General features: G+C 33.3%; 14 protein-coding genes and 3 pseudogenes across 15 annotated transcripts; 5 read left to right on the top strand and 12 right to left on the bottom strand.

The window, feature by feature from the left end:
* The first annotated feature begins 3093 nt into the window (after positions 1-3093).
* Positions 3094-5649, top strand: LOC123888079 (annotated as a pseudogene).
* A 2106-nt stretch (positions 5650-7755) lies between these two features.
* LOC123888074 (disease resistance protein At4g27190-like) lies at positions 7756-19687 on the bottom strand. The gene is made up of 7 exons (XM_045937036.1): positions 19383-19687; positions 19221-19297; positions 11413-14226; positions 10792-11046; positions 9980-10678; positions 8193-9005; positions 7756-8085 (listed from the first exon to the last, which is right to left on the bottom strand). Exons 3-7 carry the CDS (start codon positions 14176-14178, stop codon positions 8074-8076), a joined length of 4545 nt encoding a protein of 1514 aa, XP_045792992.1. The 5' UTR covers positions 14179-14226; positions 19221-19297; positions 19383-19687; the 3' UTR covers positions 7756-8073.
* A 2889-nt stretch (positions 19688-22576) lies between these two features.
* Positions 22577-25265, bottom strand: LOC123892339 (putative receptor protein kinase ZmPK1). The gene is made up of 5 exons (XM_045942129.1): positions 24990-25265; positions 24839-24900; positions 24580-24659; positions 23250-24336; positions 22577-22619 (listed from the first exon to the last, which is right to left on the bottom strand). The coding sequence occupies exons 1-5, from the start codon at positions 25263-25265 to the stop codon at positions 22577-22579; spliced, it is 1548 nt and encodes a 515-aa protein (XP_045798085.1).
* A 381-nt stretch (positions 25266-25646) lies between these two features.
* LOC123892340 lies at positions 25647-29224 on the bottom strand. Its single transcript, XM_045942130.1, has 2 exons — positions 29086-29224; positions 25647-28903 (listed from the first exon to the last, which is right to left on the bottom strand). The coding sequence occupies exon 2, from the start codon at positions 28899-28901 to the stop codon at positions 25647-25649; it is 3255 nt and encodes a 1084-aa protein (XP_045798086.1). The 5' UTR covers positions 28902-28903; positions 29086-29224.
* A 2720-nt stretch (positions 29225-31944) lies between these two features.
* LOC123892341 lies at positions 31945-33663 on the bottom strand. The gene has a single exon (XM_045942131.1). It carries the CDS (start codon positions 33661-33663, stop codon positions 31945-31947), a length of 1719 nt encoding a protein of 572 aa, XP_045798087.1.
* A 3140-nt stretch (positions 33664-36803) lies between these two features.
* On the bottom strand, positions 36804-37722 carry LOC123892342 (putative receptor protein kinase ZmPK1). The gene has a single exon (XM_045942132.1). It carries the CDS (start codon positions 37698-37700, stop codon positions 36804-36806), a length of 897 nt encoding a protein of 298 aa, XP_045798088.1. The 5' UTR covers positions 37701-37722.
* Positions 37723-39988: 2266 nt separating this feature from the next.
* On the top strand, positions 39989-40321 carry LOC123892343. Its single transcript, XM_045942133.1, has one exon. The coding sequence runs from the start codon at positions 39989-39991 to the stop codon at positions 40319-40321; it is 333 nt and encodes a 110-aa protein (XP_045798089.1).
* Positions 40322-46504: 6183 nt separating this feature from the next.
* LOC123888078 (putative receptor protein kinase ZmPK1) lies at positions 46505-49141 on the top strand. The gene has a single exon (XM_045937042.1). It carries the CDS (start codon positions 46570-46572, stop codon positions 48964-48966), a length of 2397 nt encoding a protein of 798 aa, XP_045792998.1. The 5' UTR covers positions 46505-46569; the 3' UTR covers positions 48967-49141.
* Positions 49142-49678: 537 nt separating this feature from the next.
* LOC123888073 lies at positions 49679-66703 on the bottom strand. Its single transcript, XM_045937035.1, has 10 exons — positions 66387-66703; positions 66225-66301; positions 58515-61322; positions 57895-58149; positions 57056-57781; positions 55731-56543; positions 52331-52573; positions 51493-52221; positions 50214-51026; positions 49679-50103 (listed from the first exon to the last, which is right to left on the bottom strand). Exons 3-10 carry the CDS (start codon positions 61272-61274, stop codon positions 50092-50094), a joined length of 6351 nt encoding a protein of 2116 aa, XP_045792991.1. The 5' UTR covers positions 61275-61322; positions 66225-66301; positions 66387-66703; the 3' UTR covers positions 49679-50091.
* A 1829-nt stretch (positions 66704-68532) lies between these two features.
* Positions 68533-70026, bottom strand: LOC123892344 (putative receptor protein kinase ZmPK1; the record flags this gene model as incomplete). The annotated part of the gene is made up of 1 exon (XM_045942134.1): positions 68533-70026. A coding segment is annotated over one exon (1401 nt), but the record flags the coding sequence as incomplete, so codon positions are not given.
* A 5913-nt stretch (positions 70027-75939) lies between these two features.
* On the top strand, positions 75940-78636 carry LOC123888076 (putative receptor protein kinase ZmPK1). Its single transcript, XM_045937040.1, has one exon. The coding sequence runs from the start codon at positions 76065-76067 to the stop codon at positions 78459-78461; it is 2397 nt and encodes a 798-aa protein (XP_045792996.1). The 5' UTR covers positions 75940-76064; the 3' UTR covers positions 78462-78636.
* A 696-nt stretch (positions 78637-79332) lies between these two features.
* On the bottom strand, positions 79333-104708 carry LOC123888075 (disease resistance protein At4g27190-like). Of its 2 annotated transcripts, none has more exons than XM_045937039.1 (7): positions 104172-104708; positions 104008-104092; positions 100067-102880; positions 99443-99697; positions 98604-99329; positions 79846-80656; positions 79333-79735 (listed from the first exon to the last, which is right to left on the bottom strand). In XM_045937039.1, exons 3-6 carry the CDS (start codon positions 102815-102817, stop codon positions 79853-79855), a joined length of 4536 nt encoding a protein of 1511 aa, XP_045792995.1. In that variant the 5' UTR covers positions 102818-102880; positions 104008-104092; positions 104172-104708; the 3' UTR covers positions 79333-79735; positions 79846-79852. The 2 variants fall into 2 exon arrangements, with proteins under 2 accessions (XP_045792995.1, XP_045792994.1); XM_045937038.1 differs by having other exon boundaries at positions 104424-104618.
* A 2682-nt stretch (positions 104709-107390) lies between these two features.
* Positions 107391-109935, bottom strand: LOC123892345 (annotated as a pseudogene).
* A 4181-nt stretch (positions 109936-114116) lies between these two features.
* On the top strand, positions 114117-118297 carry LOC123888080 (putative receptor protein kinase ZmPK1). Its single transcript, XM_045937043.1, has 2 exons — positions 114117-114440; positions 115781-118297. The coding sequence occupies exons 1-2, from the start codon at positions 114161-114163 to the stop codon at positions 117898-117900; spliced, it is 2400 nt and encodes a 799-aa protein (XP_045792999.1). The 5' UTR covers positions 114117-114160; the 3' UTR covers positions 117901-118297.
* Positions 118298-121751: 3454 nt separating this feature from the next.
* LOC123888081 lies at positions 121752-125189 on the bottom strand (annotated as a pseudogene).
* Positions 125190-127827: 2638 nt separating this feature from the next.
* On the bottom strand, positions 127828-131688 carry LOC123888082 (putative receptor protein kinase ZmPK1). The gene is made up of 2 exons (XM_045937044.1): positions 131010-131688; positions 127828-130199 (listed from the first exon to the last, which is right to left on the bottom strand). The coding sequence occupies exons 1-2, from the start codon at positions 131287-131289 to the stop codon at positions 128092-128094; spliced, it is 2388 nt and encodes a 795-aa protein (XP_045793000.1). The 5' UTR covers positions 131290-131688; the 3' UTR covers positions 127828-128091.
* Positions 131689-135331: 3643 nt separating this feature from the next.
* LOC123892346 (probable serine/threonine-protein kinase PBL26) lies at positions 135332-138429 on the bottom strand. Its single transcript, XM_045942135.1, has 5 exons — positions 138266-138429; positions 137606-137820; positions 137180-137369; positions 136418-136809; positions 135332-135715 (listed from the first exon to the last, which is right to left on the bottom strand). Exons 1-5 carry the CDS (start codon positions 138390-138392, stop codon positions 135332-135334), a joined length of 1308 nt encoding a protein of 435 aa, XP_045798091.1. The 5' UTR covers positions 138393-138429.
* Positions 138430-144179: the final 5750 nt, after the last annotated feature.

The following is a 144179-nucleotide window of genomic DNA, read 5'->3' on the forward strand; positions in this document are numbered from 1 at the left end:
AATTGTAACTAGTCCAAAATGTCAATCAGCTTTTAACAAATATTAAAAACATTGATCAAATTGTCTCCGTAAGCTTAGCTCAGTTGGTAGGGACATCGCACTATATGTGCTGGTGCCCGGATTCGAACCTGAAATACTCCACTTATTCACCTTTAAGGTGAATTTTCTAGCCACTTGAAAAAAAAAGGAGCATTGATCAAATTCTAAATTCACCATTAACAAATAGCAAGGACAAAAGACAAAACAAAACTTGCAAATTAATATTTTTCTTCAGTTGTAAATTTTTCTCGTTAACAGTTGTTTAGCAATAGCCACTGTTTTAAATTGCGGTCTGGTTTATGGCCACTACAATTGTGGACATTGCGGCCGTTGCAACACATATTATATATCATCGTTGCAGCATGAATTTATTTTTCTCATTAGCATCATATATTATAATGTAGTATTAAATATATCTTTTGTCCTATAAATTAAATTACTAAAATTTGTTTTTTATCCCTATAAAAAATGGGTATCTTTCGGTCCCTACAAAATTATATTTTGCACATAATTTTAAAGTTTTGTAAATATATTTTTTATTGTAAATAAAGTTTTGTGAAAATTCTAAAGTGTGGTAAACAAACTTTTTATAGTATTTTAAATATGCATGAAAAAAATATTCAAAAATTTAAAAGTTTAAGGATAATTAAACAATTTTTAAAATTTTGTAAAATGGCAAAACTAAGCATGCATGCATCAATTTTTTTGTAGGACTAAAATATGCCAACTTTAACCAATCGTTAGTTGGTTCAGTGATGATTGACGCTGAACTTGGTAGGGAGGAACACGGTTCGACACCCTGCAATCGGGTGGGGGTTGGAACCACTTGATCCTAGAACTGACCCCCGAACCAGATTAAACTGGTGGTGAAAAACCAAAAAAAAAATGCCAGTTTTTTTTAGAGACCATAACAAAATTTATAATTTTATAAGATTAAAAACATATTTAGCCATATATGTTATTAAAGATGTGAGCAACATGTTTTCCATGCCCAAGACAATGCTACGGCCTACCCAAACGAAGGACAACATAAAGATCACCAATTTCCTCACAAATCCATTCAATTTTTCATTTTTGGATTGAATTCCATCAAGAATCTTGATGAATTTAACTGAAAAAAATGAAAATAGAGATGAATTTGTCAGGGCGAGCACGTCAAAACGATGTATCCCTTCCTTAGACGCCCATAGGCGCACCCCGAGCCTACCGCGTGCCTGCTCGGCTCCCTCAACATACCTCCCCCTATATATGTTTGATATGCCATTTTCAAATTTGTAGAAAAAATGTCATTTTTTATATGTATTCATAAGTATGGGATTATGTTATCTTTGAAAGTGATTATCAAATACGAGTACTAATTAATTTGAACATCTCTAATTAATAAGTGTATCTAGAGGAGTTTTATTGGCTAATGTTCATAATTTATTTTTGCTTATCATTGGCACAACATAGTGACTATTTTTTGAACTAGTAGTCATCGGTTCTAATTTGAGCTTGGTCCTCCATATTAAAATGAGTTGAGTTTTTGTTAAAAAAATAATATAGTATTTGTATAAGGACCATTTATTTCACTCAACCCCTAGCCTGTCACGATCGAGGTGGTTCAAGAATTAAATCGGCTAATAAAGGTTTTGTCAACAATATAAGCATGACAGCTAACCAGTTCTTGTATTATTTAGTTAATTAATAGTTATTCTTACATTGATTATGTATGATGACAATACATTATGAATACTTCACCCGTCCCTATTTATAAAATTTTAATAAGTTTAACTTTTTTTACTAAAAATAAAGGATATTCATTCATTCAAACTGATAGAGTACATCGATATAATACAAATACAAATTTGCTAAAAACAAAAAGGATGAATCTGCAAACAAACTCACAACATCCATGTTAATAGCATAAAACGGCAAATTACATAAGCCTACATATATGACTATATTGAAGTGTCTGGAATGTCCATGCCCCCAGATCTGCAGCGTTGATGACACAAAAGTCGACATTGGATAGATTTGTACTTGATCGGATCTAATCCTTCAACCTGAAACAAATGAACACCGCACAAAGACGGGAAAACAAAATACACCGCACAGAGACGACACAAAAGAATACACCGCACAAGGACGGGATAACAAATAACACAAAACCAAACAAATATGTGAAAAATCACACTTATTTAATAACGAGAAAGAAAAAACAATTTGGAGGGGTGATTTTAGGTCAAGATTTGACCTGAAATCACCCCTCTTTGATAAACTAAGAAGAAGAAAAAAGGTGACGGCTAGGGTTAGAACTTAGGAGATGAGAGAAAAAGAGGGGATTGTTGGTTTCTTAATAAGTTTAACTTAATTGATAGACATTTTATAAAAAAAAACATATTATATTTTCTTCAAATGGTACATCAACAAATGTCCCGTCGATACATAATAGCTTTTGACTTTATAAAACAATATTTCTTTCGGGCTTTTGCTCTCTTTATGTACCCAAAAAAAAATTCCAGCCTTATTGTAGGACCTCAACAAAAATCATGATTATTAAGAAAAATAATTGAAATAATGAATTTGTTAAAAAGTTTTATAACTGTCTATCCCTACAAATTATTGATATAGCAAGAGAGAAAAACATAATATATGTTCTCCTATTACACTTCTAATTGGAGAAAAAAATATATATGTTCTCCTATTGATAATGCATGTTAAATGTTGAAAACTGTCTTATATATTAAGAGATAATTTTTTTATTTATTTTAAAAAAGGGTCTTATAATTAGAGAGACAAAAGAACTACTTCTTCCGATTCTTTTTATAAGAAACATTTCACCTTTCTAAATTCATTGAATAATTAATGTATTTGGTGTTACCCTCTTTAATTTCTATAGATTACGGTATATTATAAAAAAATTAATTAGCAACTTACAAAAAAAAGTCAACTTAATGACAAATTTATATTTTTCTCTTTCCAATTTTGATTTGATAGCTTAATTTAATGTATTATAGTAGTACATAAATAGAAAATGCCATTTCAAGAGATTGCATTGCTTTCATGAATAATATGGATTTCTCATTCACACTGTTTTTTCATCTTCTTCATTCCAATTTTCATCTTCTTCATCATCATCATCATCATCACTTAGAAAAGGTTCATCCCTCTCTGTAGAAAATCCAGAAGATAAACTAATCTCACATAATGGTATGTTCTCTGCTGGCTTTATTTCCATTGGTCAAAATGCATATTCCTTTGCAATATGGTTCACAGAACCAAATTCACTCAACCACAAAAACACAATCGTTTGGATGGCGAATCGGGACCAACCCGTTAACGGAAAACGATCAAAACTCACCCTTTTAAACACAGGAAACATTGTCTTGCTTGATGTTTCTTTAAACAATGTTTGGTCTTCAAAAACAGCATCATTGGAACCATTAGAGTTGCATCTCAAAAATGATGGAAATCTTGTGTTGCTTGAACTTCAAGGAACCAAAATTTTGTGGCAGAGTTTTGATTCTCCAACAGATACTCTTGTTCCTGGTCAACCCCTTACAAGATATACAAAGCTTGTAGCTTCAAGAAGTGACACTAATCATTCTTCTGGCTTCTACCAGTTCTTCTTTGACGATGAAAATATTCTCGGTCTTCATTACAACGGTCGCGATGTTTCTAGCTCTTACTGGCCAAAACCTTGGCTTCTAAGTTGGGATGTTGGCAGATCTAATTTCAATAGTAGCAGAATTGCAGTGTTGGGTTCTTTTGGTGAGTTCTATTCATCAGATAATTTCACTTTTACTACTTCTGATTATGGATCTGTTATGCAAAGAATAATGAAATTAGATTCTGATGGTGTTGTGAGAGTTTATAGCAGAATTAATGTCTCACAGAATTGGTATGTTTCATGGCAAGCCTTTTCTGGTACTTGCACAGTTCATGGAGTTTGTGGAGCTAATAGTACATGTAGCTATAGTCCTAAACTTGGAAGAAAGTGCTCTTGTATTCCAGGGTATAGAATGAAGAATCCTAATGATTGGTCTTATGGTTGTGAGCCTATGTTTGATTTCACTTGCAACAAAAGTGAGTCAACCTTCTTAGAGATGAAAAATGTTGAGTTTTATGGATATGACTTTCATTATATTGAAATTTGTAACTTTAGTACTTGTGTGGATTTATGCTTACAAGATTGTAATTGTAAAGCATTTCAATTCTCATATTGGGAGAAACATGGCTTCTATAGATGTTTTACAAAAACACAGTTGCAAAATGGAAGGTATTATCCCATTTTCAAAGGATCTACCTATTTGAGATTACCTAAAGGTAATACTTTTTCTTTGAAACAAACTTCCAATCCAAGCAACAACGATGTTTGCTCTGAAAAACTTCAACGAGTTTATGTCAACGGAGGCGAGAATCATTTTGTGAAGTTTTTTCTATGGTTTGCCACCGCGATTGGAGCTTTTCAAACGGTCTGCATTTTTGTCATTTGGTGTTCTCTATTTAGGTCGAACCAAAAGACTTATGCAGACCAACAGGGCTACCATCTAGCGGATATCGGGTTTAGAAAATTTAGTTACTTGGAGCTAAAGAAAGCAACAAAAGGGTTCAGTCAAGAGATCGGAAGAGGTGGAGGAGGTGTTGTATACAAAGGCCTATTATCTGATGAAAGACATGCTGCAATAAAGAGACTTTACAATGCTCAACAAGGAGGAGAAGGGGAGTTTCTCGCTGAAGTAGGCATCATTGGAAGGCTTAATCACATGAATCTGATTGAAATGTGGGGATATTGCGCTGAGGGAAAATATAGACTATTGGTTTATGAGTACATGGAAAATGGTTCTTTAGCAGAAAACCTCTCATCTAATAAACTTGATTGGAGTAAAAGATTCAAAATCGCTTTAGCAATAGCAAGAGTTTTAGCATATCTACATGAAGAATGTTTAGAGTGGATTTTACATTGTGATATAAAGCCGCAGAATATACTTCTTGATTCTAACTTTCAACCCAAGTTAGCGGATTTTGGATTGTCAAAGCTCAAAAACAGAAACAACCTCAACAATTCGAGCGTGTCTATGATTAGAGGAACAAGAGGATATATGGCACCTGAGTGGATTTTCAACTTGCCAATAACATCTAAGGTTGATGTTTATAGCTATGGAATTGTTGTGTTGGAAATGATAACAGGAAAAAGTCCAACTACATGTTTCAAAATTGTTAATGGAGAAGAGGAAAGTGATGGAAGATTGGTTACATGGGTGAGAGAAAAAAGAGGGAGTAGCATATCTTGGTTGGAGGAAATTGTTGATCCTAATATTGGATTAAATTATGATAAGAGTAAGATGGAGATTTTAGCTAAAGTTGCTTTGGATTGTGTTGTGGATGAAAGAGATTCAAGGCCTACTATGAGTAGAGTTGTTGAGATGCTTCAATACCATGGAAATGATTGATGCTTAGTAATATTGTACCTTTTCATTATTTTTTATTGTCATTTTAAATTTTTTATAGCTAGTGGTATGTGAATATGTATATTGTTTGTGTGTATTTGGATAATATGTGAAGAATGTATTTAATTTTCAAAGAAGATATATATGATAGAGGACCTATTTTGGCTTTCAATGTTTATGATTGGAAAGGTGTAAAATTTGAGCCTGTTTTAGTATAGAAACCTGCAAATAGAAAACAATATATCTGAACTATGGATTCATAGTTGTAAATTTATATAACCTTCAAAATATGGTCTTTCTCCGAAGACAGAATGATTAAAACCACATGAAACACACATAAATGGAAGATCCAGGATTTAAACCCACTTGGGGTTGGTCAATGATGACAAATCGTCACACTCTCTAATCCATGCCTATTTTAGCAACATTAGATACATTTTAGTAGGTTTTTAGCAATAAATATGAGAGAAATCTAACCGTTAGCTTGATTACTTGTTTTGCAAGAAAACAGGAAAAACTGCAGGAAATGAATGATTTTCACTACGCTGGGGGCGTAGCCCATCACGCGCCGCGTGATGGAGCTCACAGGGAGCCAGGATTTTTACTCTGATCACGCGCGGCGTGATACTTGACCACGCGCGGCGTGAGGCTTGGTTCAGGAACTGGGTTGCTCTCTGACTTGACTACGCGCGGCGTGATGCCTTACTACGCGCGGCGTGAAGCTTTGCTGAAGATGAAGATTGCTCTCTGACTTGATCACGCGCCGCGTGATTCTGTTACCACGCGCGGCGTAGTTGATGGATTTGCAACCACGCGCGGCGTGATAGATCTGGCGCGCGGCGTGGTTGCATTCTGTATATATATTTTCTGCATAATTCTGTTTTCGGGTTGGAAAATTCTGCATCTTTTCACTACATTCTGGTTTTGGAACTGGAAGATCGTGATTCAACACTCCAGCGGAGAGCTCCAAGCGCATCAGATCATGGATTCACAAGCCGTGGCAATGAAGCGAGGAAGCGTACGAAGAACGATGAGGAGCTAAACTCCCTCGGAGGTAGAATCTAGGATAGTTTAGGATGTAGTTCAGCTGAATGTAACCTGCAATTGTGTAAGATCATACTCTCTTTATAGTGTTCATTCAATTCAAGTCTGTTTCTAATGCTTTATAATCCTTCATTAGTGTTATAATGATTTTGAGTTAAGTCACGTGCGAGAGTATTGATTTAATGTCTGAACTGAATTGTATTGAGCACTCGAGTGTCTCCGGTCGAGAGATTGAGGCATAGAGTGTAGCGAACGATTGACGCGCGTTAATATCATTCGTTGTAGGTAGCTTCCGCCCGAGAGATCGGGGGAGTATCGACAACGAATAGAGTGGATTTTGACAAGAGATTGCGATTCACTAATTTGTCGATCTAGTTGTGAACACTTGAGTAGATCTTATGACATTGTAGGTTGCATGCGGTTAGCTATAGACTAGGCGATTCCGATGATTCTACCTCGCTTTTCCAATATATCAAAGCACATTTTCTAGCAATTCATTACTCAACATACCCCCAATTCATGTGTATTTTTTGTATAATGTCTATGAACACCGTTCGACTAGTTTGATCACACAATCCCTGTGGATCGATATTTTTATTACTACGTGATTTTCGTGCACTTGCGAAATTTATCATCAGTCAAGTAGTGTTGGCTTGGGCCCTTGAAGTATGCTCCTCTCAAGGTCTCAGGTTCGATTCCCACTGGTGCCAATTTCGGTGGGCTAAGTCCATACAGAGCAAAAAAAAACTCTGGCTTTAAATGGGGCCCCCGCAAGTGGGCGGTGGGATTGGTCCCCTTGGATTAGTCGGTCCTAAGGCCGGATACCAAGTTTTCAAAAAAAAAAACCCGGAACATCTCTACCTTGTGTATGGCAAGCGAGCGTAGGTCTATATCGAAGAACCCTCCCTCCCCCCTCAATCGAGTTTGCTTCACTGATCAAATCTCTACCGAAGCTTTTGTACAGGAACAATGGAAAAGTTTCTTATAGTGTTCCCGTGAGCATTACTCAGTTGGTAGGAACAATATATTATGCAAAGAGAGACATCAGGTTTCCCTACATACTCACCTTCAGGATGAAATGTTAGAAGTTTTGGTTCACACATGTAATGTTTAATATGCTAGGGCCATTATTTTAATTAACCAAATTAAAGTGATCTGGTCCACATAAGGTTTATGGCATAACAAGTTGATAACTTGAATGTTTATGATGATAATTCATTAAGCAGAATAACTTCAACAATACAGGAGAATAATTTATGATGATACCTTTTTTTTTTTTTTGAAACAATTACAAGATACTTTACTTCAACCCAATTACAGGAGAAGCAAGAGCCTACAGAACAGAATAATTTAAATAAAAGAACAAAATAATCCACACTGCAAAAGGCTAAAAGAAGCACACTCCAGGTGACAGAGGATCAACAACCATTTTCAAGAAAATAATTTAACTCATCCACCAATTGTTCAATACTCTAAACCTTGTCGGAGTAGATAGCATCATTTCGGGACTTTCAAATACCTCACGCCACAGCATGCCAAACCAGGACCAGACCGGTTTTTATGACAAGGACTAGTTCCAAAGGAGGTGAAACAAATAGAACAAGTCAGATAACATAGCTGGTAAAGTAAATGAATGGAAGGTATGTAAATATTGTTAACTAAGAAATCAATACATACCTTATCTTCAAACATCTTTTTTATGGTATCATTTAGGTTCCCCTTCCAATAACATTCTTCAACATTTTCTTCAATTTTGACATTTCGAAGACTTGGTGTGCTTGTGTTTCCCTCAGAGAATATCTCCATGACAGGACAGTTGCTCACAACTACATACTCCAACAATGGAAACTTCAAGAAACACTTACTTAAGCAAAAGTTGTTGAGGCTTGGCAAACCTTTGAGCATCAATCTTTTAAGACTAACAAATGCAATATCAACATTTTCCTTTCCCGTTATTATTTCTTGTAGTGAGTCACAGTTCTGTACCTTCAATACTGTGAGTTTTACCAAACTTTGCGCAGTCGAGGATGATATTAAATTTACCAGTTTATTGCATTTTGTTATCTCCAAATATGTCAGGTGACTAAAGTTGACGGAGGAAGGCAACAACAAATTTGTCAAACTAGGACAATCATGAATAAATAAGACTTCAAGATGCTCAAGAAGTGGGTGAATTCGAGATCCATCTTCACATATATGCTGAAGTTTAGGTAATCGAAAAAGCCACAACTTTTTGAGGCATGTGTGAATTTTCATACTCACTAGTCTTTCATCTTCAAATATCTTCTTGAAGGAACTGTCTAAAACAACTAGGTGTTCAAGAGAACGTGCATTTTGGAGAAACCAGTAAGGAAATGTAGCCTCATCATTCTTATAATCGGACAAAGCAAGAAATGTCAATTTGTTAAAGAGGGAATCTAAATTTTGTGATTTCAATATCACCATAGCATCCCTATCGTTTATTGTCATCCACTCCAAGTTTGGAATCACCTAAAATATATATAAAGAACAATTCAAAAGAAATCAAAATTTAATGTTCACTTAAAAATTAACATCATTGAAAGTTTTAAATTTTGATTTTTCAAACTGTTGGCGCAGCTTAGGCTTAGCACAAATCACTTTGGCCTGCACAGGCTTGGCAAGCAGGCAAGAAACACACGCGCGCGCTGCACTGTCACTAGGCCTGGCCTATGAGCACGATGCAGGATCTACTGTTCTTGCTGCTGCAACAATGGTGAATGAATGGAAAGAAAGAAAACTGTTGTAACTGAAGGATTGAAGAAGATGATTATTAGGGGAAAATAGTTGATTACACACACTAATATGAGCCAAGCTCTTTATACTAGATCACCACAAAGGTTGGTGATTCTCTTAGGCCCTAACCAACTAATAACCACCTAACAAACTCTAACAACCTAGGTAGAACAAACTCTAACTGACTCTAACAAACTCACTAACTAACTAACTTGCTTCATAAGCAATTAGTTACACTTTCACTTAGTTGCTTGCACACCAAGCCAACTTATCAACAATATGAATTAGCTTACTAGAATAATTTAGATTTAACACAAACTACCTAAAGTTTTGACTAGATAATGAAGTATTATACGATACACTCGTGTTGTGAAAAGTGGCTTAAGGGTAGTAACAAATGTAATTTTCATGTATATGGTTACCGCCATCCATCCATCCGTGGTCTTTGGTCCTTTAAGCATTTTTGTTTCAAAACTTTGATTTTTTTTTTTTGTTTTTGAAATCAAGATACAATTAATGATATTTTTCCTTTTGTACCCTTACGTACAAAAACCAAATCTATGCATTTAAATGAATTTTACTTTATTAAATAAATAAATTAAGGGTACAATTGCATAAACCTATCTAAATTAATTATTTCTTAACATGTGTGCCCATATCTAAAAGTGAGAAAGATTAGGGACAAAGGGGTAAATTTATATGATACATACCTCTTCCACAATGAAAAGTGGTTGGAATAAATCTGAGAGATTATCTTTCTTAACATCTTTGAGGAATAAATTCAACTGGGCACATTCTAAAACATTTAGTCTTCTCAAAGAGGGGCATCGTAGAATATGATTTCCTGCATAGAAGCCCTTGAGTGAATGTAAGCCATCAAGCAATATAGTATTTAGCTTATTAAACTCAAATGTGGGACTTGCACAAGTAGATCCTGTCTTCTCTGAAACAATTTCCTTTATTTCCAAACACCATTTTATATGAAGTTTTTCGAGATGTCGGCAGCCAGTGGCTACAGAAAATGGAAATACATACTCCATACTATCACATTTATTTAGATCAACATTTTGTAGATTATGAAAACTAAGAATTCCTTCAGGATCTCTGCTCCATATCTTTTTCAGCTTCGGCAATTGAGCTAAATTAATTACCTTCAACTGTGTTTCACTTTCTATGCTGCTATTTTCACTAGAACTCAATTCAAATATAAGTTCCACTAAAGCACAATCCTTAACCACTAACATCTCCAGATTATGACAAGTCTTCTGCATTGAGGAAGGAAAAACAACCACAATTTTCTCACAATTTTCGACTTCCAACGTCTTCACTGTGTCAAATTGGTAATGCCACACTGTCTTTAAATTTTCCATGTCCTTCACCACGATTGTCTCCAATTTGGGAAATGGAACCTATAATTCACAATTCCGTATGAAATCATTAATAACTTGTATCATGGTAAATATTGAGTAAAACACAAATTTAAAATTAATGTTTTAATGTCAAAATAGTAAGATTACCATACCTCATTCAATGCAATAGTAACATCGTTTCTCCTTTCTGTAGCTATTATCTCATTCATCGAATTACATTTACTAATTTCAACCCGTTTGAGGTTAACAAAAGTTTCAACCATGGTAGAAGAAAATAAGTACTTTAGCTCACCACAGTTCTCCACAATCAAGACTGACAAGTTGTACATAGAATGTTGATTGTCATTCCAAATTTTATCTAAATTGAGTGAGCTCAATTTAAGGGTTGTCAAATCAGGGAATGCAACCTATATAAAAACAAATTAACAAAAATCATAATTGAAAGATTAGAGTGACAATAATAGCGTTTTATTGAAAATTGACTAGTTTTCTCCAACGTAACTTAGCTTCTACCTTGTTCAAGCATGTTATCTTTCAAATTATATATTCTCTAACAATGTCCACTGTGGTTGCACGACTGAATTAAAAGCTTCTTATTATTTTTGTTTGGTTTTGCTGATCTCTAAATCAGTTTCCCATCAGTTAATTGAATAAATTAATTAAAATAATAAGTGTTTATTAACAATCCTTGTTAATTTATAGATTAGACTTGTAAAAAGTTTCAAACACAACCATTTAATATAACTAAGCTTAAAAGTAAAATAGTAACATACCTGAGCACTAAAAAATGGCCGTGGAGAAGTTATCGAAGATGTCATCAGCTCATAAGAGAAAAAGTTATCAAGTGTATCCAAGTGTTGTAAAGTTAAAGAACACAAAGAACGAAACTCTACTTTTTCATCAGGCAAGTCTCCGAGCACTATATTCTTCATAGAATTGCATTCACAAACTTCGATCTCAGAAAGATTGGAAAGACTTTTAACCATTGATAAGGAGAGAAGATATGTCAATTGGGCACAATTTTTTGCTTTGATAACGCTGAGCTTGCCAAAAGAATTAATATCAGGCAGGCCATGACATATCTGCTCCAAATTTTCAAGATTATTAATTGAAAGAGTTTCCAAGATGGGAAAGGAAACATAGACTTGGTTCCTCTCCATAGAGTAAACTATGTGCTTTATTTTTGTATTGTTTTGGATGTGGAGGTGCCTCAACAATGGAAAACCTTCCCCGTTCATTTCATACAACACATTCTGAATGCCATCTACTTCATCCATGTACAAATTCTCGACCCCTTTAATTAATGCTTTAATCCCCAGCTCCGAATGTATGCTGGTATCCAGTTTGAGCATCAGTGTTTTCAAGGTTGTGTCGTTAATGTCAGACCATTCCCATACATCTCCGATGGCTATTTTATATCTTTGCAGCTTTTCAAACATTGAATTTAAGTTTGGCAAAGGCCGAGCCTTGTGAATTTGAAATTCTAGAGCTGTCAAGTTGTACAATTGTTGAAGCTCAGCAAGGATATCATTTTCTTTTTGCTCGACTGAATTCTCATCTTCCCACTTGATGGAGATATTGCCCATATACAGCTCCTCTAAGTTAGACAAGCTTGAAATGATGTTGGATGGGATGACTTCTATTCCAGAATTGCTCAAATCAAGCATTCTTAGTTGAGTCATTTCCCTTATTTGGCTTGGCAATTTCATCATCGAAGATTTAAGAAGGCTAAGAATTTTTAAGTTTTTCAAATCTCCTATTATATCCATATTTCCCAAAATGCATTGGTCCAAACACAATGTCTGAAGGCCTGTTAGGGAACAAAAACAAGTGGGTAATGAAGACAAGTTCAAAAGTGTTAAATCTAACACTTTAAGGCTTCCTATCCCATCAAAAATAGTATCTGGGATTTCTAAAGAACGATTTTCACTGTACAAAACAAAAAGTTCAAGATTAGGACAATCTAACGTTTTTGGAAGCTCTTGTAAAAGACAATTATCTAAGATGATCTGTGAGCACATTTTCGGAAAATCCACGGTAAGATATTCCTTCAAACCAGTCTTTGGTTTCAACATATAAACATCTTTATTCCTACATGCTATGGAGATACCAACATCACGAACAAGGTCATGCATTTGGATACGCCGACTTCTCTTATTACCTTCAAGTATCATGCAAGATGCTTTCAATGATTCAATTATACTCTGAAGTCTGTTTCTTGCAGCATCCACGGTACTTATATTCTTGAATATGTCCAAACCCATTGTAACTTTCAATAAGTAATCTTCAGTATTATCAAAGTCTCCTAGTACAGCAGAAAGCAAGAAGAGTGCCTGGATTTCGTCACTTGCCAACCAGTTGTAACTCAACTCTAAAACAGAGTGAACTATGACATCCATTTCTGCATCAACAACACTTTGTAATCGGCTCAATGCATCTTTCCAAGCTGAAATATTCTTACTTTTCAATCCGGTTGCCATTGTCCTTATGAGAAGAGGCAAACCTTTACATTGTTTGGCAATTTGAGTTGCTACATCTTTGAAACTAATATCTTTAACCACACCCCCTGCCATAGATTGAAACAAGCTCCATGTTTCTACTTCACTTAGAACTTCAAGTCTGAAAGTGATCAAATCCTTTTGGACGGCCATTTGCTGCAACACATCTTGAGTTCTAGAGGTCATCAACAATTTGCAACCAATGTGTTCTTTGTTGGATGGAATTCCTACTTTTTCCAGATCAAGTGGCTGCCAAATATCATCTAGAATAACAAGGACGGATTTCTCAGCTTCAATTCTCTGCCTTAGGCGGATAGCTCTAGCATCAGTACTTTCTTCTGGAAATGTCAGACCCAACATATCTGCAATCACCACTTGAATTTTCTTAATATCTGGAGTTTTGGATACATGGGCGATAACCACTGCATCGAACAATTTTTGTTGTTTAGCTATATCAGCGACTTCGTTCACCAGAAAGGTCTTACCCACCCCACCGAAACCATAGACTCCAATGTTGCATGCTTTAGGATCCTTGAGAGCCTTCAAGATGCCCTCCTTAAATAACTCCCTTGTCTCAAACTTTTCACCAACACATGTGGCAGAAGAAGAGGCAATTTCATATAGAGCAGGAAGGTAACCAACTTCATTGAAATCACTTCTTCTTCCCTTAACTTCAACAACATCATTTGCTATCTTTGTAGCCTTTTTGCCAAGCTTATGTCGTAAAATCAAATTAGGGAAAGACCAGCCCGAACACCCAACCTCTCGACGACGAGGATCTTCCAGGAGCTGATTTGCCCTTTCAATGACCTCGTTCACCTCCACCAACCAATTTTGAACAACAACTTCAATTATTTTTCCATTTCTTCTTTCAGCTTCCACCCTATGCTTTATTTCTTCTCCTAAAGCTTGAAGATCGCAAACAGAACCACTTAGCTTGGTGAAATTACGTTCGTAGCGTATCAAATAACTCACTTCTCTTCGAATAGGAGCAAAAGCATTCGGTGCTATGCTTCCAACAAAGGAAATGATGGTATCCATTGGGCAGAAATTGTTATCAGTGTCCGTTCCTTATGACTTGTGTTGAGACTGAAAGCAAGCAATTGAGAAAATATGAGGTTAACATTTTATTTTACAGTAAGACCAAGATAAGGACAATTCACACCGAAAGTGAATTTTTTCTTCCTTTCTACCTAAGACCAAGATAAAGATGAGATAATCTTCTTCATAAGTACATATGCTTATGGTGTCTTTGATTTGGTATCATGGAATGAAAGAGAGAGAAAAGAAAATTACAAAATCAATGAAATTGGACTAACTTTAGTTTAAGTTCATTAATTAGTATTTTAATTTGTAGCTTCAACGAGAAATCATGAATGAACGAGAAATCACGATTACTAAACATGACTGCTGAATAAAATTGAAAATTTTAAATGATAGGAGTACATCAGTTGACCGAAAAGTAGATCAAAAACTTGTTAAATTGTGACAAAATATTTGAAGAATTGTTAAATTTTTTTATAAAGATCAAAAATGAAATTATGAGATATTTATAGGGTCAAAAGACATGTTTAATCCATTTTTTTAATTACAAAATAACCTTCACATTTTAATGTTATTTTCTTATTATTTTTAGATTCTAATATTTTTAAAATATATATCAAATAGATGCAATATTTTTAAAAGTGATTATTTTTCAAGATAGTGAAAATTGGGCCGGCCGATTCAACCGGTTCAACCACAACCGCTCCTAAAATTCAGTTCAAGCAGGCCATAAAACCATTTTGCATAGGAACCGGAATTGAATCTGAAAAATCAGAGCTTAACCGATAAAAACTAGAAAACCCGGCGGTCCATGCAGTGTTCGTGATTTACAATTAAACGGAGAAAAAATGTACAGTCTAATAATTTAGTGAAAACACAAACTTAATAAATTGCATTAGAACCAAGAATGAATTGGTCCAAGTGGTAAGAGTCTTGGTCCCCTTAAGCACGTGGTTAGGGATTCGATTTCTAACTAATGCGTATGGAAAATATTCTGTTGGGAGGGGAGAAACCACCTTGTGTGCCCCACAGGTTCTCCGACGGAGACTAGTCATCGCTAACGGCGGTGAAAACATCGTACCAATATCTTGGTAACCCAAAAAAAAGGCTTAATGCAATTTTGATCCCCCTATTTTCAATTTTTTGAAGTTTTTATCCCCTTATTTTAAAACCAACATTTTGGTTCCCCTATTTCAATTTTTCTTGAGTTTTGGTCCCCCGCTCAATTTTAGAGTAAATTTTAATGATGTGTCAATTTTATTAATGGTGTGACACTACTCACTTGGCCAAAATATGATCCACGTCCTTAAACTTTTCTTCTATTTCAATAATATTTATTTTAATTTAATATACTATTATTTTAATAAGTAAAATATTTTTTTAAAAAATATTATTGAAATAGAAGAAAAGTTTAATGACATGGATAATGTTTTAGCCAAGTGTGTAGTGCACGTCATTAATATCTTTGACACATCATCAAAATTGACTCTAAAATTGGGTGGAGGACCAAAACTCAAGAAAAAATGAAATACAGAGACCAAAATATATGGGTTTAAAAATAAAGGAATAAAAACTTCAAAAAATTAAAAATAAGATATCAAAATTGCATTTAAGGCAAAAGAAAAATAAAGTGCATTAGAAAGTGGCAAAAATGCATAGTCTCTTATGGGACTTGAAACTTCCTCTACAGAGTAGTATACTATTATTGAGAGTCCTCATACTACTTAAATGAATAACATATGATATTTTTTAGGCTTAATTAGTTTATTGTTGCTTAAAGATATTTTAGGTTTCACAATGGTCTCTTAAAGAAAAAAAAAAGGTCCGGATTGATCCCTTAAAGACACATTTGTTTCTCACATTGGTCCTTTCCGTCAATTGTTTACAAAAAACATTAGTTTTAGTTGACTAAATTGTGGATGTCATTAAGTGTAAGTGGTCAACCAAAAACCTTATTAATTTTTAAAATTTTAACCATTGAAATTTTTTGTTATATTTGGAGTTAAAAATTAACGGAAGTGACCAATATGGCAAACATATATGTCTTTAAGGGACCAATCCGGACTTTTTTTTTTTCTTTAAGAGACCAATCCAGACATTTTTTTTCTTTAAGGGACCATTGTGAAACCTAAAATGTTTTTAAGGGACCAATAGACTAATTAAGCCTATTTTTTAATCTATATGATATAAACTTTCAATCTAGCGGTAAATTTTATAAAATTCGTATTCGGTAGATCACTTGTCCATAGGAATTGAAAACTGAATTTTTTAAAAATCAATTTTGAAAACTGAATTTTTTACTCAAAAACCGGGTGTTAAAAAAAAGTTATTAAACCAAAAACTGGTTATAAAAGTGGTTATGGACATAACCGGTTTTATAACCGGTTTTGTGAAAACCAAACCGGTTATGGTATTTGGTTTTAATATCTGGTTATGATATTTGGTTATGAATTGGTTATGGATGATTATTTTGGTTTATCCATGATACTCGTCCCTACTTGTCCATGGTGGACAGTAGCGGAGCCAGGGGTGGTCAGGCAGGGCCATGACCCACCACAAAATCACTGGAAATTACAAAATTACCCATGGTATTTTAATAAAATTACATAAATGTACTATATATTATTAAGGCTCGCAGTGTGTTAAACATGTGTGCGTTACTTAACGGTTAGTATGTGACTTTGACACAGGAAGGATACTGCCTTTAAAAACATTTGCTTTTCTTGAGTATCAATAGATTAAATGATTAAAAATTTAAATGTATCAATACTTATACACTTGATGTTTAAAGTATTTAATTAAATTCTTGATAATTAATTTTATGCTTATTATAATTTAAATTTTTATATTTAATTTATATAATATTTTAGTGGTTTCCTTTCAAAAAAATAAAAATGGCCCATCCGATTTTTTTTTTCTGGCTCCGCCACTAATAGTGGACCACTTGTGAAGGTGATCTACCGTAGTATTATCCCTACTAAACAATAAACTTTTTTTTAAGACATAAACCATGAACTTATTGTCTTCTAAAAACCATAACTCATTAAGATTAAATTTGTGTTTCTTTGAAGACATTTACCTGACACAATGCATTTCTTCGTAATTATGTATATGTAAAATACTAATTGCATATATTTTTTTTAAAAACTTTTTATGTTATATAATATTTAATCATGTATGCAAATGTTGTTAATTTGATGGCAGGCTGCTACTGAATTTTCTTGTAGAATTTTTGGTTTGCCAATTGCCATCATCATACGGAAGGGCATGAATACCAAGTTTTTGGTATAAATCAGTAATAGATTTACGATGAGAGTGTTGACAATTGTTTAATATTTTTCCATGCATAATTCTTCTAGGCTGTTCTTTACGCTAGCATTAATACTGGCTGTTTGATTTGCTAAAAAATAATGACCGGACATGACAACTTCTGTCGTACTGTGTTTATTGATTTTAAAATTGTTCTTGGTACTGGACAAACTGGGGTTCAAGGGACAGATCAAAAACTGAAATTATTGTCCCCCACAGAACCACATGACAACTTTTTGTCCTCATCACAAGTTTTCTAAAATACTAAAATAACTTTTTGTCCACCAAACATCGTATAATACAAATTTTGTTCAATACCTTAAATGTTTATTCTGTGCTGTTCTTTCTTGTACTGTCATGTACTGTTCTGTCAAGTATTTATATTTTGCAGATCAAACGGACTCAGGGGGTGTGTTACTTAGGGGGAGTGTACCGTGAATAAGTGATTCAAGTCTTCCACGGTATATAAATTATGAATATTATTACAACGAATACGAATTTTATAAAATTTATTGTTGGAATGAAAGTTTATACCATATATAGATAATCCATTACTTTAAAATTTATGAGTGATCTATATGATATAAACTGTCAATCCAACGGTGAATTTTGTAAAATTCATATTAGTTATTATTCATGATTTGTGCATCGTAAAAGACTTGGTGAAGTCTTTCAATGTTAAACAAAGTCAGTACTTAATAGTAGTTTTTATGTTAAGGAAAATAGTAGTTGTTAGAGGTGGGTATGCAGGCTGGTCCACACGAACTGCAGGTTAAACGAATCGACCCGCAAACCTTATACCCAGCTCTAGTAGTTGTATTCGAATGTTTTTTTTTGGTCTATTTGAATGCTTTTATTAATGTATATTTTGGATCTATTGTAGTGTTATGGAAATTAACTTTTTTTCAATAAACCTTTTAATATGAAAGTAAGAATTCAAAATTATTGACACAAGGATTTCTTGTATCTTAAAGTCTAATGTACTAAAATTTTAATTTTATATTGACTTTATGAAATTTTATCTTTTTAATAGTGCGAACTTTGGAATATTAGTTCATTTTTTAATTAAAAAGTTCAACCCAGTTGAACTACATTTCGATCAATTGAACCTTGAACCAATAAGCAAACAGATTTGATGATCGGTCGGTTTTGTTACCTTTTGTAAAAGAAAAATCTAAAAAAAAACTATAACAATTCTCATAACCTCTTTACAAACACGAATGGAACAACTAGCGATTTTAATGGTGTTTTCAAATGGAATGAATCGCTTTGATCTGATCTGTGACAACCAAAAGTCGTAATAATATATATAAGGGAAATGCTGTTTGACAAGGACTAAATTCAAACAAAATGTTTATTTAAGGACTGACACGACCACTAACAGAGGTCCAATAAAAGTCAGAGTATATTGTTTTTTATATGTAGGGGTGTTTGGGATGCAGTTTGGATGTTCTGAGGTTAAAACTCATCATGTGATCAGAAAATAAAATTATTTGCGGTTCGATTCAAAATTAGATGACTCCTTAAGAAAATTTGATTTGATCTGGTCCAATTTAGTGTGGTTTAATTTGAATCAAGTTTTGGATATTCAAATTATGAATTACATTTTTTTTAATTAAATATTAATATTATTAAAATACGGTAAAATAATAAGTTTGATGTAAAATATAAGATATAATTAATACATTAAAAAATTAATATTACAAATGATAAGAAGAACAAATGAGTACCTCTAGTCACTAGTTGCACAAAATCCAGAAAATTTTGAATTTGTTTTCTTCTACTTTTTCCCTTCTGTTTATATGAGCTGAAAAACAAGAAATTATAATTAGGAATTGAAGAGAATGTCAAGAATCAAACTATCAGAGAAACTCTACCAACAAATTTTATACCTTTTTCTGTTTTTTCTGGTTGGATGAGCTGAAGAGTTGATGGAATTTAAAGCTAAAGTAACAATTGACGACTCAAACTAAAAGAGAAATAATTTGCAACGTTTTTTTTTTCTAATTTTTTTTTTTTGGTTTTAGGGTTATACAAGCCTAAAAACATATATATATATAAACTCTAAACGTTCTCTTGTTTTCTTTTGTTTCAACAATGTCAGAAGGGAAAAAAAACAATCGAGAAAGTTGAAAATATTGTTTGATCACATGATGAATGAGACATATATTTATAGACAAATAATTTAGAGAATCATATTTTTGACAAAATTTTACATCAATTTGAATTTGAATAACAAAGAAGCAAAATATACGATGCCTTGCTTGGATACATTGCCTTGCTTGGATACGTGGTAAGGTAAACTTTTAAAAAAAAAAAAGAAAAAAAAGAAGCAAAAGATGCATGTATAGCCAAGCATTCAATTGGAGGTAAAGAACCCACCATACTTGTTTCTGTTTGGATGAGGGATTCTAGAAATTCAAGGGATTTTAAATACTAAGCAATTCAATTGATTCAATTGAATTCCCTTGATTTTCAAATTCCAGTGTTTGGATAAAGTGTTGAAATTTCATCAATTGTAAAATTCTTTGTTTGGGTAATGTAATTGAATTTCCTTCATTTAATTTTATTTATTTTAATAAAATCGACCCTAAACCCAAAAATTGGCCGAAAAACCGAAAAAATCGGTCAAAAACCATAAATCGGCTGAAAACCTAAAATCGACTATAAACCATAAAATCGGCCGAAAAACCTAAAATCGGCCGAAAACCATAATATTGGCCGATAATCCGAAAAAATTGCCCGAAAAACCTAAAATCGACAGTAAACACAAAATCGGCTGAAAAACCTAAAATCGACCAAAAGCCCTAAAATCGACTATAAACTCTAAAATCGGCTGAAAACCCAACAAATTAATCGAAAACCCAAAAATCGACCGTAAACCCAAAAAATCGACCGAAAAACCTAAAATCGGCGAAAAATCCAAAAATTGATTAAAACCCTAATATCGGCTGAAAAATGGATTTATAGTCGATTTTAGGTTTTTCGGCCGATTTTGGGGTTTATAGCGGATTTCAGGATTTTTGGTCGATTTTAGGTTTTCCGCCGAGTTTTTTGGGTTTAGGGACGATTTTAGATTCTTCGGCCGATTTTTTGGATGTTGGCCGATTTTGGGTTTTCGGTCGATTTTAGGTTTTTCGGCCGATTTTTTGGGTTTTCGGCCGATTTTAGGATTTATAGTCGATTTTAGGTTTTTTTGCCGATTTTTCGGGTTTCCGGCCGATTTTAGGGTTTATAGTCGATTTTTTGGATTTTGGCCGATTTTAGGTTTTCAGCCAATTTTTTGGGTTTTCGGTCGATTTTTGGTTTTTCGGCCGATTTTTTGGGTTTTCGGCCGATTTTAGGGTTTATAGTCGATTTTTTGAATTTTGGCCGATTTTAGGTTTTTTTGCCGATTTTTCGGGTTTCCGGCCGATTTTAGGGTTTATAGTCGATTTTTTTGATTTTGGCCGATTTTAGCTTTTCGGCCGATTTTTTGGGTTTACGGTCGATTTTTGGTTTTTCGTCCGATTTTAGGGTTTATAGACGATTTTTGAAATTCTGGCCGATTTTAGGTTTTTCTGCCGATTTTTTGAGTTTTCGGCCGATTTTAGTGTTTATAGTCGATTTTTGGGCTTTTGGCCGATTTTAGGTTTTTTCTGCCGATTTTTTGGATTTTCGGCCGATTTAGCGTTTATCGTAGATTTTAAGTTTTTCGGCTAATTTTAGGTTTTACGATCAATTAGGAATTTTTAAAAGTTTATGGAGAAGAAGGAATTTCAAATTCTTTGGTTTTAGGTGTCATTTTGAAATTCTCTAAATTAAACTTGAACAAAATACTTCATAAATTTCCATCATTTTAAAAATTCTTCAAATTTTCATCCAAACAATGGAATTCATCTCAAATCATTTGAATTCCCTCAAAACATTACTTTACCTCAAAAAATTCTCTCATCCAAACACACTCTAAGTGATGTCCTCGTAGTAGTACATTTGAACTTTATTGCCCAATTGGAGGACCCCATGTATTTGATTCTTATTTGGTTTAAACAATTTATTTTTGTCACCCTATCAGTTTCTTGCACGCCCTACGGTTTTTTCGTTTTATCATTCCGCTACTTAAGTAGCGGATGTTATAAAAATGAGAATTTTTTTGAAAAATATCGTCCGCCACTTAAATAGAGGACGTTACAAAGATAGAGTATTTTTGGAGGGCGTTACAAAGATAGAGTATTTTTGGAGGGTGTCCGCTACCTAAGTGACGAACGAGAGTATTTGTGTTAATTCGTAGGGCGCGAGATAATGAGTGGGTGACAAAAGTAAATCTCTCGATTTAATTATAGCCCTCTATGGCTCATCTTCAAATTATACGAATATCATCATTTTTACATGTTGATCAACATTTAATTTTCATCTGATGGTAGAATTTGAACTCACATTTCACACACACCAATATGATCATACACCCACTTACTTTCTCCGTACTAAATTATAAGTCTTTTAAAAAAATATAACAAATTATAAGTTATTTTACAATATCATTAAAGTATTTAATATTGTTTTCGTGAGATTAAGTATTTCCGATAAAAAAACGAAAATACTTAATCTCGCGAAAACAATATCCACGAAAAATTCACAAATGACATTTTCTAATGATTAGACACAACAAATTGCTCCAGCCACTCTTTGGGCATGTTTGTTTCATATTTTTCACAAAAAAAAATTATTTTTTCTTTTAACTTACTTGTGTTTGTTTCATATTTTTTCAAAAATCATTTTAGTAAAAAAATCATTTTTTTCATCAAAATGAGAATCTATTTTCAATAGCTTATATCAAAATCCATTTTTTTTAATCATTCATCATCCCACACCATCTTAAAAAAATAGATTTTAATGATTGTAAACAAACGGCAAATAACTTTAGATTTTTTTTTTTAAAATCTCTATAAAAAAATGATTTTCTTAAAAATGATTTTTTTCAAAAAAAATCATTTTTTTTAAATCTCAAACAAAAAGGCCATTTTTCTCGATGGGAAAAAGATTTGGATAACGATACATATGATTTACCATAAAAATAAACAATAAAAATGGATAATGTGGTAGGATCTTATCTATTTGCTGCAAAGTATGTTTTGGGTAGACAACTATGTCTGCTACACGATAGCACAAAATAAAGGTAGATAATGAGGTACTCCCTCCAGCCTTAATTATAAGTAAATGTCACTTTTTAGATACATTGAACTAATGTATCTAAAAAGTGACATTTGCTTATAATTAAGGCCGGAGAGAGTAGGAGCTTACTTAAACTGATGCGGTGATTGATTTTAGTGTTATTAGTATTTTAAAAATAAGAAAACTGTATACTAATTGTGATTCGTGATCTCGTGAATACCTTCGTCGTGATATATAGCATCACCCTTTTTTTTATTACTCCCTCAGTCCCATTTTATAAGACCTTATTTGACTAAATACACTATTCATATATTTTGTTTTGACCGTATTATTCTACTAGTATATAAATGTAAATATTATCATATAAGATCTTGTTTGATTTGTTTCGATGAGTATTTTCAAAATATAAAATTTCTATAATTTTTACTAAAGCACAATTAAATATATTTGTAATCAAAGTTATGCATTAGTATGCATGCAGTGGTCAAATAGTTCTTATATTTTGGGACAGAGAGAGTATATCTTTACCTATTTATTACTCTCTCTTCTTTTAATTTTTCAATTTCTCATTTTCATACCATTAATGAAGGACAATTTTGTAAACTAACACATAATTTAATCCAATATTTTGTGGCTTTATATCACAATGTAAAATCCACTCCAAGCATTCTTCATGTAGATATGCTAAAACTCTTGCTATTGCTAAAGCAATTTTGTACCTTTTACTACAATCAAGTTTATTAGATGACAAATTGTCAGCTAAAGAACCATTTTCCATGTATTCATAAACCAATAATCTATATTTTCCCTCAGCACAATATCCCCACATTTCAATCAAATTCATGTGATTAAGCCTTCCAATGCCTACTTCAGCGAGAAACTCGCCTTCTCCTCCTTGTTGAGCATTGTAAAGTCTCTTTATTGCAGCATGTCTTTCATCAGATAATATGCCTTTGTAAACAACCCCTCCTCCGCCTCTTCCGATCTCTTGACTGAACCCTTTTGTTGCTTTCTTTAGCTCCAAGTAACTGAATTTTCGGAACCCAATATCCGCTAGATGGTAGCCCTGTTGGTCTGCATTAGTATTTTGGTGCGTCCTTAATAGGGAGCACCAAATGACAAAAATGAAAACCACCTCGAAAGCTCCAATCGCGGTGACAAACCATAAAAAAAACTTCACAAAATGACTCTCGCTTGCACTAACGAAAACTCTTTGAAGTTTCACTTGACAAATATGGTCCCCCGGAGTGGAAGTTTCTTGTTTCGAAAAGTTATTACCTTTAGGCAATCTCAAGTATGTTGTTCCTACAAAGAATGGCGAATGCCTTCCATTTCTCAATTGTGTTTTTGTATAACACTTATAAAAGCCTTTTCCCGATCCAAAACCGTGCTGAAATCCTTTACAATTACAATCTTGTAAGCATAATTTCTCACAAGAACTATAGTTACTAACTTCAACATAGTGAATGTCATACCCATAAAACTCAACATTTACCATCCCTGAAAAGGTAGACTCGCTTCTATTGCAAGTAAAATCGAACATAGGTTCGCAACCATAAGACCAATCACTATGATTCTTGACTCTATAACCTGGAATACAAGAACATTTTCTTCCATGCTTAGGATTATAACTACATGTACTATTATCTCCACAAATCCCATGAGCTATACAAGCTGTAAGTTTAAGAGTGCAACCTAATAGGGTGGGTGAATTAGGTTTTAAGACTTTTTGGTTATTTTAGAGATGTTTTGGATTCCTTTTATTTTTCTTGAAAGTTAAGATGAAGGTAATAACAATATGCTGAAAAATAAAAGAGAGAAGGGAAAGAGAAAATGGACACAAGAGAATTATAGTGGTTCCCCTATTGGTACGTCCACTCCCTTCACACCCCGCGAAGGAATTCACTATGTTAGAATCTTTGTTACAAGCAATCTTACCCCAAGACCCCCTAACAATCTTTCTAACATACAACACAAGATAGCACCCCACTATCTTAAACAACACTTGTTTCCACAACCTTGGAAAACAAGCAACAATACAAAGTTACAATGAAGAAAACTATGTATGGCTGTTATCAAATCAATATCACTTTAATAATGTATATATCTTAGTGCTCAGAAACTTTTGGGGTCTGTGATATAAGTTCTAGTCAACCGTGATTTAAAATCTTTCCACCGCTCCGCCGCATAGTGAAACCATATTTTCTTAAAATGATCATTCCTTTTTGCATCATCAAACCCGGGTATAACAAAAATAGCCTAAAATATTTACATTAAAAAATTTGGTGTTAGCATAAGATGTATTTGATATGATAATAAAATATAACAAAATGTTGAATTTCAAATACCTTAATATCTGTCCACATAGCATTTTTTACTCCTTCAGGTATATGTTTCCACAACTCTTTCGCAATACTGCATCTTTCTCGAGTAAGAAGTGCTACGTAACTCTTAAAATGGGAGGCATTGTTACCATAACACTCTCCAGTTTCTAGATCAAACTGGAGAGGGATCTTTATACCCGTTTTACGAACGTTTTCAATTGCTTTCAACATAGTGGGACCTCTAACACTTTTTTTATTACGTTGACTAGTTTCAGCAGAGTTGTCGGTTGAATCAGCCATATCGTATCTGTTTACACAAAACACAAAAAAGTTATATTGTCGGTTGAATCAGATTATGCAGAAAAAATTATGTAGAAAAAAAAATTATGCAGAAAATGGTTCTAACCATTTTAAATATCAAATTATGCAGAAAAAAAAATAAGCACAAGCTCATAATTAAACATAAGTTATATTGCCCAGAATCTCAAAACAGATTTCTTAAGGTTCAAGTATTTAAACAATACAGCAGTAGCAGAAGTTTTTTTTTCAAAACATAAAAGCTAAAAACTAACAGTACATATTCAAAACATTACAGATGCATTACATAAACAGCACATCAAAACATAATCAAAATAAAAGGAGAAAAGCAATGATATGCTAGCATCTGCAGCTTTTTCTTCTCTAATCCCATATTCCTTCGTCATGATCTAAACGAATAGCTGCATGCACATCATCCTCTTCGTTTTCTTCAATGAAGGTAGGCACATCTGATGAGAAAGGAGGAATTTCGGAAATATCAAGCTCTTGATTTTCATAACTACCATGCACATTTTTTCCTTGTAGAACCACCGACCACCGTTCATTAGAAGGATCTTTGACATAAAACACCTGTTTTGCTTGGGATGCCATGATGAAAGGTTCGTCTTTATAAGCTAACTTGCAAAGATCAACTATTGTAAATCCTAATTCATCAATTCTCACACCATTGTTGATATCAATCCATTTACATTTAAATAAAGGCACTTTAAACACAACGTAATCAACCTCCCAGATCTCTTCAATCACCCCAAAGTAGGGTGTAGATGCCATAACCGGATTTTTATCTTTGGAACTAGAGAAGTGCATGGACTCTGCCACAATCATAACCCCACTATTTTGCATGGTACTGCGGTCATCCTTTGATTTTGTATAAAAGGAAGTTTTGTTAATATCATATGCACTCCAAGTCAATATGTTACATTTAGGCTCATAGGACAACCACTTTATTGTATCGGAAACACTATCATCTTGGCAGACCTTTTCTTTAAACCACTCTGAGAATTTCTTATTATGCTCTCTTAACACCCATTTTTCATTCATCTTATCGTGCATTTTCTTTATGATGCTTTTGTGAGCAGACAAGTAAGGTTGAACTTCATCAGTGTTATTCAATATATACAAATGCGCTTGAAGAATTATATCAATATGCATGCTCTTGACATTTAAACCTTGCGTGCCCACACCGTCACATCTTCCATCATGACGAGACTTGGGAACCCCTATAGCATCCACTTCTGACAAATAGTTTGAACAAAACTCAATAGCTTCTTCTGCAATGTACCTCTCAACAATCGAAGCTTCCGGACGGTGTGGGTTTTTTGTATACCCTTTTAGGATCTTCATGTATCGCTCTATTGGATACATCCACCGTAAATAAATTGGGCCACACAATCTAATCTCCCTTACTAGATGAACAATCAAATGAACCATAATGTCAAAAAATGAAGGAGGAAAATACATCTCCAATTGACACAAGATAATTGCAGCTTCGTTTTCCAACTCGTCTAACTTCAATGGATCAATTGCTTTACAACATATTGCATTGAAGAATAAGCACAACCTGCATATAGCTTTCCTAACATTATCGGGCAATATCCCACGAATAGCCACAGGTAGTAGTTGTTGCATCAAGACATGACAATCATGAGATTTTAAGCCGATTAATTTGAGATCTTTCATTGATACAAGGCTCTTGACATTTGACGAGTAACCATGTGGCACTTTGATACTTTGTAAACACTTGCAAAAACTTGTTTTCTCGTCTTTAGACAAAGTGTGACACGCGGGAGGCAAATATGTCTTGTCATTGATTTTTTGTGGTAATAACTCTTGTCGTATACCCATCAAATCCATATCAAGACGAGCATGTGCACCATCTTTTGTCTTGCCTTTAATGTCGAGAAGTGTTCCAATTACACTATCACATACATTTTTCTCCACGTGCATCACATCAATACAATGTCTTACATCAAGACTAGACCAATATGGAAGATCAAAGAACACTGACCTCTTTTTCCATATACTTTTCACAACAGGCTGCTTTTTCCTTTTGACACTTTCACTTTCGGCTTTTGGCACTTTCGCTTTTGGTACTCTCCCTTTTGGCTTTTGGCACTTTCCGAAGACAACATTAATGTCTCGTTGTCGTTCATAAACTTCCTCTCCAGTTAAGGGCGTTGGAGCAACACCATTCTCTTGGTCTCCGTCAAAAGCTTTTCGCAATCTACGATATGGATGATAACGATTTAGAAATTTTCGGTGGCCAAGATAAACAGTCTTCTTTCCATTTTTCAGTTGCTTATAACATGTTTTTTTTTCACATATGGGACACGCATTATGCCCTTTAACGGAATACCCAGACAAATTGCCGTATGCCGGAAAGTCGTTGATGGTGCAAAACAACATGGCACGCATGTTGAACTGTTCACCAGAATACGAATCAAAAACATCCACTCCTTCCTCCCACAACACTTTCAAATCATCAATTAGTGGACTTAGATAAACATCTATGTCATTTCCTGGTTGTCTTGGGCCTGAAATCATCATCGATAACATAATATATTTACGCTTCATGCACAACCAAGGAGATAGGTTGTAAATCATCAGGAGAACAGGCCATGAACTATGGTTAGTACTTTGATTACCAAACGGATTCATTCCATCAGTAGCAAGTCCAAGTCTAAGGTTTCTCGACTCTTTGCCAAAATTTGGAAACAAAGAGTCAATTTTCTTCCATTGCAAAGAATCAGCTACATGGCGAATTTGGCCATCACATTTTCTCTCTTCTGCATGCCATCTAAGATTCTTTGCGTCATTTGCATTAGCAAACAATCTCTTGAACCTTGAAATTATTGGTAGGTACCATACGACTTTCGCGGGAGGACCCGTTTTGGTCACCTCATCATCACTAGAATCACCATCTTTCTTTTTGTAGCGAGACGCCTTACATGTCGGACAATGATTATAGTTTACAAACTCTTTTCGGTATAATATACAATCATTAGGGCATGCATGTATCTTTTCATACTCCAAACCCATTGGACACAATACTTTTTTCGCCTCGTAATAACGATTTGGCATTACATTACCTTCTGGAAGCATTTGTATCAACAATTCAAGCAATTCAGTGAAACTTTTGTCGGTCCACCCATTTTTTGCTTTCAAATTAAACAATTTTAACACCGCAGACAAACGGGTAAAATTTGTGCATCCCGGATACAATGGTTCATCCTTGTCACTGCATAAAGTTTCATACACATGCGCCCTCTTAAACGAATCTTCTCCAATATCACGCATCATGTCTTCCAGTCGATCATCGATATCCACACTACCACTTTCTCTATGGGACACACTTGGCGTTGCAACTACTTCACCGTGCCATATCCATTGTGTATAATTTTGACAAATCCCGTCACAAATTAGATGATTCATGATTTCTTTCTTAGTACGTTTTGGTTCTTTATTTGCACAATTTATACACGGACATAGAAAAAGTGGAGGAAATTCAGGAGGAGGACGTTCTAGTTCAGCATTACTTTCCGCAAACTGTAGAAATTCCATCACTCCATGTCTGTACTCAGTACTTAATCGATTAGCTCTCATCCAACTACGGTCCATACCTACGTTTCGAAATTTATGCATTCTAAGTTAAAGGAATGACTAGGTTGTTACTATTGCGAAACATTCTCTCGCCCTATTTTAATAAAAATTCATAGCCTATAACAGAATGACTAGATTATGCATTCTATTTTAATAAAAATTCATAGCCTATAGCTTCTATGTTTTGAAATAGAATCGGTACCTGTAGATGAGACCGTGATTGAACCTTCTAACTTCAAACAAAGATGACAACACCAAAAAAGAGCAACACCAGCCCCTGCACAGCACAAGCAACACGCAGGAGCAGCAATCACCGCCTAACGCAGGAGCAGCAATCACCGCCTAACGCAGCAACCCCTGCACAGCACAAGCATTGATAATTTTATAAATATGTTTATACAACTTAGTTAATATCAAAACAAGTTGTATGTTTATACAATTGGCCATAAATATTGACCCCTGCCCATGGCCAAGTTGTATGTTTTCTTGAAGCCGAAGCTGAAGGGTATTTGCAAGAAAAAAGATCCCATCTTATAAGGCTATGTGGTGAAGCTGAAGGGTATTTGGAGAGACACTACTCAGCTATCTTAGGCTCATACCAAAACCCTCTTGACCATCTCCATATTTTCCCTTACTATTCTAACTACATCAAACTTGGTCACCTTGAGTAAGTATATTATATGGCAGAGATATTAAGCACTATTCTAACTCCATATTTTCACTCCTTAGCCAACCTTGAATATATTAAGCACTATAACTTGAGTGACTTCTATATACCTTGAATATATTAAGCACAAGGTTAACATGAGTGACTTCTATATACTTGCTTATACCTAACACCCTCATGTGCAGCAACATAACGAATTTTGAATCACACTTTGACATTAAAACATGGCTTGGTTATTTGAATTTTCTTGCCTATTTGGAGTTTAGCTTCAACAATAAAATCTGATATAATAGCAGCAAAATAGCAGCAAAACATGGCTTGGTTTAAAACATTACATATCATCTATGAAGTAAAAAATAATCAAAATAGCAGCAAAATAAATATCATAAACAGAAATGACCATATATCTTTTTACTTTTCATTAAATCTCATGCTAAAGTGACCTACACAGACCTACACAGACTTCCAAATCTCATGCAAATTTGTATTTTTATATTGACATTCTCATCATCAAGCCATCAAGCAGAAGAAGAATGAAAACCCACACAAAAAAACACAGACCCACACAGAAATGAACATCACAGACCCACGAAAACGACGTGAATGAAAACGAATGAAAACCCAAGCGAATGAAAACGAATGAACAAGAATGAAAATGAATGAAAACGAAAACGAATGAAATTTGGAGGAAGTTTGATTTATTCATACCTTTACCGAATAAAAACGAAGAAATTTGGAGGCGATTCAAGCATTCTAGGGTTTGGAGAATGAAACCGAATGAAATTGGAGAGATTGGAGAATGGAGAATGGAGAATGGAGAGATTGGAGAATGATTGGGAAATTGGAGTGTTTGATTTGAAGAACTTGGGACGATTTGGAAGAACTTGGGACGATTGAGAATGGAGAGTTTGCAGTGGGAGGGAGATTGAACGCGTATGAAAATTGGGAATGAAAATGACAATATGAAAAATATAATAACACTATTAGGATTCCACTACCGGTGAATCCTAGATCGGTAGTGAAAAGTGGGAATATGAAAAAAATAATAACACTATTAGGATTCCACTACCGGTGAATCCTAGATCGGTAGTGGAAGATAATTAAAACAAATTTGTACGTAATTACGACATTGCCACCGTGTCTACTTTCCACTACGGATTTAGCAAAGCCGGTAGTGAAATCCCTTGTCTCTGAACTTTCCACTACCGTTTTAAAAATATCAGTAGTGGAATCCTTTGGTCAAATGTATTTCACTACTGGTATTCACATACCGGTAGTGGTATCTCCAAACCAAAAGTCATTTTTCTACTAGTGGTGTATGAAAGTTTATGAGAAAAAGTGATATTAATAACTTAGAAATATAGTGAATATGAAAGTTGTTATCAATTGTAATGATCACAAATATATTTATAGAGGCTTTAGAAAATGTCCATGAAGTAAGACAACTCTTCAAAAATATCTTATAATAAAAAGTTATGTTTAAAAATCACAATGGTTCACAAAAGGTGTATTCTGTCCAGGATATATTAAATCGGTTGTTACGGACAGGCGATTTAAAAAGTTCTGTTTTCAAAAAACAATCGTTGCACTGTTTGGGATATACAACCAGCAACAGATCTTTTTAACTCGGTTAACGACCTGACAGATTTAAAAGGTCCTGACACCTATTTTTCAAAATCAGCTTTTTATTATAATTTTAAAAGCTTGCTTCATATGGACTTTTATATTTAACTTAGAAACTTTATTTTTAATTAATTTATAAAATAATTTCTGAGCATTCTAAGTTATATAATTATTGAAAATGATAAATCAAAGATAAGGACCATACTTACAATTAATTTAAATTAAAAATCCTAAGACTTGATCTTCATCTTGTTTCCTCTTGTTGAGCCTCCATAACCTTTCTTCTTTTGTGATGAGAGTTTGTTATCATCAAAACCCAGCCAAGTTCAAGAAGGAAATCTTCTTCACAATCTCCCCCTTTTTGATGATGACAAACCATATCTTTTTGACATTGTTGCTCAATGAATCTCCCCATATCTTTTATGTCTCCCCCTTTGTTTTGCAAATGAATATCCTGAAAAATTTTAACCACAAAACACAAGCATACAAGTATATACTCCTTCTCCCCCTTTTGACATCATCAAAAAGAAGAAAGAGTAGAATTCAAAGAATAATAATAATATAAGGGAAATTATATACAATATATATTAAAAATACTTATCTTCTTCACAATGATTTGATGTCAATAAAAATATCAATGTTGATGCTCTTCAAATCATCTTTAATTCAATGAAAACTTTAATCCTACTATATCATATGGTCTTGTATCTTGAAGAAACCAATCTTAATATGACAATTTTAACATATGGTCTTCAAGTACCTACAAAACAATTAATAATATTTTCTAGGTACCCATTTTTCTTTGGGTCCTCTTGGGTTAATTCCTTTCTTTATCCATATATACTCCCCATTAGGAACACCAATGTTCCTTACATAGCAAGCATTAGGAGTATGACCTTTTGTATTACAATAAAAGCAAGTAGGTCTAAATATATGATTCTCTTTATTGCCATAAAAATTATTTCTATCATAAGTCCTTTTATGATAATTTACAACATGTTCTTTCTTTGATTCATTATTGTTGAATTTATTGCAAGTAGTCTTAACAAAGGTATTGTGACTTGTACTTAGTTTATCAAAATTGGAGAACCCAAGTCCACATTTATCATTTGAGAATCTTTGACTACTTAACACATTTTCTAAACCAATTTGACCTTTTTCATATTTCTTTATCACTTGGTTTAATTCAACAATTTTAGACTCATGATCGTGACATTTATTACATGTAGAATTTTTGACTTCTTCTAATTCCACTTTTGTGTCATTAGCCATACTTTCTAGTTTTAAAATAGTTTTCTTTTGATTTGAATATTTTCTAAAAAGTTTCAAAAATTCTTCATATAATTCATTAAAGGCACTTTGTAAATCATTATCATAAGAAGAAGATTTACTACTAACCTCTTCATATTCATCATCGGAATGATGTGATGCCATTAATGCAAGATTTGCATATTCTTTGCTCTCCGAGTCGGATGATGAACTTATCTCATTGTCATCCCATGCAATGTAGGCCTTCTTTGGTTTGAATTCTTTCTTTCTTTTGTGGCCACTTTTCTTTTGAAGAGTTGGACAATCTGATTTCATGTGACCTTGTTTTCCACATTCAAAGCATGTGAAATTTTGTCTTGAAGTGGATTCGCCATTAAATTTCTTTCCTTGATCAAGTTTCTTAGTTTTTTCTCTTTTTAAGAAATTTTTAAATTTCTTGAAAAGTACTTCTACATCTTCATCATCTTTTTCACTTTGAGACTCTTCATCATCACTATCATAATCTCTTGCTTTAGTTTTTAATGCAAGTGTTCTAACTTTATTTTCACGCCCTTCATGCCTTTCCAATTGATCAAGTTCCATTTCATGCTCTTGCAATTTTCCAAACAATGCCGCCAATGACATTTTTGATAGGCTTTTCTTTTCTGAAATAGCCGTCACTTTTGGTTGCCATGCTCTTGTTAATGATCTAAGAACTTTTAAATTTAATTCATCATTTGTGAAGGTTTTTCCGAGCGCCATCAAATGATTTGTCAAATGTGAAAATCTCTTTTGTAAATCAAGTATTGTTTCACCGGGTTGCATTCTAAACATTTCATATTCTTGTGATAAAGTGTTTAGTTTAGATCTTTTCACTTCTGTCGTGCCTTCGTGTGTTACTTCTAAAGTATCCCATATCTCTTTTGCCGTTTTACATTGGGATATCCGAAAGAATTCATCCATCCCTAGGGCTGATTGAAGTAAGTTCTTTGCTTTCTTGTCAAAGAGCACTTTTCTCTTATCATCATCGGTCCAAGAGGCTTTTACTTTTGTTTCTACAACATTATTAACAACTGTTGTAGGAATGAATGGACCATTCTCAACAGCATCCCATATTTCTTCTCCTTGTGCTTCCAAAAAAGCTTGCATGCGAATTTTCCAAAAATCATAGTGTTCACCAACAAAGCAAGGAGGTTTGTTGCCACTACCACCATCTCTAAAAACAGGTTGTGCGGAAGCCATTCTGGATCTTCAAGAACAAGTTACTTGAACCTGCTCTGATGCCAATTGTAAGTTTAAGAGTGCAACCTAATAGGGTGGGTGAATTAGGTTTTAAGACTTTTTGGTTATTTTAGAGATGTTTTGGATTCCTTTTATTTTTCTTGAAAGTTAAGATGAAGGTAATAACAATATGCTGAAAAATAAAAGAGAGAAGGGAAAGAGAAAATGGACACAAGAGAATTATAGTGGTTCCCCTATTGGTACGTCCACTCCCTTCACACCCCGCGAAGGAATTCACTATGTTAGAATCTTTGTTACAAGCAATCTTACCCCAAGACCCCCTAACAATCTTTCTAACATACAACACAAGATAGTTTAACACCCCGAACTAACTACCCTTAAAAACGTGATCTTAAAAACTTTTTAAAGATAAGTAGCCGGAGCGCTACGGAAAAACATTTTCAAAAACGATCGTGCACATGACACGAAACGTCGCAGCGGAAAACATAACATAAAGGATTTTCAAAGCAATGAACAAAATAGTTCAAAAGATAATTCATTAACATAAAACATAAGTTAAGATGTTCACATCGATATACGACGGAATACAAACGATCCCCGACTCGATGTTACAACATACCAGAGCACTAATATACATCTCAACCAAACTAAACTTAACAAAACTATACAAAGGTAGCCTACACTAGCTCCTCACCAAAAGTGCTCCACACCAAAACGATCTACAGCTAAAGCTCGATCGAAACCTCGACCTGGATACCTGAACCCCCAAAGGTCCAACACATAACAAATAGGTAGAGAGTTAGTAAACATAATCACATACATACGAATATAGAAACGCACCTATATTCAACCTATCACGTAATACTAACTCACACACATGCCTCGATAAGCAATACACCAGATAACACATACTCACAAATACACAACCAGATAGTTTCACGTCGTTTCGGACAACACAAAGAACTCACATAACACATAACACATAATTGCACATTTACTCAAATGCGACTAATGCCAAACATTCAATGTCATGCCAACCTAGACACGACTAATGCATGTGGTACCATCTTCTTTATCAAGGAACTTACCATTGATATTCTTCTTTATTGGACAAGTCCAATATCCTTCTTTATCAGACAAGTCTGATATCCCTAAATAATGCATGAATTTATGAATGCCATGCATTTACCAAACATATGATAATCACGTAGCACGAAGCTACAGCTCACTACATGGATAACATAATCCATTAAACTTCTTTATCAGACAAACTGATATTCTTCTTTATCGGACAACCCGATATACAAAAATACATATACTTCTTTGACATTTTATATAAATGCCATCACACAACACAATTATTAAACATATAATAATTCCAAACCAAAACGAAACCAAATACATGGATACACACACTTTACAAACATTAACAAAAATTGCTGTCACAGAGCTGTTCGCTGAGCGAAGCCGTAGCGAACCCGTAGCGAACAACATCAGAGAGTTACAGGTACATGGCGAACATGTAGCGAACCCGTAGCGAACTTATTCGCTAAGCGAACAGGTAGCGAATCACACCAGAAAATATCTGTTCTTGAGTTTCTAAGGCGGTTTAACATCCAAATCCATCCAAAATACATTATAACATGTTATAAATGCATAACAAGTGATCAATCATGTATATACCATACATATATACATGTATTAACATTCAAAAACACCAAAACACATCACACATACAAAATCATGTCAATTTCTTGCAAAATAAGCAAAGTTGCATAAACATGCAAAACCATCATCAAACATATACATATTCCCTCCTAGATGTTCATTAAGCATACTAAGATGAAAAGACATGTTTATGATAAAGAAACTTCACCCAAACCCCAAAGAAATTGGATGAGAGAGTTCAGGAATGGAGGCTAGACACCTCCCCTCTCTTGGATCACCCAAGCTTATGCTTAACCACTCTCACCTTAGATTGAATGATGATTCTTGGCCTCTAAATCTCTTCTCCTTGCTCGAGTTCTTCTAGCTCTCCTAGGGTTCTTGCTTCTAAGCTCACAACCTTCAACTTCTCATGAAAAACAAGTTATGAGACTATTCCTGGTTTTGACTTGGTACTTATACCACTTCCTATTGGTCATGAACCAAGCCCAATGGCTTAGGCCCATTAAGCTTCTATCAACGCCCCAAGCCCACTAACACGACAAAGGTTTCGCTCACAAACTTATGTTCGCGATAAATAATAATAGGTCGCGTAAATAAATATTTAACACTAACCCAAAATATATGCAAATATATAAAATATCGATTTACTAAAAATCGGGTCGTTACAGATAGCACCCCACTATCTTAAACAACACTTGTTTCCACAACCTTGGAAAACAAGCAACAATACAAAGTTACAATGAAGAAAACTATGTATGGCTGTTATCAAATCAATATCACTTTAATAATGTATATATCTTAGTGCTCAGAAACTTTTATGGTTATGAAAATATAATCAAGGTTTCACAAGATATGTGTATGAAAGTTTATGAGAAAAAGTGATATTAATAACTTAGAAATATAGTGAATATGAAAGTTGTTATCAATTGTAATGATCACAAATATATTTATAGAGGCTTTAGAAAATGTCCATGAAGTAAGACAACTCTTCAAAAATATCTTATAATAAAAAGTTATGTTTAAAAATCACAATGGTTCACAAAAGGTGTATTCTGTCCAGGATATATTAAATCGGTTGTTACGGACAGGCGATTTAAAAAGTTCTGTTTTCAAAAAACAATCGTTGCACTGTTTGGGATATACAACCAGCAACAGATCGTTTTAACTCGGTTAACGACCTGACAGATTTAAAAGGTCCTGACACCTATTTTTCAAAATCAGCTTTTTATTATAATTTTAAAAGCTTGCTTCATATGGACTTTTATATTTAACTTAGAAACTTTATTTTTAATTAATTTATAAAATAATTTCTGAGCATTCTAAGTTATATAATTATTGAAAATGATAAATCAAAGATAAGGACCATACTTACAATTAATTTAAATTAAAAATCCTAAGACTTGATCTTCATCTTGTTTCCTCTTGTTGAGCCTCCATAACCTTTCTTCTTTTGTGATGAGAGTTTGTTATCATCAAAACCCAGCCAAGTTCAAGAAGGAAATCTTCTTCACACAAGCACCATAAATTGCTTGCCAGGAAACATACCAATTTTGCGACACATTAGTTCGGCTATATACTCTAACATTACCATCAGGATCCATTTTCATTCTTCTTGGTAGAATTGTTCCATAATCAGAAGTTATAAAAGTTAAATTATCTGATGAAAGGAAATTACTGAAATAGTCCAAGATTGCAATTCTGCTACCATTGAAACTAGCCCTGCCGGTTTGCGAAATTAGCAGCCAAGGTTTTGGCCAATAAGAGCTAGAAATATCCGGGCCATCATAACGAAGAACAAGAACATTTGAATCATCAAAGGAGAACTTGTAGAAGCCAGTTGAATAGTTACTCTCACTTCTTGAAGCTACAAGCTCTGTATATCTTGTAAGAGGTTGACCAGGAAGAAGAGTATCTGTTGGAGAATCAAAACTCTGCCACAAAATTTTGGTTCCTTGAAGCTCACGCAACACAAGATTTCCATCATTTTTGAGATGTAACTCTAATGGTTTCAATGACGCAGTGTTTGAAGACCAAACATTGTTTAAAGAAACATCAAACAAGACAATGTTTCCTGTGTTTAAAAGGGTGAGTTTTGATCGTTTTCCATTAATGGGTTGATCGCGATTTGCCATCCAAATGATTGTGTTGTTAAGAGAATTTTGTTCTGTGAACCATATGGCAAAGGAATAAGCATTTTCACCAATGGCAGTAAAGCCAGCAGAGAACATGCCATTATGTGAGATGATTTTATCATTTGGATTTTCTACTGAGAGGGATGAACCTTTTCTCAGTGATGATGATGATGATGAAGATGAACATTGGAATGAAAAGGCCAATACTAGAAGAAAGAGTGTGAATGACAAATCCATATTTATGTGGAACAGTTTAAATATCAACAAACAAGAGAAACTGATCTTAACTGTTGATCAGAACAGGTAGAAGGCCAGCTGGAAGTCCGTTGAGCAGGTGGTAGGCAGTAATCCGAGCAGATGGTCCACAGAGGGGGGGGTTGTACTTGCAGGTGCTCCGATGCCAAAGTCAGACAAGGAATAGAGAGCAAAAGAGATACTAGAGAGAAGTTAGAGAGAGAGAGTAATTGTGATAATGAATAGTGTTCTACCTTGCTCTCCCATGAGGGAGAGTATTTATAGCCCCCAGCTCTGGGCCAAAGGTCCTCTTAGTGGGCTGGACTAGCCAAGGCCCATTAAGAGGGACTGCCAAGATATCACCCTTAGATGGTGGGTAGAGTAGTAATTTTACCCTATCTTGGTGGAGAGGTTGTGCCATGCTGACATGGAGGTGGTTGGGCAAGCCATGTGGACTATGTGAGGGTCTAGGTGGACTAGCATTAGTCTAGTCCAGAACAGAAACTATATTAAAAATGTGCCTTAGAAATGTACTGTCAGCAACATTACTGCAACATTACTTTATGTATCATATTCCAATTTTTACAAGGGAAGGATAGTGTTGGTATGTTGCTAAATACAAATTTAATGTATGATATTTTAGCAATTAAACTAATTTCTTAAATACGTGAAAACAAGAAACTGCAGCTAGTCATTCAAAAGTGTTTAGATGAAATGATGTGGATTTCTTTTAATTTAATCAAGATCTCATATTTCAACCTGAGCTTGCAGCAACGTGAGATTAGTCTCTATATTTACACGCTGAGGATATTCAATTTAAAAATAAATCAATAGCAGCCTTTACATCTATAGCTGACAAAATTTATCAGCCAATTTAATGCTTGCACCAAACTGGATCATGACATGGGTTGAGAGAATTAAACATGCAACTCGCATATTCATTATCATGAAAAGAGCCTCTACATGATGTGTGCTTCATCTTTCTATTTAGCACGCCATTGTTGTCGGATTAATAAAATAAATACTTCATCCGTCCTAAAATATAAGAATCAATGAGATAAAAAATAACTCATTATAGGATTGAATTAATAAAATAAATACTGTATGATAAGTATGAATTTGCATGGCTAATAACATTGACAAAAATATCATGCCTTAAATAGCATACTTTTTTTGGTAATAGGTATTACTATTAGTGGATGCATGGAGTATGTATGGTAATATAAATAAGTTAGCTTATAGCTTATTATATGAGCTAATAAGCTTGTTTCAAAAATTAGAGGTGTTTCGTAACAAACTTTTTTTACTAGCTTATAGTTTTTTTCCATATGCTATTTCAAGTAGCGTTTGAGCTTATAGCTTATAGGTTTTTACACCTTATTCCATTTTCACCCTTTAATTTAATAACTACCCACTCTAAAAAAAAAACTACCCACTATCAATTATGTCATTTTATATTTATTAACCACTTTAAAAACTAATTTTACCAAACACTTTAATTTTAATCACCTAGTTTTTCAGCTATCAGTTAGCTTATCATATATAAGTTAGGTTATAGTTTAATTTTACCAAACAAAACCTAGTGTAAAATTGTTTTACACTGACTAGTAATTGACACATTTATTTTATGAATTGGAAACTAACAGAAAAAACTAACAATTTTGTTGCCTGAAAAATTTGAAGACGTCTATAAGCAACGTTAAATCCAATTGAGGAGGTGGAAAAGTCCAAATCTTTAAAGTATTCTTTTTTTGTCTAAGTAGTCCACCTTAAAGATGGATAAGTGGAGTATCCGGGTTTCGAACTCCGGCTCCTGCACATATAATATGATGACTCTACCAACTAAGCTATGCTTACGGAAACAAGATATCTTTTCTATTTGTGCTAAATTTACCAACCAATCAACACACTCATAATAGCCTGAAAAATCATATATTTTAAACTAGTTCAATTAGTAAATTAGAAGCTCTATCATAATAGCCAGAAAAATCATATAACAAAACTCTATTATCATTTCTTAAAACCTCCAAAATATGCATTTTCTGGATTACCGAAGGAAGAATCATCCAATTCACTTTGATGCAACCATTAGGAAGAGGGCATTAGTTAACACTTAACACGACCATTAAACTCTACATATTTTATTTGAATTCACATTTAATTAGAATATTATCCTAAGTTTGAAATTGGTTTAAAACAGCAGAAAATGATGTTTTGTCCAAAATAAAAATTTGAATGTCGCTAACCACTTTTAAAGGTGAAATTTGGACCATTAAATTATTGCCGAACTCATGGCTCTTTACCATGGTCTACTCCTAGCTTGGGAGCTAAACATCAAAGACTTGCAGTGTTATTCCGACTCCGCGACTGCTATCAAATTGATTACCGAACCTGTTGACAAGTGGCATCACTATGCAGCTATTATCCTTACTATCAAGGACATCATCGCCAGAGATTGGAGAGTCAGAATTTCCCACACTTTGAGAGAGGGTAATGCTTGTGCAGACTACCTAGCTAAGCTTGGAGCTCGTAACAACGAAGTCTTGTCCATCATAGCCAGTCCACCTGTTGGATTAAATTTGCTCCTTCTTGCTGATGCAAGTGGGACTTATTTTTATAGATAGTTGTTTCTTTCCTTTTTGTCTTTTTTTTTCCCCATTGTACCAAAAAAAAAATTTTGACACCTTATCTTCTCCTTTTGATGTAAAAAAAAAAAAAAAAAATCCAAATATATTAATTAATCCACTAAAACCTACATGTCCATTATGTTCAAAAAAAAAAAAACCTACATGTCCATTTTGTTTGATAAAGACATGTCAAATTTAATTTGTTTTTTAATTTCAATTAACCCTCGTTTTGATATTAATTATGCAACTATATATAGTCATGTTTTTCAAGTTACCAAAAGAAAAATCATCTTTTTAAAATCCTAATCTCTGTTTTGCTACCTACATCTCGTCAATGAAACACGGACTCCGACACGGACACTGCGACAAGACACAAATATGGACACTGCGATAAGACACGAATACGGACACTGCAACACCGCTAATGTAAAAAATATAAGACACCGACACCACTACATATTTATAGAAGATATAAATTGAGAATCAAAATATATACATTTATTTCTTAAAAATGTTTTAAAACAAGATATTATAATATATTTTTTTGATAAAGATATTATAGTATTTTATCTTTATTTATCCATCTACTATCGAAAAAGTTAAAAATATTGTAATCAAAATGTAATGTCTTCGATCCTTCATTGATCAATATTGTTGTTTCAACTCATCTTGAACTCTTGTAGATGTGTTTGATATGTGCCTAAGGAGAGTATAAGCAAAGAAAAAACAAATTTTTTTGGAACACTTATCCTACACTTGTTGTATGAGTGTCCAGGGGCGAATCCACCGCCCGGCTAGCCTGGGCACGTGCCCGGGCTCGGCCCAAAATATTTTTGGTGTTCTTGAGAGTTTTTGTTCAGAACTTAAACTTTAAGCATCTAGAAAAATAAGGTTAGATTCGTGTTCAGTGCGAAAAATTGAGTGAAATAGTATACTCGTTTTCACGTTTTGAGATCCGGCGAGAACTCCGGTGGTGAAACCACCTTGCCGGAGATGCAAAGTAGTGGTCGGAAGAAGAAAGAAGATGAAGATTCATCTTCAACCTCCAGTTTAGAACCTGACCGTTGGATCTAACACGCAGGATCTAAAGGTACAGATCTGTTTTCAATTTTTTAAATCATGGCCATGTGATAGATCAGAAGGCTCATATTTGAGAGCTCTATTACGTGCCATAGATCAGCATCACGCTGGATCGTGTTTTTTGTTTGGTTTTTGGCAGAACTGGGCTTGGGCCTTGTTCCCTTTCTTTTCTTGCTTTTCAGTACACCTAGTTTCAATTCCGCACCCTCTGTGACTCTTTTTTTAACTTTAAGTATTGCTTAACCAATTAAGTGCTTATTTAAATAAGTTCTTATTTAAGTTATTTTAACTAATTAAGTACTTATTCAATTAAGTGCTTAAATAAGTGTTTTTTAATCAAGTACTTAGTTAATTAAGTACTCATTCAAGCTTATTTAAATAAGTGCTTATTTAATTAAGTTCTTTTTCTTATAAGTGTTTTTTTTCTTAAGTGCTTTTTCTTTTCAAAACTTCATTTCCTTAATTAATAATTAAGTACACTTTTATTTCGACTTATGACTAGTTATATATTATTATGTCACATGTGAATTTGCCACCTGAGGTTAAAATTTTGTGCCCGGGCTTTTTAACATTTCTGGCTCCGCCACTGTGAGTGTCTTACATGTGTCAGACACCGATCAAAGGAGTGTCAAAGTAAAGGAAAAATTGAGTTATTTTGGCTACCGGTTTGAGCTATCCGACACGCGTCGCATGAGTGTCATATGAATGTCGGACACTGATGCTTCATAGCATGTCGTTGTTTCATCTAAAATTCCACGCCATTTGTTTTTTTTTTCTTTTTTGGATTAAAATTCCACGCCACTTTTGTTGAAGAAGAAAAGTGTTTGCGATGAATTCACCAAGAAAAAAGTGTGTGGTGTAAAATTTGTACCATTATTTTTTTTTCTGCTAACAAAACAAAGAAAAAACGATGTTAATAAAAGAATCTCGTTATATTTTCTTTGTTCGTTACTTTGTTAAAAAAGTATGAGATGATTTAGGTCCCACGTATTGCTTAAAATAGAGGAGGTTGAACATTTACAAGTGGGAGAATCCATAAATCTAATGCCTTAAGATTTTAGGTGAGTATTGTGTGTCAAACTCAATTGTATTGTTTTTTTTTTTGAACAAGCCAAAATTAGATATATATTAACGAAACCAGTCTCCCCGGCACAAGACGTGCCGAAGTAGACTACAAAAGTTTACAAGATGAAACAAACAATCAAAACATATACAAAGGTCATACAAGGCCCAGACAAAGTAAAGGACTAGACCACCAGCTATGGTAGTTCAAAGCTAACGTAATGCTCGTCGACTTCAACCACCTAAATGAAAACAGCTTGATCTTGTCCAACAAAACATGGGGCATATCTGCTGAGCCTCGAAACAATCGGTGATTTCTCTCCGTCCATACAACCCAAACGCAAACAAGCCAAATGAGCTGTAGAAAAGATCGACGCGCTCGAGATCCACCTGCTGAAGATGTGAACTGAATAAAGTGATCACGCAAACAAACGAAATCTACCAAAGGAATGCCAATCCACGAACGCACTAAATCCCATAGAGAAACAACAAAATCGCATGATAGGAATAAGTGATGTGCCGATTCAGCCGCACCACATCCAAAAACACACATGTGAGCTGTATGAGATAACACCCGTCGAGTAACCAGATTCACCCTCGTGGGCAACCTGTCACGCAATAAACGCCACGCAAGGATGGAGACCTTCAAAGGAACATGAGGGTGCCAAATGAGACTGTCCGCAACATCCATAGTAACCAGAGCATGAGATATCAGGAGCTTGTAAGCCCCCCTAACCGTATAACCTGAGTCAGGATCAGGATACCACTGCCACCTGTCCAAAGAAAAGGCCTGCAAGGAAATGTTAGAAAGTAAAGACTGACACTCCCCCAACATCTCCTCCTCCCACGCCCTCAACTGCCTCCGCCACTCCCACGCCCCTCCATCCGCACCCCACCCTAAAGCACACATCTCTGCCACCGTACTCGATTTGTTCGCTGTCAAATCAAACAAGCGCCCAAACCGCACACACAAAGGAGTACCATCCACCCAGGGATCGGTCCAGAAAAAAGTCTCTGACCCATCCCCCACCCTCCTCACAACATGCTCCTCGAACCACCCACCCCCTGACTCGCCACCTCCCTCCCTAATACGCACTATCTCCCTCCACCACAAGGACCCCCTCCGACCACCATCCCGAAGTCTGCCTCTCTCAACCCCATACCTCGCTGCCAACACTCTAAACCACAGCCCGCCGCTGTCCACCAACATCCTCCAACACCACTTGCCCAAAAGGGCCTGGTTAAACTCCCGCAACCGCTGTCCACCAACATCCTCCAACATCCTCCAACATCCTCCAAAAGGGCCTGGTTTCCAATTAACCCAAGAAATTTTCCTAGAGTCCTCACACCCCCCCCCAAAAAAATTTAATGAAAAGAGATTCAATAGAGGAAATAATACCTGAGGGAGCTTTGAAGAAAGAAAGAGCATAGACAGGTAGAGAGGTCAAGACAGATCGCAACAGAACCAGACAACCACCAAAAGACAAGAATCGACTCTTCCACCCAGACAATCTATTCTTTATTCGATTCAACACTGGATCCCAAAAACTCAAACGCCTCGGATCACCCCCAATCTGAAGACCCAAATAAAGGAAAGGGATTTTTCCCACCTTACAGCACAGAACAGACGCAGCTTCGCTCAACCAGGAATCAGAAATATTAACTCCAACCAACATGCTTTTATTAAAATTAACTTTCAGACCTGATATTAACTCCAACTCAATTGTATTGTTGTTTTGAGTCCGATGTGAATGATTTTCCAGCTGCCCCTCCTTGCGACCTAATAGTGGAATCGGAGCCAATGATTGGTCGAAGGATTTGACTGATTCCTTGTATCGAAAGACTAAGGTGGTCAAACGGCAAGTCCCGCTGAGTAGTGGCAACGAGAGGACCCATAAACCTAATACATTAAGGTTTTAGGTAGAAGTGTGATGTACAACTGACTTGTATTATTGCTCTGAGTCCTATCTGAATAATCCTCCAGCTACCCACAGGTGACCCAACAATTTTCTCGTCTCTTTTTTTTTTTTTTTTTTTTATTGCAAAAATGTTTTTTTTAAGGTACTTAAACATTAAGCACAAGATGCGCTTAAAAAGAAATAGAAATCAATATACAAAAATCAAGAGTCGAAAAGCCTAAATAAGCAGATGAATTTATCATCCAAAACTTTTTTTTGTTTTTGTTTTCACCACCAGTATCCGGCTTAATAGACCGTCTAATCTAGTTCGGGAGTCAATTTTGTCATCTATCATCGAAAGCCTTAAATCAAAAGGAGAATTCTTTTTTCGAGCTTTCAACCACCACCGAACATGTAATAACAACCTATTATTTCTCTTTCCAAATAGTCCAAATTGTATTAAAAGCATTGATCAAATTGTCTCTGTAAGCTTAGCTCAGTTGGTAGGGACATCACACTATATGTGCTGTTGCCCGAGTTCGAACCCGGAATATTCACTTATTCACCTTTAAGGTGGATTTTCTAGCCACTTGGCTACTTAACAAAAAAAAGAGCATTGATCAAATTCTAAATTCACCATTAACAAATAGCAAGGACGAAACACAAAATAAAACTTGCAAATTCTAAAAGGAAAATATTTTTCTTCAGTTGTAAATTTTTCTCGTTAACATTTGTTTAGCAATAGCCACTGTTTTAAATTGCAGTCTGGTTTATGGCCACTACAATAGTGGACATTGCGGCCGTTGCAACACATATTATATATCATCGTTGCAGCATGAATTTATTTTTCTCGTTAGCATCATATATTATAATGTAGTGTTAAATATATTTTTTGTCCCTATAAATTAAATTACTAAAATTTGTTTTTTATCCCTATAAAAAATGGGTATCTTTCGGTCCCTACAAAATTATTTTGCACATAATTTTAAAATTTTGTAAATATATTTTTTATTGTAAATAAAGTTTTGTGAAAATTCTAAAGTGTGGTAAACAAACTTGTTATAGTATTTTAAAAGTTGAACATCTCTAATTAATAAGTGTATCTAGAGGAGTTTTATTGGCTAATGTTCATAATTTATTTTTGCTTATCATTGGCACAACATAGTGACTATTTTTTGAACTAGTAGTCATCGGTTCTAATTTGAGCTTGGTCCTCCATATTAAAATGAGTTGAGTTTTTGTTAAAAAAATAATATAGTATTTGTATAAGGACCATTTATTTCACTCAACCCCTAGCCTGTCACGATCGAGGTGGTTCAAGAATTAAATCGGCTAATAAATTTTTTGTCAACAATATAAGCATGACAGCTAACCAGTTCTTGTTCTTGTATTATTTAGTTAATTAATAGTTATTCTTACATTGATTATGTATGATGACAATACATTATGAATACTAAATACTTCACCCGTCCTTATTTATAAAATTTTAATGAGTTTAACTTAATTGATAGACATTTTATAAAAAAAAACTTAATTGATAGACATATTATATTTTCTTCAAATGGTACATTAACAAATGTCCCGTGGATACATATTAGCTTTGACTTTATAAAATAATATTTATTTCGGGCTTTTGCCTTTTTTATATACCAAAAAAAAAATTATTTCCTACCTGACCTCGACAAAAATCATGATTATTAAGAAAAATAATTGAAATAATAAATTTGTTAAAAAGTTTTATAACTGTCTATCCCTACAAATTATTGATATAGCAAGAGAGAAAAACATAATATATGTTCTCCTATTACACTTCTAATTGGAGAAAAAAATATATATGTTCTCCTATTGATAATGCATGTTAAATGTTGAAAACTGTCTTATATTAAGAGATAAATTTTTTTATTTTAAAAAATGATCTTATAATTAGAGAGACAAAAGAAGTACTTCTTCCGATTCTTTTTATAAGAAACACCTCACCTTTCTAAATTCATTGAATAATTAATGTATTTGATGTTACCCTCTTTAATTTCTATAGATTACGGTATATTATAAAAAAAATTAATTAGCAACTTACAAAAAAAAGTCAACTTAATGACAAATTTATATTTTTCTCTTTTCTTTCCAATTTTGATTTGATAGCTTAATTTAATGTATTATAGTAGTACATAAATAGAAAATGCCATTTCAAGAGATTGCATTGCTTTCATGAATAATAATATGGATTTCTCATTCACACTGTTTCTTCTAGTATCATTAGCCTTTTCATTCCAATGTTCATCTTCTTCATCATCATCATCACTTAGAAAAGGTTCATCCCTCTCTGTAGAAAATCCAGAAGATAAACTAATCTCACATAATGGTATGTTCTCTGCTGGCTTTATTTCCATTGGTCAAAATGCATATTCCTTTGCAATATGGTTCACAGAACCAAATTCACTCAACCACAAAAACACAATCGTTTGGATGGCGAATCGGGACCAACCCGTTAACGGAAAACGATCAAAACTCACCCTTTTAAACACAGGAAACATTGTCTTGCTTGATGTTTCTTTAAACAATGTTTGGTCTTCAAAAACAGCATCATTGGAACCATTAGAGTTGCATCTCAAAAATGATGGAAATCTTGTGTTGCTTGAACTTCAAGGAACCAAAATTTTGTGGCAGAGTTTTGATTCTCCAACAGATACTCTTGTTCCTGGTCAACCCCTTACAAGATATACAAAGCTTGTAGCTTCAAGAAGTGACACTAATCATTCTTCTGGCTTCTACCAGTTCTTCTTTGACGATGAAAATATTCTCGGTCTTCATTACAACGGTCGCGATGTTTCTAGCTCTTACTGGCCAAAACCTTGGCTTCTAAGTTGGGATGTTGGCAGATCTAATTTCAATAGTAGCAGAATTGCAGTGTTGGGTTCTTTTGGTGAGTTCTATTCATCAGATAATTTCACTTTTACTACATCTGATTATGGATCTGTTATGCAAAGAATAATGAAATTAGATTCTGATGGTGTTGTGAGAGTTTATAGCAGAATTAATGTCTCACAGAATTGGTATGTTTCATGGCAAGCCTTTTCTGGTACTTGCACAGTTCATGGAGTTTGTGGAGCTAATAGTACATGTAGCTATAGTCCTAAACTTGGAAGAAAGTGCTCTTGTATTCCAGGGTATAGAATGAAGAATCCTAATGATTGGTCTTATGGTTGTGAGCCTATGTTTGATTTCACTTGCAACAAAAGTGAGTCAACTTTCTTAGAGATGAAAAATGTTGAGTTTTATGGATATGACTTTCATTATATTGAAATTTGTAACTTTAGTACTTGTGTGGATTTATGCTTACAAGATTGTAATTGTAAAGCATTTCAATTCTCATATTGGGAGAAACATGGCTTCTATAGATGTTTTACAAAAACACAGTTGCAAAATGGAAGGTATTATCCCATTTTCAAAGGATCTACCTATTTGAGATTACCTAAAGGTAATACTTTTTCTTTGAAACAAACTTCCAATCCAAGCAACAACGATGTTTGCTCTGAAAAACTTCAACGAGTTTATGTCAACGAAGGTGAGAATCATTTTGTGAAGTTTTTTCTATGGTTTGCCACCGCGATCGGAGCTTTTCAAACGGTCTGCATTTTCGTCATTTGGTGTTCTCTATTTAGGTCGAACCAAAAGACTTATGCAGACCAAGAGGGCTACCATATAGCGGATATCGGGTTTAGAAAATTTAGTTACTTGGAGCTAAAGAAAGCAACAAAAGGGTTCAGTCAAGAGATCGGAAGAGGTGGAGGAGGTGTTGTATACAAAGGCCTATTATCTGATGAAAGACATGCTGCAATAAAGAGACTTTACAATGCTCAACAAGGAGGAGAAGGTGAGTTTCTCGCTGAAGTAGGCATCATTGGAAGGCTTAATCACATGAATTTGATTGAAATGTGGGGATATTGTGCTGAGGGAAAATATAGATTATTGGTTTATGAATACATGGAAAATGGTTCTTTAGCTGACAATTTATCATCTAATAAACTTGATTGGAGTAAAAGGTACAAAATTGCTTTAGCAATAGCAAGAGTTTTAGCATATCTACATGAAGAATGCTTGGAGTGGATTTTACATTGTGATATAAAGCCACAAAATATACTTCTTGATTCTAACTTTCAACCCAAGTTAGCTGATTTTGGATTGTCTAAACTCCAAAACAGAAACAACCTCAACAATTCGAGCGTGTCTATGATTAGAGGAACAAGAGGGTATATGGCGCCTGAATGGATTTTCAACTTGCCAATAACATCTAAGGTTGATGTTTATAGCTATGGAATTGTTGTGTTGGAAATGATAACAGGAAAAAGTCCAACTACTGGTTTCAAAATTGTTAATGCAGAAGAGGAAAGTGTTGGAAGGTTGGTTACATGGGTGAGAGAAAAAAGAGGGAGTAGCATATCTTGGTTGGAGGAAATTGTTGATCCTAATATTGGATTAAATTATGATAAAAGTAAGATGGAGATTTTAGCTAAAGTTGCTTTGGATTGTGTTGTGGATGAAAGAGATTCAAGGCCTACTATGAGTAGAGTTGTTGAGATGCTTCAATACCATGGAAATGATTGATGCTTAGTAATATTGTACCTTTTCATTATTTTTTATTGTCATTTTAAATTTTTTATAGCTAGTGGTATGTGAATATGTATATTGTTTGTGTGTATTTGGATAATATGTGAAGAATGTATTTAATTTTCAAAGAAGATATATATGATAGAGGACCTATTTTGGCTTTCAATGTTTATGATTGGAAAGGTGTAAAATTTGAGCCTGTTTTAGTATAGAAACCTGCAAATAGAAAACAATATATCTGAACTATGGATTCATAGTTGTAAATTTATATAACCTTCAAAATATGGTCTTTCTCCGAAGACAGAATGATTAAAACCACATGAAACACACATAAATGGAAGAACCTGGATTTAAACCCGGAACATCTCTACCTTATGTATGGCAAGCGAGCGTAGGTCTATATCGAAGAACCCCCCCCCCCCCCCCCCCCCCTCAATCGAGTTTGCTTCACTGATCAAATCTCTACCGAAGCTCTTGCACAGGAACAATGGAAAAGTTTCTTATCAGTGTCCCCGTGAGCATTACTCAGTTGGTAGGAACAATATATTATGCAAAGAGAGACATCAGGTTTCCCTACTTACTCACCTTCAGGATGAAATGTTAGAAGTTTTGGTTCACACATGTAATGTTTAATATGCTAGGGCCATTATTTTAATTAACCAAATTAAAGTGATCTGGTCCACATAAGGTTTATGGCATAACAAGTTGATAACTTGAATGTTTATGATGATAATTTATTAAGCAGAATAACTTCACCACCAGAGTTACATGTTACATATCAAATTAAATTACTTAAAACCCAACAATACAGGAGAAAAATTTATGATGATACTTTTTTTCTTTTTTGAAACAATTACAAGATACTTTACTTCACCCAATTACAGGAGAAGCAAGAGCCTACAGAACAAAATAATTTAAATAAAAGAACAAAATAATCCACACTGCAAAAGGCTAAAAGAAGCACACTCCAGGTGACAGATGATCAACAACCATTTTCAAGAAAATAATTTAACTCATCCACCAATTGTTCAATACTCTAAACCTTGTCGGAGTAGATAGCATCATTTTGGGACTTTCAAATACCTCACGCCACAGCATGCCAAACCAGGACCAGACCGGTTTTTATGACAAGGACTAGTTCCAAAGGAGGTGAAACAAATAGAACAAGTCAGATAACATAGCTGGTAAAGTAAATCAATGGAAGGTATAATGTAAATATTGTTAACTAAGAAATCAATACATACCTTATCTTCAAACATCTTTTTTATGGTATCATTTAGGTTCCCCTTCCAATAACATTCTTCACCATTTTCTTCAATTTTGACATTTCGAAGACTTTGTGTGCTTGTGTTTCCCTCAGAGAATATCTCCATGACAGGACAGTTGCTCACAACTACATACTCCAACAATGGAAACTTCAAGAAACACTTACTTGAGCAAAAGTTGTTGAGGCTTGGCAAACCTTTGAGCACCAATATTTGAAGACTAACAAATGCAATATCAACATTTTCCTTTCCCATTATTATTTCTTGCAGTGAGTCACAGTCCTCTACATTCAATTCTTTGAGTTTTACCAAACTTTGCGCAGTCGAGGATGTTATTAAATTTACAAGTTTATTGCATTTTGTTATCTCCAAATTTGTTAGGTGACTAAAGGTGACAGAGGAAGGCAACAACAAATTTGTCAAACTAGGACAATCTTTAATAAATAAGCTTTCAAGATGCTCAAGAAGTGGGTGAATTAGAGATCCATCTTCACATATATGCTGAAGTTTAGGTAATTGAAAAAGCCACAACTTTTTGAGGCGTGTGTGAATTTTCATAGTCACTAGTCTTTCATATTCAAATATCTTCTTGAAGGAACTGTCTGCAACAACTAGCTCTTCAAGAGAACGTGCATTTTGGAGAAACCAGTAAGGAAATGTAGCCTCTTCATTCTTAAAATCATACAAACCAAGAGATGTCAATTTGTTGAAGAGGGAATCTAAATTTTGTGATTTCAATATCACCATAGCATCCCTATCGTTTATTGTCATCGACTCCAAGTTTGGAATCACCTAAAATATATATAAAGAACAATTTAAAAGAAATCAAAATTTAATATTGATTTAAAAATTAACATCATTGAATGTTTTAAATTTTGATTTTTCAAACTACCTATAGTTTTGAAAATAAAAATATGGAAGACTAGATAATGAAGTATTATACGATACACTCGTGTTGTGAAAAGTGGCTTAAGGGTAGTAACAAATGTAATTTTCATGTATATGGTTAAGCATTTTTATTTCAAAAATTTGATTTTTTTTTTTTGAAATCAAGATACAATTAATGATATTTTTCCTTTTGTACCCTTACGTACAAAAACCAAATGTATGCATTTAAATGAATTTTACTTTTATTAAATAAATAAATTAAAGGTACAATTGCATAAACCTATCTAAATTAATTATTTCTTAACATGTGTGCCCATATCTAAAAGTGAGAAAGATTAGGGACAAAGGGGTAAATTTATATGATACATACCTCTTCCACAGTGAAAAGTGGTTGGAATAATAAATCTGAGAGATTATCTTCTTGACATCTTTGGGGGATGCTTGCAGACAGAGCTACAGTTTTGTATAAATTCAACTTTGCACATTCTGAAACATCTAGTCTTCTCAAAGAAGGGCATGCTAGAATATGATTTCCTTCATAGAATCCCTTGAGTGAATGTAAGCGCCAAAGCACTATAGTATTTAGCTTATTAAACTCAAATGTGGGACTTGCACACGTAGATTGTCTTTTCTCTGAAACAATTTCCTTTATTTCCAAACACCATTTTATCTGAAGTTCTTCGAGATGTGGGCAGCCAGTGGCTACAGAAAATGGAAATACATACTCCATACTTTTACACTCATTTAGATCAACATTTTGTAGATTATGAAAACTAAGAATTCCTTCAGGATCTCTGCTCCATATCTTTTTCAGCTTCGGCAATCCATCTAAAGTAATTACCTTCAACTGTGTTTCACTTTCTATGCTGCTATTTTCAATAGAACTCAATTCAAATATATTTTCCACTAAAGCACAATCCTTAACCACTAACTTCTCCAGATTATGATAAGTCTTCTGCATTGAGGAAGGAAAAACAACCACAATTTTCTCACAATTTTCGACTTCCAACGTCTTCACTGTGTCAAATTGGTAATGCCATACTGTCTTCAAATTTTCCATGTCCTTCAGCATGATTGTCTCCAATTTGGGAAATGGAACCTATAATTCACAATTCCGTATGAAATCATTAATAACTTGTATCATGATATTGAATAAAACACAAATTTAATATTAATGTTTTAATGTCAAAATAGTAAGATTACCATACCTCATTCAATGCAATAGTAACATCGTTTCTCCTTTCTGTAGCTATTATCTCATTCATGGAATTACATTTACTAATTTCAACCCGTTTGAGGTTAACAAAAGTTTCAACCATGGTAGAAGAAAATAAGTACTTTAGCTCACCACAGTTCTCCACAATCAAGACTGACAAGTTGTACATAGAATGTTGACTGTTCCAAATTTTATCTAAATTGAGTGGACTCAATTTAAGGGTTGTCAATGCAACCTATATAAAAACAAATTAACAAAAATCATAATTGAAGGATTAGAGTGACAGTTATGATTAGCATAAGGATGCTGCACACTCCCTCTATTCCCAAATTAATCAAACAGTTGATTAGTGTTTACTTTTGTTAATGCATAGCTTTGATCATTAATAATTTTAGTGGTCTAATATTAAAAATTATAAAAATTGTATATTTTGAAAGAGGAGGGTTATATTGACTTCAAGAGTAAGTTATAAAATCTACTCCAAATCATGACCTTTGTTTTTAATTTCAATTAATGGCTAAGATTGATTCATAATAATTAGTTGGGTGAAACTTATTTTTTTATCACACTAGAAAATGAACATTATCAAAATATTCTTCAAATTGAAGAGAATGAATTAATTATAATCATTAACATCCATTACTAAAACATTTTACATATTACATGGAATCTCTTCAAAAACATTGACATCCATTACTAAAAACATGTTTGTTTCTTCAACAAAATCATTACAAATTAAATTATTAAATTAACCTATTGTTCAAATTTTTAAAAAAAAGAAAACAAAAAATATTGAACTAATAACAAGAAAAGAAAAGTACGAGCAAAGAGAATATTGTAACAAAAAAAACATACACCACAAAAAAAAAATGGTACACTTGTAAAATTGAAAAGAAGCATACCGTAAAAAATTGTATGAAAAGAAGCATGATTGTCAAACGATTAGTGTTACATCATTTCAGAGTGTGTGGAATCCTTGTTTTCCCATGTGATAAAAAAATAAGTCTCAATTGATGATTATAATTGATTCATTCTCTTCTATTTAAGGTATGTTTTGATAATTTTTCAATACAATAAAAAAAATAAGTCTCACTTTGTGTTTTATGATCAATCAATTTTAGCCATTAATTGAAATTAAAATCAAAGGCCATGATTTGGAGTAGCTTTTATAACTTACTCTTGGAGTCAATATAACCCTCCTCATTTTGAAAATATTCAACAATATTTTTTTTACTTAAAATTAAACAACATCTTATATGCTGATAATTGTATTTATATATTATTCGAAAAATATGGTCAAAATAAATTATTTGAATAGTGCATATAGTTAAATTAGGTAATTTAATAGAAGATAAAAGTTTTAGAATGCATTTTAAATTAAAATATTATTTAATTTTTTATTTGGTTACATCAAATACTGGATAAGTTAAAAGTTTATCATATCTTGTCTAATTTTTTTTGTAGATAGTTGTCTAATTTTCTTATTCTATCGCTTTGTGGTATTATGGTATCAAATAGAAGAGTCTCCACAATTTATTTTTTTGAAGAAAAAAACTAAGTTAGTCCAAGTAAATTGGCACCAGAGATTGAACCTGAGATCTTAAGAAAAGACACACCAGTATACCACGAGACTGTTAGAAATAATATAAAACCATTGATATGGCTCTATCCTAACACCTTAAGGTTTTGGGATAATCGGTTATTTGACATGGTATCAGAGCCTCTATGACTAAGTGGTCTAGAGTTCGATCCCCGCTCCCCTCACTTTCTAATTAAAAAGTGGAATTTAAGCATATGGTAGGTGGGCCTATGCATTATCCACGCTTCAAGCCCAAGTGGGCTCTTGCGTGAGGGGGCGTGTTAGAAATAATATAAAACCATTGATATGGCTCTATCCTAACACCTTAAGGTTTTGGGATAATCGGTTATTTGACAGAGACCAATTTGATAACTGTCTAATTTTCTCATCTTTCAAATCGATATACATTTTAATTTTATTAATTTGAGTTTCATATAATCAAATTAACACTTTATATAAATACAATATTCCTGTCTTATAAACATTAAGTCAAATATCACAAATGGAACATATCTTCGCCATGCTCTTCAACCCCGACAGTGGCGGCGATTAATTTTCTAAACTGTGTTAGCATCGCGGTTGTAACTCATGATTTTAATTGACAATTACTCCCTAAATTGAAAACGGGAAGCTGTAGTGGACTTGAGAAGCTAATTTAACAATAAAATCAAAACAGTGATGCAGCAGCAACGATAACATACAATAGAATGTGTTTTTTGTGGCGGCAGTAGCGAAACAGAATTGATACACCGTGGCAGCGACTTCAACACAGTGTGGCGGGGGCATTGAGGTAGTTCATGATGGTGGTGGCAAGAAGCAAAGAGACAGAGATATGGTGAAGATAGAAACCATGTTGCTATTAGATCACCCAATGTTTCTATGTGATTTTTAATAATTACAATTAAAATTCTTAATTTCCATGCGTCCTTCATTCGTTGAAAAATTGGAGGAAAATGGAGATAAGAAAATGGAGTGGATCTAAACTCTCATTTAATGTCAAACTTTAGCATTTATATTTCTAAAACTACTGCCTCCGTCCTAAAAATTTAGTCTTTCTGGAATTTTGCACGGAGATTAAGAAATTATAAATATAGTCATTTTTATCCTTACTTTATTAAGAAAGATAAAATATATTTAATTAATACTTTAACTTTTGTAAGGGTACAAACGGTAAAATATCACTAAATGTGCATCGGTTTCTTAAAAGGACTAAAGTTTTTGAACAAAATTAAAAAGCTAAAAAGACTAAAGATTTGGGACGGAGGGAGTAATATATAGTAATGGAAGAAATGGAAGAAATGGAAATAGAGAGATCCCAACTCACTTAATAGTAAGATTGAAAATTACTCACTCCTGTCCTTTTAATAAGAAACAAAAATGAAAAAAAAATGGTCATTTTTATATGAAACTTTGACCAATTTTCAAATGTTTGAAATGTTTAATTTCACTTATGCCCTTATTTATTATGAGAGAATATTTAAAATAAGTAAGTTTGTTGAATTAAGAGTAATTAAATAAAGGTCTATATGAAATATACTTAAATTTACTTAGATTTATAAGAGTATTAAATGAAGTGAAAAAACTATTTACGATGTACTTTCTTAGTCTATGTAATTTTTTCAAAGTAATGATATTGTGAATAAAAATATCGATTAATTAAACGGTTTGAGTTTATTAAATTACACTGAAGTTCAAAAACCAGTATCACACTCATGACAAATATTTTCTTAATAAAATGTTTAAATTTCTTAATAATGGAAGGTATAATGTAAATATTATTAACTAAGAAATCAACTGATAAATGAATACATACCTTATCTTCAAACATTTTTTTTATGGTATCATTTAGGTTCCCCTTCCAATAACATTCTTCACCATTTTCTTCAATTTTGACATTTCGAAGACTTGGTGTGCTTGTGTTTCCCTCAGAGAATATCTCCATGACAGGACAGTTGCTCACAACTACATACTCCAACAATGGAAACTTCAAGAAACACTTACTTGAGCAAAAGTTGTTGAGGCTTGGCAAACCTTTGAGCATCAATCTTTTAAGACTAACAAATGCAATATCAACATTTTCCTTTCCCGTTATTATTTCTTGTAGTGAGTCACAGTTCTGTACCTTCAATACTGTGAGTTTTACCAAACTTTGCGCAGTCGAGGATGATATTAAATTTACCAGTTTATTGCATCTTGTTATCTTCAAATATGTCAGGTGACTAAAGTTGACGGAGGAAGGCAACAACAAATTTGTCAAACTAGGACAATAAAAAATATCTAACTGTTCAAGATGCTCAAGAAGTGGGTGAATTAGAGATCCATCTTCACATATATGCTGAAGTTTAGGTAATTGAAAAAGCCACAACTTTTTGAGGCGTGTGTGAATTTTCATACTCACTAGTCTTTCATCTTCAAATATCTTCTTGAAGGAACTGTCTACAACAACTAGGTGTTCAAGAGAACGTGCATTTTGGAGAAACCAGTAAGGAAATGTAGCCTCTTCATTCTTAAAATCATACAAACCAAGAGATGTCAATTTGTTGAAGAGGGAATCTAAATTTTGTGATTTCAATATCACCATAGCATCCCTATCGTTTATTATCATCGACTCCAAGTTTGGAATCACCTAAAATATATATAAAGAACAATTTAAAAGAAATCAAAATTTAATATTGACTTAAAAATTAACATCATTGAATGTTTTAAATTTTGATTTTTCAAACTACCTATAGTTTTGAAAATAAAAATATGGAAGACTAGATAATGAAGTATTATACGATACACTCGTGTTGTGAAAAGTGGCTTAAGTTAAGGGTAGTAACACATGTAATTTTCATGTATATGGTTACCGCCATCCAGCCCTATGTGGTCTTTGGTCCTTTAAGCATTTTTGTTTCAAAACTTTGATTTTTTTTTTTTTGTTTTTGAAATCAAGATACAATTAATGATATTTTTCCTTTTGTACCCTTACGTACAAAAACCAAATCTATGCATTTAAATGAATTTTACTTTATTAAATAAATAAATTAAGGGTACAATTGCATAAACCTATCTAAATTAAATATTTCTTAACATGTGTGCCCATATCTAAAAGTGAGAAAGATTATGGACAAAGGGGTAAATTTATATGATACATACCTCTTCCACAATGAAAAGTGGTTGGAATAAATCTGAGAGATTATCTTCTTGACATCTTTGGGGGATGCTTCCAGACACAGCTACAGTTTTGTATAAATTCAACTTTGCACATTCTAGAACTTCTAGTTTTTTCAAAGAGGGGCATGCTAGAATATGATTTCCTTCATAGAAGCCCTTGAGTGAATGTAAGCCCAAAAGCTCTATAGTATTTAGCTTATTAAACTCAAATCTGGGACTTGCACACGTAGATCCTGTCTTCTCTGAAACAATTTCCTTCATCTTCCCACAATATTCTATATGAAGTTGTTCGAGATGTCGGCAGCCAGTGGCTACAGAAAGTGGAAATACATACTCCATACTTTCACACTCATTTAGATCAAGATTTTGTAGATTATGAAAACTAAGAATTCCTTCAGGATCTCTGCTCCATATCTTTTTCAGCTTCGGCAATCGATCTAAAGTAATTACTTTCAATTGTGTTTCACTTTCTATGCTGCTATTTTCACTAGAACTCAATTCAAATATAAGTTCCACTAAAGCACAATCCTTAACCACTAACTTCTCCAGATTATGATAAGTCTTCTGCATTGAGGAAGGAAAAACAACCACAATTTTCTCACAATTTTGGACTTCCATCGTCTTCACTGTGTCAAATTGGTAATGCCAAACTGTCTTCAAATTTTCCATGTCCTTCAGCACGATTGTCTCCAATTTGGGAAATGGAACCTATAATTCACAATTCCGTATGAAATCATTAATAACTTGTATCATGGTAAATATTGAGTTCAACACAAATTTAAAATTAATGTTTTAATGTCAAAATAGTAAGATTACCATACCTCATTCAATGCAATAGTAACATCGTTTCTCCTTTCTGTAGCTATTATCTCATTCATCAAATTACATTTACTAATTTCAAGCCGTTTGAGGTTTACAAAAGTTTCAACCATGGTAGAAGAAAATAAGTACTTTAGCTCACCACAGTTCTCCACAATCAAGACTGACAAGTTGTACATAGAATATTGATTGTCATTCCAAATTTTATCTAAATTGAGTGAGCTCAATTTAAGGGTTGTCAAATCAGGGAATGCAACCTATATAAAAACAAATTAACAAAAATCATAATTGAAGGATTAGAGTGACAATTATAGCGTTTTATTGAAAATTGAATAGTTTTCTCCAACGTAACTTAGCTTCTACCTTTGTTCAAGCATGTTTTTTCAAATTATATATTCTCTAACAATGTCCGCTGTGGTTGCACGACTGAATTAGAAGCTTCTTATTATTTTCGTTTGGTTTTGCTGATCTCTAAATCAGTTTCCCATCAGTTAATTGAATAAATTAATTAAAATAATAAGTGTTTATTAACGATCCTTGTTAATTTATAGATTAAACTTGTAAAAAGTTTTAAACACAACCATTTAATATAACTAAGTTTAAAAGTAAAATAGTAACATACCTGAGCACTAAAAAATGGCCGTGCAGAAGTTATCAAAGATGTCATCAGCTCATAAGAGAAAAAGTTATCAAGTGTATCCAAGTGTTGTAAAGTTAAAGAACGCAAAGAACAAAACTCTACTTTTTCATCAGGCAAGTCTCCAAGCACTATGTTCTTCATAGAATTGCATTGACAAACTTCGATCTCAGAAAGATTGGAAAGACTTTTAACCATTGATAAGGAGAGAAGATATGTCAATTGGGCACAATTTTTTGCTTTGATAACACTGAGATTACCAAAAGAATTAATAGCAAGCGGGCCATGACATATCTGCTCCAAATTTTCAAGATTATTAATTGAAAGAGTTTCCAAATTCAGAAAGGAAACATGGACTTGGTTCCTCCCCATAGAGTAAACTATGTGCTTCATTTTTGCATTGTTTTGGATGTGGAGGTGCCTCAACAATGGAAAACCTTCCCCGTTCATTTCATACAACACATTCTGAATGCCATCTACTTCATCCATGTACAAATTCTCGACTCCTTTAATTAATGCTTTAATCCCCAGCTCCGAACTTATGCTCGTATCAAGTTTGAGCATCAATGTTTTCAAGGTTGTGTCTTTAATGTCAGACCATTCCCATACATCTCCGATGGCTATTTTATATCTTTGCAGCTTTTCAAACATTGAATTTAAGTATGGCAAAGGCCGAGCCTTGTGAATTTGTAATTCTAGAGTTGTCAACTTGTACAATTGTTGAAGCTCAGCAAGGATATCATTTTCTTTTTGCTCGACTGAATTCTCATCTTCCCACTTGATGGAGATATTGCCCATATACAGCTCCTCTAAGTTAGACAAGCTTGAAATGATGTTGGGTGGGATGACTTCTATTCCAGAATTGCTCAAATCAAGCATTCTTAGTTGAGTCATTTCCCTTATTTGGCTTGGCAATTTCATCATCGAAGATTTACGAAGACTAAGAATTTCTAAGTTTTTCAAATCTCCTATTATATCCATATTTCCCAAAATGCATTGGTCCAAACACAATGTCTGAAGGCCTGTTAGGGAACAAAAAGAAGTGGGTAATGAAGACAAGTTCAAAAGTGTTAAATCTAACACTTTAAGGCTTCCTATCCCATCAAAAATAGTATCTGGGATTTCTAAAGAACGATTTGCACTGTTCAAAACAAAAAGTTTAAGATTAGGACAATCTAACTTTTTTGGAAGCTCTTGTAAAGGACAATTATTTAAGATGATCTGTGAGCACATTTTCGGAAAATCCACGGTAAGATATTCCTTCAAACCAGTCTTTGGTTTCAAAATATAAACATCTTTATTCCTACATGCTATGGAGATGCCTACATCACGAACAAGGTCATGCATTTGGATTCGCCGACTTCTCTTATCACCTTCAAGTAAAAGGCAAGATGCTTTCAATGATCCAATTATAGTATGAAGTCTGTTTCTTGCAGCATCCACAGTACTTATATTGTTGAATATCTCCAAACCCATTGCAACTTTCAATAAGTAATCTTCACCATATTGTCCTAGTACAGCAGAAAGCAAGAAGAGTGCCTTAGTTTCGTCAGTTGCCAACCAGTTGTAACTCAACTCTAAAGCAGAATGAGTTATGACATCCATTTTCTCATGACCAACATTTTGTAATTTGCTCAATGCATCATTCCAAGCATAAATATCCTTACTTTTCAATCCGCTTGCCATTGTCACTATGAGAAGAGGCAAACCTTTACATTGTTTAGCAATTTCAGTTGCTACATATTTGAAACTGATATCGTTAACCACATCCTCTGCCATAGATTGAAACAAGCTCCATGTTTCTAGTTCACTTAGAAATTTAAGTCTGAAAGTGAAATCCTTTTTGACGTCCATTTGCAACAACACATCTTGAGTTCTAGAGGTCATCAACAATTTGCAACCAATGTGTTCCTTGTTGGATGGAATTCCTACTTCTTTAACCAGATCAAGTTTCTGCCAAATATCATCTAGAATAACAAGGACAGATTTCTCAGCTTTAATTCTCATCTTTAGGCGATCAGCTCTACGCTCAGTACTTACTTCTCCAAATGTTAGACCCAACGTATCTGCAATCACCTCTTGAATTTTCTTAATATCTGGAGTTTTGGATACATGGGCGATAACCACTGCATCGAACAATTTTTGTTGTTTAGCTATATCAGCGACTTCGTTCACCAGAAAGGTCTTACCCACCCCACCGAAACCATAGACTCCAATTTTGCATGCTTTAGGATCCTTGAGAGCCTTCAAGATGCCCTCCTTAAATAACTCCCTTGTCTCAAACTTTTCACCAACACATGTGGCAGAAGAAGGGGCAATTTCATATAGAGCAGGAAGGTAACCAACATCATTGAAATCACTTCTTCTTCCCTTAACTTCAACAACATCATTTGCTATCTTTGTAGCCTTTTTGCCAAGCTTATGTCGTAAAATCAAATTAGGGAAAGACCAGCCCGAACACCCAACCTCTCGACGACGAGGATCTTCCAGGAGCTGATTTGCCCTTTCAATGACCTCGTTCACCTCCACCAACCAATTTTGAACAACAACTTCAATTATTTTTCCATTTCTTCTTTCAGCTTCCACCCTATGCTTTATTTCTTCTCCTAAAGCTTGAAGATCGCGAACAGAACCACTTAGCTTGGTGAAATTACGTTCGTAGCGTATCAAATAACTCACTTCTCTTCGAATAGGAGCAAAAGCATTCGGTGCTATGCTTCCAACAAAGGAAATGATGGTATCCATTGGGCAGAAATTGTTATCAGTGTCCGTTCCTTATGACCTGTGTTGAGACTGAAAGCAAGCAATTGAGAAAATATGAGATTAACATTTTATTTTACAGTAAGACCAAGATAAGGACAATTCACACCGAAAGTGAATTTTTTCTTCCTTTCTACCTAAGACCAAGATAAAGATGAGATAATCTTCTTCATAAGTACGTATGCTTATGGTGTCTTTGATTTGGTATCATGGAATGAAAGAGAGAGAAAAGAAAATTACAAAATCAATGAAATTGGATTAACTTTAGTTTAAGTTCATTAATTAGTATTTTAATTTGTAGCTTCAACGAGAAATCATGAATGAACGAGAAATCACGATTACTAAACATGACTGCTGAATAAAATTGAAAATTTTAAATGATAGGAGTACATCAGTTGACCGAAAAGTAGATCAAAAACTTGTTAAATTGTGACAAAATATTTGAAGAATCGTTAAATTTTTTTATAAAGATCAAAAATGAAATTATGAGATATTTATAGGGTCAAAAGACATGTTTAATCCATTTTTTTAATTACAAAATAACCTTCACATTTTAATGTTATTTTCTTATTATTTTTAGATTCTAATATTTTTAAAATATATATCAAATAGATGTAATATTTTTAAAAGTGATTATTTTTCAAGATAGTGAAAATTGGGCCGGCCGATTCAACCGGTTCAACCACAAACCGCTCCTAAAATTCAGTTCAAGCAGGCCATAAAACCATTTTGCATAGGAACCGGAATTGAATCTGAAAAATCAGAGCTTAACCGATAAAAACTAGAAAACTCGGCGGTCCATGCAGTGTTCGTGATTCACAATTAAACGGAGAAAAAATGTACAGTCTAATAATTTAGTGAAAACACAAACTTAATAAATTGCATTAGAACCAAGAATGAATTGGTCCAAGTGGTAAGAGTCTTGGTCCCCTTAAGCATGTGGTCAGGGATTCGATTTCTAACTCATGCGTATGGAAAATATTCTGTTGGGAGGGGAGAAACCACCTTGTGTGCCCCACAGGTTCTCCGACGGAGACTAGTCATCGCTAACGGCGGTGAAAACATCGTACCAATATCTTGGTAACCCAAAAAAAAGGCTTAATGCAATTTTAATCCCCCTATTTTCAATTTTTTGAAGTTTTTATCCCCTTATTTTAAAACCAACATTTTGGTTCCCCTATTTCAATTTTTCTTGAGTTTTGGTCCCCCGCTCAATTTTAGAGTAAATTTTAATGATGTGTCAATTTTATTAATGGTGTGGCACTACACACTTGGCCAAAATATGATCCACGTCCTTAAACTTTTCTTCTATTTCAATAATATTTATTTTAATAAGTAAAATATTTTTTTAAAAAATATTATTGAAATAGAAGAAAAGTTTAATGACATGGATAATGTTTTAGCCAAGTGTGTAGTGCACGTCATTAATATCTTTGACACATCATCAAAATTGACTCTAAAATTGGGTGGAGGACCAAAACTCAAGAAAAAAATGAAATACAGAGACCAAAATATATGGGTTTAAAAATAAAGGAATAAAAACTTCAAAAAATTAATTATAGGATATCAAAATTGCATTTAAGCCAAAAGAAAAATAAAGTGCATTAGAAAGCGGCAAAAATGCACAGTCTCTGATGGGACTTGAAACTTCCTCTATAGAGTAGTATACTATTATTGAGAGTCCTCATACTACTTAAATGAATAACATATGATATTTTTTAGGCTTAATTAGTTTATTGTTCCTTAAAGATATTTTAGGTTTTACAATGGTCTCTTAAAGAAAAAAAAAGGTCCGGATTGATCCCTTAAAGACACATTTGTTTCTCACATTGGTCCTTTCCGTCAATTGTTTACAAAAAACATTAGTTTTAGTTGACTGAATTGTGGATGTCATTAAGTGTAAGTGGTCAACCAAAAACCTTATTAATTTTTAAAATTTTAACCATTGAAATTTTTTGTTATATTTGGAGTTAAAAATTAACGGAAGTGACCAATAGGGCAAACATATATGTCTTTAAGGGACCAATTCAGACTTTTTTTTCTTTAAGAGACCAATCCGGACTTTTTTTTTTCTTTAAGAGACCATTGTGAAACCTAAAATGTTTTTAAGGGACCAATAGACTAATTAAGCCTATTTTTTAATCTATATGATATAAACTTTCAATCTAGCGGTAAATTTTGTAAAATTCGTATTCGGTAGATCACTTGTCCATAGGAATTGAAAACTGAATTTTTTAAAAATCAATTTTGAAAACTGAATTTTTTACTCAAAAACCGGTTGTTAAAAAAAAAAAAGTTATTAAACCAAAAACTGGTTATAAAAGTGGTTATGGACATAACCGGTTTTATAACCGGTTTTGTGAAAACCAAACCGGTTATGGTATTTGGTTTTAATATCCGGTTATGATATTTGGTTATGAATTGGTTATGGATGGTTATTTTAGTTTATCCATGATACTCGTCCCTACTTGTCCATGGTGGACAGTAGCGGAGCCAGGGGTGGTCAGGCAGGGCCATGACCCACCCCAAAATCACTGGAAATTACAAAATTACCCATGGTATTTTAGTATGTGACTTTGACACCGGAAGGATACTGCCTTTAAAAACATTTGCTTTTCTTGAGTATCAATAGATTAAATGATTAAAAATTTAAATGTATCAATACTTATACACTTGATGTTTAAAGTATTTAATTAAATTCTTGATAATTAATTTTATGCTTATTATAATTTAAATTTTTATATTTAATTTATATAATATTTTAGTGGTTTCCTTTCAAAAAAATAAAAATGGCCCATCCGATTTTTTTTTTTCTGGCTCCGCCACTAATAGTGGACCACTTGTGAAGGTGATCTACCGTAGTATTATTCCTACTAAACAATAAACTTTTTTTTAAGACATAAACCATAAACTTATTGTCTTCTAAAAACCATAACTCATTAAGATTAAATTTGTGTTTCTTTGAAGACATTTATCTGACACAATGCATTTCTTCGTAATTATGTATATGTAAAATACTAATTGCATATATTTTTTAAAAAAACTTTTTATGTTATATAATATTTAATCATGCATGCAAATGTTGTTAATTTGATGGCAGGCTGCTACTGAATTTTCTTGTAGAATTTTTGGTTTGCCATCATCATACGGAAGGGCATGAATACCAAGTTTTTGGTATAAATCAGTAATAGATTTACGATGAGAGTGTTGACAATTGTTTAATATTTTTCCATGCATAATTCTTCTAGGCTGTTCTTTACGCTAGCATTAATACTGGCTGTTTGATTTGCTAAAAAATAATGACTGTACATGACAACTTCTGTCGTACTGTGTTTATTGATTTTAAAATTGTTCTTGGTACTGGAGAAACTGGGGTTCAAGGGACAGATCAAAAACTGAAATTATTGTCCCCCACAGAACCACAGGACAACTTTTTGTCCTCATCACAAGTTTTCTAAAATACTAAAATAACTTTTTGTCCACCAAACATCGTATAACACAAATTTTGTTCAATACCTTAAATGTTTATTCTGTGATGTTCTTTCTTGTACTGTCATGTACTGTTCTGTCAAGTATTTATATTTTGCAGATCAAACGGACTCAGGGGGTGTGTTACTTAGGGGGAGTGTACCGTGAATAAGTGATTCAAGTTTTCCACGGTATATAAATTATGAATATTATTACAACGAATACGAATTTTATAAAATTTATTGTTGGAATGAAAGTTTATACCATATATAGATAATCCATTACTTTAAAATTTATGGGTGATCTAAATGATATAAACTGTCAATCCAACGACGGTGAATTTTGTAAAATTCATATTAGTTATAATATTATTCATGACTTGTGCATCGTAAAAGACTTGGTGAAGTCTTTCAATGTTAAACAAAGTCAGTACTTAATAGTAGTTTTTATGTTAAGGAAAATAGTAGTTGTTAGAGGTGGGTATGCAGGCTGGTCCACACGGACTGCAGGTTAAACGAATCGACCCGCAAACCTTATACCCAGCTCTAGTAGTTGTATTCGAATGTTTTATTTTGGTCCATTTGAATGCTTTTATTAATGTATATTTTGGATCTATTGTAGTGTTATGGAAATTAACTTTTTTTCAATAAACCTTTTAATATGAAAGTAAGAATTCAAAATTATTGACACAAGGAATTCTTGTATCTTAAAGTCTAATGTACTAAAATTTTAATTTTATATTGACTTTATGAAATTTTATCTTTTTAATAGTGCGAACTTTGGAATATTAGGTCATTTTTTAATTAAAAAGTTCAACCCAGCTGAATTACATTTCGATCAATTGAACCTTGAACCAATAAGCAAACAGATTTGATGATCGGTCGGTTTTGTTACCTTTTGTAAAAGAAAAATCTAAAAAAAAAACTGTAACAATTCTCATAACCTCTTTACAAACACGAATGGAACAACTAGCGATTTTAATGGTGTTTTCAATTGGAATGAATCGCTTTGATCTGATCTGTGACAACCAAAAGTCGTAATAATATATATAAGGGAAATGCTGTTTGACAAGGACTAAATTCAAATAAAATGTTTATTTAAGGACTGACACGACCACTAACAGAGGTCCAATAAAAGTCAGAGTTATTGTTTTTTATATGTAGGGTGTTTGGGATGCAGTTTGGATGTTCTGAGGTTAAAACTCATCATGTGATCAGAAAATAAAATTATTTGCGGTTCGATTCAAAATTAGATGACTCCTTAAGAAAATTTGATTTGATCTGATCCAATTTAGTGTGGTTTAATTTGAATCAAGTTTTGGATATTCAAATTATGAATTACATTTTTTTTAATTAAATATTAATATTATTAAAATACGGTAAAATAATAAGTTTGATGTAAAATATAAGATATAATTAATACATTAAAAAATTAATATTACAAATGATAAGAAGAACAAATGAGTACCTCTAGTCACTAGTTGCACAAAATCCAGAAAATTTTGAATTTGTTTTCTTCTACTTTTTCCCTTCTGTTTATATGAGCTGAAAAACAAGAAATTATAATTAGGAATTGAAGAGAATGTCAAGAATCAAACTATCAGAGAAACTCTACCAACAAATTTTATACCTTTTTCTGTTTTTTCTGGTTGGATGAGCTGAGGAGTTGATGGAATTTAAAGCTAAAGTAACAATTGAAGACTCAAACTAAAAGAGAAATAATTTGCAACGTTTTGTTTTTCTAATTTTTTTTTGGTTTTAGGGTTATACAAGCCTAAAAACATATATATAAACTCTAAACGTTCTCTTGTTTTCTTTTGTTTCAACAATGTCAGAAGGGAAAAAAAACAATCGAGAAAGTTGAAAATATTGTTTGATCACATGATGAATGAGACATATATTTATAGACAAATAATTTAGAGAATCATATTTTTGACAAAATTTTACATCAATTTGAATTTGAATAACAAAGAAGCAAAATATACGATGCCTTGCTTGGATACATTGCCTTGCTTGGATACGTGGTAAGGTAAACTTTTCAAAAAAAAAGCAAAAGATGCATGTATAGCCAAGCATTCAATTGGAGGTAAAGAACCCACCATACTTGTGCTCTAAGTGATGTCCTCGTAGTAGTACATTTGAACTTTATTGCCCAATTGGAGGACCCCATGTATTTGATTCTTATTTGGTTTAAGCAATTTATTTTTGTCACCCTACCAGTTTCTTGCACGCCCTACGGTTTTTTCGTTTTATCATTCCGCTACTTAAGTAGCGGATGTTATAAAAATGAGAATTTTTTTGAAAAATATCGTCCGTCACTTAAATAGAGGACGTTACAAAGATAAAGTATTTTTGGAGGGTGTCCGCTACCTAAGTGACGAACGGGGGTATTTGTGTTAATTCGTAGGGCGCGAGATAATGAGTGAGTGACAAAAGTAAATCTCTCGATTTAATTATAGCCCTCTATGGCTCATCTTCAAATTATACGAGTATCATCATTTTTACATGTTGATCAACATTTAATTTTCATCTGATGGTAGAATTTGAACTCACATTTCACACACACCAATATGATCATACACCCACTTACTTTCTCCGTACTAAATTATAAGTCTTTTAAAAAAATATAACAAATTATAAGTTATTTTACAATATCATTAAAGTATTTAATATTGTTTTCGTGAGATTAAGTATTTCCGATAAAAAAACGAAAATACTTAATCTCGCGAAAACAATATCCACGAAAAATTCACAAATGACATTTTCTAATGATTAGACACAACAAATTGCTCCAGCCACTCTTTGGGCATGTTTGTTTCATATTTTTCACAAAAAAAAATTATTTTTTCTTTTAACTTACTTGTGTTTGTTTCAGATTTTTTCAAAAATCATTTTAGTAAAAAAATTATTTTTTTCATCAAAATGAGAATCTATTTTCAATAGCTTATATCAAAATCCATTTTTTTTAATCATTCATCATCCCACACCATCTTAAAAAAATAGATTTTAATGATTGTAAACAAACGGCAAATAACTTTAGATTTTTTTTTTAAAATCTCTATAAAAAAAATGATTTTCTTAAAAATGATTTTTTTCAAAAAAAATCATTTTTTTTTAAATCTCAAACAAAAAGGCCATTTTTCTCGATGGGAAAAAGATTTGGATAACGATACATATGATTTACCATAAAAATAAACAATAAAAATGGATAATGTGGTAGGATCTTATCTATTTGCTGCAAAGTATGTTTTGGGTAGACAACTATGTCTGCTACACGATAGCACAAAATAAAGGTAGATAATGAGGTACTCCCTCCAGCCTTAATTATAAGTAAATGTCACTTTTTAGATACATTGAACTAATGTATCTAAAAAGTGACATTTGCTTATAATTAAGGCCGGAGAGAGTAGGAGCTTACTTAAACTGATGCGGTGATTGATTTTAGTGTTATTAGTATTTTAAAAATAAGAAAACTGTATACTAATTGTGATTCGTGATCTCGTGAATACCTTCTTCGTGATATATAGCATCACCCTTTTTTTTATTACTCCCTCAGTCCCATTTTATAAGACCTTATTTGACTAAATACACTATTCATATATTTTGTTTTGACCGTATTATTCTACTAGTATATAAATGTAAATATTATCATATAAGATCTTGTTTGATTTGTTTCGATGAGTATTTTCAAAATATAAAATTTCTATAATTTTTACTAAAGCACAATTAAATATATTTGTAATCAAAGTTATGCATTAGTATGCATGCAGTGGTCAAATAGTTCTTATATTTTGGGACAGAGAGAGTATATCTTTACCTATTTATTACTCTCTCTTCTTTTAATTTTTCAATTTCTCATTTTCATACCATTAATGAAGGACAATTTTGTAAACTAACACATAATTTAATCCAATATTTTGTGGCTTTATATCACAATGTAAAATCCACTCCAAGCATTCTTCATGTAGATATGCTAAAACTCTTGCTATTGCTAAAGCAATTTTGTACCATTTACTCCAATCAAGTTTATTAGATGACAAATTGTCAGCTAAAGAACCATTTTCCATGTATTCATAAACCAATAATCTATATTTTCCCTCAGCACAGTATCCCCACATTTCAATCAAATTCATGTGATTAAGCCTTCCAATGATGCCTACTTCAGCGAGAAACTCGCCTTCTCCTCCTTGTTGAGCATTGTAAAGTCTCTTTATTGCAGCATGTCTTTCATCAGATAATATGCCTTTGTAAACAACCCCTCCTCCGCCTCTTCCGATCTCTTGACTGAACCCTTTTGTTGCTTTCTTTAGCTCCAAGTAACTGAATTTTCGGAACCCAATATCCGCTAGATGGTAGCCCTGTTGGTCTGCATTAGTATTTTGGTGCGTCCTTAATAGGGAGCACCAAATGACAAAAATGAAGACCACCTCGAAAGCTCCAATCGCAGTGACAAACCATAAAAAAAACTTCACAAAATGACTCTCGCTTGAACTAACGAAAACTCTTTGAAGTTTCACTTGACAAATATGGTCACCCGGAGTGGAAGTTTCTTGTTTCGAAAAGTTATTACCTTTAGGCAATCTCAAGTATGTTGTTCCTACAAAGAATGGCGAATGCCTTCCATTTCTCAATTGTGTTTTTGTATAACACTTATAAAAGCCTTTTCCCGATCCAAAACCGTGCTGAAATCCTTTACAATTACAATCTTGTAAGCATAATTTCTCACAAGAACTATAGTTACTAACTTCAACATAGTGAATGTCATACCCATAAAACTCAACATTTACCATCCCTAAAAAGGTAGACTCGCTTCTATTGCAAGTAAAATCGAACATAGGTTCGCAACCATAAGACCAATCACTATGATTCTTGACTCTATAACCTGGAATACAAGAACATTTTCTTCCATGCTTAGGATTATAACTACATGTACTATTATCTCCACAAATCCCATGAGCTATACAAGCACCATAAATTGCTTGCCAGGAAACATACCAATTTTGCGACACATTAGTTCGGCTATATACTCTAACATTACCATCAGGATCCATTTTCATTCTTCTTGGTAGAATTGTTCCATAATCAGAAGTTATAAAAGTTAAATTATCTGATGAAAGGAAATTACCGAAATAGTCCAAGATTGCAATTCTGCTACCATTGAAACTAGCCCTGCCGGTTTGCGAAATTAGCAGCCAAGGTTTTGGCCAATAAGAGCTAGAAATATCCGGGCCATCATAACGAAGAACAAGAACATTTATCAGCCGAGGATATTCGATTTAAAAATAAATAAATAGCAGCCTTTACATCTATAGCTGACAGAATTTATCAGCCAATTTAATGCTTGCACCAAACTGGATCATGACATGGGTTGAGAGAATTAAACATGCAACTTGCATATTCATTATCATGAAAAGAGCCTCTACATGATGTGTGCTTCATCTTTCTATTTAGCACGCCATTGTTGTCGGATTAATAAAATAAATACTTCATCCGTCCTAAAATATAAGAATTCATGAGTTAAAAAATAACTCATTATAGGATTGAATTAATAAAATAAATACTGTATGATAAGTATGAATTTGCATGGCTAATAACATTGACAAAAATATCATGCCTTAAATAGCATACTTTTTTTGGTCATAGGTATTACTATTAGTGGATGCATCAAGTGTATTTGGTAATATAAATAAGTTAGCTTATAGCTTATTATATGAGTTTATAAGCTTGTTTCAAAAAATTAGAAGTGTTTCGTAACAAGTTTTTTTACTAGCTTATAGTTTTTTTTTCAGATGCTATTTCAAGTAGCGTTTGAGCTTATAGCTTATAGCTTTTTACATCTTATTCCATTTTTACCGTTTAATTTAATAACTACCCACTCTAAAAAAAAAAACTACCCACTATCAATTATTTCATTTTATATTTGTTAACCACTTTAAAAGCTAATTTTACCAAACACTTTAATTTTAATCACCTAATTTTTCAGCTATAAGCTAGCTTTTCAGCTATCAGCTATAAGTTAGCTTATAACTTAATTTTACCGAACAGAGCCTAGTGTAAAATTGTTTTGCACCGACACATTTATTTTATGAATTGGAAACTAACAGAAAAAACTAACAATTTTGTTGCCTGAAAAATTTGAAGACGTCTATAAGCAACGTTAAATCCAATTGAGGAGGTGGAAAAGTCCAAATCTTTAAAGTATTTTTTTTTGTCTAAGTAGTCCACCTTAAAGATGGATAAGTGGAGTATCCGGGTTTCGAACTCCGGCTCCTGCACATATAATATGATGACTCTACCAACTGAGCTATCTTACGAGAACAAGATATCTTTTCTATTTGTACTAAATTTACCAACCAATCAACACACTCATAATAGCCTGAAAAATCATATATTTTAAACTAGTAAATTAGAAGCTCCAAATAGCTGAGAGTTCAATTAGTAAATTAGAAGCTCTATCATAATAGCCAGAAAAATCATATAACAAAACTCTATTATCATTTCTTAAAACCTCCAAAATATGCATTTTCTGGATTACCAAAGGAAGAATCATCCAATTCACTTTGATGCAACCATTAGGAAGAGGGCATTAGTTAACACTTAACACGACCATTAAACTCTACATATTTTATTTGAATTCACATTTAATTAGAATATTATCCTAAGTTTGAAATTGGTTTAAAACAGCAGAAAATGATGTTTTGTCCAAAATAAAAATTTGAATGTCGCTATAACCACTTTTAAAGGTGAAATTTGAACCATTAAATTATTGTGCTAAATTAAATTTTGACACCTTATCTCCTCCTTTTGATGTGATTTTTAAATCCAAATATATTAATTAATCCACTAAAACCTACATGTCCATTATGTTCAAAAAAAAAAAACCTACATGTCCATTTTGTTTGATAAAGACATGTCAAATTTAATTTGTTTTTTAATTTCAATTAACCCTCGTTTTGATATTAATTATGCAACTATATATAGTCATGTTTTTCAAGTTACCAAAAGAAAAATCATCTTTTTAAAATCCTAATCTCTGTTTTGCTACCTACATCTCGTCAATGAAACACGAACTCCGACACGGACACTGCGACAAGACACGGATATGGACACTGCGACAAGACACGGATACGGACACTGCAACACCGCTAATGTAAAAAATATAGGACACCGACACCACTACATATTTATAGAAGATATAAATTGAGAATCAAAATATATACATTTATTTCTTAAAAAAGTTTTAAAACAAAATATTATAATATATTTTTTTGATAAAGATAATATAGTATCTTATCTTTATTTATCCATCTACTATCGAAAAAGTTAAAAATATTGTAATCAAAATGTAATGTCTTCAATCTTTCATTGATCAATATTGTTGTTTCAACACATCTTGAACTCTTGTAGATGTGTTTGATATGTGCCTAAGGAGAGTATAAGCAAAGAAAAAACAAATTTTTTTGGAACACTTGTCCTACACTAGTTGTATGAGTGTTTTACATGTGTCAGACACCGATCAAAGGAGTGTCAAAGTAAAGAAAAAATTGAGTTATTTTGGCTACCGGTCTGAGCTATCCGACACGCGTCACACGAGTGTCATATGAATTTCGGACACTGATGCTTCATAGCATGTCGTTGTTTCATCTAAAATTCCACGCCATTTGTTTTTTTTTTCTTTTTTGGATTAAAATTCCACGCCACTTTTGTTGAAGAAGAAAAGTGTTTGCGATGAATTCACCAAGAAAAAAGTGTGTGGTGTAAAATTTGTACCATTATTTTTTTTTCTGCTAACAAAACAAAGAAAAAACGATGTTAATAAAAGAATCTCGTTATATTTTCTTTGTTCGTTACTTTGTTAAAAAAGTATGAGATGATTTAGGTCCCACGTATTCCTTAGAATAGTGGAGGTTGAACATTTACAAGTGGGAGAATCCATAAATCTAATACCTGATTTTAGGTGAGTATTGTGTGTCAAACTCAATTGTATTGTTGTTTTGAGTCCGATGTGAATGATTTTCCAGCTGCCCTCCTCCTTGCGACCTAATAGTGGAATTGGAGCCAATGAATTGTCGATGGATTTGACGACTCCTTGTATCGAAAGACTAAGGTGGTCAAACGACAAGTCCCGCTGAGTAGTGGCAACGAGAGGACCCATAAACCTAATACATTAAGGTTTTAGGTAGAAGTGTGATGTACAACTGACTTGTATTATTGCTCTGAGTCCTATATGAATAATCCTCCAGCTACCCACAGGTGACCCAACAATTTTCTCGGTCTTTTTTTTTTATTTTATTGCAAAAATGTTTTTTTTAAGGTACTTAAACATTAAGCAAAAGATGCGCTTAAAAAGAAATAGAAATCAATATACAAAAATCAAGAGGTAAAGAATCAAGATATCGAAAAGCCTAAATAAGCAGATGAATTTATCATCCAAAACTTTTTTTGTTTTTGTTTTCACCACCAGTATCCGGCTTACTAGACCGTCTAATCTAGTTTGGGAGTCAGTTTTGTCATCTATCATCCAAAGCCTTAAATCAAAAGGAGAATTATTTTTTCGAGCTTTCAACCACCACCGAACATGTCATAACAACCTATTATTTCTCTCTTTCCAAATAGTCCAAATTGTAACTAGTCCAAAATGTCAATCAGCTTTTAACAAAATATTAAAAACATTGATCAAATTGTCTCCGTAAGCTTAGCTCAGTTGGTAGGGACATCGCACTATATGTGCTGGTGTCCGGATTCGAACCTGAAAAACTCCACTTATTCAACTTTAACGTAGATTTTCTAGCCACTTGACTACTTAAAAAAATAAAAAGAGCATTGATCAAATTCTAAATTCACCATTAACAAATAGCAAGGACAAAACACAAAACAAAACTTGCAAATTAATATTTTTCTTCAGTTGTAAATTTTTCTCGTTAACATTTGTTTAGCAATAGCCACTGTTTTAAATTGCGGTCTGGTTTATGGCCACTACAATTGTGGACATTGCGGCCGTTGCAACACATATTATATATCATTGTTGCAGCATGAATTTATTTTTCTCGTTAGCATCATATATTATAATGTAGTGTTAAATATATTTTTTGTCCTATAAATTAAATTACTAAAATTTGTTTTTTATCCTTATAAAAAATGGGTATCTTTCGGTCCCTACAAAATTATTTTGCACATAATTTTAAAATTTTGTAAATATATTTTTTATTGTAAATAAAGTTTTGTTAAAATTGTAAAGTGTGGTAAACAAACTTTTTATAGTATTTTAAAAGTTGAACATCTCTAATTAATAAGTGTATCTAGAGGAGTTTTATTGGCTAATGTTCATAATTTATTTTTGCTTATCATTGGCACAACATAGTGACTATTTTTTGAACTAGTAGTCATCGGTTCTAATTTGAGCTTGGTCCTCCATATTAAAATGAGTTGAGTTTTTGTTAAAAAAATAATATAGTATTTGTATAAGGACCATTTATTTCACTCAACCCCTAGCCTGTCACGATCGAGGTGGTTCAAGAATTAAATCGGCTAATATATTTTTTGTCAACAATATAAGCATGACAGCTAACCAGTTCTTGTTCTTTGTATTATTTAGTTAATTAATAGTTATTCTTATTGTAGTGGGTGTGGGACCGAGGAATCGGTCTTCCATCTATTTTTTGAATGTCCGATTTTTGCAGGTATCTGGTACGATGTTTCGAAATGGATGGGTATATCAACAGCATTGCATAAAGAAGGGATGAATCATTTAGAGCAATTCGAAGGTCTTATCAGAAGTGGAAGAGCTTTCACCGAGAGAGTTAGGGTGATATGGTTCGCTTGCATCTGGTGCATATGGAGGTCCAGAAATGAGAAGTTGTTCAAAAATAAGGAAATTAATTTGATCAATATGGTTGAATATGTGAAAAGGTGGTCTTGGAATTGGCTAAAAGTTAAATCAAGCAGCATAGACTATAACTTCATTCTTTGGTATTTGAATCCTAGAGCATGTCTTGGCTGTGTGGACTATTAAATCTACTGCGGCTGCGATCTTTAAGAGAATCAAATTGGTACCGGAAGTGGATTTTGCTCATACTTTTGATCTGTGGCGTAGAATCTTGTAAAGGAAAGGTGATTGAGTTTTCGGTATCTTTTTGGTTGAATCTCAAAATCCTTGTCCGAATTTGGCTCTAGATTTGAAGTTCTTGCATCATCGCATGTTCTTCAATCGTCTGGATGCTCACTAGTGACTTGGAGCGAGATCCCAAGAGATCCAAATTTCTCGATCCTTATTTAGATTTTATGTTCTATCCTTAATTTGATTCTATGCCTGGATGAGTAAATCTCTGTTTTATAATCTCAGTATCGGTGATGCAGCTTAATTCTAGGTAGTGGTGATGTTCATATTTTCCTGTAGTGTTATGAGAGGTGTATACCATGTAATTGACAATGAATTCCTGTACTATTATTTTTTTACCTTAGCATTCCTTATGCTTGGGTTTATTAATATATTAGCTTTTGCCTTTCCAAAAAAATAGTTATTCTTACATTGATTATGTATGATGACAATACATTATGAATACTTCATCCGTCTCTATTTATAAAATTTTAATGAGTTTAACTTAATTGATAAATATTTTATAAAAAAAAAACTTAATTGATGGACATATTATATTTTCTTCAAATGGTACATTAACAAATGTCCTGTGGATATATATTAGCTTTTGACTTTATAAAATAATATTTCTTTCGGGCTTTTGCCTTTTTTATATACCAAAAAAAAATTATTTCCTACCTGACCTCAACAAAATTCATGATTATAGTGAAAAATAATTGAAATAATAAATTTGTTAAAAAGTTTTATAACTGTCTATCCCTACAAATTATTGATATAGCAAGAGAGAAAAACATAATATATGTTCTCCTATTACACTTCTAATTGGAGAAAAAAATATATATGTTCTCCTATTGATAATGCATGTTAAATGTTGAAAACTGTCTTATATATTAAGAGATAATTTTTTTATTTATTTTAAAAAAGGGTCTTATAATTAGAGAGACAAAAGAAGTACTTCTTCCGATTCTTTTTATAAGAAACACTTCACCTTTCTAAATTCATTGAATAATTAATGTATTTGGTGTTACCCTCTTTAATTTCTATAGATTACGGTATATTTATAAAAAAATTAATTAGCAACTTACAAAAAAAAAGTCAACTTAATGACAAATTTATATTTTTCTCTTTCCAATTTTGATTTGATAGCTTAATTTAATGTATTATAGTAGTACATAAATAGAAAATGCCATTTCAAGAGATTGCATTGCTTTCATGAATAATATGGATTTCTCATTCACACTGTTTTTTCTAGTATTATTAGCCTTTTCATTCCAATTTTCATCTTCTTCATCATCATCATCATCACTTAGAAAAGGTTCATCCCTCTCTGTAGAAAATCCAGAAGATAAACTAATCTCACATAATGGTATGTTCTCTGCTGGCTTTATTTCCATTGGTCAAAATGCATATTCCTTTGCAATATGGTTCACAGAACCAAATTCACTCAACCACAAAAACACAATCGTTTGGATGGCGAATCGGGACCAACCCGTTAACGGAAAACGATCAAAACTCACCCTTTTAAACACAGGAAACATTGTCTTGCTTGATGTTTCTTTAAACAATGTTTGGTCTTCAAAAACAGCATCATTGGAACCATTAGAGTTGCATCTCAAAAATGATGGAAATCTTGTGTTGCTTGAACTTCAAGGAACCAAAATTTTGTGGCAGAGTTTTGATTCTCCAACAGATACTCTTGTTCCTGGTCAACCCCTTACAAGATATACAAAGCTTGTAGCTTCAAGAAGTGACACTAATCATTCTTCTGGCTTCTACCAGTTCTTCTTTGACGATGAAAATATTCTCGGTCTTCATTACAACGGTCGCGATGTTTCTAGCTCTTACTGGCCAAAACCTTGGCTTCTAAGTTGGGATGTTGGCAGATCTAATTTCAATAGTAGCAGAATTGCAGTGTTGGGTTCTTTTGGTGAGTTCTATTCATCAGATAATTTCACTTTTACTACTTCTGATTATGGATCTGTTATGCAAAGAATAATGAAATTAGATTCTGATGGTGTTGTGAGAGTTTATAGCAGAATTAATGTCTCACAGAATTGGTATGTTTCATGGCAAGCCTTTTCTGGTACTTGCACAGTTCATGGAGTTTGTGGAGCTAATAGTACATGTAGCTATAGTCCTAAACTTGGAAGAAAGTGCTCTTGTATTCCAGGGTATAGAATGAAGAATCCTAATGATTGGTCTTATGGTTGTGAGCCTATGTTTGATTTCACTTGCAACAAAAGTGAGTCAACTTTCTTAGAGATGAAAAATGTTGAGTTTTATGGATATGACTTTCATTATATTGAAATTTGTAACTTTAGTACTTGTGTGGATTTATGCTTACAAGATTGTAATTGTAAAGCATTTCAATTCTCATATTGGGAGAAACATGGCTTCTATAGATGTTTTACAAAAACACAGTTGCAAAATGGAAGGTATTATCCCATTTTCAAAGGATCTACCTATTTGAGATTACCTAAAGGTAATACTTTTTCTTTGAAACAAACTTCCAATCCAAGCAACAACGATGTTTGCTCTGAAAAACTTCAACGAGTTTATGTCAACGAAGGTGAGAATCATTTTGTGAAGTTTTTTCTATGGTTTGCCACCGCGATCGGAGCTTTTCAAACGGTCTGCATTTTCGTCATTTGGTGTTCTCTATTTAGGTCGAACCAAAAGACTTATGCAGACCAAGAGGGCTACCATATAGCGGATATTGGGTTTAGAAAATTTAGTTACTTGGAGCTAAAGAAAGCAACAAAAGGGTTCAGTCAAGAGATCGGAAGAGGTGGAGGAGGTGTTGTATACAAAGGCCTATTATCTGATGAAAGACATGCTGCAATAAAGAGACTTTACAATGCTCAACAAGGAGGAGAAGGTGAGTTTCTCGCTGAAGTAGGCATCATTGGAAGGCTTAATCACATGAATTTGATTGAAATGTGGGGATATTGTGCTGAGGGAAAATATAGATTATTGGTTTATGAATACATGGAAAATGGTTCTTTAGCTGACAATTTGTCATCTAATAAACTTGATTGGAGTAAAAGGTACAAAATTGCTTTAGCAATAGCAAGAGTTTTAGCATATCTACATGAAGAATGCTTGGAGTGGATTTTACATTGTGATATAAAGCCACAAAATATACTTCTTGATTCTAACTTTCAACCCAAGTTAGCTGATTTTGGATTGTCTAAACTCCAAAACAGAAACAACCTCAACAATTCGAGCGTGTCTATGATTAGAGGAACAAGAGGGTATATGGCGCCTGAATGGATTTTCAACTTGCCAATAACATCTAAGGTTGATGTTTATAGCTATGGAATTGTTGTGTTGGAAATGATAACAGGAAAAAGTCCAACTACTGGTTTCAAAATTGTTAATGGAGAAGAGGAAAGTGTTGGAAGGTTGGTTACATGGGTGAGAGAAAAAAGAGGGAGTAGCATATCTTGGTTGGAGGAAATTGTTGATCCTAATATTGGATTAAATTATGATAAGAGTAAGATGGAGATTTTAGCTAAAGTTGCTTTGGATTGTGTTGTGGATGAAAGAGATTCAAGGCCTACTATGAGTAGAGTTGTTGAGATGCTTCAATACCATGGAAATGATTGATGCTTAGTAATATTGTACCTTTTCATTATTTTTTATTGTCATTTTAAATTTTTTATAGCTAGTGGTATGTGAATATGTATATTGTTTGTGTGTATTTGGATAATATGTGAAGAATGTATTTAATTTTCAAAGAAGATATATATGATAGAGGACCTATTTTGGCTTTCAATGTTTATGATTGGAAAGGTGTAAAATTTGAGCCTGTTTTAGTATAGAAACCTGCAAATAGAAAACAATATATCTGAACTATGGATTCATAGTTGTAAATTTATATAACCTTCAAAATATGGTCTTTCTCCGAAGACAGAATGATTAAAACCACATGAAACACACATAAATGGTAGATCCTGGATTTAAACCCGAAACATCTCTACCTTATGTATGGCAAGCGAACGTAGGTCTATATCAAAGAACCCTCCCTCCCCCCTCAATTGAGTTTGGGAGGAGATTGTCTCCCGTCACTTTTTTATAAAGTGAAATCTGAACCCTCAATTTTCTATGTCAATTGTACTTCCAATTTTTTAATAATAAAATAAAGGGTGGATATAGCAACTGGACTTCCTTCAGTGAAATCCCCACTGGAGAGGATCCATTCCCATCGAGTTTGCTTCACTGATCAAATCTCTACGGAAGCTCTTGCACAGGAACAATGGAAAAGTTTCTTATCAGTGTCCCCGTGAGCATTACTCAGTTGGTAGGAACAATATATTATGCAAAGAGAGACATCAGGTTTCCCTACTTACTCACCTTCAGGATGAAATGTTAGAAGTTTTGGTTCACACATGTAATGTTTAATATGCTAGGGCCATTATTTTAATTAACCAAATTAAAGTGATCTGGTCCACATAAGGTTTATGGCATAACAAGTTGATAACTTGAATGTTTATGATGATAATTTATTAAGCAGAATAACTTCACCACCAGAGTTACATGTTACATATCAAATTAAATTACTTAAAACCCAACAATACAGGAGAATAATTTATGATGATACTTTTTTTTTTTTTGAAACAATTACAAGATACTTTACTTCAACCCAATTACAGGAGAAGCAAGAGCCTACAGAACAGAATAATCCACACTGCAAAAGGCTAAAAGAAGCACACTCCAGGTGACAGAGGATCAACAACCATTTTCAAGAAAATAATTTAACTCATCCACCAATTGTTCAATACTCTAAACCTTGTCGGAGTAGATAGCATCATTTCGGGACTTTCAAATACCTCACGCCACAGCATGCCAAACCAGGACCAGACCGGTTTTTATGACAAGGACTAGTTCCAAAGGAGGTGAAACAAATAGAACAAGTCAGATAACATAGCTTGTAAAGTAAATGAATGGAAGGTATAATGTAAATATTGTTAACTAAGAAATGAATACATACCTTATCTTCAAACATCTTTTTTTATGGTATCATTTAGGTTGCCCTTCCAATAACATTCTTCACCATTTTCTTCAATTTTGACTTTTCGAAGACTTGGTGTGCTTGTGTTTCCCTCAGAGAATATCTCCATGACAGGACAGTTGCTCACAACTACATACTCCAACAATGGAAACTTCAAGAAACACTTACTTGAGCAAAAGTTGTTGAGGCTTGGTAAACCTTTGAGCATCAATCTTTGAAGACTAACAAATGCAATATCAACATTTTCCTTTCCCGTTATTATTTCTTGTAGTGAGTCACAGTCCTCTACCTTCAATAATGTGAGTTTTACCAAACTTTGCGCAGTCGAGGATGTTATTAAATTTACAAGTTTATTGCATTTTGTTATCTTCATTTTTGTTAGGTGGCTAAAGGTGACAGAGGAAGGCAACAAATTTGTCAAACTAGGACAATCAAGAATAAGTAAGCTATCAAGATGCTCAAGAAGTGGGTGAATTAGAGATCCATCTTCACATATATGCTGAAGTTTAGGTAATTGAATAAGCCACAACTTTTTGAGGCGTGTGTGAATTTTCATAGTCACTAGTCTTTCATCTTCAAATATCTTCTTGAAGGAACTGTCTGCAACAGCTAGGTGTTCAAGAGAACGTGCATTTTGGAGAAACCAGTAAGGATATGTAGCCTCTTCATTCTTAAAATCATACAAACCAAGAGATGTCAATTTGTTGAAGAGGGAATCTAAATTTTGTGATTTCAATATCACCATAGCATCCCTATCGTTTATTGTCATCCACTCCAAGTTTGGAATCACCTAAAATATATATAAAGAACAATTTAAAAGAAATGAAAAATTAATGTTGACTTAAAAATTAATATCATGGAAGTTTTAAATTTTGATTTTTCAAACTACCTAAAGTTTTGAAAATTTGTCTTGTAAGGGTGCGTTGTTTTTTACCTTTTAAAAAAAATGATTTTTACTTTGTATTTTAAAAATAATTTTTATAATAACTTAATAAAAAAATAGTGAAAGTTGTTTCAAATTCATCTTTTTATAAATTAATAGAGTGGTTTTAACATTCAATAACTTAAATATTCATATTTGAGATTTTTTTTTTTTGAAACATTCATATTTGAGATTTAAACTTAATAATAATAAAAAAATTTTAAAAAATATATCTCTCAAAAATATTTTTATGAAAAACTATTTAAAATAGCTTCTTTTTAGAGATTATTTTGAAATTTTGTGATCCAAAAAAATTATAACAAAATGATAAAAATCGTAAGACAACATTTCAAACCAATTTTTCATTTGAAATTTTTATAAAAAAATTCTTTGTTAAAAAACTTTTAACAGAAAAACAAATACACTATAAAATTACTTATAAAAAAATCTAAAACAAATGGACGCTGAATATGTTTGTTGAACTTAAGTCACTAGAATTTGAGTTGAGATTGGTGTGATACTTTTGGGAAATGACACTTAGAGTTGGTATGGTAAATTGTTGGAACAACTAGCACAATTGTGTGTGAATTGAAAATAAAATATTGAGTCTCACATCGGGTACTAGAGCATTCTAGTATGTATACCATACTAGTATGTATTTCTGAAAAATTAAATAATTTAAGTCCCACATCTGTTTATTGACTTATTATTTATTTATTTATTTAATTTTCTTTTGAGAGGATGCTAGAGGAAATTTTATATTTCTTGACAATAAGCCCTAGTAGCTAAACAACACGTGAAAAAAGATTATCAAAAGAGCTAACTTCTTTTCCCTACATATACTACCACTAGCCTTCTTTTTCGGTAGCCGAAATCCACTTATTTTGATAAAATTATATCCTAGCCACCAGCATATGATATATGATGATATATAGCACTTGTTGTGACTTGGAGAGAACAAGTTACATATCTCACATTAAAATATCTATCTCGTGGGTGGCTCTCTCAATGGTGGCTCTCTCATCAAAATATATGACAATACTCCAATTGCTGTTCAAAGAATTACAGCCTATCAATTGTACAAGCACTCATAGCACTATGTTGGTGCTTGATGGTTTTGCTCATTAAAACATACGGCAACGGTAAGTCTTATTTTCTTTTATGGAACAAATAATCAAATCCACTGACTTAAGAGATTATTTGATGTTCTTGGTTTGTAAGTGATTATGAATCAACGGTTTACATATTCATTTGAAATATTTAGTTGATTGAGATGAGCCATATTAAAGTTAGAATGAATGAATTATTCATATCAATTGGTTTCATTTTCCGTTATGCAAATTAATTAGAAAGATTTGTATTAGGTTGTGTTCCTAATAACTTAGAGAATAATTAGAGAATAATGTTGAAGTTTATTCTATTTGTTCTGAGATACTAATATTAGTATTATTATTATTATGTTTTAAGAGTGATCCTAGTATCACAGTTCCTTCAAATTTAAGAATGGTCATAGAACCATATTCCCTATGATTTGAATGGTCTTAGTTACCATATAAGAATGGTCTCAATACCATATTGGAATGGTCATAGCACCATATTAGAATGGACTTAAAACCATAGCGCAATGGTTTTAGTACCATATTTGAGGGTGTAATTCTTGCCCGATATCTACAGTGCAGTATTTATCGGTATCAGTAGAACTGGGCTGTTTTATCCTGGGGACTTCGTGGTTGATCGTCTGCCTTGCACATTTTTGGGCAGTGCCGCGAAACGTCTTAAAGAGAGCGTATCGACCCGCGACTCAATCCAGTAATCTCTTCGGTGGATGAAAATTATTTTAACGATTTTGAACCTCGGAAACAACAATTTTAAGACGTTTCGTTTCTGTCATGTCTACCGAAGAAATTACTGGCTCAGATTATGATATTGCGGACTAGAACAAACCGTTTCGGTTTGAAGTAAATCACTTCAGATATTGGCAACAAAAAATTATGGTTTTATAATAACAAAAGAGTTGCTACTTTTGAAGAAAGTGATTCCAATTTTACTTTAAAATTGAACAAGCTATAAGGATAAAATGACTAGACGATATTCCCCCGAATTTCTGATAACATGTCTTCGTTTTGAAGAAGAAGCTAGAAAGTAAAATCAGAAAAATGAAGTGCTTGTTGTCTTGAACAACAACACTAGAAAGAAATTCACATGTCTGAAGCCAATTGACAAATTATTCAAGAATCAGATACACAATGTGAATTAAAACTCTAGATGGTACTTTGATTAGAAACAGAAAAAAATCATCACTTTTGTTGATGACTGTTCAAGTTATATTTTTCATACATCTTATGAAAAATAAATGATAAGTGATATTTTTTTCATGTTCCAATCATATGAAACTGAAATTGAAAAGTAATTCAATGAGAAAATCAAATGATTTTGATAGAGGCACAAAAGTATGATTCCCACAATTTTCAATGAGTATGAAATTATCTTGAAACAACTGCACTTTACTCTTTTGAGATGAACGGTAAAGCAAAAAAAAAAATATTTAGAACATTTGCCAAGCTAGTTGTTACAATCATGTTTAATTAATTTTGGCATTGCATCTCATTAGTGGGGAAAAATTTAATTAATTGATTGTTTTGTCTAAATAGAGTGCCTAAGCGCAAGAACAAAATTTCTACTTATGAAATTTTGAAGAAAAGACAATCTAATTTGTCTTATATTAGAACTTGGGTTTATCTGGACTATGTTTAAATTCCAGAAACCAAGAGAGTTAAACTCACCAGTAGAGCCTATGAATATGTACTCATTGAGTATATAATGAACATTAAAGTTTATAGGTTTTATGACCTAAATGCTAAAGTGATCATAGAATCAAATGAAATTGATTTCTATGAAAATGAATTTCTCTTTAAATTGAGAAATAGTGGGGGCACTAGTGGGGGTAATGCAACTGATGACATTTCAGTGATCAGAAGCAGTGATGAGAACATCGAACAAGATGTTACGGAACCTTGGAGAGGTAAGATAGCAATAGTTGCTATAGAGTGTGAACCTAGTTACATGGTTTATACAATCTAAGAGAATCTAACTAGCTTTCAAGAAGCGTTGTCTTCCTTGAAGGTTGATATATGGCAAGAGGCCATAAAAGAAAAGATAGATTCTCTAGGGTCTAATAAGACCTGACATTTGAAAGAATTGCCTCCTGAGTACAAACCAATGAGTTGTAAATGAATTTTGGAAAAGAATCTAAAACATTATGGAACTTTTGATAAATACAAGGCTCACCTTGTAGCCAAGGGTTTTAGATAAAAGAAAAAATATAGATTTCTTCAATAATTTTTCTCCTGTCACAAGAATAACATCCATAGTGGTACTAAATTTGCTTGATGCTATTTATAATTTAATAGTACACCGGATGGATGTCAAAACTGTTTTTCCTTTGTTTTTACCGTGACTGGAAGAAGAAATTTATTTAGAACAACCTGAATATTTTGTAACTCATGGGTGGCATGAAAATTAAAGTCTATACGTCATATAGTACTTTGTATGGTCTTTAATAAGCCATAAGAAATGTCATGAAAAGTTGACAATTTCATGATATCAAATGAATTAAAACTGAATGAAAGTGACAAATGTATTTACTATAAACTAGTAAATAGCATTTGCATTATCATAAGTCTCTATGTAAATTATTTACATGTTTAGAGAAAACATTCATGTTGTGAATGAAATGAAATCATTGTTTTCTAACAACTTTGATAAGAAAGAGTTTGAAAAAGTAGATGTAATCTTAGTTATTGAGATTACTAATTCATAAATGAGAATTTCCTTAAATCAATCTCACAATGATGAGAAGGTTTTAAAGAAATATATTTACTGACTGCAAACTTGTTTGCATACTATATGATCCAAGTGTAAAAACTATGGAAGAACACTATTGAAAGTGTAAGACAATCAGAATATGAAAGCATTGCCGACTGCATTTGGTATGTCACTGATTGTACTAGACCCGACATTGCATACGTCGTGGTACAGTTGTGTAGGTTTAGTAGACCTAATTATGAGCATTGATATGCTATTGAGAAGTTCATGAGATTCCTTAAAAGGACCATGAATCTCAGATTACATTTGCAGAGATTCTCTGCTGTGTTTGAAGATTACAGTAATGTAGATTGGAATATATTATCATATGATTCCAAAACAACTAGTAACTATATTTATTATAGTAGAGAAACTGTATCTTGGAAATAAAAGAAATAGACCATATTGGCTCAGTCCACTATGGAAATCTGAAATGATAACATTAACGATTGCTAGCTGAAATTCCTTTAAGGAATAATTTATGCCAGATGTGTTGATCCATTGCGATAGTACCGCGGCTATTGCATAAATTGAGAATCGTTATTATAACGATAAGAGACGTCAAATAAGAAGTAAACACAGTGTAGTGAGAGAGTTACTCTCAAAAGAAGCTGTAAGAATGGGTCATGTACACACTGATGAAAGTTTAGCAGATCCTTTGACGAAAGGAATAGCTAAAATGAAGTCCATAATACATCCAAGAAGATGGGACTAATGCCTACTGAGAATTACTTATGATGGTAACCCAACCTAAAAGACTGGAGATCCTAAGAATTAGGTTTCAATGGGTAAACAACAAGTCGTGAGTAATAGGGAATGATCATGCAATTATAAGATGCATGAATCCTGAAGCGAAAAGGATGAGGTAATAGAAACTCTTAATGAGATCTATACTCTGGATCAGAGGAGTACCTAGCTTTAGGGGTACTTTTGATAGACTTACCTATATGAATGTGGAACTGAGGCCGGTTCCTATGGAGTTTTGGGGCGAACTCCTAGAGCGTTCATGAAACTGGGATACACGTGCAGGGCCATTAAAGCACGGGCTTTTAAGATACACCTTAGGAAAGGTTGTGTGCGGGTTTGAGAAAAATCTGAGATAGAGTTCAAGACAAGCGTCACTCTTGTTGAATCGGGCTCTTACTCGCTATGTGAAGTGAAATTCCTGGCACACAGTGGACAGGTGTTGCTCAAGGTGTAGCAACACTTGTCTGTTGTAGACAGATGTTGTTACTAGTGCGCCAACACTTGTCTATAAACAGAGCAAATAACATAAAACAATATAAACAGTAAAGTAAATAACACACGAGAGTTGTTAACCCAGTTCAGCCTAAAGCCTACTCTGGGGGATACCAATCCAGGAATGAAGTCCACTATCAGCAGTATTACTTCGAAGCTAAACTCACCCGTTTACAACTTCTCACTTAATCACTACCCAATGATCCTTCTACCTAGGAACTCCTAGATATGAGACCCCGTCCCAATTCCCACCTTAGCAACACAGACAGCGCTGCTATTCAACTCAGACGATTACAACGGTTGGAGACACACTCCTAAAAACTAGGATTCACTCTTGCTTAAAAGCTTGCGAGTAAACCACACAACACAATAGAACAATCTCCGTACTTCAAAGCTTAGGAGAAGTTCACACTTACAACTCAATAACACTCAGGTCCTAAGCTTGCATCAATGAGACACAAGATAGGCTCACAATTAACACTCTAAAATCCCTAAAAACACACGCTTTGTAAGACTCGATTTTAGATGCTTGAAACCGTATGCTTGCCTTCGTATTTATAGTAGTAGAACGACTTGGGCTTCAAGACAAAATTAGGGCTTCTAGAATTGCGGCAGCAGTGATATATTTTTGAAAACAATAGTTATATTTTTGAAACCGCAAAAATATATTTTCCAAAAATATAATTCTTTTGGAAAATAAAACTAGGGTTTAGCTGCCTCATGAAACACATTAAACACGTGCGCCTTCTTCTGTAAGAAACCTTGACATAATTCTTCAAACAGATCTTCAAAAGATTGAGTAGAAAATAATAACATCCAGCTGGCGCGCGCAGAACAGAGTCAGGTGTTGTTCCAAAGTGTCACAACATTTGTCACAACACTTGGGGTCAGCACACTTGTCTCAACACTTGGCTAAAATATGTTTTTGCAAAATGTAGCCAATATACAAAAACCCAACAATCTCCCCCTTTGGCAAATTTTGGCTAAAACAATATTAGACCAGTATATAGAGAGATACAGTATTGCCTTTCCTTCGAGTCAACATGATCACACAACTAGGAAAGAAAGTAACACATAATAAAAACTACTTCCAGAAGAGTTAAGTAGTATCAGAGGCAATGCAACAGCGGAATAAAACACAACTAGCCTCATGGAACAACACAAGGGAGAAATAAACTCCCATAGTAGATGCTAAGAAGTAGGAGAAATAAACTCCTAATAGTTTAAGGCGCATTTCATCAACATAAGAACAACAGGGAAAAATAAATTCCCATAAACATCTGAGAAAAATAAATTCTCAGTCATAGTGGATAGTGGACTCAATAGTCAGGTGCCATAACACTTGGCACAACATTTGTCATCAAACATATTCAGGCGATCAAGAGATAATATCACTCACACTCCCCCTGAATTCATGCATACACACTCCAGATAGAGAAAGAATATTCACTACTCCCCCTCAGTACATGCATATTGCTCACACTCCCCCTCAATACGAGCATACAAACACTAGCACAACAACAGTCACCAGATGTGATCAGTCACCAGATGTGAGAACATCTGTCTTCACACTTGTCACACACACACACTAACACTACTCCCCCTTTTTAGCCACAATTTAGACAAACATCAGGAATAGGAAATCATAGTGTACCAGAGCATAGAGAATATCAGTGTGCAGTTATTACAGACCATAGAGCACGCACAGGTGCTAGAAATTCAGGGCCTAGCCCATAAAGGAACAACAAAAGAAACACCAAAAGTACATCAGAAACAAATATAAGGAAAACATCAGAAATCAGATTGAAGAACTTTCATCAGAGTCCTCCATCACTTCCTCAGAACCATCCTCAGACTCACTAGCCTCTTTTCCTTCTTGTCCATCTGGCTCACCCTCAGCCATTTCAGCAGCTTCCTCAGCCTTGAGTGCCTCAATCACACGATCAATTTTCAATTTTCTTGCCTCAAGGGCTCTGCTAGTCTCAGTAAGATCAGCAATCATCTGCTTCCTAGAGAGTACACCAGCCTGGACAGATGTGCCAACACCTGCTGCAGCATTTGTCCCATCCAGCAGCCTCTGCTCAATCACCAACACCCCTTTCCTTTTGCAAGGAACATCAGAACTTCTTAGTATATCTGGATGTTGTTCGAGTATAATATTGCATAGCAGAGTGGGAAGAGCAACTGGTTTCTCAACAGCATATGTTAAAGCATGGCTCAGAGTCTCTTGAAAGAAATATGCACCATAGTCAAAGTTGGCTTTTGTACCCACAGCATAAATGAACTTGCCCAATCCTCTTGCAATATCACCTGAGTGAGTAGTTGGTACCCAATTATGGGCAGCAATCCTATTTAATACAGCATAGAATGGTGAGAGGGAAGTTGCAGACAACTTTGCCTTGCTTGGCCACACTTTAATTTTTCCACCAGTGAGGACCTTGCAGATTTCATTATCTGTGGCTTTCAGAGGAGCCACTTCATCAGAACTTCTTTGGAGATATTGGTTTATCACAATAGGGGAGAATTGAACACACTTTCCACGAACAAATACTTGCCTGTATTCAGGACTTGCTGGATCATTACAGTCTGCAGCTACATTAATCAAAAATTCCTTGACAAGCCTGTCATAGCACTTGTCCAAACCCACAACAGTTTTCATCAAACCAGCATACTCAAGAGCTTCAACAACACTTGGACATTCAAGAATATCATTCTTCAAATTCCTTTCTAGAGCTAACCTTCTATGATACACAAATTTCCATCTTGCAGATCCATTCTCCAGATGGAATGAGACATTATCTAAAGGAGCATAGGGAACAGTTTGAGGAACCTTCTTCCTTCCTATACTCTTTCTAGATGTGCTGCCAGATGCAGCAACATCTGTCTCAGGTTCAAAATCAGAATCACTTGTTGGAGGAGCTTTTCTTTTCTTGGTTTCTGACCTAGGGATCACTTTACTGACAGGTTTTGGAGGTCCATACACAGGCTTTTTACCAGTAGCCTTTCCAGCCTTAGAGGGTTTGGGTGTTTGGGCAGGTGTATTAGTAGCCTCTACAGTTTTACCAACCCTACTTCTAGTCCTCCTAGCCACGCTAGCTTCAGAATGAGCAGGAATAGCCTTATCACTAACTGTAGTTTCATTTTCATTAACAATGATAACCTCAGGTGTTTTAACAGCTTTATCAGAAACGGCTTCTTTATCAGTATCCTTAGGTGGAGGACTCTCATCAGACTCAGAATAGTCCACAAGGTTCTCTTGTGCCAAAGATGTGGTAACATCTGGCACCACATTTGGCGTAGCGCCATGTGTTGCAACACTTGGCGCAACATGAGTCTCAGGAGCAGTTTTCTTAATGGACTCATCAGCAACATCATTATTGGTCTCAGTTGAAGCACCAATATTATCATCAACAGCAACAGGGGAGTTAGGAACATTTTTCCCCAAATTTTCAGACACAGTAGGTTTCTCTAAACCTAGGTTTTCAACAGAATTTGGAGCATCAGAGTTTTGATTAAGTGAGTTCTTACCAGATGTGTCAACATCTTCCTCTGTAGCCTCAACGACAGGAGTAGGAACATTACTTGATGGCAGAGGATCAACATGCAGTTCAGACATTGTATAGGACTTTCTCGATTCAGTTCGCGATTTCTTGCTCTTCTTCTTCGTTTTCTTAATTGAAGATGAGGGAGATGAAGGATTTATACTCGTTCGTGAAGACCTTTCCTTCTTCGCAACTGACTTTCTTCGCATCTTTGGACTTGTGGCAGGTATGGTGTTGAGAGGAATAGCATTTATCACCACTTGTGGTGATGGAACATCGTCATTCTTCGTTGGTGAGGACTTTCCAGAATCAGACATGATTATTGGGTAAGATTTTCTGAGAAATGTAAAGGTTGGAGAAATGTTGATGAGGAAGTTGGAGAGGTTTTGAGCGTGAGAGAGAAGATGGATGAAAAGTAATGATTGTGGTTGATAGAAGTTATGGGAAGTTGAATGAAAACTTCCTTGATTAGCGTGTAACTTTAAGTGAAGAGAGGTAGTTACACGCATTACATGCTGTAACTGCTATTTGTCTTCAAAAAGGCAAATTCCAAGTTTGCCTCTTAAATTTTCAAATTGACTTGCATCCAACGCTTTAGTAAAAATGTCTGCTAGTTGTTCTTCCGATGCAATGTGCTTAAGTGTAACAATTTTTTCTTCTACAAGCTCTCTTATAAAATGATGACGTATATCAATATGCTTAGTCCTACTATGTTGAATAGGATTTTTGGAAATGTTTATAGCACTAAGATTGTCACAATAGAGTGTCATGACATCTTGCTCCACACTATACTCCTTCAACATTTGTCTCATCCATAACAATTGAGAACAACTACTTCCAGCTGCTATATATTCTGCCTCAGCTGTTGATAGAGACACGCTATTTTGCTTCTTACTAAACCAAGATACTAGGTTGTTTCCCAAGAAGAAACATGCACCAGAGGTGCTCTTTCTATCATCAGCACTTCCAGCCCAATCTGCATCACAATATCCAATTAAGGTAGAATCATTACCATGAGAGTATAGAATTCCATAGCCACATGTGCCATTGACATATTTGAAGATCCTCTTTACTTGAGTCAGATGACTCATCTTGGGTTCAGATTGGTATCTAGCACAAACTCCAACTGCAAACATGATATCAGGCCTGCTAGCTGTGAGATATAGTAAGCTCCCAATCATACTTCTATAGAGACTTTGATCCACATCAACCCCTTTCTCATCTTTGGTAAGCTTCAAGTGTGTAGGTGCAGGTGTCCTTTTGTGACTGCCACCTTCCATACCAAATTTCTTTACAATGTTTCTTGCATATTTTTCTTGAGAGATAAATATGGTGTCTTCCATTTGTTTGACCTGAAGACCTAAAAAATAAGTTAGCTCACCTACAAGACTCATTTCAAATTCAGATTGCATTTGATGCACAAAGTGTTCCACCATTTGTCGCGACATTCCACCAAATACAATATCATCCACATATATCTGAGCTATCATTAGCTTCCCTTTCTCTTCTCTTACAAACAGGGTTTTATCATTTCCACCCTTCTTGTATCCATGGCTGACAAGAAATTCAGTCAATCTTTCATACCATGCTCTAGGGGCTTGTTTCAATCCATAAAGTGCTTTCTTTAGTTTGTAAACATGGTTAGGAAAGCTTGGATCTACAAACCCTTTTGGTTGCTCAACATATACCTCTTCATTTAGATAGCCGTTTAGGAATGCACTTTTTACATCCATTTGATATAGCTTGAATTTCAAAATGCATGCCACAGCCAAGAGTAATCTTATGGACTCCAAGCGAGCAACTGGAGCAAAAGTCTCATCAAAATCTACTCCTTCTATCTGGGTGTATCCTTGTGCTACAAGTCTGGCTTTATTTCTAGTAATATCACCATTTTCATCAGTTTTGTTCTTGTACACCCACTTGGTACCAATAACATTTATACCATCTGGTCTAGGTACTAGATCCCATACCTCACTTCTTTTGAACTGAGTTAGTTCCTCCTGCATAGCATTGATCCAGTATTCATCAGTCAAAGCTTCTTTAACATTCTTTGGTTCAATCTTTGATATGAAGCATGAATTGGAAATTGCTTCTTTTGATCTTCTTGTTGCAATTCCTTGATTTGGATTTCCAATGACAAGTTCCAGAGGATGATTCTTCTGTGTTCTAGTAGATGGTCCCTTGTTTGGTCTAGGAACCTCTGTAGTAGACTCAGAATGTTGATCAGGTTCAGGTTCAGTTTGATCATCATCAGGTGTTGGGACAGGTGTTATGACATCTGTCTCTTCAGCTGGATCTGCACTTGTTGTATCACTGTCATCAACAACAACATTAATTGATTCCATCATAGTTCTTGTTCTGGAGTTAAAAACCCTGTACGCTCTGCTGTTGGTTGAGTAACCTAAAAATATCCCCTCATCACTTTTGGGATCCAATTTTCTCCTAGGTTCTCTATCTGCTAAAATGTAACATTTTGACCCAAACACATGGAAGTACTTCACGGTAGGCTTCCTATTCTTCCATAGTTCATACAATGTTGTAGCAGTACCTTTCCTCAATGTTACTCTATTGTGAATGTAACATGCTGTATTCATGGCTTCAGCCCAGAACTTGTAAGGAACATTTTTGGCATGCAACATTACTCTAGCAGATTCCTGTAAGGTTCTATTCTTTCTTTCAACCACACCATTTTGTTGAGGTGTAATTGGTGAAGAGAATTCATGAATTATTCCTTCAGCAGCACAAAAATCAGCAAATTTAGAGTTTTCAAATTCCTTACCATGGTCACTTCTGATTCTTACAATACCACAGTCTTTCTCTTTTTGAAGTTGTACACACAGATTTTTGAATTCTTCAAAAGTCTCAGATTTTTCCCTAATGAAATTCACCCAAGTATACCTAGAGAAGTCATCAACAATAACAAGAACATATTTCTTACCTCCAAGACTCTCAACTTGTATGGGCCCCATCAGATCCATATGTAGTAACTCAAGAACTCTAGAGGTGGACAAGTGTTGCAACTTTTGGTGCGACACTTTGGTTTGCTTCCCAATCTGACATTCACCACAGATATTGCCTTCCTGTATCTGTAAGATTGGTAGTCCTCTGACAGCTTCTTCTGATATGACTCTCTTCATGCTCTTCAGGTTAAGGTGTCCTAATTTTTGATGCCACAGCTTAACCTCTTCATTTTTAGTTAAGAGACATGTAGATACATTACCTTCTTCAAAAGGGATCCACAAGTAGCAGTTGTCTTTTGATCTAACACCCCTCATAAGGATGTCTCCTTCATTATTGCTGGCCAGACATTCATTTTTTGTAAAGTTGACTTTCATGCCTTGATCACATAGTTGGCTTATACTGATTAGATTGGCAGTTAGTCCTTTTACAAGGAGAACATTTTCAAGTTTTGGTAGACCATGGTCAATAAGTCTTCCAATACCTTTGATTTCCCCCTTTGCTCCATCTCCAAATGTCACAAAACTTGTGGCATAAGATTTTACTTCCTTTAAATATTTTTCAACACCAGTCATGTGTCTGGAACAGCCACTATCAAAGTACCAATCTTCTTTTGATGATGCTCTGAGAGATGTATGGGCAATCAGACTTTTCCCACTGCTTTCAGCTGTATACTCCTTGGTATTGGTTGCATCATCTTTTTGCTTCCATTCCATCTTTGTTTTAGTGATGGATTGATCAGATTCTTGTGGAATTTCACTTGGATAACCATATAGTTTGTAGCAATAAGGCCTTATGTGCCCCTTCCTTCCACAGTGATGACATCTCCATGAATGGTACCTGCTTCTTGGTCTAGGTATAAACCTAGGTCTCTGCCATCTTTGCTGATGTGGTGCCACATGTGGCAACACTTGTCTCTGCTGTCTAGGAGACAGGTGTGGCGACATCCTGTCATGCATTTTTGGAGACGGTTGTTTACTCAACTCAGGCAAAAATTTCCCTTCTTTGTTGTAATCCATAATCCTATTAATATTTTTGTATTCATACCCAATGCCTGTTTTGGATCTACTAGGGGCAGGCAAAGTTTCTAGGATTTCATCTAGATCACTTCCTTTGAATAGCCTAAGAACATGCTTCTTTAAATTCTCAAGATGAGAGTTTAATTCAGTTACCTCTTCATTCAGATGGGCTATCTCAGTCAGTTGTTTGATCTTGTCAGCTTCTAAGTTGATGATAGTTGCCTTCTGTTGCTCAATGATCTTTAAACTATCTTCCCATTTAGTACTAAATTCAGAGATTCTTGACATATTAGCAGCTCTCTCCGTTTCCAACTTAGTGATTGTTTCTTTTTGTTCTTCAGAGACTCTGCAGACTTCTGCACTCTTCAGACACAGCTTTTTATATGATTCAGCCAGTTCATCAAAGGTCAGTTCTTCTTCACAGGATTCAGTGTCAGATGTGCAAACACTTGTCAATACATGTATACCCTTTGCAGTATCAGTTTCTCCTTCAGAATCTTCATCTGACCAAGTTACAGTTAACCCCTTCTTTTGTTTCTTCAGAAAGGTACCACATTCACTTCTAATGTGACCAAACCCCTCACATTCATGGCATTGAACACCTTTATTTGGAGCTGATTTTTCATCTGTTGCAGGTTTTCTGAAGTTCCTGTAAGTGTTGCGCCCAATGTCAGCTGCACCTGTCTTAGGGCGTTTGTCCATTCTCTTCAGTACTTTATTAAATTGTTTTCCCAAAAGAACCATTGCATCAGAGATGCTTTGTTCAGACTCTGTGTCACTCAGTTGATCTTCTTCCTCAGCATTTGAAACAAAGGCAATACTTTTGTTTTTCTTATCCATCTTTTCATTTGCAGCTACCTCATAGGTTTGTAGTGAACCAACCAATTCATCTAGCTTCATATCTGTGATATCCTTTGCTTCTTCTATAGCTGTGACTTTCATGTCAAACTTCTTAGGTAGAGACCTGAGCATTTTTCTTACCAGCTTTTCTTCAGGTATCTTTTCACCCAAGGCATCAAATTGATTGTCAAAGTCAAGTATGGTCATGTGAAAATCCTGAATGGTTTCATCATCATTCATTCTAAGATTCTCAAACTTAGTTGTTAGGAGTTGTAGCTTAGACAACTTCACTTTAGAGGTACCTTCATGAACAGTCTCAAGAATTGTCCAAGCTTCCTTAGCACAAACACACTTTTTGATGAGTCTGAATATGTGTTTGTCAACACCATTATATAGTGCATATAATGCTTTTGAGTTTGCAAGAGCAAGCTCATCCTCTTCTTTGGACCATTCTTCAGCAGATTTCAACTCAAGAGTTGGTTTGCCATCTTTGTCCATCTTCACAGGTGGAGTCCACCCTCTCAGAACTGCCTTCCAAGTCTTGCTATCAATTTGTTTTAGAAAGGCCATCATGCGGGACTTCCAATAGTCATAGTTTGAAGCACCAACCAGAAGAGGTGGTCTGGTAACAAAACCTCCTTCTTTGTCCATCCTTGCCAGAAAAAGTTTCCCTGGAGCTCACCCTAAAAATTCAGAACAGGGTGCCTGCTCTGATACCAATTGAAATTCCTGGCACACAGTGGACAGGTGTTGCTCAAGGTGTAGCAACACTTGTCTGTTGTAGACAGATGTTGTTACTAGTGCGCCAACACTTGTCTATAAACAGAGCAAATAACATAAAACAATATAAACAGTAAAGTAAATAACACACGAGAGTTGTTAACCCAGTTCAGCCTAAAGCCTACTCTGGGGGATACCAATCCAGGAATGAAGTCCACTATCAGCAGTATTACTTCGAAGCTAAACTCACCCGTTTACAACTTCTCACTTAATCACTACCCAATGATCCTTCTACCTAGGAACTCCTAGATATGAGACCCCGTCCCAATTCCCACCTTAGCAACACAGACAGCGCTGCTATTCAACTCAGACGATTACAACGGTTGGAGACACACTCCTAAAAACTAGGATTCACTCTTGCTTAAAAGCTTGCGAGTAAACCACACAACACAATAGAACAATCTCCGTACTTCAAAGCTTAGGAGAAGTTCACACTTACAACTCAATAACACTCAGGTCCTAAGCTTGCATCAATGAGACACAAGATAGGCTCACAATTAACACTCTAAAATCCCTAAAAACACACGCTTTGTAAGACTCGATTTTAGATGCTTGAAACCGTATGCTTGCCTTCGTATTTATAGTAGTAGAACGACTTGGGCTTCAAGACAAAATTAGGGCTTCTAGAATTGCGGCAGCAGTGATATATTTTTGAAAACAATAGTTATATTTTTGAAACCGCAAAAATATATTTTCCAAAAATATAATTCTTTTGGAAAATAAAACTAGGGTTTAGCTGCCTCATGAAACACATTAAACACGTGCGCCTTCTTCTGTAAGAAACCTTGACATAATTCTTCAAACAGATCTTCAAAAGATTGAGTAGAAAATAATAACATCCAGCTGGCGCGCGCAGAACAGAGTCAGGTGTTGTTCCAAAGTGTCACAACATTTGTCACAACACTTGGGGTCAGCACACTTGTCTCAACACTTGGCTAAAATATGTTTTTGCAAAATGTAGCCAATATACAAAAACCCAACATGAAGGTTCAAGACAAGCGTCACCTTTGCTTATGCACAATCTTATATATAGAAGCGTCCTATGCTATTTTGGAATTTTCTTTTAAATTCAAGTGGGGGATTGTTGGAACAACTAGCACAATTGTGTGTGAATTGAAAATAAAATATTGAGTCTCACATCGGGTACTAGAGCATTCTAGTATGTATACCATACTAGTATGTATTTCTGAAAAATTAAATAATTTAAGTCCCACATCTGTTTATTGACTTATTATTTATTTATTTATTTAATTTTCTTTTGAGAGGATGCTAGAGGAAATTTTATATTTCTTGACAATAAGCCCTAGTAGCTAAACAACACGTGAAAAAGATTATCAAAAGAGCTAACTTCTTTTCCCTACATATACTACCACTAGCCTTCTTTTCCGGTAGCCGAAATCCACTTATTTTGATAAAATTATATCCTAGCCACCAGCATATGATATATGATGATATATAGCACTTGTTGTGACTTGGAGAGAACAAGTTACATATCTCACATTAAAATATCTATCTCGTGGGTGGCTCTCTCAATTAGAGCCGTCAAAATGGGCTAGCCCGAATGGGCCGGCCCGCCAAGCCCGATTTTTTTCCCGGGCTCGGGCCTTGAAAATCCTAGCCCGAATTATTTCCGGGCTTTTTAGCCCGGCCCGACAAAGCCCGATTAAAATATGGGCTAGCCCGCATGGGCCGCGGGTGGCCCGCAAGCCCGAAAAAATTAAAATTAAAAATAAAATAAAATAAAATATAAATATAAATAATTTGTTTCGGATGATTTGAAATTAGTTTGTAATATAAATTATAAAATATCGTCCGCTACTTAAGTAGCAGGAGTAAAAATAGGGCACCCAAGAAACTCGTAGGTAGCGGATGAGTAAAAATAGGACGCGCGAGAAACTCGTACGTAGGGGATGAATAAAAATAGGGCGCGCGAGAAACTCGTACGTAGCGGATGAGTAAAAATAGGGCGCGCGAGAAAGTCGTAGGTAGCGGATGAGTAAAAATATGACGCGCGAGAAACTCTAAGTAGCGGATGCGTAAAAATAGGGTGCGAGAAACTCGTAGGTAGTGGATGAGTAAAAATAGGGCGCGCGAGAAACTCGTACATAGTGGATGAATAAAAATAGGGCGCGCGAGAAACTCGTAGTAGCGGATGAGTAAAAATAGGGCGCGCGAGAAAGTCCTAGGTAGCGGATGAGTAAAAATATGACGCGCGAGAAACTCGTAAGTAGCGGATGCGTAAAAATAGGGCGCGAGAAACTCGTAGGTAGTGGATGAGTAAAAATAGGGCGCGCAAGAAACTCGTAGATAGGGGATGAGTAAAAATACGGCGCGCGCGAATTATATAATATTTATAGCGGATGAGTAAAAAATAGGACGCGCGAGAATTATTAATGCTATTTATATAGTTGAGTTTGAACACTAAAAGTAAAAAAAAAACCGGGCCGCCCGAAAACCCGACTACCCGTTCCGGGCCGGGCTCGGGCACTAATTTTAGTAGCCCATTTTTTATCCGGGCTTTTTAGCCCGGCCCGACGAAGCCCAAAGCCCGAACAGGCCGGCCCGAAATTGGCCGGGCCGCCCGTTTTGACAGCTCTACTCTCAATGGTGGCTCTCTCATCAAAATATATGACAATACTCCAATTGCTGTTCAAAGAATTACAGCTTATCAATTGTACAAGCACTCATAGCACTATGTTGGTGCTTGATGGTTTTGCTCATTAAAACCTACAGCAACGGTAAGTCTTATTTTCTTTTATGGAACAAATAATCAAATCCACTGACTTAAGAGATTATTTGATGTTCTTGGTTTGTAAGTGATTATGAATCAACGGTTTACATATTCATTTGAAATATTTAGTTGATTGAGATGAGCCATATTAAAGTTAGAATGAATGAATTATTCATATCAATTGGTTTCATTTTCCGTTATGCAAATTAATTAGAAAGATTTGTATTAGGTTGTGTTCCTAATAACTTAGAGAATAATTAGAGAATAATGTTGAAGTTTATTCTATTTGTTCTGAGATACTAATATTAGTATTATTATTATTATGTTTTAAGAGTGATCCTAGTATCACAGTTCCTTCAAATTTAAGAATGGTCATAGAATCATATTCCCTATGATTTGAATGGTCTTAGTTACCATATAAGAATGGTCTCAATACCATATTGGAATGGTCATAGCACCATATTAGAATGGACTTAAAACCATAGCGCAATGGTTTTAGTACCATATTTGAGGGTGTAATTCTTGCCCGATATCTACAGTGCAGTATTTATCGGTATCAGTAGAACTGGGCTGTTTTATCCTGGGGACTTCGTGGTTGATCGTCTGCCTTGCACATTTTTGGGCAGTGCCGCGAAACGTCTTAAAGAGAGCGTATCGACCCGCGACTCAATCCAGTAATCTCTTCGGTGGATGAAAATTATTTTAACGATTTTGAACCTCGGAAACAACATAAACTTAAGAGTAAAATTGCATAAACCTATCTAAATTAATTATTTCTGAAAATTCGTGCCCATGAAAAAGATTGGGGACAGGGAGTATATGTCAATTTATATGATACATACCTCTTCCACAATGAAAAGTGGTTGGAATATATCCGAGGGATTCTCATCTTGACATCTTTGAGGGATGCTTGCAGGCAGAGCTACAGTTTTGTATAAATTCAACTTTGCACATCTGTAAACATCAATTTTATTCAAAGAGGGGCATGCTAGAATATGACTTTCTGCATAGAAGCCCTCAAGTGAATGTAAGCCCCAAAGCACTATAGTATTTAGCTTATTAAACTCAAATGTGGGACTTGCACACGTAGATCCTGTCTTCTCTGAAACAATTTCCTTCATCTTCCCACAATATTCTATCTGAAGTTGTTTGAGATGTCGGCAGCCAGTGGCAACAGAAAATGGAAATACATACTCCATACTTTCACACTTACTTAGATCAACCTTTTGTAGATTATGAAAACTAAGAATTCCTTCAGGATCGATGCTCCATATCTTTTTCAGCTTCGGCAATTGAGCTAAATTAATTACCTTCAACTGTGTTTCACTTTCTATGCTGCTATTTTCACTAGAACTCAATTCAAATATAAGTTCCACTAAAGCACAATCCTTAACCACTAACATCTCCAGATTATGATAAGTCTTCTGCATTGAGGAAGGAAAAACAACCACTATTTTCTCACAATTTTCGACTTCCAACGTCTTCACTGTGTCAAATTGGTAATGCCATACTGTCTTCAAATTTTCCATGTCCTTCAGCACGATTGTCTTCAATTTGGGAAATGGAACCTATAATTCACAATTCCGTATGAAATCATTAATAACTTGTATCATGGTAAATATTGAGTTCAACACAAATTTAATATTAATGTTTTAATGTCAAAATAGTAAGATTACCGTACCTCATTCAATGCAATAGTAACATCGTTTCTCCATTCTGTAGCTATTATCTCATTCATCGAATTACATTTACTAATTTCAACCCGTTTGAGGTTAACAAAAGTTTCAACCATGGTAGAAGAAAATAAGTACTTTAGCTCACCACAGTTCTCCACAATCAAGACTGACAAGTTGTACATAGAATGTTGATTGTCATTCCAAATTTTATCTAAATTGAGTGAGCTCAATTTAAGGGTTGTCAAATCAGGGAATGCAACCTATATAAAAAAACAAATTAACAAAAATCATAATTGAAGGATTAGAGTGACAATTATAGCATTTTATTGAAAATTGACTAGTTTTCTCCAACGTAACTTAGCTTCTACCTTTGTTCAAGCATGTTATCTTTCAAATTATATATTCCCTAACAATGTCCGCTGTGGTTGCACGACTGAATTAGAAGCTTCTTATTATTTACGTTTGGTTTTGCTGATCTCTAAATCAGTTTCCCATCAGTTAATTGAATAAATTAATTAAAATAATAAGTGTTTATTAACGATCCTTGTTAATTTATAGATTAGACTTGTAAAAAGTTTCAAACACAACCATTTAATATAACTAAGCTTAAAAGTAAAATAGTAACATACCTGAGCACTAACAAATGGCCGTGCAGAAGTTATCGAAGATGTCATCAGCTCATAAGAGAAAAAGTTATCAAGTGTATCCAAGTGTTGTAAAGTTAAAGAACGCAAAGAAGGAAACTCTACTTTTTCATCAGGCAAGTCTCTGAGCACTATGTTCTTCATAGAATTGCATTGACAAACTTCGATCTCAGAAAGATTGGAAAGACTTTTAACCATTGATAAGGAGAGAAGATATGTCAATTGGGCGCAATTATTTACTTTGATAACACTGAGCTTACCAAAAGAATTAATTACAAGCGGGCCATGACATATCTGCTCCAAATTTTCAAGATTATTAATTGAAAGAGTTTCCAAGATGGGAAAGGAAACATGGACTTGGTTCCTCTCCGTAGAGTAAACTATGTGCTTCATTTTTGCATTGTTTTGGATGTGGAGGTGCCTCAACAATGGAAAACCTTCCCTGTTCATTTCATACAACACATTCTGAATGCCATCTACTTCATCCATGTATAAATTCTCAACGCCTTTAATTAATGCTTTAATCCCCAGCTCCAAATGTATGTTGGTATCAAGTTTGAGCATCAGTGTGTTCGAGGTTCTGTCCTTAATGTCAGACCATTGCCATACATCTCCAATGGCTATTTTATATCTTTGCAGCTTTTCAAACATTAATTTCAAGTCCCTTGGCAAAATACAAGCCTCGTGAATTTGTAATTCTAGAGCCGTCAAGTTGTACAATTGTCCAAGCTCGGCAAGGCTTGCATTTTCTTTTTGCTGTGAATTCTCGTCTTCCCACGTAATTGAGGTATTGCCCATATACAGCTCCTCTAAGTTAGACAAGCTTGAAATGATGTTGGGTGGGATGATTTCTATTCCAGCATTGCTCAAATCAAGCATTCTTAGTTGAGTCATTTCCCTTATTTTGTTTGGCAATTTGATCATCGAAGAATCCTCAAGACTAAGAATTTCTAAGTTTTTCAAATCTCCTATTATATCAATATTTTCCAAAACACATTGGTTCAAACACAATGTCTGAAGGTCTGTTAGGGAACGGAAAGAAGTGGGTAATGAAGACAAGTTCAAAAGTGTTATATCTAACACTTTAAGGCTTCCCATCCCATCAAAAATAGTATCTGGGATTTCTAAAAAACGATTTGCACTCTCGAAAACTAAAAGTTTAACATTAGGACAATCAAACTTTTTTGGAAGCTCGTTTATTTGTAATAAGATGATCTGCGAGCACATTTTCATAAAATCCATGGTAAGATATTCCTTCAAACCAGTCTCCGGTTTCAAAATATAAACATCTTTATTCCTACATGCTATGGAGATACCTACATCACGAACAAGGTCATGCATTTGGATTCGCCGACTTCTCTTATTACCTTCAAGTAAAAGGCAAGATGCTTTCAATGATCCAATTATAGTATGAAGTCTGTTTCTTGCAGCATCCACAGTACTTATATTGTTGAATATCTCCAAACCCATTGCAACTTTCAATAAGTAATCTTCACCATATTGTCCTAGTACAGCAGAAAGCAAGAAGAGTGCCTTAGTTTCGTCAGTTGCCAACCAGTTGTAACTCAACTCTAAAGCAGAATGAGTTATGACATCGATTTTCTCATGACCAACATTTTGTAATTTGCTCAATGCATCTTTCCAAGCATAAATATCCTTACTTTTCAATCCGCTTGCCATTGTCAGTATGAGAAGAGGCAAACCTTTACATTGTTTAGCAATTTGAGTTGCTACATCTTTGAAAATGATATCGTTAACCACATCCTCTGCCATAGATTGAAACAAGCTCCATGTTTCTACTTCACTTAGAACTTCAAGTCTGAAAGTGATCAAATCCTTTTGGACGGCCATTTGCTGCAACACATCTTGAGTTCTAGAGGTCATCAATAATTTGCAACCAATGTGTTCCTTGTTGGATGGAATTCCTACTTTTTCCAGTTCAAGTGGCTGCCAAATATCATCTAGAATAACGAGGACAGTTTTCTCTTCTTCAATTCTCTTCCTTAGGCGGATAGCTCTACCATCAGTACTTTCTTCTGGAAATGTCAGACCCAACATATCTGCAATCACCACTTGAATTTTCTCAATGTCTGGAGTTTTGGATACATGGGCGGTAACCACTACATCGAACAATTTTTGTTGTTTGGCTATTTCAGAGACTTCTTTAACAAGAAAGGACTTACCCACCCCACCGAAACCATAGACTCCAATGTTGCATGCTTTAGGATCCTTGAGAGCCTTCAAGATGCCCTCCTTAAATAACTCCCTTGTCTCAAACTTTTCACCAACACATGTGGCAGAAGAAGAGGCAATTTCATATAGAGCAGGAAGGTAACAAACTTCATTGAAATCACTTCTTCCCTGAACTACAGCAACCTCATTTGCTATCTTTGTAGCCTTTTTGCCAAGCTGATGTCGTAATTTCAAATTAGGGAAAGACCAGCCCGAACACCCAACCTCTCGATGGCCAGGATCTTCCAGGAGCTGCTTTGCCTTTTGAATGACCTCATTCCCGTCCTCCAACCAGGTTTCAACACCAACTAATTTTTTTTTTCCATTGTTTCCTTCAGATTCCACCCTACGGTTTATATCTTCTCTTGATGCTTCAAGATTGCGAACAGAATCATTTAGCTTGGTGAAATTACGTTCGTAGTGTGTCAAATAACCCACTTCTCTTCGAATAGGAGCAAAAACATATGGTACTACGCTTCCAACAATAGAAATGATGGCATCCATTGGGCAGGTAAAATACTTGTAGAAACTGGTATCAGTGTCCGTTCTTTATGACTTGTGTTGAGACTGAAAGCAATTGAGAAACACTATTTTAGATTAGGAAAATATGATGTTAAAAGTCAAGGACAATTCACAAGAAAAAGAATGCGCTATGTATATAATATATAAAAGTGTTTTACTTTTTTTCAATCCAAACAATGGGTCCAAGACAGTAAAACGTTCATTCACACAAACACTTAAATAAATAAAAATACAATTCATAATTTAGAAAGTCCCGGCCAAAAATCTCAAAGTCTCTTCGAGGTGAACAATTTTTTTTTTTGTTACCATGGTATATGTACGAAGTTTTCACTGCTATTAACGATTACTAATTTATGTCAAAAAATTGTGGGGAAAACATGGTGAGTTCTCTCCTCTCAATCGAATTATTTCTATAGGTAGGAGTCATAAATCAAACTTTTGACCACATTCTTAAAGAGTCCAAAACTCTTACTTTTAATCAAATCTTATGTACTTTCAAATTTTTTAATGATTTTTTGTATTCATGTTTATAATATTATAAGTTCGATCACTAAGGACCGACACCAACCATTAACAGAGGTCCAATTAAAGTCAGAGTTTTTGTTTTGTATGTAGGGGTGTTTGTGATGCAGTTTGGATATTCTAAGGTTAAAACTCATGATGTGATCCAAAAACAAAATTACTCATGGTTTGGTTCGGAATTAGATGACTTCTTAAAAAAATTGATTTGATCTGGTCCAATTTAGCGTGGTTTAATTCCAAATTATCAATTACATTTTTTTAATTAAATATTAATATTATTAAAATACAGTAAAATAATAAGTTAATTTGATGTAAAATATACATATAATCAATACATTAAAAATTAATATTAATATTATAAATGACAATGATCGATTACCTTCAAAACATATGAAACTATAAAAGAAAAAATAGATTAAATTGAACTAACAAGTATTATTTAAAAATTAAAAAGATCTAGTCACACTCTAAAATCTGAGGCCTTCACCACGGAAGAAGTCAAATTTAAGATATTAAAAAGAGCACACTCTAAAATCTCAAGCCTTTACCATAACGGAACAAAACGTTTATAATGGTTTGGAAAATGATTGTATGGTTTAAAATTGTATTTAAACTTTAAAAAAAAAAAAAAAAGGAGAACAAATTAGTACCTCTAGTCACTAGTTGCAGAAAATCCAGACAATTTTGAATCTGTTTTCTTCAACTTCTTTTCCTTCAGTTTATACTTTATATGAGCTGAAAAACAAGAAATTATAATTAGGAATTGAAGGGAGGAATCAAACTATCAGAGAAATTCTGCCGAAAATTTTTATACCTTTTTTCTGTTGAGCTGAAGAGTACTTGATGGAATTTAAAGCTAAAGAGAAACTGAAACAGCTAACAATCGAAGACTCAAACTAAAAGAGAAATAAAATTGCAACGTTTTTTTTTTTTTTTCTAATTTTTTTTTTTTTTGATTTTTGGGTTATACTGTATGAGCCGAAAAACAAGAAATTATAATTAGGAATTGAAGGGAGGAATGTCAAGAATCAAACTATCAGAGAAACTCTGCCGACAAATTTTATACCTTTTTTCTGTTTTTTGTGGTTAGATGAGCTGAAGAGTACTTGATGGAATTTAAAGCTAAAGTAAGCTATGAAGACACTGAAAATTGAAACTGAAAAAGCTAACAATCGAAGACTCAAACTAAAAGAGAAATAAAATTGCAACGTTTTTTTTTTATGGGGTTATATGAGCCTAGAAATCATATTTTAGACAAAATTTGACATCAATTTCAATAACTCCCTCCGTATAATAATACAAGTTGTTTTAACCAAATTACACAAATTAATAAATGTAGTTAATGTCGTATAGAAAAGAGAAATTATGAGTAGTTTATAAAATTGTTCTTCATTAATGGTATAAGAAAGATAAATTTGAAAAATTGAAAAAAGAGAAAATAATAAATAGTTAAGCGTATAATAGCAAAAATAGTATTAAATGTTTCATTGGTAATATAAAAAGAATTTTTATTGATTATTGATTATGGGAAAAAGAAAAAAGAGAGTAAATTTATTTTTTCTTTTTCCTTTTCTCTTCATGTAAAAAAAAATTAAATGCAATTTGCATTAAATTTCATAACAATAAATAAAAGTAAATCTTGAAAATGATAAAATTGAGTTGTTTTTGCCTATAATTTGGAACAAAAAAAGTGATTTTTTTTCTTATATTATGGGACGGAGTGAGTAAGTGTTTCGAAAAATAAAATTGTATCAAATTATAAGTCATTTTACAATATCAATTAAGTATTTAATGTTATTTTTATTACCTATTTATTAGTCTCACTTCGTTCAATTCTTCGATTTATTTTTTTTATAGTTAATGAAGGACAATTTTATAAACTAACACATAATATCTCTTTTTCATACAATATTAATTACATTTCTTAATTTGTGTATCATAGTTAATTAAAACGACTTATATTTTTGTACAGAGGAAGTATTTCATATACCAAATTCATCGGTTATTTAATAAATATGAAAGAGTCATGTTAACTTGTGCCCTAAGGGCACATGTTAAGCTACCTAAAAATAGAAATATAGCATTTAATGATACAAATAATTTAATGTTTAGATAATTGAATACACCACAAGTTCAATAAATTTTTTCCACATTTATCTTCTTAACATGTGCCCTTAAGGGCACAAGTTAACATTCTCCAATATGAAAAGTAAACATTTGCTTATAATTAAGAATGAGGGAGGATTGTTTAATCATTCTACTCTTTAATCATTGTACATCATCACTAAGCATTGGATCTGGATTTTGTGCAAAAAAATTAGTGCAGTATTGAAGTCATCAAGGTTTCAGGTCGTTTGATCTTAGCCGGATGGTTTAAATGTCATGTCGAAACTTATAGGAAACAAAAATAAAAAAAACTATCTTAAAAACTGAATCATTTGATCTTAATCCGACGGTTCAAAATTGCTGATTGCTTGCCGTCGACCTGCATATAATCCAATTCCTTAAAGCATCACTCCATGTGGTATTGAAACGCCTCAACAACTCCACTCATGGTATTGGTAGGCCACTTACTTTAATCCACGATAGAGAATCCAAAGCAACTTTAGCTAAAATCTCCATCTTACTTTAATCATAATGTAATCCACTTACTGCCTCTTTTTTATTCACTCATGGAACCAACCAACCTCCCATCATTTCATCCTCTCCACTAATGTAGTGATTGTGATATAAATTTTAGTAATTAAACTAATATCATAAAAAAATAAAAATTCTATGAAATAAGAAATTACTATAATACCCATGGTGTATTAATAAAATTCCAAGTATATATATATAAACGTAAGAACACATGTAACAATATAAAGTTGAATGAAATAATAAAAAATAAAAAAGAAAAGCCAAAAAAAGGTGCAACCTGTATTTGCAGGTCAAAATTAAAGGATCACCGATGATCTTTTTTTTGGGGACCCTATTAGTTTGCGCATGAATTTAATGATTCGAACATATAGGCTAGTTGGATATATATATATATATAAGGTGGGTTATATTGACTCCAAGAGCAAGTTATAAAAACTAATCCAAATCATGACCTTTGATTTTAATATTTATTAATGACTAAGATTGATTGATCATAAAACAAAAAGTGAAACTTATTTTTTTATTGTATTGGAAAATAATAACATACCCCTAATATGGTCCCCAAAATAAAAGGTCCACCCACTAGTACAGAAAGGGGTTTTAACTACTGGCGAAATTGACTTTCCACGTCGGTTGGTGACCCGTCGTAAACACCATCGTCGTTGTAAGTCTGGGGATTCCACGTCGGTTCGTTTAATACCCGACGTGTTATCCTGATTTTTGCATTAACTTTTATTTAAATATTGGGGATTCCACGTAGGTTTTTCCAATTCCCTGTAGTGAAATATGGAGTTATCACGTCTGTTGAAGATGAATATCAGTAGTAGTATGTTTGGTTTCCAATTTTTTAATTAAAATAATGGGGATTCCATGTCGATTTTTCCGTTTCCCCGTAGTGAAATATTGAGTTTTCACGTCTATTGAAGCTGAAAATCACTAGTGGTATGTTTGGTTTTCAATTTTTTAATTAAAAATTGTGATTCCACGTCTATTAAGTGTTTTCCCCGACGTGGAATGTCTATATTTCACAACTGTTCTTTGTTGTAACAGACGTGAAATATATTTCTTTTTTAAAAAAAAATCATTTTTTGCTGCTATTCAAAAATCAAAATCACTCCAAAATCATATATACATTTATATTAACAATAATGATACAACTCATAATTCATACATTACAATCCAAAACTAATAAGAAAATCATGTAATTACAATCCATAGAATATATTAACATGATAAATGACTTTGGAACATTGCATGTGTGATAACTTACCAACTATTGTAACAAGGTCTTGAGTGTTAAGGCCCTTTTCTGCAAATTTTCATTTCTGCACATCAACGTAATCACTAGAACCAGACAAATTATTTACATCTAAAGCTTCTGACGCATCCGTCTCTAATAATACAGAACCATCGCAAGGTAACTCAAAGCTGTCACAACATCAGCTATAACTGGACGCATATTTGCCTGCTCCTGAACACACATTGCTGCAACAGCAAGGGCTTGGTATAGCCCTCTTGAAGGATATTGACCTTGGAGCATTGGATCAACCATTTGTGTGAATTTTCTTCGATCCTTAAACAATGGTCTAGCCTGCAATTAAACGAGCAATCCATCTCAAACTTAATAAAATTTTAACACCATAATTCAATATACAAATGTCTGTCAGAGATTATAGGATATCTTCGACCACTACCTTAAAAAATATCTCTCAAAAAATTGTACATTTTTAACTATGTAACATGCTTAGTTACTTTTATAATTAAAAGGAGCACTACAAGAAAACATGATATTGTTGACCAAATTTATTGAGGGCTAAAAGCCCTCAGTAATGTATTTTTACGTTATTGAGGGCCATGGTCCGTCAGTAATGCATTTTTCCTTTCTTGAAGAACGAAAAAATTCTGACTGGTCATTAGTGGCGGCTACAGGCCGTCAGTATTGCAAGAAAGCGTGTAGGAATTAGTGACGGCTACAGGCCGTCAGTATTTCAGGTTACCGTTGTGCTTTTATGACGGCTGCAGGCCGTCAGTAATGCATGTTAATTTATGACGGCTACAGACCGTCAGTAATGGTTGACCGTTGTGCATTAGTGGCGCCTGCTGGCCGCCAGTAATGCATGTTCGAAATTTGAAAAAGAAAGCAACGGTCACTTACACTTAACACTTAATAATTAATTCACTTCTCCTATATATAACTCCTCAACAAATTCATTTCACTTTCACTTCATTTTTACATTTTCATTCTCTCTCTAAATTTTCTCTAACTTCTCTCTTAAATTTCATACTTTCAACTTTCATATTTTCATCCAAAAAGTGGTAAGTGTTGTGTTTTACTTTTTCAAAGTTAAAATTTTTGTTTTGTTATTTAAATGTATATGTTCTAATATTTGTTGTTTATCATTTTTATTAGCAAGTCTTATTATCGTGGTCGTCGGAGGTTGTGGGTTGGGAGCGGAGTTCGTGGGCTAGGAGCGCGCCAAGTTAGAATCTACTCGGCACCCAAGTAAGTAACGTAATTTTAATTTATAATACTTAGTGATAGTTTTTTTTTACCAAGTTATGTTTAATTATGCTTATGTTAAGTATTTATATTATACTTTTAATTAAATTTTAATATTTTTTTGTAAAAATAAAATTATATTTAATATTTTTTAATTATTTATTATGCAGTATATTTTTTTTAAAAAATTAAATTATTAAAACTAGAATTTTTTTAAAAAAATTAATAATTTAATTATTTAAAAATCAATATTAATATTGATTTTTAAATAATTAAATTATAATTTTTTTTTTAATTCGTTTAGCATTACTGACGGCTGCAGGCCGTCACAATGTTCCAAACGGTAATGCATTACCGACGGCTGCCGGCCGTCATAAATGAGGAAGTACTTTGAATTGATGTTTGGCATTATTGACGGCTCCAGGCCGTCAGTAACGTTATCGACGGTCCTGGGCCGTCAATAAACATTACTGGCGAGCTAATTGCAGAGGGTCCAAGACCGTCAGTAATGCATGCATTTTAGACGAAATTTGTGCATTACTGAGGGCTTTTGGCCGCCAGTAAATACTTGTTTTCTTGTAGTGGAGACCAAAAATTATAAACTATTTTAATGAAAATAATTCATTACCACATTTTCCAGCTCAAACTATCTATGCAAGTAAAAATTTCCAAGCAAATCTAACACATACAAGTAGTTAACTAGTTAACTTCGGTAATTTAATCCACACTGACTACTATTTGAATTTGCGAAGAAATAGAAGCACAAGTGTCTTACCCATGCAACAAGATTCTGCTCTGCTGCACATTTTGAATTATCAATCGCTTTCCTTCCTGTAATTATTTCCAGAAGAACTACGCCAAAGCTATAAACATCGATCTGACTTCAGAGTTAGTTGACCTGTCATGGCATACTCTGGAGCACAATATCCATAGGTTCCCATAACCATGTAAGTGGTCTTCCAAGGATCCTAATGGCATATATTCATAAACAAGAAGCCTTTGATCTCCATCAGCACAATAGCCAATCAGGTTGACAAGGTTAGGGTGGTGAAGAAGACTCAGCATCAACACTTCAACAAGGAATTCTCTATTCCCTTGTAGCCCGTTTCGGTCAAGCAGCTTAATCGCAACGGTCTACATTCAACATTAGAAAAGATTGAGTCTTTTGTCGACTCAAAATGCACCAATTTAAAGCTCATTTTCGTGTTGGAAAAACTCATAAGATGATGATGATAATAATAACAACAACAACAACAACAAAAATAATGAAACATATATCCACCTGATTAATAGTTTCCAAATGCCCTTTGTATACTCTGCCAAAGCCTTCCTCACCCAAAAGGCATTCTGCTCTAAAGTTTCTAGTAGCGGTTGCTAACTCACGGAAAGGAAATGTTTGTGCAGCAATGTGTCCAGACTCTCCAGTTTTATTCCCCATCAAAAAAAGTTACTATCAGAGATCCTACTATGCAAACTCGGCATCTGCACCTCAATCAATGGTGAAGCTAGCACAATTTTTACGAGGGTACAAATATAAAGAAAAAATAAAATATATTTAAAAAAATAATATATTAAACATAATCAATAAGGAACAAAAAAGCAAAAGTGAATCAAACATGTGATGCAAACTCAGAAAATTGACAAAAAATCACAATAAAGATGGAAGATATTGTCCAAAAATTGATTAGATCTGACCAAAAATTGAATAAAAAATCACGATCGTAAACGACAAGCTTGGCAGGTAGTACCTTGGTCATTTCGCAAAGACTCACAATCAGTTTAACAATGTTAGAATCAATTTTAAGGTTGTAAAATTGGGGGTTTTCGGTTTTGAAAACAGTAACAAAAATGACGAATTTAATCAATGTAAAAGTAATCAATCCATTGGTTTTAGGAAATCTTGTTTATCATCTATCCTAGGTTCTCATAAGATTGTTCGTTAGTTTATGCTGGGCTGATTATAGAACTAATTTAACAAGCGAAAATCAATACTATAAAGAATCGTTGATTAAGCACCAACGTGTTCAATTAACTATGGGGATGATCAAGCGTCACCGATAACATAGATAAAATCATAACAATAATTCATTCAGCCCCTTTTTACAAGCGAAAAAGCATATATCAATTTTCTATTAAAATTAATTTGTACAAGCGATGAATGAATTCGAATGGTCTCGATAGTATGAATATGAAACAGAATAATTAAGCATCAATTGTATCAAACTCATACATAAAGAAGGATACACGAAAATTGATATATGATAAGCATAAACATATGAATTGATAATAAATCTGAACCTCAAGAATCAAAGAACAAAATTCCTTACACCAATGGATCGAAAATAAGTTTAGTTCTCCATGAAGGTAGTGGCTGCTAGGGTTTGTATTTTGTGAATTCAGAATAATCCCTGAATCTGTCCCAATTTCGTTTTTATACATCGAGGAAAATGGGCCACGAAACAATTGGGCCGAAAAATAAAAGTTATCCTGAAAATAATTAAATTTTGACAAGTCTGGGACATTGACGAGTAAATATGACTCCTTTGCGCTCTGAATTGGCTTTGGACTTCAACACGAAAGTTGTAGCTCTTTGTCTTATCTTTCCAATGCAACTGACCGCGCCTTAATCCGATATTCCTAGCTCAAGTTATAGTATGTGCAATGAGAAGGTGTCAAATTACTGTTTATTATGAAAATAAATAGCAAAACTTAAATAATAGCAAAACTAGACTCTAAACACAAAACATGATAAAAACACTAAAATAGCGGGAGAAGTCGTAAAATTGCCATAGCACAGAGTGATTAAAAAGTGCACTAAAATGCACTGATCAATGAGAGACGAGACAAACCTAAACTCGAAGAATAAAATGAAGTGGCACCGATGGCTCAGAGGCTGCCCCTAGGGTTTCACGATTGTGAACCAATCTTCAGTGGTGAACGATTTTGAGAGTTTCGAACAAGGAACAATCTTTAGTTATGGATGATTACATATCTAATCACAGAGAAGAGCTACGAAATTTGGGGTGGAGCAAAGAAATTGAGGAATCGTGAGTATTCGATGTGACGAAGTTGAGAGACGAAATTGGGGATGAAAATAAATGAAAGATTGAGGAAGAGTTTCAAAAACAACAAAGAATGAAGAACAAATCATGAAGAAGAAGAAGAAGATGATGATTTGGGGTTTCAACAAGGAAGAGTTAGGCCGGTTTCAACAAGAAGAAGAATGCGATTTAGGTTTTTCTGTTTTTATGTGTTTTGCTGCGCGTATATGTTAAGGGTTATTTTTTTTGTTACAAGTTATGGGATTTAACTTCCGTGTAAACAAAAACAGTAGTGAAATCCAATTAAAACAAATTTCAACGTAATTACAACACTGCCACCGTGTCTACTTTTCACTACTGCTTTAAGAAAATCAGTAGTGAAATCCTTTGCCTATGAAATTTTCACTACCGGTATTCAAATATCCGTAGTTAAATCCTTTGGTCAATTATGTTTCACGACTGGTATTCACATATCAGTAGTGAAATCTCTTATCCAAAAGTCTTTTTTCTAGTAGTGACTTGTGGTTAATATGTGAAATTGTGAAAACCATGGTTAGTTAATAATGTTGTTGTAATAATTGCAATATAAGTCTATATAGTTTATAATTTATTTTGTTTAAGTGGTGATGTCCAATTGTGTATATATTTAATAATAATTAACATAAAACAAACATATAGATACAAATATTCCAAATATCACAATCACAATTAACATAAAACAAACATATAGATACAATAATTCCTAGATGCACACTCACATAGGTTGCTTCGTATAAGAATATAAGACGCCGCCACGCCATGTTTGAAGTTTTCAAACTTGTTGATTGACGTGAGATTTAATTTGGAATAGAAACTTGGGAGACTATAAAGGTCTTCCTTAAAGGAGTATTATACTCCCTCCGGTCCTTATTATAAGGAACATTTTGAAAAAATCACACAGACCAATGAAACACATTTAACATAGTTATTTTCATTTAATACTCTTATAAATTTTAATTTATTCCATATATACCCTTATTTAATTACTCTTTATTCAACTAACTTACTTATTTTTAAATTCTCTCTCATAGTAAATAAGGGCATAAGTGAAATTGAACATTTAAAACATTTGAAAATTGGTCAAAGTTTCTTATAAAAAGGACCAAATTTTTTGCCCTAAGTGTTCCTTATAAAAAGGACCGGAGGGAGTATTAGGTAAGAGATTGAGATATAAAATTATTCAATTTCTTCTAGTAATATAACAGAAATATAAAGTTAGTTTGTTTATTTTCCACGTCCATATTGTAAAAATATCGGAAGATATAGAAAAATGTTTGTACATATTTATAGTATGTTTTCAAAGTCTAAATAGGTAGTCCTATTTACACGTAAAGACTAATTATTGTTAGCCTAATTACAATATCGATTGTAATAAATAGAGAATAATATGTCGTAACATTCACTTTAAAACTCAAGTGGAAGGATGTGTAACCAATTTGAATTTGGACACTAAAGTGCAAAAATGTCAAGAGAGTGTGGTTTTGGGAACGACTCAGCGAGTTGGTCAAGAGTCTTTCGGACTAGCCAAATGCCCAATAAGATAAGTGATCAATTCTATACTAAATCCATAATGTTTCTCCTAATATGACCAAACATGACTCCCCCAACATGACGTCCTTTGGAGCATGAATAACAATCTCAATTGCAGATCTATTATATATTATACTACGCTATTCACAGCGGATAAAAGGACACCCACTAGGATTTGTGATTCATCTCAGGCACATGGAGGACCCCACCTAAATGATTATGCACGTATTTCCCCTTACAAATACGCATTGACATCCACTCACAAGATACACATATTTCATCAATTCATACACTCTTTTCTTGAGCTGTCACTGACTTCAGCATTAGGGTGTTAACATTTTTGCAAGTACCTTTCCTCCTTAGTACGTGAAGCTCAAATCGCCATCACAATACAATCAGACACCGTCAGATCCACCTAAAGAACATTTTATTCTGAACGGATGGTTCAACCGTAAAAAAAAAAAAAAGAAAGAGGAATATATTATATACCAAAGAAACTCTTAAGAATGACCCCCATACTCCTTAGTCTCTCCCAACTCCCAAGTTTCCAAATTTCACCACCAAGTCCTGCCACGTCAATAATGTATTCAAAATTCAAAGACTTGCGATATTTCATTCACCCGAAGTGCAATGGTCCTTAAGTCCTAACTAGCAATATTTTACATTTAAATTCTTCTATACTCATTTTTTTTTTTTTAAATCAATACACATTTTATTTTAATATGTATCAATACATCTATCAAAGTGGACAATTTTGATAAATTCATAAATAATGTTTATTAATTTCGTGAATTCTTCGTTACATATTTTATTTGGACATGTACTAGACATCCGCTGAAGTGAACAATTCCTATAGATTTACCAATTTCTATATTAAACACAATTTGTAAACCTATCAAAATTATCCACCTCAGCAGTGTACTGATATATATTTAAATAAGATGTGTATTCAGAGTATATATTTTTTTTATTATGTTTCTTTAAATATACACACATGTACTATATATAAATACTATAGCCTACATTGCAATACAACAACATTATTAACTAACTATGGCTTTCACAGTTTCTCATATTTTCCTTCTAGTCATCTTTCTATTTCCTTTCCAATATTGTTCATGTTATTTAACATCATTGAAAAAGGGTTCATCTCTATCAGTAGAGAAACATGAAAAAGATGTAATTGTCTCTTCAAATGGAATATTCTCTGCTGGGTTCTATCAAATTGGAGAAAATGCATTTTCATTCGCCATATGGTTCACGGAGCTTCAGAATCACAGTCACAACCCAGCCAATATTGTATGGATGGCAAACCGGGAACAACTTGTGAATGGTAACGTTAAAATTATTGCCTAACATAATTTTGTTGTGTGTTTTTTTTAAAAAATTCAAATAGAATCATTTCAATTGTTTACGATTCTGAATTCTCTAAAATATCTAATTACTCGGTCCAAACTCAATGGAAGATTGTTTTGAGATAATTGATTTTTTAGAGGAAATTCCAATCCTTCTATGTTAATTTTCTTGCTTGGATTATTAATTTGGAGAATTTTTAAGATGGTGGCAATTTTAAAAGGTTTATAGTGTTGTTCCTGCTAAGATTATAGGTAAATAGGGGTATGCAAATGAGGGGAATAACTGTCTCTCCACTCCAGAGCATTTTTCCCTCGTGGGCTATATCTGGTGGCCAGACGTGGTCTTGGTGTCCACCATCAGTATTTGGTTATGTTTAAATGCGCTTCTTAGTATGCGCTCAGGCGATCAGCCCAAATAGGCGTTATTGGGCTTAGTTGTATCATACTCCAGTTTCTTGTTCGGTTCAAGTGTATTTGGATGGAGTAATTAAAAATTCTAAGCAATTCTAAAGTTACCTTCATTTCTAAATGTGTTTGAATATATGAATAGAAAATTTTGTTGTATCTTGGGCCATTTTCATAAATTTGAAAAGTTATGGTCAAATTTTAAATTTGAAAAATAGAGACTTATTTGCAATTTTCAAAAATTTAAAGGATTCATTTGAAAAAATTTAGGGGGCAATATACTATTTTTTAAAATGTAAGGGTTAACTTGCAATTTTTGAAAGTTTAGAGGGTCAATTTGAAAATTTTGAAACATATGGGAGGAAAGAATTTCAAATTTCTAGCTTTTAGGTGTCATTTGAATTTCTTAAATTTAACTTAAACAAAATACTTTATAAATTCTCTAAATTAATCATCTAAACAAGATAATTTAAATAAAAGAATTCGAATTCCTTTAAAGAAAATTATTTTACCGTAAAATGTTCCCCATCCATACATTTAAGTAATTTAACATGGCACCTAAAAACTAGGAATTTGAAATTCTCTCCTCTCATATGGGAGAGAGAGGAATTTGGAGTATAGAGAAAAGGGGAGAAAGGGAAAGATAATCTTTCACTTTTTTCTTGGAAATTAAGTACTTTTGAAATGAAGAGAGATGAAAATAGTTGAGTAATATTTTTTTTTGGTTGAATATTTTTTTTGTTGGCTTTCACCACCAGTTTAATCTAGTTCGGGGGTTAGTTGTGGCATCAAGTTGTTTCAGTCCCTTCTTGATCGCAGTTGCGGTAGATCGATAATAATAAATAAATACTATCATTCTAGCTATCTTATCTCCTTTAATTATCTCATTTTTTCTTCTTCTAATTTCCAACAGGTAAGCATTCAAAGCTTTTCATCTTAAACACAGGTAACATGCTTTTGCTCGATGCGGGTCAACACAACACTTGGTCTTCAAATACAGCATCAAATGCACACTTAGAGTTGTATCTTAAAGAAGATGGTAATCTTGTGTTACGTGAGCTTCAAGGAACTACCATCTTATGGCAAAGCTTTGATTTTCCAACAAATACTCTCCTTCCTAATCAACCTCTCACCAGACACACAAATCTTGTTTCTTCAAGAAGCCTGAGTAATCATTCTTCTGGCTTTTATAAGTTGTTCTTTGATGATAACAATGTTCTTCGTCTCGATTATGATGGTCCTGATGTTTCCAGTACATATTGGCCTCCATCTTGGTTATCAGCATGGCAAGCTGGAAGGTCCAATTACAATAGTAGTAGAATTGCATTGTTGGATTCTCTTGGAAAGTTCATTTCATCTGATAATTACATTTTTTCCACATATGATTATGGAATTCATATGCAAAGAAGACTGACCATGGATTTTGATGGTAATATTCGAGTTTACAGTCGAAAAAACGTGTCAGATAATTGGCACGTTTCATGGCAAGTCATATCTGATACTTGCATCATTCATGGAATTTGTGGTGCAAATAGCACTTGCAGCTATGATCCTAAAAAGGGTATGAAATGCTCTTGTTTGCCCGGATACAAAATGAAGAACCATAGTGATTGGTCTTATGGTTGTGAACCTGTGTTTGATTTTACTTGCAATAGAAGTGAATCTACCTTTTTAAAATTAAAAGGGTTTGAGCTTTATGGATATGATAGTAATTTTGTTCAAAATAGTACCTACAAAAGTTGTGAGAATTTATGTTTACAACATTGTAACTGTACAGCATTTCAATACACATATCCAGAGGGCAGTAACATCTTCCAATGCTATACAAAGCTACAATTGTTGAATGGGAGGTATTCACCAAGTTTTCAAGGAATAACTTACATAAGAATTCCAAAAGGTAATAACTTCCATAAAGAAGAGTCTGTGAGTGTAAACAATGATGTTTGTTTAGTGCAACTTCATAGAGACTATGCCACAAAACCAACAAGTAGTATGGTGAAGTTTTTTCTGTGGCTTTCAATTACAGTTGGTGGTTTAGAAGTTGTTTGCTTTTTTGTGGTTTTTGTTTTTTTAAATAAGACCAACAAAAAGTCTAATGCAAATCCACAAAACACTTATCATGCATTGTTGGGATTTAGAAGATATAGTTACTCTGAATTGAAGGTAGCAACAAAGAATTTCAGTAATGAGATTGGAAGAGGTGGAGGAGGAGTTGTATATAGTGGTACATTGCCGGATCAAAGACATGCAGCAATAAAGAGATTGAATGAAGCTAAACAAGGAGAAGGAGAGTTTCTTGCTGAAGTTAGCATCATTGGAAGGCTTAATCATATGAACTTGATTGAAATGTGGGGTTATTGTGTTGAAGGTAAGCACAGACTCTTGGTATATGAGTACATGAAAAATGGTTCTTTAGCTGAAAACCTTTCATCTAAAACTAATATCCTTGATTGGAGTAAGAGGTATGATATTGCTTTAGGAACATCTAGAGTTCTAGCTTATCTACATGAAGAATGTTTGGAATGGATTTTGCATTGTGATATAAAGCCACAAAATATACTTCTTGATTCTAACTTTCAACCCAAGTTAGCAGATTTTGGACTGTCTAAGCTGAAAAATAGAAACAATATGAATAATAATTCAGAATTTTCAATGATTAGAGGAACAAGAGGATACATGGCGCCCGAGTGGATTTTCAATTTACCAATAACATCTAAAGTGGATGTTTATAGTTATGGGGTTGTTTTGTTGGAGATGATAACTGGAAAGAGTTCAACAATGATGAATATAGAAGGAGATAATGCAGAAGTGGCCTATAATGGAAGGTTGATAACTTGGGTAAGAGAGAAAAAGAGAAGTACATGTTGGGTGGAAGAAATTATTGATCCTTCAATGGTGAATAATTGTGATTTAAATAAGATGGAAGTTTTGGCAAGAGTTGCTTTGGATTGTGTTGAGGAAGATAGAGATATTAGACCTACAATGAGTCAAGTGGTTGAGATGCTTCAATGTCATGACAAAGATGTTGAGTAAAGATGTTGAGATGCTTCAATTTCATTGGACTAAGATTTTGCCGTTGTGGAAAAGGATACAGTTTTCACATAGTTTTAAATCACAATCACAATTCACAACCATTAATCATAAAGTTGTCACTATCTAAAATTGTATGAAAACTGTGTCTTTTTCAACAACATTAAATGTTGTTCCAATTTTATGCATTGGTTTCTTTATTTGACATAATAAACGAGGATTGATGAATCCAAGTTTATCTTTGTAAACCGTTTTATTCATGACCAATAAATCTAGATGAAAGTGTATTTAATGTTGTATTTTTTGCAATTAAGTTTTAGGTTTTTATTATATACTATCTCCGTCCCTAATTATAAGATCATGTTTGACCATTACATGTACATCAATGCACAATTTTGATCACAAATATCTTTAATTGTCTATTAGTAGAAATTATAAAAATTTAATATTTTAAAATACTCATCAAAACAAATTGAACAAGATCTTACATGCTAATATTTACATTTATATATTATTAAAAAAATACGGTCAAAACAAGGTAAATGAATAATACATTTTTGTCAAACAGGATCTTATAATTAGGGACGAAGGTAGTACTAGAATATGACATCGCATATTGTGAGAGTTTAATTTTAAAAAAAGTTTAAATAAGTTATATTTATAATTTGTAGGTTTAATTAGTATATTGATCCCTTATTAAAATTTTTGATTTCACTTAGATTTTTTAATGAATAAACGTGTCGTCCGAGTCCCTTAATGATATTTCTGTTAGTTAAAAAGGTCATTTATGTTAACTTTTAACCAAATTTATAAGGTGGACTAACATTGTATCCGGTCCACCATATACCTCGATAAATCTTTTAATTTTAACCATTTGATGTTAATTTGATCTTATTGTAAAAAATGAGACCATTGGATTTTGCATGTCCATGGGATCTAATGGTGCACTATCAACAACTAAATTATTTTTCTATATCTCCATCTTCTTCCACACATTCTTCTTTATGTTTGACTACGGACTGACAAGTGAACCAGTCTGTCGTCGAGTAATCAATTCTCAATTGAATGAGTTCGTCTCCACAGGATTGTGCCAAAGCGACTAATTTTGATTCAGGTGAGAAATGTAGGTTAAGTGCTTTTGAATCCCTCCTCTATTCCTGATTGGTAATTTGGTATTATATTACTTACTATTCCTTTTATTGTCTGGCGGATTAATTATAAGTGGTAAATTGTGCTCTCGCTTTACTCTATTGCAAATGAAGACATTGTTACTAAATTATGATAAGAGAATCCATGTTGTCACATATTAACCTTACCATGTTCTCACGTTAAGCTTACCTTGGTTGAACAACCGTAAATATGCAGAAATTAATGATGTAATTATTAACCCTATAGCCCCTAGCCTCGGGTACTTGTACTACCATTCCCAGTTCCAGCTAGCTATATTATCTATTAGTTTGGGATTAGACGTGTTGTCACGGGATCACCTAATCTAGGGTCCGTTTGGTTTTATGTAAAAAAAGTGGGAGGAAAAAAAATTACGCAAACCAATGCATAAATTTTGACTAAAGTTAGTCAAAATTTATGCATTGGTTTGCGTAATTTTTTTTCCTTTCACTTTTTTTCAATAGAACCAAACAGGTGTAAGAGTTGAAATGGAATTACTGTGACATACCAAAGTAATACAAATAAATTAGAGTTTGATATACCAAAAGTAATTCATCGATGGGTGTAATTTTTAAAAGAATTGGTTTTGCCATTTTACAATGGATTAGCGGCGTAGCTTGTTGTCCATTTGTCTTTCACTCATGTGTAATTATTTTGGATATATATATATATATATATATATATATATATATATATATATATATATATATATATATATATATATATATATATATATATATATATATATATATATATATAGGGGCGTTTCCGAGTTTTAGGAGGCTCTGTGCAAAATATAAAAATGGCCCCTTAATAAAAAAAATTATTTTTAATTTTTTTTTATTTAAATTGCATATAATATAAAAATAAAAAAATCATTTTTATTCTTGTAAACATATAAATTATCAATATTAAACCAATTGCATTGAATCAAATGAGACAAGAAATACAAAATAATTATCTTTGTATATAACGTCAAAAAGCAACCTCCTAATCAGGGACGGATCCAGGAATTTATAAAACGTGAGGCCGAAAAATGTAATACTTCCTCGGTGTTTAATTTTTTTGTCTTTTAACCTTTGAGCACACATGTTAAAAAAAATTACATTACAAGGTTGGAACTTTTTTTTATGCTTAATTCATTTGACGCGTACTTTTAATTTTTATAAGTATACAAATTAAAAGAAAAGTTCTTAGTTAGATTGTTTGAGAGAACCTAAACTTAATTCATGTGTATAAGACAATTTTTAGTTAATTTTTACTTACTTTTTGACTGAACTTCAAATTACTAGAATCTCAAAATAGTTAACAACCAAAAATCAATTAAACTAAAATATATTATTGATTATTATACACACAAAGTTGGACGCATTTAATTTAATTCTATCACTAAATAGAACAATTGCAAGCTTGAAATCATGGTTGTATATTATTAATAGTACTATATATCATTATCATTATGGAGTATATGATAACAAGAGGGAGGGAGGGGTCCAAACCCCTGCTTGCCCCTCTGTAAATCCGTCCCTGCTCCTAATCTAAGGTTAAATTTTATGTAAAGATTAAAATGATTAGAACTATATTTACGAGTATAGATGACTAATCTGTTGATACTCATATGGTATTTGATGAATATTAACAATATATAACTATTATTTCAAGGCCTAAAAATTAATCTATTAATATACATATGATATTTTATAGGTGTAAATAATATATAAGCAATATTATAGAACCTCAAAATTTTGAGTTGAGGCCCGATATCGATAATTTAAAAGGAAAAGAAAAGTATTGCTATTTAGGACCATAGCACTTCGTGTGAATGAAATGTCATGTTTGAATTTTCAATGCATTATTGACGTCGCGGCAGGTCTTAGTGGTGGAATTTGGAAACTTGGGAGACTAAGGAGTATATAATACTCCATCAACTATCAACTACTAAAAATCTGCTTATTTCGTTCGGTGAGCATAACTCAGTTAATTGAGATTTAAACCTAGATACTCCCACCATTTTACTTTAAAAAGTGAAATTCTAACTACTAAACCATTTGCTTAATATATATCTCTCTTTGAAGATCTTTCTTTCAACGTGAAAAGAAAAAGTGAAAGAAAGAAACCAAGAGATTCGAACAAAGAAAGTACCTTAAACCTATGGCGGAGATGGCGAAGAAATATGCCAAGACTTTAAACCTTTGGCGGAGATGGCGGTGACCGAGAGAAATATGAATCGAGGCAAAATTGCAGAACGGAGACGTTAGAATCGATGACTAGACCGTCAAAGGAAGGAGGTGGCATCGATGAGGAATTACTTATGGAGGAGGAAGAAGATTGTGGTGAACAATGAGAACTCGAATCAGAGAGTAAAGTGAATGGAGATAACACTTTTGCTTTAGATAGTGTTAAGATACCATATTAGAATTGAGAGTTGGTCTAACTCAACCCTATGTAGCCGATTTTGTAAGATGGTACCAGAGCCTCTCCTCCATCTTCTGAGCCGCCTGCTACCGGGTTTCCGATCGGACCATCCACCATTTATATCCAGACTCCAAGCCCAGTAGTGCTGGGCACGAGGAAGTGTGGTAAGAAGTCTCACATCGATTGTGAAATGACTGAATGTGTGTTTATAAGTTAGCATTTTAGCAGTTACATTATATCTCATTTGATACATTATATCTCATTTGATTCAAAGTGAGAATATTAATTTAATGATGAAAATAATCTTATACAGCATGAAAAACTTGTCTCACATAGACTTCACCAATAAAAACCATAGATACAAATTTAAGATTCAGTTTAATCAAAGATTCTATTATGTCAAGATCAAGAAACCAATGGATAAATCTCAGCATTACACAATCGGCTACATAGGGTTGAGTTAGCCCATAGTCAAGTGGATAAATCATGACTTTGAAGCATCTCAACCACTTGACTCATAGTAGGTCTAATATCCCTATCTTCCTCAACACAGTCCAAAGCAACTCTAGCCAAAATTTCCATTTTACTCAAATCACAATTATTCACCATTGAAGGATCTATAATTTCTTCCACCCAACATGCACTCCTCTTTTTCTCTCTTACCCAAGTTATCAATCTTCCATTATATGCCACTTCTCCATCATCTCCTTCTATATTCATCATTGTTGAACTCTTTCCAGTTATCATCTCCAACACAACAATCCCATAACTATAAACATCTACTTTAGATGTTATTGGTAAATTCAAAATCCATTCAGGCGCCATATATCCTCTTGTTCCTCTTATCATTGAGAATTCTGAATTATTGTTGAGATTGTTTCTATTTTGGAGTTTAGACAATCCAAAATCTGCTAACTTGGGTTGAAAGTTAGAATCAAGAAGTATATTTTGTGGCTTTATATCACAATGCAAAATCCACTCCAAACATTCTTCATGTAGATAAGCTAAAACTCTAGCAATTCCTAAAGCTATATCATACCTTTTACTCCAATCTAGGGTATTTGTTTTAGATGAAAGATTTTCGGCTAAAGAACCATTTTCCATGTACTCATATACCAAAATTCTATGCTTACCTTCAACACAATAACCCCACATTTCAATCAAGTTCATATGATTAAGCCTTCCAATGATGTTTACTTCGGCGAGAAACTCTCCCTCTCCTTGTTGAGCTTCATACAATCTCTTTACGGCTACATGTCTTTGATCCGGCAATGTACCTCTATATACAACTCCTCCTCCGCCTCTTCCAATCTCATTACTGAAATTCTTTGTTGCAACCTTCAACTCGGAGTAACTATAATTTCTAAATCCCAATAATGCATGATAAAGGTTTTGTTGATTTGCATTAGACTTTTTGTTGGTCTTATTTTAAAAAACAAAAACCACAAAAAAGAAAACAAATTCTAAAACACCAACTGCAATCGAAAGCCAAAGAAAAAACTTCACCAAATTGCTTGTAGGTTTGTTGGCATAGTCTTTGTGAAGCAGCACCCTATAAACATGATCTTGTACACTCATCGACTCTTCTTTGAAGAAGTTATTACCTTTTGGAAGTCTCAAGTAAATTGTTCCTAGAAAACTTGGTGAATGCCTTCCATTCAACAATTGTAGCTTAGTATAACATTTGAATATGCCTTGGTCTTCTTCATATTTGTATTGAAATGCACTACATTTACAATCTTGTAAACATAAATTCTCACAACTTTCGTAAGTACTATTATAAAAAAAATTAATGTCATATCCATAAAGCTCAAACCCTTTTAATTTTAAAAAGGTAGATTCACTTCTATTGCAAGTAAAATCAAACATAGGTTCACAACCATAAGACCAATCACTATGGTTTTTCACTTTGTATCCGGGCAAGCAAGAGCATTTCTTACCCTTTTTAGGATCATAGCTGCAAGTGCTATTTGCTCCACAAATTCCATGAATGATGCAAATATCAGATATGACTTGCAATGATACATACCAGTTATATAACACGTTTTTTCGACTGTAAACTCGAATATTACCATCAAAATCCATGGTCAGTCTTCTTTGCATTTGAATTCCATAATCATATGTGGAAAAAATGTAATTATCAGATGAAATAAACCTTCCAAGAGAATCCAACAATGCAATTCTAGTACTATTGTAATTGAACCTTCCAGCTTGCCAGACTGATAACGAAGATGGAGGCCAATATGTACTGGAAACATCAGGACCATCATAATCGAGACGAATAACATTGTTATCATCAAAGAATAACTTATAAAAGCCAGAAGAATGATTACTCTGGCTTCTTGAAGAAACAAGATTTGTGTGTCTGGTGAGAGGTTGATTAGGAAGGAGAGTATTTGTTGGAAAATCAAAGCTTTGCCATAAGATGGTAGTTCCTTGAAGCTCACGTAACACAAGATTACCATCTTCTTTAAGATACAACTCTAAGTGTGCATTTGATGCTGTATTTGAAGACCAAGTGTTGTGTTGACCCGCATCGAGCAAAAGCATGTTACCTGTGTTTAAGATGAAAAGCTTTGAATGCTTACCTGTAGGACACTAGAAATTTGAAATTCTTTCCTCCCATATGTTTCAAAATTTTCAAATTGACCCTCTAAACTTTCAAAAATTGCAAGTTAACCCTTACATTTTAAAAAATAGTATATTGCCCCCTAAATTTTTTCAAATGAATCCTTTAAATTTTTGAAAATTGCAAATAAGTCTCTATTTTTCAAATTTAAAATTTGACCATAACTTTTCAAATTTATGAAAATGGCCCAAGATACAACAAAATTTTCTATTCATATATTCAAACACATTTAGAAATGAAGGTAACTTTAGAATTGCTTAGAATTTTTAATTACTCCATCCAAATACACTTGAACCGAACAAGAAACTGGAGTATGATACAACTAAGCCCAATAACGCCTATTTGGGCTGATCGCCTGAGCGCATACTAAGAAGCGCATTTAAACATAACCAAATACTGATGGTGGACACCAAGACCACGTCTGGCCACCAGATATAGCCCACGAGGGAAAAATGCTCTGGAGTGGAGAGACAGTTATTCCCCTCATTTGCATACCCCTATTTACCTATAATCTTAGCAGGAACAACACTATAAACCTTTTAAAATTGCCACCATCTTAAAAATTCTCCAAATTAATAATCCAAGCAAGAAAATTAACATAGAAGGATTGGAATTTCCTCTAAAAAATCAATTATCTCAAAACAATCTTCCATTGAGTTTGGACCGAGTAATTAGATATTTTAGAGAATTCAGAATCGTAAACAATTGAAATGATTCTATTTGAATTTTTTAAAAAAAACACACAACAAAATTATGTTAGGCAATAATTTTAACGTTACCATTCACAAGTTGTTCCCGGTTTGCCATCCATACAATATTGGCTGGGTTGTGACTGTGATTCTGAAGCTCCGTGAACCATATGGCGAATGAAAATGCATTTTCTCCAATTTGATAGAACCCAGCAGAGAATATTCCATTTGAAGAGACAATTACATCTTTTTCATGTTTCTCTACTGATAGAGATGAACCCTTTTTCAATGATGTTAAATAACATGAACAATATTGGAAGGAAAATAGCATGAAGGCTAGAAAGAAAATATGTGAAATTGTGAAAGGCATAGTTAGTTAATGTTGTATATTGCAATGTAAACTATAATATTGATCATGAGTATATATATATATATATATATATATATATATATATATATATATATATATATATATATATAGGGGGCTGCTAACTTAGACCCAGTTGGGTCTAAGTTAGCAAGGTGCACCTTTTCAGTTGGACAAAAATACCCATTCTTTTTAATTAATTAACCAAATTACCATCAATGGACGCGGATCTAGTGTCGCGCGCGTACCGCAGGACCATGGTTACAAACCGTTGATTTCCATCAGACAGCCAAGATCTGATCTCATCAAGACTGTCTGATCAATCAGACAGCCCAGATCATCCGAATCCATCAGATTCCAGCGCGTGCACCACACTGGATTACACCCTGGAGAGAGAAGAATCTACTTTTTAAAAGCAGGACACGTGTCGCTGTCTGATCGGCTGACAGCGACACGTGTCCTACTTTTAAAAAGCAAATTTTTCTCTCTCCAGGGTGTAATCCAGTGTGGCGCACGCGCTGGAATCTGATGGATCAGGATGATCTGGGCTGTCGGATTGATCAGACAGTCTTGATGAGATCAGATCTTGGCTGTCTGATGGAAATCAACGGTCTGTAACCATGGTCCTTCGGTACGCGCGCGACACTGGATCCGCGTCCATTGATGGGTATTTTGGTTAATTAATTAAAAAGAATGGGTATTTTAGTCTAATTGAAAAGGTGCACCTTGCTAACTTAGACCTAACTAGGGTCTAAGTTAGAAAACTCCATATATATATATATATATATATATTTCTTGTAGTAATTAATGTGCAAGTGTGTATATTTTATAGAAACATATAGAAAATATTGCTAAGTAGGACCATATGTGAAATGTTATAAGTTTTCAATGCTTTATTGACGCGGCAAGTCTTTGTGGTGGATTTGGAAACTTGGGAGAGTGGGAGAGTAAGGTCTTGGTCTTCTTTAAAGAAGTACTATTATATTACCTTGTAAGAGATAAAGTTTTGAAATTCTATTTGTTATAATTATTAGTGGGGCCAGACAGGCGCGCGCCTGCATGTGTCTAACTTATATCAAAAAAAAAAACTCTTATGTTATGAAATTAAAAATCAGAGATTAATAAATTTTTGCAATTAAAAAATGTACCTTATTTAAATTTCTGCAAGAATTGTGATAGTTGGAAGACCTTAATAAAAAAGAACCATTATGTTAATTGAATTTAAAATGAAGGGTAATTTAGACAATATAAAAAGTCCAGCCCAAACTCACCTATCCTTTTTATATATTGTTATAGATTTCTGTCTCTATAACAAAAATATAAATATAAAATTAGTTGTTTGATTAGTTAGTTAACTCTTATAACTTAGAATTACAATTCTCTTACGTAGGGGTGACAAAATAGATAAATTATTTTCATTATAACAATAAAAGATTAATGAATTTTCATTCAACTGGCTTGAGCTAAGAAGGGACCTAGATTTTTTACATTAAAAAATCTTACATTCATCTGTATTTAGGGCCCGTTTGGATAAACAACTTATATGAATGCTTATAGTATAAATGTGATGGAATTAGTGACGAAATATTGTAATTTTTATATTGACAAACATTAGTGACGGAATTTGTGATAGAAAAATCTGTCACAAATTTGATGAGATTAAATGTAGTGTGGAATGACCGAGCTTGGTAACGCTTGCTTGTGACTTAAGTTAGGGGCATGAAGGTGTTAGAAAAATATAACTGATGTGTGCGCGCAAAAAAAAAAATGTAGTGAAATGTTGTGACGAAATTTATCCATATTATTTATTTATTTTGATAAGATTACTTTTTTTTTTGAAAAATAAGAAACTTTTATTAACGGCTCAAAATGCGCCTCATATCGTTTTGGATATGAATAGTAATTTGATCGGGTAATGTAGAAAACCAATGTTTGTTGGGCTCACAAGAGACCCAAAGGGCCAAATTATGAGCAACACAATTAGGAAAATTGCTGTTTAGGGCCCGTCATTGCCCCCAGACCCCCTAAAAACCCAAAATTACCCCTTATTTTCATTTCAGTGTGCTTTGGGTTCTACCTTCCGAAATCACCTTCTAGTTGTTTATGCAGTTCCTGTTGTGCACAATAGGCTTTTGAAACCATAAAATAGTTAAAATGGAGTTTATTTTCATTAAACCATAACAGAAACATTAGATGGGTCCTAATTATTTCTCTTCCAACCTTGAAGGACTTAACAGTGTACACACCATTATTAGTGTCAGGCAAACAAAACTCATCAGGTAATAATTAGTGTTTCCTATAGGGGTGTTGAGGATCTGCTGGACTTCAAAAGGCTTTATTGTGTATTTTGTGTGTAGCAATAGAATCTGGAAGAGGACACTAAGATAATTTGATTTTTCAGTTTGATTTTTTGGAACTAATGTAATGCTTGTTATTATAAGCACTAGTATTAACAAAAACATAGTTAAATTTTCAAAATAGAAAACAAAAGCAGAGTTAAATACTTTATGAAAAATGTTACAGAAACACCATTTTCAGTGACAATTTTATAAATGTTATAGTAGTGTGATACAGATATAAATTATAAATATCACATATTGAAACTTCAGTAAAAATTAAACTTGTGCGATACACGACGTCATATTTATTATATTATATATAATAAAAACAACTTTGTCTATTATGCATAAATGAGACAAGTTCGTGCATCTCATTGGATTCAGTGTAAGACTTATTGGTCTATTGTGATGGGTTTGAGTACCCCTTCTAGTTGTACTCATTTCAATGATATCTCTTTCTTATAAAAAAAAAAAATGTAAGACTTCTTGATTCATTGATAAAAACAATCTTATGCATGATGAAAGACTTGTCTCACTTGTACATCATAGATTTGACCATTAAAAACCTATAACTTGACATTACACATATCACTCGAGTTCTCTATCACGACTTTGAAGCATTTCAACCACTTGACTCATAGAAGGTCTAATATCCCTATCTTCCTCAACACAGTCCAAAGCAACTCTAGCCAAAATTTCCATTTTACTCAAATCACAATTATTCACCATTGAAGGATCTATAATTTCTTCCACCCAACATGCACTCCTCTTTTTCTCTCTTACCCAAGTTATCAATCTTCCATTATATGCCACTTCTCCATCATCTCCTTCTATATTCATCATTGTTGAACTCTTTCCAGTTATCATCTCCAACACAACAATCCCATAACTATAAACATCTACTTTAGATGTTATTGGTAAATTCAAAATCCATTCAGGCGCCATATATCCTCTTGTTCCTCTTATCATTGAGAATTCTGAATTATTGTTTAGATTGTTTCTATTTTGGAGTTTAGACAATCCAAAATCTGCTAACTTGGGTTGAAAGTTAGCATCAAGAAGTATATTTTGTGGCTTTATATCACAATGCAAAATCCATTCCAAACATTCTTCATGTAGATAAGCTAACACTCTAGAAATTCCTAAAGCAATATCATACCTTTTGCTCCAATCAAGTTTATTAGAGGATAAATTTTCAGCTAAAGAACCATTTTCCATGTACTCATATACCAAAATTCTATGCTTACCTTCAACACAATAACCCCACATTTCAATCAAGTTCATGTGATTAAGCCTTCCAATGATGTTTACTTCGGCGAGAAACTCTCCTTCTCCTTGTTGAGCTTCATACAATCTCTTTACGGCTACATGTCTTTGATCCGGAAATGTACCTTTATAGACAACCCCTCCTCCACCTCTTCCAATCTCATTACTGAAATTCTTTGTTGCTACCTTCAACTCAGAGTAACTATATCTTCTAAATCCCAATGCATGATGATAGTTATGTTTATCTACACTACTCTTTTTGTTGGCAAATAAAAAAACAAAAACCAAAAGAAAACAAACACATTCTAAACCACCAACTGTAATTACAAGCCATTGAAAAAACTTTAACATGTGACTTATTGGTTTTCTTGGAAATTCTTTGTGAAACTGCACCGAACAAAACTGATCTTTTACACTCATAGTCTCTTCTTTAGAGAAGTGATTACTTTTTGGAAGTCTTAAGTAAGTTACTCCTGGAAAACTTGGTGAATGCCTCCCATTCAACAATTGTAGCTTTGTAAAGCAATTGAAGATGCCTTTGTCCTCTACAAATTTGTATTGGAATCCTTTACAATAACAATCTTGTAAACATAAATTCTCACAATTTTTGAAGGTACTATTTTGAACAAAATTATTGTCATAACCGAAGAGCTCGTAACCTTGTAATTTTAAAAAGGTAGACTCACTTCGATTGCAAGTAAAATCAAACATAGGTTTGCAGCCATAAGACCAATCACTATCGTTCGTCACTTTATACCCCGGCAAACAAGAGCATTTCTTACCCTTTTTAGAATCATAGCTACAAGTGCTATTTTCACCACAAATTCCATGAATAATGCAAGTATCAATTATGACTTGATATGAAATATACCAAATTTCTGACAAGTTTTTTCGACTATAAACTCGAATATTACCATCAGAATCCATGGTTAATCTTCTTTGCATAACCATACTATAATCATATGTGGAAAAAGAGTAATTATCGGAGGAAACGAATTTCCCAAAAGAATCCAACAAAGCAATTCTACTACTATTGTAATTGAACCTTCCAGCTTGCCAGCTCAACAAATAACGTGGAGGCCAATATGTACTCGAAACATCAGGACCATTATAGTGGAGACGAATAACATTGTTGTCATCAAAGAATAACTTATAGAAGCCAGAAGAATGATTACTCTGGCTTCTTGAAGAAACAAGATTTGTGTATCTTGTGAGAGGTTGATTGGGAAGGAGAGTATTTGTTGGAAAATCATAACTTTGCCACAAGATGGTAGTTCCTTGAAGCTCACGTAACACAAGATTACCATCTTCTTTAAGATACAACTCTAATGGTGCATCTGATGCTGTGTTTGAAGACCAAATGTTGTGTTGGTCCGCATCAATCAAGAGGATGTTACCTGTGTTTAAGAGGAAAAGCTTTGAAAGCTTACCTGTTAGAAATTTTATGGAAACGAAGAAATTAGATTTGAAGTTAAAAATATCAAGAATCAAGAATTCTAAAGCTCACTCTAACACTTAAATCAATGTATGTCTCACACTTTTAAAAATATGAATTCTATATAAAATAGTGAGACTCACATTCATTTCTATTTACTCTATTCAAAACCACTTTAAGCAAATTATATTAAACAATTGTAAAATACTACACGTTTTTTTCTCCACTCACAGCACGGATATCAAGGCGTGTAACAAATATAAAATGAATATTAGTAAAGTAGTTCTTGTGAAATGAAATATAGAGTTGTGAAATGGATTGGTCTAACCTAATCGAATTCATTGAGTGAGACTAATTAAATGGGCTACTTCGGTCCGTTGAGCCAGACTAATTAAATGGGCCAATCTAGCTCGACCCATTAGTTAGTAGGCTATATTTTAAGTAGTCCGGTCCAATCCATACGATAACTTTAATATTATTATTGATATTATTTTAATAAAAAAACACATAATTTCTTTGATAGTGGGTTTGGTCATAACCCAATTTCAGCATGGATTAAATGGGCTAGGGTAAAAAAATCCTATTGCATTTGCCTTTTTTTAGGCTCTACCCATCTAAAATTGTGGGCTAATGGACCGGTCCGTCAGTCCGATCCATTTTAAACAGCTCTATTAAATATGATACATAAAAGTATTTAGAATAATAATAAATGTTTCATTCATTTTTTAAATGGATAAATAACTTGAGATATATAAAAATCAGAAAAAGAATATATATAATTTGCATTAATTTTAACTTTACCTACCATTCACAGGTTGTTCACGGTTTGCCATCCAAACAATATTGGCTGGGTCATGACTGTGATTCTGCATCTCTGTAAACCATATGGCAAATGAAAATGCATTTTCTCCGATTTGATAGAAGCCAGCAGAGAATATTCCATTTGAAGAGACAATTACATCTTTTTCATGTTTCTCTACTGATAGAGATGAACCCTTTTTCAATGATGTTAAATAACATGAACAATATTGGAAAGGAAATAGAAAGATGACTAGAAGGAAAATATGAGAAACTGTGAAAGCCATATTGTTGGATGTTGCAATTGCAAATTTGCAATATAGAATAGAATAGATGTTTTATTTGTGGTACTGGTGGTGATAATGTGATGTGATTGTGATGTGTGTGTATTTAAGTGAAACACAGCGAATGTTTCTAGCTAGGACCTCAACTTGCTTGGTGGAAAAAGAAAATTTAAGTAAGGGTTTTAGGTCTCGAAAAACAAAAAAAAAATTCAAGACAAAAAGGTCTCTTATGGTAGAAAAAGGTCTTGGAGGAAAACATAAAACCTATGACAAAACTAATTACTATATAAATTTGAGATAATTTCTTTGCAACTCTGCAAAAATTACTTTATTTTAAAATTCGTTTTATGTCTCATTTAGTGTTAGGCCAATCCTGTACCATATATAGACTTTGATGAAGTCTTTTTATTCCTATCTTTGGTTGAGTATATTTAATGCTGATTTTGATAGACTTAATTTTGACACGGTTCTTTTCTTTGTGGTGGGTCTTGGAAAAACCATGGACTAAAAAGGAACATGTTCTCTTTCACACATTAACACTCTTGGTGGTTGGTGGTCCAACAAGTAGTGTGAAATCGTGACTAAAAAAATATATTTATGTTAATAGTTAAATTTTAATATGATTATCTTTACAAGTAGTTTATCGTGTTTAAAAATATTGTTACTATTTTGATAACGATATACAATTTTTGTTTAAAAATAAGTTAATGATTATTTTTATTTTTATGATTGAGATAACGAAAAAAGTCATGAATTTTTATTTCTAAATTAGAGTTGATTACAGTCGTTATAATTTTTAATAATTTTAAGTTTTGATATAAGGTAAACCACTTATAAAGTTGGTTCACCCCAACACTTAAATTACCTTAAAGTGTAATATACATTTAATTTTGTATCAGTGCTATTTCTAGCGAATTTTTATTTTGCAAAGCATCATGATCTTATTACTTAAAATTCAGGAATCGCATAACGATACACAATTGGGTAAGTTTGAAAAGTCAAGTCAATGAAATATAACAACTATTAATCATGAAAATTTGAGGAAAACTCCTTTCTCTTTAAGTAGCATTTTCCTTAATTTTTATAGGCGAAATATTTAATTCAAATTCGAACATGCATGTATTAAAAAAAGTGAACTCTATAAATACTTTTATAAAATTATAAGTACTATCATAAGGGCAAACTATCATTTTGGTGCCTAGAAGTGTATCTCGTAGTCATATTCATCTTTGATTGTATCACAATTGCAATTAGGTCATCAAGTGTCTCTTTTATTAGTCATTTTAGTCCTCAAATTTGTTTTTAGGTAGTCAATTTGGTCCTGAAATGTGTTTTTCGTTAGTCAATTTAGTTCATAAAATTACTAACAAAAGAGACATTAATTAGAGATGTATTTACTATTTTGATACATTCAAGGATCAATATGACAGACTTAATTATAAAAAATAAAAAAAAAAGATCAACATGACAGCAAGTTACACTTTCAGAAATTAAAATAGTGAATCACAACTGACTTTAAATTTTTTTTCTTTAATTTTTTGGACTAATTTTTGACTTTGTAAAATAAGAGCTAAGAGGAGAGAGATGTGTATTTTTTTAAAGAGAAAAATAATACTCTCTCAGATCAATTTTTATAAGAAAATTTTAATTTTTTAGGTTATTCAATAATAAATATAGTTGGTTTATATTATAACCAAATACATTAGTAATTCAATAAACTTAAAACAAAAAATTAACGGTTTCTTGTAAAAATGATTTGAGGGAGTATTCACTTGTTTTATTGCTAACTATTAAATTCCCCCTCCACAAAATTTGGACTGATGACCTGGCCTAAGAGACCCAAGTCAAATTCTAGTAGAAGACGTAATGTGTTATTGTCTCTCTATAGACAAAATTCTACAAAACCAATAATTATACTTCAATTTTTTTCAATATTGTATAGACAAATTTCTACAAACCCAATAATTGTACTTACTTTTCAACATTGTTGAAATAAGGGAACGTTCCTAATTAGAGAATTCACAATTTTCTTGATATATACTGTTACAAATCAAGGTAGAGTCTTCTTACTGTGATCCGAAGTTTGAACATTTTTAATAAAATTCAAATTATTATTGAAAATAAAATAATAAACCTTTATTTTTAAACTCATTCATGGGTGTCTGTGTTTTCTTTCCTCTCCCCTTTCTTTCCATCCAACCAAACACACCATAAATATCATGAAAAACAACTAATTAGCTTCAAATGTTCAATTTTTTTTTTTGAATAAACTAAATTAGCCCACTCAAATTGGCACCAGAGAGAATCGAACCTCAGACCTCAAGAGAACCTCAGACCTTCAATTTTTCTTGTTAAATACATTTTTCTCTAGTCCACCAACAATATGTGATATTTATAAAGCTTATCCGCAATCAACGCATTAAGTCAATGGGGAGTTATAAGGATGATTGAATGGTTGAGGTTGATCGATAAGAAAGTCAAGTTTCGATTCCCACACACAACAAAATCTATTAATACTAAGTTACTAGGAATTTGAGTAGTACGCTATAGGTCATGTGTTCGATTCAAGCTCATTGTAAACAAAAAAAAATATTAATACTAACTACTACTCCCTTCGGTACTTAATATAAGAAAACATTCACTTTCTAGATACATTGAAACATCGATGTATCTAGACTATATTATAGACTAAATACATCAATATTTCAATATATTAAAAAATGAATGTATTATTATATTAATGACTAAAGGGAGTAATATTGGTTGTTTTTTTTAAAAAAAAAACCACTCAATTAATGACCTCTTTTATTTGATGTCATATTTCTTATGTAACTTTTAATTTTTCTTTAAGTATCTTTAAAATTTGTTTTCCCTTCTACTCCTCCGTCCCAAATTATAAGGGAAAAAACAAAAATCATATCTATTAAGAAAAAATAAAACATGATAATTTGAAATATGTTTTTGTGACCAATCGTTAGTCGGTTCAGTGATAATTGGCGCTGAACTTGGTAGGGAGGACTGCCGTTTGATCCCCCGCAACTGCGATCGGGAAGGGGCTGGAACCACTTGATTCCAGAACTGACCCCCGAACCAGATTAAACTGGTGGTGAAAACCAAAAAAAAAAAAAAAAATGTTTTTGTTGGTTTTTCTTGGAATAAGTTGTATGAGAAAATGTAAAAACAATTTTTATTGTTTGTTGTTTATTGAGAAAAGGGGAGAGAGAAGAAATTAAATGCAATCTGCATTTAATTTTATGAGATTAAGAAAAAAAACATTCTTGAAAATAGTTTTACCCTTATAATTTGAGACAAAAAAATGGGATTTGGAGAGAGTACTTCACAATTTTTCCACAAAAGATCTCACAGTTAAATTGATTTATTTTCATAGTTTACGGACTACGCTAACGGTCAACTTTAATTGAGGGGACTAAATAGTTGAGTAAGAGAATAGTTTAGGGAATTTAAGTTGAATTTATAGTTTAGGGACCAAATAGTTTAATGAAATTATAGTTTAGAGACCTTTTGGTTAATTTTAATAGTTTAGAGATTAAATTGGTGATTGAGTAATACTTAAGGGACTTAATTTTGAGTTTTTATTCAATTTTAATGCTACGATTGAATGGATATTAACATCATGAAACAATTTTATGTTTACTCATCATGGTCTGAAATGATCTGATGCATTCACTGATGTGGTTATAATGCGGTCCGTTTATGCAAATTGCAAAGAGGCAGCTGCAATATTGTTGTTGCAATCGTAATTGTAGGCCGCAATTTGAAACCATTTACCGGTGACCGTTATTCTTCATGGTATTTGAAAGCCTAGAAAAAGATCTAAGTATACATAAATTATGGAACTCACAATATTTTGAGTTCTGTTATCTTTTTTTTACTTCTAATTTTTTTACTGATTGAACTTCTTCGAATAGATAGAACGAATCGATGAATGCTTTGGTTATAAAGAAATCCACAAATGTATAGATACCTTGTTAGAAAAAGAATGGATGATTGTAATCATGTATATAGATTATTGTTGAAATGAATTTTACAAATATGAAGAACTGTCATAATTTGGTTTATTCCTCGAATTTGAACCCCATTCCATGGCTTCATCGACAGCTCTTTGGCGTACGACAGCACTATCATCGTCAAGAAGACTCAAGGTTGCACTTTTTTCTTCATTTTCATCCGTTGGTGATGACATATCAATTGGTGACAAAAGGTTTGGATCTTGACTCATTGGTGTTATTCCAAGAAAACTAAGAGCTGTTACAACATCACTTATCAATGGTCTCACTGATGGTTCTTCATTTAGACACATTGCTGCTACTGCAACTGCTTGATGTAATGATCTCATTGGAAAGTTTCCTTCAAGTTTTGGATCTGCTAATTCTGGATATCTATGTGGATCCCTGAATACTGGATATGCCTGTTTTGTATTCAAAAGAATATATATGAGCAAATGTAAGTTTCATAGTTTGACAAGATAATAAGAAGTATGCGCGTATTGTTGGATTGTGAGGGAGGAGCCTCACTGGATTGGATCAACACATTTGACATTAAGCAATCATAGAAGTGACTTTGACACCTCTCACTTATAAAGTGTTCAACTCGTAAGTCGTAAGTCATGTCATGGCTTTAAGACGTGGTTGCAGTTATGTTACAAATCTATATATTGTGGCAAAATGCAGACAAATGCGACTCACACAGTCATAATTGCAATTGTTATACAGTTGTAGAGATCTCTAAAATCTTTATGTTCCAGTCAGAATACTAACATATATTTATAACTATAGTGTATTAATATACTAATTGAAGGCAAATTTTTCTCTCAAGTAAAATCGTGTTGCCAAAAATAAGGGTTTGTTTGGTTGCAGAAAGAGAATTCTAATTTCAAAAGACAGTCACCGGATTACATGCAGTCATAATTGGTATAGTCAATGTGCAGTCAGTATCTCAGAACCGTCCGATCAAAATTGGACAGTTCAGATATTCAGATACTTTTTATGCTAATTAAATATAAAATTCTGATATTAAAATTTGGACCCTCAGTTCTCAATCGGACGGTCTCAAATGCATGCAATTTTGATATTGTTTAATAAAAAAACATAATATGAGTAGAGAAACTCACCCAAGTAACAAGATTTTGCTCTCTTGAATGTCTTGTGTTATCAATAGTTCTCCTTCCAGTAATCAATTCAAGCAAAACAACACCAAAACTGTATATATCTGATTTAACAGTAAGTTGACCTGTTCTTTGATACTCAGGTGCACAGTATCCATAAGTCCCCATTACTCTTGAAGACACATGAGACTTGTCACCTGTAGGTCCTAACTTGGCTAATCCAAAATCAGAGAGTTTTGCATTGAAATCTTTGTCCAATAAGATGTTGGATGATTTTAAGTCACGGTATATGACTGGTGGATTTGCCTTATCATGCAAATATTCTAATCCTTTTGCAGCTTCCAATGCTACTTTCATTCTTGTAAACCAATCTAATGGCTTTTGGTGTGGTTCAAGATCTGCATTACATTTCAATAGAAATATTGATACTTAACAAATTCAATGATTTTCTAGTCAACTAATTTAATCTAATGATTTATGATAGGACACATGAAACACAGACACTAGACATGGTAAGGACACCGGCATGTGAACACTGATAGTAATTTGAGACATTGACATAATTCAATCTAATCATATGTGTAGTCAGTGTTGGACGCGTGTTCGATACCAGGACACGTCTAATCTGAGGAATGTAAGTGATTCATAAGACATAACCTAATTCGAGGAGTGTACTCTAATTTGAGATTGTGTCGTCAAACATGTCAATGTTATATATATCAAAATTAATAATTTCAATACAAATGAGAAAGGCAAGGAGAACCTTACCTAGTAAATGATCCTCAAGGGATCCTAAAGGCATGTACTCATATACCAATAGTCTTTGATCTCCATCGGCACAATATCCAATTAGATTCACTAGATTTTGATGATGCAAAAGGCTCAACATTAACACTTCAACAAGAAACTCTCTGTTCCCTTGCAATCCATTCCTGTCAAGTTGCTTCACAGCTACTTCCTACATAGTTAAATCATCAAAATGTTAATGCCAAGACCATCGAAACACTACTAACATTAGTACTGACGCAAACAAGAACACCAAACACGATACTGACACGTACGTAACATTAATAATTTAAGGAAATGAATGTAATTGAATGTAACATGTGTCAATGACGGACACTGACACATGTCGAGGACGGATTAGGTATCGCCGTGTCATCACTACCTATAAAAAATTGTAGCTTTTCCTACCTGGTTAGTTTTTTCAAGTCTTCCTTTATAAACTCTTCCAAATCCACCTTCACCTATTAGATTTTCTTGCCTAAAGTTTCTTGTGATAGAAGCCAATTCTCTAAAGGTGAATGTTTGTGCAGCAATGTTGCTACTACTCTCTTTTTTGGTCTCTTTATTTATTTTAGGTTCTCTTTGTGGACTTGCGCTTGCCCTTGCCTTTTGATAATGATTCTCTGCACAAAACAAAATAATACATCAAACATCACCCTCAACAGAAAATTTTCCATCACATAACCCCAACAAAATATACATCATTACATTGTACAAGTCAAATACTAATTATAATTTTTAATAAAACACTAATATTCAATAGACAATATAAAAACAAAATTCAAAATTACATCATATGATGTCCGTTTGATCTGGAAAATGTAAGTATTAGACATAACAACACAGCACAAAGTTAAAGAGAAAAATTTTGTTTTTTTGTACTTGGTGTATAAAATGATATTGAAATTAATAGACATGAAAAGAGAGTAATGTAGAATAATAGCTAAAATCTTCCACACAAAAGCATCATCATCATCATTTAATAGTGTGATTATGTACACAAAAAAAAATTGATAAACATTTTACAAGTGAAATCTATATATTATATGTATGTATGAATGATTTTACCTGGCTGAGGTAGAAATGTCTTCTTAGGAGATTGTGTAGGATGATTTTGTATTTTCTTTTCATTATTATTGTTAGGTCTCTTTGGTACTTTCTTTTCTTGGGATGAGAAACATGAAAAGCAACTCATTTCTCTTCCCCTTTTAATTTAGATAAATAAATATATTCAAATAAAATCCAAGACCCAATATATATATATTCTATCAAAATCTTCTTCACCAAATAAAAAAATGTTATAAATTCAAAATGTGTTAGAATTTGTAAAAAAATGTTACAAATTCAAAATGTGTTAGAATTTGTATATGAATTATGATTTGGAGAGTTTAATGTAATCCTCCTTTTTATATAGAACACAATGATAGCTCTAAAACATTGAGAGATTTAATTAAGAAATTCTTAGAAAAGAATTACAACAACTAGATTGAAATTGGAACAAATTAGTTTGAAGAACAATCATTATAATGATGATAATGATGATGATGATGTAATTAAACCCACAAGAACCCAAATGAAATTGATCAACCAACGGGGCCTAACAAACTAAGGACCAGCATGGGATTGAGATGAAGTGTGTTGTTAGGTCAAAGTCAGAATGGAACTACCATGCAAGGTGTTGAGGACATTTTTTGGGGTACCCGCAAAGAATGGCTAGTAAAAAGGAAACATGTCTCAAATTTGTTAAGAGAGAGAATTAGAAATATGAAACAATCTTTGGTCAATTTCATTGTAGGGAGTAGAGTTTATGATGCCGTTAAACATGATTATTATAGTTCCATTGTTTTAGAATGTGAGAACATGTCATTGGAAAATAAATCCATGTCATCAAAAAGAGTACAAGAGAGGACAAATAATGACTTATTTTTCTCATTGTGAAACCAAAAAATTCTTCAAGAGAATAAAATCATTAAGGGATTAATGTGAAATCAAAAAATCCTTTAAAGCATCAAAACACTATATAAGCCCAATAAAATTCTTTATGCAATAATTGCATTAAGAAAATAACTCATGCCTTTCAAAAAAAAAAATTAATAAATCAATAGATCCCATTTTCCCATTAGATAACATATTTGTTAGAAACCTTAACCTCACACATAATTATTTCTCATCAACATCAAATTGTTCATTATTGTAAGGGGGCGGTATGGGGTGGTTCGGCAGCGGTGCAAACAAAGAAGAGAGACGACTATAGTACCGGGTGGGACGAAGCAAGGGGGAGAGACACGCGTTGAGTGTAAAGGAATTGTTTTTTATTTCTTGTTTTTCATAAATATTGCAATTGTGTAAGTTGTGGGCTTTTTCAAAGAAAATTTGAACAGATTAATTACTTGGACAATTAGTATGGGCCTTTCCCTTTTTTCATGGAACATAATGATGGAAGAGAATTTCTTTTGGCCCCTCATGTTTTTGGCGCATTCTACTTGTAGAGTCGGCTCAATACTACATGAGGTCTAAAGTAAATTTTGTAGAGAGGTCTCTTAAATTTTAATATTATCAATAATAATGAATGAGAAAAATGGAAATTTGAAATTCTAAATACGGAGAAACCAAACATGTGAAAATTGAATCGAACAAAATAGATGGTTGATGGATTTCTCATAGAAAATCCAGTCAAACAGAAATTTAGAGATTATTAATTTTCATTTTTATGACTGAATCTAGATGGGAGCCTTATTTCCTCACCCTAAATTTTTTTTTTGGGGCATCACACTATTGAACTTATCACTTGTGTGAGACTTTTTTCTCTTGTTGATTTTTATTTTTTGTTTTTTATGGGCTTAAAGTACTTGCTTGTGTCGCTTGGCCATTAGGTCGACAACACCTGCTCGTTTTTCTTTTTACTCTTCTGTTACATAAGTAGTAAATGTGATAAAAACGAGAAATTTGAGAAAAATACAGTTCACTATTGAAGTAGCGAACTTTAACTAGCTGACACCCCCTTATACATGAAATTTTTAGCATTTTACATCATTCGCTATGCTTAACTAGTTGACATCCCATATACAAAAAGTTTTTAGAATTTTACACTATTCTTTACTTGAGTAGAGAACCGCCATATACATAAAAATTTTAAAAAAATTTTATACATCTACATTCTAGAAGTTGCGTAAAACTTATTTTACAGTATTGTCAAAATCAATTCTACAAAATTAATTTACTTCTTTTTTTTTTTTTGACAAATACAAAATTAATTTACTTAAAATCAAGTTTTTTCACCACAAAAACAATTAGATATTGTATGGTTAATTATTAGGCAGTTAGATCAAATATATACCTTTTTTGTTTAATTGTCTCATTTAATTTAACTTATGTATGACTAGTATGCATACAGTATCCTTGACAAAGACATATCTCATAGTCTATGATCTAGCTAGTCTCTTGAAGTAACCTGCCCATGCACATCAAGCCACTAATATTGACCTAGAACCCATAGAGCAACAATTATTGACAATTCTTCTTCCATAGTTCCATTTTTTTAAGGATAGTTCTATTGTAATAACTTACAATTATTTACATTCCCATTCATATTATGGTGTATGAAGACTTAGGATTAGTATAAATGTCTTTTAAGGATACATGTTAAAAGAATACAAAATAGAAATTTAGTATTAAAAAATATTAAAAAGCAAAATGCAAGACTTTTAAAACAGATTTTTTATATCGAGTTTTTTAACATGTATGTGTCTTTAAAACACTAATTAGCATTTTTCTTAATATAAATAGTCTTTTGGCCTTGTAGGATAAGCCAAGAAATTGATCCATGCTTTTTTTAACTTTTTTTTAAGGAAAAATTGACCCATGCATTTTTTTTTTAATCAAAATTGACCCATGCATGTTCCTTATAATAATCCCCTCCAAAATTAAGAAAAACTAATTAGCCAACAATATAGTGTGGGACGCAAGATTAATTTTAACCGTTTCAATGCTTTAAGTGTTAGTTTAGCAATGCTTTCATAAATGTGGAGCACAATTTAAATTTATAGATATTTTAATTTTTCTTGGTCTAATTGCTATATGTTTTTAAAATATTACTCTCTCTAGTCATATATAAGAAAAATTTTGTTTTTTAATTTATGGAATGATTAATGTATCTAGTCTATTTTTTAGCCAAAATACATCATTCATTCTATGAATTTAAAAAGTAAAGTTTTTCTTATATATAAAACCCGATGAAATATCTCATTGTATTGAAAATTTAATGTTTAATGAAGTAATATAAGTTTATTTTTGTTAAAAAAATATTTTTAAACTTAATTCTTTTTTTAGTTTTTACCACCATAGTTTAATCTGGTTGGTGGTCAGTTTTGACATCAAGTGGTTACAGCCCCTCTCGATTGTAATTGTGGGGGATCGAACCATGATTTTTCCTATCAAATTCAATGCTAATCATCACAAAACCAATTAAGGATTGATAATTCTTATTAAGCAAGATATAATCATGCAATTAATTTCGAAATTGGATTCTCTCCTTTACTTTTTAAAACATCTCTCGTTTTTTCTAATTCAATTGTTGATTGTACCGCAAAATAAAAAGAAAAAGAACAATTCAAGAGAGATATGAATGAATGGCTTAAATGAATAATATGAGCTGTATATTAGTCAAATCAATGCTTGTCCATTAACATCTTAAGATTTTGCTAATCTAGCTTTTGCCATAATTACGCCACAGAAAATTCATAAACCCCACGGTAGGGATTATGTATTAGAAAACGACACAATTAAGTCAAAAGGTACACCTTTACAAAAAGGCAAGTTAATTTGAACGCAGAAAAACCTTTCTATTATATTTTTTTTTTCTCTTCTTTATATCGGAAAAGAAATCCACTAATGTCGTGTTATATTATTTGTATTTTTATATTATAGCTATTCCATTTATGTTCATACTATTCCTTGACTTACAAGTAAACTTGACCTACGAGGCTACGACTTAGTCTATGTGTTAAACAATGCTCTCTTTTAAATAGAGAATAATATATTTTTCAGAGGTATATTTATAGTTAAAAAAAATAGTCTAAATGTAAATGCCATAAGATATCGTTTTAATTTATTTGACTGATATGAAGAATTTTATTTTATGCTGATAAATAAATTTTTATTTTAATTCATAAATTTTTACTAACGAATTTTTTTTTTGAACCAACGAAAAAATTTATTTAATTACATAAATAATTTAACATAAATTAAAAAATATGACAATCTAAACTAATCCTATATATAAGTTATAGGTTTAAATATGAAATCAGTCTTGCAATTATGATTTGTTTTGATTTTAGCCTATGTAAACTAAAAGTTTGATTTTAGTCCCAGTAAAATCTCAAAAGTTTTAAGATAGTCCCTGAGCTGAATTTTTTATGACATGTTCCATTTTTGACGATTTGGGAGATGTTGACTAAGATTTGTTGATGACATGTCCCATTTTCAATGATGTGGATTAATACATTGATTTTTCATTTAATTTTTAAATTAAACTTAAGTTTTCCATTTTTCGGAAAAACAAATTAAAATTAAAAAAAGAAAAGAAAAGTTAAAAGGGAAAAATAGAAAATGGGATGAATTAGCAATTAGGGTTTAATTTGTTTGTCCGCGATTCAGAGAGGAGAATTTCTGTTCATCATCTTCAATTTCAAATACAAATTCAAAGCATCATCATTATCATTTTCACTACTACCATCCATGAACAACTCTGCTGCATCTATCCTTAATCCATATACAACTTTTTCTAAAAGTCTAATTCATTTTCATCTTCACTCGACTCTACATCTTCTGTTTCTGTACTAATTGCATCAAAAAGTGGTAGAAGCCTCTTTGGTTTTATGGCCATGATTTTCCTCCCTTGATGATGCTTTCGATTACCATTTATAAATCCATTTACCTGGCCTTGTTGATCATCATGTTCGTGATCGTGATCATGATATCCATTCCCTTATAACCTTTCTTTTTTTAATTTTAATTTGTTTTTTTGAATGGAAAACTGAATTTTAAATTAAATATTAAAAATTAAATGAAAAATCAATGTATTAATCCACGTCATAAAAAATGGGCCATGTCATCAATAAATCTTAGTCAGCATATGCTAAATCATAAAAAATGGGACATGTCATCAACAAATCCAACTCGGGGACTATTTTAAAACTTTTGAGATTTTACGGGGACTAAAATCAAACTTTTTATTTTATAGGGGCTAAATTCAAAATAAGTCATAATTGCAGGGACCGTTTTCATATTTAAGCCTAAGTTATATATAAATTCTGGTACGTTGGGCGAGAGTAACACTACGAAAACTTACCATAAAAATATATAAATTGTGGTAAGATCGCAATTATATATTATTTTATGATAAGATTGCAAATTAAATCTCATAATTCAAAATCCGGCTAGTAAAAAAAGTCTACTTGTTCACAAATCATAGCTCTCAACTAGTATAAATGCCAAAATTGCTAATGTTAGACATCATGACTAGATAAAATATTAATGTTAGAGAAGATGGTTAGTTAGTTAGTATAAATATTAATGATGAAATATATGATTGGAAAAGATAAAATATATGATTGGAAAAAGATGGTGATTGATCAATAGGAAATGATAGTGTTATAATTATGAAATCATGGGCTCACTCACACTCACTCAATAGTAGTACATCTAAATGGCAGGTTGGTAATGGTATGATCAGCTTTATTGAGAAATGTGTTTGAGAAGACAAAAGAAAAAGTCCAAAGTGAAAATTAAAACAAATAATTTTGGCAAGGCAGCAAAACAAAAGGTACCACAAGTCCTCTCACTATTTTTGTGTCACGGATCTGACACCACTTCTCTCTTATATGCATCAGATTCCGTTCTTATCTCTGAATACCTTCCTTTCTTTCTCACTTCCTTTGTTTCAAAACCATTCATTTCAGTGTTTAAATTTAATGCCATGCAA

The sequence above is a fragment of the Trifolium pratense genome, linkage group LG6, assembly GCF_020283565.1.
Source record: "Trifolium pratense cultivar HEN17-A07 linkage group LG6, ARS_RC_1.1, whole genome shotgun sequence".
Lineage (NCBI taxonomy): Eukaryota > Viridiplantae > Streptophyta > Magnoliopsida > Fabales > Fabaceae > Trifolium > Trifolium pratense.

Bases quoted from the DNA above. Each gene is read 5' to 3' on its own strand.
- LOC123888075 (XM_045937039.1), bottom strand. From the start codon at position 102,817: ATGGATGCCATCATTTCTATTGTTGGAAGCGTAGTACCATATGTTTTT. The intron at 99,698-100,066 runs GTATGTTACTAT...TTTTTTATATAG, and splicing joins GGCCATTTGTTAGTGCTCAG to GTTGCATTCCCTGATTTGAC. The intron at 99,330-99,442 runs GTACGGTAATCT...TGTGAATTATAG, and splicing joins TTACTATTGCATTGAATGAG to GTTCCATTTCCCAAATTGAA.
- LOC123888080 (XM_045937043.1), top strand. From the start codon at position 114,161: ATGGCTTTCACAGTTTCTCATATTTTCCTTCTAGTCATCTTTCTATTT. The intron at 114,441-115,780 runs GTAACGTTAAAA...AATTTCCAACAG, and splicing joins CCGGGAACAACTTGTGAATG to GTAAGCATTCAAAGCTTTTC.
- LOC123892339 (XM_045942129.1), bottom strand. From the start codon at position 25,265: ATGGCTGATTCAACCGACAACTCTGCTGAAACTAGTCAACGTAATAAA. The intron at 24,337-24,579 runs GTAAGATTGCTT...CCACCCTATTAG, and splicing joins GATTGTTAGGGGGTCTTGGG to GTTGCACTCTTAAACTTACA. The intron at 22,620-23,249 runs GTTAGTTTACAA...ATCGTGTAGCAG, and splicing joins AATATTGGATTAAATTATGT to ACATAGTTGTCTACCCAAAA.
- LOC123888076 (XM_045937040.1), top strand. From the start codon at position 76,065: ATGAATAATATGGATTTCTCATTCACACTGTTTTTTCTAGTATTATTA.
- LOC123888082 (XM_045937044.1), bottom strand. From the start codon at position 131,289: ATGGCTTTCACAGTTTCTCATATTTTCCTTCTAGTCATCTTTCTATTT. The intron at 130,200-131,009 runs GTAGGTAAAGTT...AATTTCTAACAG, and splicing joins CCGTGAACAACCTGTGAATG to GTAAGCTTTCAAAGCTTTTC.
- LOC123892342 (XM_045942132.1), bottom strand. From the start codon at position 37,700: ATGGATTTGTCATTCACACTCTTTCTTCTAGTATTGGCCTTTTCATTC.
- LOC123892340 (XM_045942130.1), bottom strand. From the start codon at position 28,901: ATGGACCGTAGTTGGATGAGAGCTAATCGATTAAGTACTGAGTACAGA.
- LOC123888078 (XM_045937042.1), top strand. From the start codon at position 46,570: ATGAATAATAATATGGATTTCTCATTCACACTGTTTCTTCTAGTATCA.
- LOC123888074 (XM_045937036.1), bottom strand. From the start codon at position 14,178: ATGGATACCATCATTTCCTTTGTTGGAAGCATAGCACCGAATGCTTTT. The intron at 11,047-11,412 runs GTATGTTACTAT...GTTTTTATATAG, and splicing joins GGCCATTTTTTAGTGCTCAG to GTTGCATTCCCTGATTTGAC. The intron at 10,679-10,791 runs GTATGGTAATCT...TGTGAATTATAG, and splicing joins TTACTATTGCATTGAATGAG to GTTCCATTTCCCAAATTGGA.
- LOC123892343 (XM_045942133.1), top strand. From the start codon at position 39,989: ATGGCTCTTTACCATGGTCTACTCCTAGCTTGGGAGCTAAACATCAAA.
- LOC123888073 (XM_045937035.1), bottom strand. From the start codon at position 61,274: ATGGATACCATCATTTCCTTTGTTGGAAGCATAGCACCGAATGCTTTT. The intron at 57,782-57,894 runs GTATGGTAATCT...TGTGAATTATAG, and splicing joins TTACTATTGCATTGAATGAG to GTTCCATTTCCCAAATTGGA. The intron at 51,027-51,492 runs GTATGTATCATA...TATATATTTTAG, and splicing joins CACTTTTCACTGTGGAAGAG to GTGATTCCAAACTTGGAGTC.
- LOC123892341 (XM_045942131.1), bottom strand. From the start codon at position 33,663: ATGGCTTCCGCACAACCTGTTTTTAGAGATGGTGGTAGTGGCAACAAA.
- LOC123892346 (XM_045942135.1), bottom strand. From the start codon at position 138,392: ATGAGTTGCTTTTCATGTTTCTCATCCCAAGAAAAGAAAGTACCAAAG. The intron at 137,821-138,265 runs GTAAAATCATTC...TGTTTTGTGCAG, and splicing joins GACATTTCTACCTCAGCCAG to AGAATCATTATCAAAAGGCA. The intron at 135,716-136,417 runs GTGAGTTTCTCT...AATACAAAACAG, and splicing joins AGCAAAATCTTGTTACTTGG to GCATATCCAGTATTCAGGGA.